Genomic DNA, 144,179 nt, shown 5'->3' on the forward strand with positions numbered 1-144,179 from the left:
CATCAACTGTGGTCGGCCTTTAATGCAGATCTTATTATTTTGATTATTTTGTTATTTATCAGGCTTCCAAGATGAAAACTTGAAGTCGATTGTTCCTGCTCGGATTATTATTCTTTAAGAAATTTGCCTTTTGTAACTTTGCTAGAAAATTGCCGCCATTTTGGAGGTTTCTTTTAAGAAACTTCTTCTCCACAACACACTTATTGGTGTTACAAAGTTTACTCAGATCGGTTTAAAACTGTACATTTATTTGATTGGTGTTTTATGCCCTACTCAAGAATATTTTACAAAAAAAACCAGCATTATGGTGGGAGGAAACCGGGCAGAGCCCGGAGGAATTGCACGGCCGTACGTGGGAAGGTTTGCCCGCAAGCTGTGGATGGTCGAGGAAGCCAACATGTGCTGGACTTGAACTCACAGCGACCGCATTGGTGAAAGGCTCATGGGGTCACTGTGCCCCGCTGGCGCGCTAACACCCTCGTCCACGGAGCTCCGCCCCCACCCAGTCGTTTTCAGTATACTGCTTATGGACATAAAAAGTGCCAATTTATGTAGACTGCGTAACAGTTGTGAACTTTGTCGCCGTACATGCATCTTTAAGGTACATGTCTGACAAAGCCAAACTACCTTTTATTGAATAGCGATAAAGCCCTCGCTCTATTATGTAACCACTTTGTTTTGACTTTGTTTTGTACTGCAAATTTCAAGAATTGAAATGTGTTACCGTTGCTGTTGCAGTCTGTGCTATATGTCATACAGCGGGTAGGAAAAAGAGACTTTCATCAGCTCAACCAAATGCCATCAAACCGACTGAAGTTATACGGATATGTATTTTTGTGCTGAACTAGCACGCCATAAAGCACTACGCCACGGAGGCTCCGAAATAAATAAAAACATAAAAGATCTTTGAATACTTACAGTCATTTACAGTGGTTGTTATAGCTGCATTCGTATCCTGTACGAATTCAGTAAAATAGACATTTAAATTACAGTTCATAAAAGGATAGTTGTACGAAAATATGTAACACGTACAGTAGTAGAATGCAGAAGTTCAGATCGGTAATTCAGAAAGCTGAGGCAGAAATTAACTAGGAATGGTAAAACTTTGCTAGGCCGATTAAATACAGAACTGGAAACAGTACAGCAAAATATTACAGAAATATAAGAAATTTACACATTAAAGGGACTAATGTCATATAGTTTACAGGTGTGTGGAAAATCACTGTATCTGAAGTAAACTCAAAATGAGAGCATCATGCCATTTAAATGGCACACAAGTCAGATAAGATAAAAAAAATGTGGACATTTGTTAGCGGTAATCTGTGTCAAAATAACTTTGTCGGTCCTTCCATCCGTCAGAAACTCACCTGGCGCATGAGAGCCACGGCCACACAGACCATTAGTGTGAACTTCATCATCTTACCTGTAAATGGATGTCCATTTTATCGCTTTACTATGAAACCTGATTATAAATTGTTATTATTATAGACACAAAAATATTAACAAACACATGAACACAGTCACTCAGCTCCATCTATCACATATATTCTCTTTCGTCAGGTTTATAAGTGTGTGTGTGAGGATCGGGGGTGGGGCAGGGGGGAATAGTTGTTTTCGCTTAGAGGCCAGCGTGATGGTGGGAGGGAACCGGGCAAAGCACACGGGAAGCGCACGATCATCTATACCTTCGACCCGAGAGGTGGACTTGAACCCATAGCCAATGCATTTTTGAGAGGTTTCCTTTCGATTATGTTGAGCATAATTAAGGGGATGTACAAATTATACTGAATAGATATAATCTCCTGTTATTTTACTGGAATCTGGAATGCACACCTGAAATATTCAATTCCCTATTAGGACTAAGTTTAACTGAAAAAAGCTCATTTCGAACTCATTTCCTCGTAGCCACAGTAATAAAGCCGATTCTATTCGAAAGAAATAAAGCCGACTGCAAGAAAAAGAAACATTTCCGACGTTATTGTGGAGAAAAGGCGCATCTGTGGCTCAGTAGGTTAGCGCGCTAGCGCAGCGTAATGACCCAACAGCCTCTCAGCATTGCGGTCGCTGTGAGTTTAAGTCCAGCTCAGCAATCTGCTGATGGTCGTGGGTTTCCCCGGGCTCTGCCTGGTTTCCTCTCACCATAATGCTGACCGCCGTCGTGTAAGTAAAATATTCTTGAGTACGGCGTGAAACACCAATAAAAAAAAATATTGTAGATAAATAAAGTCAAGTTGAATGATGAAAAATAAAACCAAGGTGAATGATGAGAAACAAAGCCAAGGCGAATGATGAGAAACAACGCCAACGTGAATGATGGGAAATAACACCAATGTGAATGATGAGAAACAAAGCCAACGTGAATGATGAGAAACAAAGCCAACGTGAATGATGAGAAACAACGCCAACGTGAATGATGAGAAATAACACCAGCGTGAATGATGAGAAGCAACGCCAAGGTGAATGACGAGAAACAACGCCAATGTGAATGATGAGAAACAAAGCCACGGCGAATGATGAGAAACAACGCTAACGCGAATGATGAGAAATAACACCAACGTGAATAAAGAGAAAAACAGTCAAATGGAATGATGAGAAATGCAGGTTAAAAGAGTTAAATACGAAAAAAAATGGCCGGAGTGCATGGCTAAAGAGAAATAAATGTGAGGAGAATTGAACAGAAAGACATGAATAATAGACATATAGTTTATAAAGGTTGACTCTGCTTCATTGAATAGATTTTTGTCTGACTAAATGTTAGACTGTGGCGTCTTGAAAACATTCCGTCTACGCCTGTATTATCCAGTCGTTCGGATTTTTAATAGACAAATGCGCACAAAAGTTGACTGTTATCAAAAGTGTAATGAGATTAGAAAGTTAAATAGGAAGTGCAAATTAACCAACGACCATAAATAACACCGTCCGTAAAATATTCGGCCTGTTAAATATTTGGCTTGATACCGTCTAATATGCAGCTTGGCATATCTTAATGACAGCTTATCAGTATAGTTCTTGAAACTGTGTTTAAAACAGCCCTATATGTAACAGTCGCTGAGTAATTAAATTTGGAAAACTGAAAAGTGGTTTCAAACAGGATATAGTTAAACTGTCTACAAATAATTAACTTACTACTTTTTTGGACTGTTCCACGCACTGCAACGCTCTGACTGCTGGATCCTTGTGGTAACTGGTTAAAACTCAAGTTTTCATTTTAAGCGCCGAAACATGGAATTTAAAGCCTATTTGCACACAGATGCCGGATTTGACGACCTCAGAAATCTTTTGAAGATAGATGTCAGACAAACGCACTTTGTAAACGCAAGTCACAACTGTATAGTCACGACGGTGAATACCTACAGTTGTACAAAGAGTACAATGACAGACTGCTCTATCATCTGAGACCAAAGAACCTGGTACGGTGAGGCGGAGAATCTGCCCCAGAGAGTGCAAATTTCGAAATCGAAGTACCCATAAAAGTTATATGGCCATAAAAGAAATGCTTGCTTATTAATAACCCGACAAAAAAATGCACTTTCGATCAAAAACGCCATCTTGAATTAGAATGATTGAGGTATGGTATTAGGTAACATTTGACAACTGTAGCGAGTGAGTGAGCGAGTGAGTGAGTGAGCGCTTGGGGTTTAACGTCGTACTCAACAATTTTTCAGTCATATGACGACGAAGGAATCATTAGGGTGCATGTACGTGTAATGTGCCTTCTTGTTGCAGGACGGATTTCCACCGCTCTTTTATTTAGTGCTGCTTCACTGAGACGACTTACCGAAGGCAAGTAAGCCGCCCCGCCCGAGCCATTATACTGATACGTTATACGTATACGTATACGTATACATTATACTGCACTATCCCCTTCATGCTGAACGCCAAGCGAGGAAGTTACAACTTCCTCTTTTAAAGTCTTAGGTGTGACTCGATCAAGGATTGATCCTGGATCTACCAGTCCCGAAGCGGACGCTCTACCAACTGTGCTATCCGGGCCGGTCCAACTGTAGCGAAACCATACCCCAGTTCTGGTTGAGAGCACGGGGACCTCGGCTATCATTAACATTAACATGTCATGCGTAGCGGAAGTATAAGGCTGAAAGTTACATTAGTTATATTTTTATTTAATTGATTGGTACATAACGGCATGCTCAAGAAAGTTCAGAAAGTTACATGTGTGGTGCAGTGATTTTCACAAGTCTACATTGTCTAATGTTAAGAAAAAAATATCTTTCAGTGTCACTGGAGTCGGCTAAAAATTTTCAATTTTTTGATCTATACATCGCCTCGGTGCATTTTTGGAGCTTTACAAGTTGCGTGCTAGCCATATAACAGGAAAAGAAAGAGTAAAACAGAGCTAAAAATAAGAAGTGGCCTTAATGAGTGTGTCAGTAGCTGTCGCTCACAGCTATAGTAAGTTTCGCTGCTAGAGCTGCACACTTTTTTTCACTGAAGCCGATTCTCCCGCCTTAACATACCAGGTCCTTTCGATTTCATTTTCTAATCAACCAGGCGTTACATTACACTAAACAATAATTCGTCCAGTTTCGAGAGTTTGCAATGTGGCAACAGTAGAAAGCGTTTGTCCATTTTTAACGCTTTTAAATTAAAACCTGAATAGCACAGAAAAGAAGCAATGGATTATGGGCGATGATCTAGCGCCACCTGCAAGGTCTGCTTATTATATGTCAAAATTCACTGATATTTCCTCGGTAACATCGAACACAACTATACAAGGTTTATTTGAGTTTCCCTATTCACTGAAGGTAGCAATCTTCAGCGTGGGTGAGGTACATAACATGTCATCACAGATACAGGGATTCCAGGTATTAGGTATTTGTTTATCCCTGGTGGCAACTATAGTGCTTCATGATTAAGTATGAAACATCATCAATTTATTTGGCGTCAGATTATTGCAGGTCTGAATTCTTATTGTTCCAGACATCTCTTTCTGGGAATACGAACAGTCATTCTGACTGTCAACGACAGCGCTAATGATAGTTTTCTCCTCCTGTTAAACAAAAGGTCATTCAGGTAAAAAAAAACTTTGTGCAAGAAGGAGTTAACAGTCAATGGATTTTAAAAAAATGTAGAATTATGAAGAGAAAGGACCCTTGCAACTAGATGGGAAACCTGTCGCTCAGGTCGAGTGCCAACCTGCTCACAGTGACACAAGGGCTTCCCAGGCGCTAAGGTTACAGAAAGTGCACTTGAAGCTGTTATGTTACATGTAAAGCCGATGAAATAGGCAAAGCTAAATTATTCGTTGCTAACCATCAACCTACTATATGTCATTAAATAATAACATAATATCCTTTTCCGTTTGATCTTGATATTTGAAACAAGATTTGTCTAACGAATTATACCGTGAATTATACAGAGTCTGTTATACAGTGTCTGTATAAAAATAAATCACAATTATTATACAGTGTCTGTAATAGACATTTATTACGAATCTAATCTGGTAAACAGGCACCCGCTATCACGGTGTAATTTTACGATATGCTATTAGCTGAAGTATTTAGCGTTGGGATTTCATTGGAAGAATACTATATATACTCTGCATAGATTTACAATAATTGGCAATATTTGAAGAAATATAAGAAAATAATTTCCTTTGTGGTTCAAATTAACTCCCCCATTTTCTACTTAGTTGTATTAAGCATTAAGAGAAGATACGCATTTATAGGAATCCGTCTCGTTATCCTATTCAACTCTGCCCTCACTGCTGCACCGATCTGGGACGATATCCTTTCTAGTTGTAAGGGGCCCTTGTAGGGAACAGCATCAGCTGTACAACTATTTAACACGTATTATAAGATACAGGTAATAAGAAAATCTTAATGTGACACAGAGAGAAAAAAAATCCATTACAAAGTCTTGTGTCTAACAGAATCACTTTTTCTTTGAGGATATGGATAAAACATGTGAAAATATTATGACCGTGTTTCAAAATAATAGCTTTAGGTCCAAAGGAAAGTATTATTTCCAACAGAGACCTTTACGAGAAAAAGCCATTGTTCTTCAAGATCGATTCTTTAGGAGACTTTCACAACATGGGCCATATTTCTCCTATATCGTGTATAGAAATCACGTTATAGCGCCATAAAGCTACTTTATTTACTGAAAAGACACGAAGAATTGATCTGCAAAGTTTTGTGAAAGTGGGCGCGGGGAAAAACTTTATGAACAAGATAAACTGATATATTAAGAGGAACCCTTTTGTGAAGCAAACCACTGAAACGGAAACCGTTATTCTAATCAACATCTAACCCGTATGCTCAAAGAAAACCCTTAATTTCCAGTTGTGATGCATATATCCATCAGAAACAACAATAACATGACCCAGTCTATCTTGTTACATATCTCACATTTCTGATGAGATGAACAGACAGAATAAAAACGCGATTTGTTGTAACACCTGTCTTCTTTTTTATGGTAGGGTATACTGAAATAAGGTCATCAGCATGAGCATAAACTATAATGTAAATTATAATACCGGATGTAAATTCTTAAGTTTGTGGATATGCTTCTTCTTTTATTAATCCAATTTTCATACAGATAATAATTTAATACTGTGCCATTGTCAGAAATCAGCTCAGTGTAACTAAGCCTTGTCGGAGATCTAATCGATATAAGGTTTGTGTACAGTCAGTAAGACCTTTAGGGTTCAGTACACAGTATGCGGTAGTAGTTTCCTGTCTCTTTCGAGTGAAGTGGAAAAATCTGATTTACAACTTCCATTCTTATGACTACTTACACTCAAGAGCTATATAGGAACGGCGTGTCCTCAGCCTAGGACACGTTAAGCCTTAAAGAGTAGTCTCCCATTAGATTACAAGAGTAATCCAGCCTCTTGTATATTGCTCGATTTTGTGTCAGGTTTGCCACAAATGCAGATCCCTTATAATTTCGCCGAGCTGTGTTGGTTATTATGTTTTTTGTTTGTTTGCCATAACTGTGCTAACCAATGACGTGTTGTAATTCAAATTGAAATCTGTGTAACTCAATCTAAATCAATTACGTGTTGCCCAAACTTAACCTTAAAAACATTTCAGAGGACTGTGTTTCAATTTGTCTCTGCATTTGTGATCTAAATTTGCCCGCTTCTGTAAAGGAAGATTTATTTTATAGGGATACATCATATGAACTGATTCTTGGGCAAACATTTATTTCAGCTGTAATAAACAGTCTTTGGGCAACTGGAAGGAAAGCTGCTATAAAGTTAAGCGCAATATCAGCGCGTGATACTGAAATAGCCTCATGTACATGTAAACTAAACTTGGACGACTATTATTATCCAGTTAAACTAGACAGTGAGATTACAAATTCTGAATGAACAGGAACAGTGTCTGCTAAGATTTCTTGAGCTTGTATTACGATACATAACGCTTCAAGAGTGTGACGGTTCATCGGTTCCTGTTCAAGGGTGTGACGGTTCATTTGTTCCTGTTCCAGAATGACACGGTTGATCGGTTCCTGTTCCAGTTTGCGACCGTTCCTCGCTCCTGTTCAAGAATACCACCTTTCCGCGGTTCCTGTTCCATCTCTTTCGTCATACCTCACTTTTGCAATTTATAAAATTTTAGAGCGCATAGAGCCAAAAGGTGTGGAACTGTTTATTACACTGCATGGTAATATATGAGGTCAGATGAATTTAGGGATTATGTAATTTCACATAAGTCCTTTTGTTAATCATCAGATTGATGTAGGGTATTATCTCTAGCTCTCTTTGTACATCTGGTGCATGTAGGGTTTGTCAAAGTCTGGAGACCCCGGAATGAAACCCGGGCCGGATTATTCCAAAGACTCTTAAAATGGTACTTGCTGCTGCCTTGTAGGCTTTCAGCACTGAGAGCAAAGAAACATGACTGGTTGGTCTGGAGACAGTATAATGTGAATGGATGGAGTGTCATGTCTGGCGTGTACGTCCTGATACTTTAACTCAGCATGACATGTACATACATACATACATACATACATACATACATACATACATACATACATACATACATACATACATACATACATACATACATACATACATACATACATACATACATACATACATACATACATACATACATACATACATACATACATACATACATACATACATACATACATACATACATACATACATACATACATACATACATACATACATACATACATACATACATACATACATACATACATACATACATACATACATACATACATACATACATACATACATACATACATACATACATCCATGTAGAGCTTGTGCATTTGTGCTTCTTTGAGTCTCTAGATGGGTATGCTGACATACAGAGGGACGAGACCCCTTCATCTGAAATTAGATTTACGAGATTATGCAGATAGAGATATTATTGTTCGGGCGTCATGTTGCCAGAATGTATTCTGTAAAACTTCTACCCATAACTCTCTATACAATTTGTATGTGTTCCGTTGAAATGTCATTAGTCATTAGTATGATTTGCATTCACAACTATCCACGTATGTAATTTGTGCTTTAATGATATGCCTTCAACCTTTGTGGCGCACATGATTTGTATTCACAACTCTCCACGTATGTATTTTGTGCTCTGATGTTATGCCTTCAACCTTTGTGGCGCACATGATTTGTATTCACAACTCTCCACGTATGTATTTTGTGCTCTGATGTTATGCCTTCAGCCTTTGTGAAGCACATGATTTATATTCATAACTCTCCACGTATGTATTTTGTGCTCTGATGATATGTGTTCAGCTTTTGTGACGCACATGATTTGTATTCATAACTCTTCACGTATGTATTTTGTGCTCCGATGATATGCCTTCAGCCTTTGTGAAGCACATGATTTATATTCATAACTCTCTACGTATGTATTTTGTGCTCTGATGATATGCGTTCAGCTTTTGTGACGCACATGATTTGTATTCATAACTCTTCACGTATGTATTTTGTGCTCTGATGATATGCGTTCAGCTTTTGTGACGCACATGATTTGTATTCATAACTCTTCACGTATGTATTTTGTGCTCTGATGATATGCGTTCAGCTTTTGTGACGCACATGATTTGTATTCATAACTCTTCACGTATGTATTTTGTGCTCTGATGATATGCCTCTCACAATAGACAAGACACATGGTGCCCTGCCTTGTCACAGTAGACAAGACACATGGCGCCCCGCCCTGTCAAATATACAAGACACATGGCGCCCCGCCCTGGCACAATAGGCAAGACACATGGCGCCCCGCCCTGTCAAATATACAAGACACATGGGGCACCCTGTCGCAGTCACTAGTTACCTGGCGCCCAGTCACATTACACCAGGCTCGGCCTTGTCACAATATACATGTACAAGGAACTTGGCGTTCCAGCTATCCACATTATACCAATTGAATGACGTTTGAGTCTACAGCAATATATTGCTTATAATAAAGTTCTAGGCATGACCAGACAGGTTCTCTAACTCTTCGGCCACGAAATTTCTTGTCATATCACATGTAAAGAAAATGTTGTTGTAACTCTAAAGAAAACAAGAGTGACAATAAATATGCAAGAGTTAACTGACTCCGTTTATTGGGTAAAACATAGAATCCTGCTTATTTGAGTCGATATATAGCTTCATACAAAATACACTGAGAAAAATGTTGAACTTTTGCCTTAATATCTAAGACAAGTTTTCCGAAACTTTATTTTTCTTGCTTTTTACCCATTCCGCAAGTAGAGTATCCATTCTGCAACCTCTTTCTGTGACGTGATCAAAGAGACCGTGTTGGATATACTACCGTAAAATGATAGTTTCGCTGAGGTCTTTTCCATACCAGTTGTTCCGAACAAGAAAAATCGTCAACTTTGTAAGAGTGTAGGACATTTTACACCTTTATTTAGCGTCCGATAAAGCAGGGAAACATTTGATTTCTACTGACGTGGGGGTTTCCCCTACATACACCTGATACAGGGTGTTTTGTATCCATGCCAAGTTATCTCTCATTCAACTTATAATATATTATTCAGACAAAGGTTTAATTATTTTTAGATTTAGCCTGATGAGAAATTTGAAGCCAGTGCAAAAAGACAGATGGTAGCTTATATAAGTGGCAAAGTATATACAAGGTGCAGAGCGGTAACCATATTATGTGTGTGTGTGGAATTTCTTCGTCATCTTGTCAGTCAGGGTCAGAACTTAAGGAGGGTTTATGCGCCTTGCTTCTGTTGCTCACGACGTCTGGTGGTGAACATGAACACGACAATAACCATGGCAACAAGCAGCAGCACGGCTAGGACAGCCACGGTGACGATGAAACCAAGGCTTTGCATGCACGTGACGGCATTAGAGCCGTCCTCAGTCGTATGACCTGTAAGAAAGGTAACCATTATACAAGACCATGTTCTCTAAGTCGTCTCATTGTCCCGTTATGTGAACTCAAGGAATTTGGATTTAATATAAAATCAAACGTCAGATCCGTTACAAGGCCAATTATGTTAATAATAACAGACATAATGGCGAACGACATATATTTGACTGTTGGCAATTGGTTATTGGTATAGACGGTATAGCTTTAAAAATAGATCTCTCTACATACAGGTGTAAATAGGAAGTATATTAAGTTCTTACTTGGTTGTGAAAAACATAGTGGCGATAGACACGGGAGTAAGAGGTGCGATATACTCACTGGAGGACGGTAACTGTACACCCGCTGGGAGAACGAATAACTTTGTCGACAACTTCAGGGTCTCATCTTCTGTAGGTTCGTCGTCAGCAGCTCGCCTCTTTCTCTTTCCTGGTACACCACAGTTATTCTGTCAAATAAACCAGAAACAAATATTTTTAATGCCTTCAGGAAAAGTTATTCATGTATTATTTTTCTTCCAGTGGTTACAATTTACACAAGGTAGCACATACTTCTTGAGAGGTCCATTAAATGTCTCTGGCATACACTATAAATTATACCAGCGTGTTATATCGGTATACGACCTGATATTTTCGTCGATATGATCGATATTGGGAAACTAAATATTGATCACCTCGATCATCTCGTTGGCTGAAGTACCTGTATAGCCAACCCTTGCTGTGTTTTCTAGGACCCTTTCCCGGATAAAGGAGCAAGCCTGTTTCTTATAGCTAGTTGAAAGTTTGTCACACTATCTTCTTTCACTATCTTTTTTCATAACTGCTCGTGGTAGTCACTTTCTTATACTCAGTCAAAGTATTACTGAGACAAAGTATACAGAGACAGATGTACGCGTATGATATCGTGAAATGTAGACAAATGCCTCAAGAGAGCAGGATAGATTTTGAAATATAATTACCCTGTTACAAAAAACAATATAAACAATACATGTAACGTCTGCTTTATAATGTTCTGAGAGAGGTGTAATAAATTGCAATCAGTATGGTGACTTTGTTTGAGCACTATACATCAACCATCGGAACCAAAGGAACTTTCAGTGTCAAGGGATCCGTTTTGCAATGCTTACGCAACCCTGTTTCAAACGCATTTATTTTGATGATGCATGTTTTCAGTAGGTGTTGTCGTGGAGGATTCGCCACGCAGGCGCATGACTGCTTAGTAAAACTGGCTGCAGAACAGCAATCTCTGTCACTTACCCCGTCACAGTTGACAGGACAGATGGTCGCTTCAACGTCAAATGTGACGTCATTGGAACCTGATCCTTCAAGAGCGAATAATGTCACGGGAAATGTTGCTACTAATCCAGCCGAGATGAACCCGTCTTGGACAAACAGAGGGCCGTATGGGGCCACCACACAACTAGAAAAATGAAGGACATACCGAATACAAAGGCGACAACATTGAGATAAACCCCCAGAGCGGAGACGACGGTGTGACAGTTGGCAAATGGTCACACGAAACGTGTGAAATTAGACCTCTGATCAATTTACCTCTAGGTTTTGTCCAATTGTTCATGTAAAAGTTTGAAAAGTTGAAACCTTGGCGCCTCACATAGATCATTGTCTTAAGCAGAACTAGGTATAATATAGGTAGGTTAACTGAAATGTATTATACGCCACTGGCTGAAAACAATGTGTTACAGGCCTCAGTTCTGGAAGCCATTGATCAACGACCAGTTAATCATAGTTGATGCAGGATTTTCATTTTGAGAACAAAAAATTCAGTAAATTAAGTTTCATTTGTTCATTCAACAATCTTGACTTCACTTTAGAATGGAACTCTCCATTTTTCATCATTAGTTCAATCATATCAGCTCATAAATTGTAAATTTGAATACAGAAATGAAGTTTATAAGCATTGATAAGCATCTGTGATGACAACACGGCCTGGTGTACCAGATAAAAATAAGGCACGAGTAGGGTTGTTGTTTTGTACACAGAATTTTCATGGATGAGAGAGACTCACTAATTATCGATAATGTTTACGCTGATCGTTCCGCTTGATACGTTCATCTGTTTAACTTGTACACCATTTTCATCTGAAAAACATCATCCAAAGCATAATTATGAACTTGTTTAAGTTTGTTACCATTTTAGACGGAGCGCTGAAAAATAAGTTCAGAAATGACAAAATGATGTATTGGGTATCCAAGATCTGTAAAAACGTCCGGTACTTCATCTAGGTTATGATTTTACCAGTTATGATAATTTGTCTTAATTATTCGAGGAGTGCCGTTCGATATATAAAAGTCAAAAATATTGTTGTGCACAAGGCACAAACATGTACCGTTACATGTCAGAAGAACATTTCCTTTTGACGAAAATGTCACATTCTGAAACATAGGGAATATCACAATTTTAATGGATGTACATATCCCCATCGGTGCCGCTCATGCTAACTTGAAGAGTGACATAAAATAAAAGTTAAGTTGAAACATCTGCCATCTGTTTTCGGCGCTGTAATGTTGTAAATAGTGCACTTTTTTGTATATATCCCAATCAAGTGACGAAAATGTCAAGTTCTAAAACAAAGGGGATATCAAAATTTGATTTATGTACAAACCAGCATCAGTCCCGCCCATTCTAACTTGTAGAGTGACATCGTCACCAAACAGTGCTGTAGTTGTCACTGCATTTGTAGCGTCTAACAACTCAAGCGTGTATGTCTGATCGCCAGGTATATCTACAGGAATATCTTCGGTCGTGGCAGGTCCTCCACTGTAAACAAATATTCATGAAAAATAATTCATTTATGAATTAAAGCCACTCCGCTAAAATACCCGTCACAGTAGAAATCCTTTCATCTATATCATGCTAAAATTGCATGTGTAAGATTGTGGACAAGGGGTACACTTTTGTATACCTGCAGCAAACAATTGTACACATTTCAACAATTGTACACATTTCCACCTGCGCTATACATGTATGCAAAAACATGTCACTGTTCTACACGATATATGACTCCCAATTTATAGAGCTAAACCAAAACTCGAAATAAACCCGACATGAGCAGTGGATTTTCATGTAAACCGTTTCATGTGAATAATCTTGGTACTACTGAATTATTTGAAGGTATATTTATTAAGTTATTTGTAAAACCCCACTATGAAGTCAGGACCCAGCAGGGTAGGCCTTGACACTGAAATACATATTTTAAGATGGATATAAAGAAATATAAGAGATGGACTTACAAGACATTACCAGCAGCGTCGGTTACTGTTAGCGTAGGAATACCAAGTGTGTAGATACACCTGAAAGTAAACCTCGGGTCCGTTGGTTGAACAATTATGGGAAATTCTTGGAGCAACACTTCTATCTCGATGTCTGCGGTAAGCTGAAAACGACCGAATAAAAACACACAATTGTGAGACGGGTATCACAGGGAAAAGCCTGAAAAACAGGAATAAACGGCGCACACAACAAACTTACAAAGGTATTCTGCAGATATACCTACCGGGTCGTTATCAACACAGTCAGTGCGCACGTTAGCAATAGTGTACACGTCATCACCATCCGCATCATTATCTGTACACGCTGCCGTGCCATCTCTGCTGAACATCTTCACAATATTGTTGTTAACAGGGTCTGGATTAGTTAACGTTATGCTGACTGGTCCACCTACAGTCGTTCCACAGTCCACAGCAACTGTAACAAAGAGGAGACGAAATGATGTGATATAATTATGTTTAACGCTGTCAGCATGGTGAATAAAGGTTAGGAAATCAATCCATGTAAATGACTACATTTATTTTGGACGGAGATAATATTTACAACAAAAAAAAAGAGAGCAGAAATACAGCGGCGTCAGTTTTCTAAGGTCTTTGCCTTTCAATATGGTGCACAATTTTACATCATATATTATATCATGATTTAGCTGGCAAGATGGTGGACAGTTTTTCAGGATGGACTATACCAGAGTGTATCCCAGGCAAACCAACAACGTTTTGCTAAATTTAAAGCATCCAACGATGTTACAAATATATAATATACACGTAAGTTGTACAAATATTAACATATTAATGAAATAAAAGGTCTACGGCTACTTACAGTCAGCGACAGCGACATTTATGGCTGCATTGGCCTCCTGTAAGAGTACATTGGGAAAGTGGTAAATAACTGAGCTGTTTGAATTTACAGTTAAAATATGAGGGCTGGTATGAAAATGTTAACCATAGAACAATATAAAAATACAGTGGGATAAATAAAGAGCACTAAGACATTAAAATAACTCAACATTTTCAGACAAAACACATGGTAAAAGAGATGGGAAAAAAAAGAACAGTAATAGAGTAATATATAACAGTTACACAGTACATTAATATGAAGTAGGCATTTTAAGATCATGTGAGGAATAGCTGTGTTCGAAGTAAAATCAATATATCCATTTATGGAGTCTTAGCCGTAATCTGTGTCAGAATGACTTAGTGGGTCCTACCATCCTTGAGCAACTCACCTGGCGCATAAGAGCCACGACCAGACAGACTACTAGTGTGAACTTCATCATCTTTACCTGTAAAGGATATCTTGTCCCTGTACTGTGAAACTTGATTTTAAGGCGTTATCATAACCAGAAGAATGTAAGCAAAATACATGATACGGCATATCCATGTAAACAACGTGCCACAAACATGGGATTGAGAGCATAAAGCGCACAATTCTATCCTCGCGATAGACAGGATTATACAAAATGAATCTGACACTGTTGTTATTTTACTGGCATATAGGTCGTATACAGGGCTTAAACATTCATGTTTCAGAAATGGCATATTATAGAATTCATTTCATTGTAATTTCTTTTGTGAACTATCACTGTTTAAAAAATGATCTAATTCAACAGAAATTAAGCCGACCTGGCTTATAAATGAATGTATATCCGGCCTGTAAATGAATATAAAGCCAACTTGACCGAAGTTAATTAAGCCGACCTTGTCTAATTCATGAAAAATCCAATTTAATTTAACGCGAGTACAGCAGACGTGAATTTAAAGAAAGTTTAGAAAAGTTGATGTAGAAAGTATTGTGAAAAAATCTAAAGTGAGAAGGAATTCATATATGAAAAAAAAGTTTCTTACAGCTATGAATACCACTTTCCGTAAGACATGCGGAAAGTGAAGCAACCTGATACACTTGGGCCCATCTTTGTCAAACGTCTTCAGACAAAACTATTTAAAACTATTTCTTCACTATATACAGAACAATGTACCAACCACAGTTTGAGATCTTCCCAGGGTTTGACTATTTATGGACTTGCAATTTATGATTTAACTGTTAAGTTGCTTAATAAGTATGAGCGGTGCATGGCTGTACCATCTGTTACAAATTAAAGACATAGCATTTTGACATTTTCGGCTATTTCGGACATTGATGCATGGACTGTGCCCAGTACAGTCTTCGACAAAACATAAAAAGCAGCTGGGAAATTCAACTGAAACTAATTCGTTGATAGTTATTTGGTGAACTTTTGTGAGAAATTGTTTCACAGAGGTTACAGTTAAACAAAAATACAAAAAATCAACTTACAGTTTCCGTTGACTTTTCCTCACAAGAAGCTGATGGATAGTGGACCAGACTTAGTCCGCCTTCGTTTTTTATAGCCACCGCTACCTGACCTTAATCTTTGCGGTTTTCAATTGGGCGCGGCCACCTCCGTACAATGCATTTAAAGACGTTCTTTGACATGATGAGAAACTGTTGAATTGTTATGAATAAATAATCATTCCTTTTACGATTCGAGTGAATGCTGGTACTTGGTGATATAAGCAGGGATTCCTTTTGGAAAAAAGAAATGGTACTATAAATGTATTTCAATATGAATACATATAAAAGTATGATTTGACCCGAAATTGTCCCTTTTAAAGCTCGGTCCTTTACATTTCTATCTGTGTGTATTGTGTCATATGAATTGAGAATCAACATGAAGGTGGTGAAAAAGCCGTATTCACCTAGATAACGTAAAAGAATTAAAGACCACACATAATTTTTCATCAACATACACTGGTTGAAGCACAGCTTAGGTAAAGTTAGGCCTATATCTTTTTCCTTTTGTTTCGACGATAGGGCCAACTTATTACTACTTATATCCTTGCTGTAACATACGGGGTGTAGGTCTGTATCCTTGCCGTCACACGGGGTGTGTAAGTCTGTATCCTTGCTGTCGCACGGGTGTGTGTAGGTCTGTATCCTTGCTGTCACACGGGATGTGTAAGTCTTTATCCTTGCTGTCACACGGGGTGTGTAGGTCTGTATCCTTGCTGTCACACGGGGTGTGTAGGTCTGTATCCTTGCTGTCACATACGGGGTGTGTAGGTCTGTATCCTTGCTGTCACATACGGGGTGTGTAGGTTTGTATCCTTGCTGTCACACGGGATGTGTAGGTCTGTATCCTTGATGTCACATACGGGGTGTTTAGGTCTGTATCCTTGGTGTCACACGGGATGTTTAGGTCTGTATCCTTGCTGTCACACGGGGTGTGTAGGTCTATATCCTTGCTGTAACATACGTGGTGTAGGTCTGTATCCTTGCTGTCACACGGGCTGTGTAAGTCTGGATCCTTGCTGTCGCACGGGGTGTGTAGGTCTGTATCCTTGCTGTCACATACGGGATGTAGGTCTGTGCCCTTGCTGTCACACAGGGTGTGTAGGTCTGTATCCTTGCTGTCACATACGGGGTGTAGGTCTGTGCCCTTGCTGTCACACGGGGTGTGTAGGTCTGTGTCCTTGCTGTCGCACGGGGTGTGTAGGTCTGTATCCTTGCTGTCACATACGGTGTGTAGGTCTGTGTCCTTGCTGTCACACGGGGTGTGTAGGTCTGTATACTGGCTGTCACATACGGGGTGTAGGTCTGTGTCCTTGCTGTCACATACGGGGTGTGTAAGTCTGTATCCTTGCTGTCGCACGGGGTGTGTAGGTCTGTATCCTTGCTGTCACATACGGGGTGTAGGTCTGTGTCCTTGCTGTCACACGGGGTGTGTAGGTCTGTATCCTGGCTGTCACACGGGGTGTGTAGGTCTGTGTCCTTGCTGTCACACGGGGTATAATCTGAATTTTTTCCATCTTGTTAGCAAGAATACAACACTGTTTATATGTACCCATCACCATATATTTATTTATTTATTTATATATTTGATTGGTGTTTTTTACGCCGTACTCAAGAATATTTCACTTATACGACGGCGGCCAGCATTATGGTGGGTGGAAACCGGGCAGACCCACGACCATCCGCAGGTTACAGACAGACCTTCCCACGTACGACCCCATCACCATATAGAGTGGATGTGAATTCTAAGATGATGTCTAAATGGTAGCACTCTTTGAAGCACACTTAGTTAAGTAAGCCCTTAACTACCACGGCAGCGTACATTACACAGGGCTAACTAACACTAAGTACGCTTCATGAAACCGGCATCTGGTGCTTAAACAGTGGACACTTCCTGTCAACAGAGATTTCCATGCCACCATATATCAGGGCAAGAAATCGTTTATTTCTATTCTAACATTTAAAAAAGTTCCCCACATTTTAAAGACCTTAAGCTATGAAAAGAAAGTTAGAAACCACTTATTTTTTCGTGCTTTAAACGCTTGGCCCGTTGATAAAAATATTACATATAGCTGCAAAGGTAGACAGTCTACTGGGTGTTGAGGAATGATCTAGTGGTTACAGGTGTTTATATTTCAGTCTCTAGGACACTTATGGTTTGTGTCTGTAGATTGTTCAGTTTGTCCAGCTCGATGACAGCGTTTGTGTGTCAAACTAACAAACTAAAAACAATCTAAGATAAAAATTTATAAATGGAAACGAAGTGTCATGGATTTCGACGATTTTCCCTTTATCACTATTGTCCTTGATGGATAGTGTTTGTAACAGTTAAAGGTAGTACTTCAGACAGTAAAATGGATAGTGTTTGTAACAGTGAAAGGTAGTACTTCAGACAGTAAAATGGATAGTGTTTGTAACAGTTAAAGGTAGTACTTCAGACAGTAAAATGGATAGTGTTTGTAACAGTAAAAGGTAGTACTTCAGACAGTAAAATGGATAGTGTTTGTAACAGTTAAAGGTAGTACTTCAGACAGTAAAATGGATAGTGTTTGTAACAGTAAAAGGTAGTACTTGAGACAGTAAGATGGATAGTGTATGAAGCAGTAAGATGGGTAGGGCTGCAAGCAATAAGACGGTTAGTGTTCGCAGCTGTAAAATGGGGAAATTTATGCAAATTCATGATGCACTTTCTAAGAGATTTGAGATTTATGAAAGGAAATTGTATTGCCTCACCTTACGCACTGATGAACAAATATAAGTTTCTTATCACATCACACAGGTTTACATGAAAGCTAAAAAAACGATCGGTAAAAGAAATATGAAAATAAAGACCATTTGGTTGTATATGATAGCACATCTGCGTCAATTTGGCGACGTCAAACATGATGGGATTCAACGATTTCCGCAATAGTTCTTACGAGGTTTTCATGTCATAAAATCAGGTTGAAAAGTCGTATTCTTCTATAGATCACCTGTATGCTGTTTACAAATTTTTTGACAGTTCACTTGAGTCATGAATAAAGTTCAAGGCATATCACATGAAACGGTGACATTTCATTTGTTTTCTTTCAGAATGATATAAACCTTTTGTCGACAAAAGCAGTCAAATTTCAAAGGAAAAAGAAAAAATTCTTGAATAAATCTCACGTATATACTTTGTATTTATTCATTTATTTATTTGATTGGTGTTTTATGCCGTACACAAGAATATTATATATACTTTATATGTTGCGTACTAAAATGACACAAGTTAAATGTGTGTAGTTATGTCTGGAGTTTTTTCTAAAGGCTACACTCGTAAACTACAAGCAAACCCGCCTACAGTGTCCCCACCCCTTCCCAGCAGATATATTTGGCATATATTCTGAGTACATCTTCCATGGTACATTTGACTAGTTTTTTTGGTTTACCAGAGTCTGACTGTTAATGAAAATGCCTGAATTCGCTTTAAATGTCATTTCGCTGCACAGCTGCACAGAGTGAAATTGATACTCGAAAAATATCATTAATATCAAAAGCGTTGGAAATCCAACACAGGGGAACAGTTATGGATGTAAAAGTGTATCAAAATAATTAAAGTTAAAGTAATTCAAATATCAAAATACTCTCCATCCAATGACTGGCTCCCACTTGACAGAGTGAGTGAGTGAGTGCTTGGGGTTTAACGTCGTACTCAACAATTTTTCAGTCATATGACGACGAAGGAATCCTTAGGGTGCATGTACGTGTAATGTGCCTCCTTGTTGCAGGACGGATTTCCACCGCTCTTTTATTTAGTGCTGCTTCACTGAGACGACTTACCGAAGGCAAGCAAGCCGCCCCGCCCGAGCCATTATACTGATACAGGTCAACCAGTCGTTGCACTATCCCCTTCATGCTGAACGCCAAGCGAGGAAGTTACAACTTCCTCTTTTAAAGTCTTAGGTGTGACTCGATCAAGGATTGATCCTGGATCTACCGGCATCGACGGCCTGAGCGCCACTGAGATATAAAGCGACAATTTTTGAACAGAAAAATCTGTTTAACAGAAAGTCTGTTGTCTGAGTGACGCTAGAATATATTCTGTTAATTACAACACAATATTCTGTCATATTCAACATAAAATGCTGTTTGTCTAACAGAATATTTGTGTAACAGAACAATCTACTCTAATCGCAGAATACATTCTGGCATCACTTAGACAACAGAATTTCTGTTAAAATTAACAGATTAATTTTTTGAGTGTGCTCGATTTGAATGCTCGTTAAATGTATCCCTCTTTCTTTGCGTCCCATTCTTTGCGTGTTTGTGACGTCACTACAAACCATTGATTATTCTTCTGTACATGAAACCGTCCTAAAGTTTTACTTTACACACTTTGTTGTTTATGCTGTTCTTTTGGATCTAGAATTATTGATCTGAAATGTCCATTGCTTTTGTCGATTGATGTACGAATGCCTGTTTCAACGCCTAGACTTCATTTAGTTCAACATGTTATTGCTTGGTTCAATATATGAATTAATATGAGTGAGCGAGTGCTTGGGGTTTAACGTCGTACTCAACAATTTTTCAGTCATATGACGACGAAGGAATCTTTAGGGTGCATGTACGTGTAACGTGCCTCCTTGTAGCAGGACGGATTTCCACCCCTCTTTTATTTAGTGCTGCTTCACTGAGACAACTTACCGAAGGCAAGTAAGTTGCCCCGCCCGAGCCATTATACTGATACGGGTCAACCAGTCGTTGCACTATCCCCTTCATGCTGAACGCCAGGCGAGGAAGTTATAACTTCCTCTTTTAAAGTCTTAGGTGTGACTCGATCAAGGATTGATCCTGGATCTACCGGTCCCGAAACGGACGCTCTACAAACTGTGCTATCCGGGCCGGTAGGAATTAATATGAACAGTGTCATGTAATAACTTGGCTCAACATGCCAATTAATACGAACGATGTCATGTACTTGCTTATTTCAACATACCATTAATATGATCGGTGACTTGTAATAACTTGATTCAACGTGTGAAATAATATGAACGGTGTCATGTAATAGCTTGGTTCAATATGTCAGTTAATATGAACAGAGTTATGTAAAGTTATGTAAAGTCATGTAATAACTTCGTTCAACATGCCATAAATATGATTGGTGTCTTGTAGTAACTTGACTCAACATGTGAAATAGTATGAAAGGTGTCATGTAATAGCTTGGTTCAATATGTCAGTTAATATGAACGGTGTCACCTAATAACTTCGTTCAACATGTCAAATAATATGAACGGCGTCATGTTATAACTTGGCTCCACATGCCAGTTAATAGGAACGGTGTCATGTAATTGCTTATTTCAACATGCCATTAATATTATCGGTGTCTTGTAATAGTTTGATTTAACATGTGAAATAATATGAACGGTGTCATGTAATAGCTAGGTTCAATATGTCAGTTAATATGAACAGAGTTATGTAAAGTTATGTAAAGTCATGTAATAACTTCGTTCAACATGCCATAAATATGATTGGTGTCTTGTAGTAACTTGACTCAACATGTGAAATAGTATAAAAGGTGTCATGTAATAGCTTGGTTCAATATGTCAGTTAATATGAACGGTGTCACCTAATAACTTCGTTCAACATGTCAAATAATATGAACGGCGTCATGTTATAACTTGGCTCCACATGCCAGTTAATAGGAACGGTGTCATGTAATTGCTTATTTCAACATGCCATTAATATTATCGGTGTCTTGTAATAGTTTGATTTAACATGTGAAATAATATGAACGGTGTCATGTAATAGCTAGGTTCAATATGTCAGTTAATATGAACGATGTCATGTAAGAGCTTTGTTCAACATGCCATTAATATGATCGGTGTCATGTAATAACCCAGTTTAATATGTCAGTTAATATGAACGGTGTCATGTAATTCCTTGGTTCAACTTGTCTTTACTGAACTATCTTCCGTCACTGAAATATTGACAAACAAGAACAACAAAAACAATTTAATGTATTTAACTTTTTTATTTAAGGTACACCTACGTTGGCAAATATTTCAATCATATCGTGGCGACTATTGATATTTCACCCGCATTATTTAATGCATATTTGATATCTTTCACGAAAATGTTAACATTAGAGGTAAAAGAGAATCAAAAGATCAACAAATTTAAAAATCATGTCTGAAATGTGCAGACATGCTCAGATGACCTTAAACCCATTCACTGCAAGTCTGATTTCACTTTTTTCCACAGCTCGAAATTGTTTCATAAGTTGAATGGGGACTGTAAAAATCAATGAAGTTATTATTCTTACTGATGAATTGCATGAAGCCTAAAAAATACATGAGTTAGTACGTATATTTACCAGTAGCAGCACGGTGTACAATTAGCACGGAGAATTTTTTTTTTTTTAAATACCATTTATCCTATATTCGGATTTGAAAAGATAATCGTACTGTTGGCCTAAACACAGGTTATAGTCTTAGTAGAAATTATTTGTTTATATGATAGGTTGGAATGATGAATGTCGATGTAATCTACTTTCAGAGATCGACACAAATATTAATCCTGGCGCACATCTATATCATAACATTGAACACTGCATTCTTATTATTTGGGTTTATTTATTTATCTATTTATTTGATTGGTGTTTTACGCCATACACAAGAATATTTCACTTATACGACGGCGGCCAGCATTATCTTATTATTTGGAAGTATTTTCTATGTCAGAGCGAAGGACAGGGCGAAAGCACCAACATATGGTAATATTAAGCTTCAATAATACATGGTTTGAATGTTTATTATGATTCCATTTTCTCAGTGCGAAGTACTTAACTTTAGTGTTCAATTATTAAATATTTGTATTTATTCCCATCCGTCAGAACAATCTTGCTGCACACTAGAAAGTCCTTTGACGATTATAAAGCATGTTCCATTCCCTTGGAAGAATGTCAGACGCATTTAGTAAAACAGCCTAATATTTTATATTTATTGATTTAAAAACTAACTGATTTGGTAAGACCTATTTAACTATGACGGTCCTAACCATTTTCCCAGTGATATCCCTTTCTGGTGTAATTAAATGCATACAGCATATAGAGTAAAATCAGAGCAGCGACGACTGCGTGAACGTGCAATTAGCACAAAGGGTGAAGGGTAGGTCGACAGGGGCAGAAGTAATGCCCGCCACAAGTTTGGAGGAACATACAACTGTATAAGTATATAAGTCGGTCAGCAGAAAAACATTCATTGTATCCAGCTTTAGATTTCATGTAAGCGTGGATGAGGCCACCTTAACTTGTAGATAAAGGGTCTGCCGCACCCATCTCAATGACACTTGGTGCCAGTGAAAGCACGTGAACTGTGACTGTCAATATGAATACACCTTTTCTAGATGTTTCCAGAGTATATAAAACCCTAGTATCAAATACATACACGGGACTACCATGCTATGTGAACATAGTCAGAAAAAATGTTTTCAGTTAAATATGTTGAGGATTTCTGCCCTGATATATACGCATATTTTTATAGGCATTTTATTTCGATTCTGAATTTCAGGAATATTATGATAAGTGTCACTTGCCATGTAACTCAAGCAATGGAAAGTATTCAGTGCATCCACATTCAACCATATTGCAAACGGGTATATGGACAAGTTATTACAATAAGTAAATAAAATAACACAATTTATATTTTTTTATTCATATGAAAGGGCTTTAACATAGCACTCAGAAATATTACACCAATGAGACAGCTATCATTTTTATGGGTGAAGATAATGGAAGAATCCAGCTATAAACCACTGGCTTTTGGCAAGTCACTTCTCAATACATCGCCGCCTTTTACAATGTGTCGGACAAACTTGCAATCTTAAAGCCGAGAGCTGGAATTGAACCTGTGACCTCTACTTTAGCATCCTACGGTCCTGTTCACAACTGTACTAAATAATGACAACTCAGTTAACGGTGAAGGAAATTAATGATATCAGTTTTGTCATCTAATTACTGAAGGCAAAAAAAATCAATAATTTAGATTAAACTTCCTTAATTTCAGGCTGTCAGGTCATTATAAATAACGTGACAATAAGTAATATTTTTACAAGTAAGTAAGTAACACTATTTTTACATTATACAGAGCTGAAGAATTAATATCATTTTGGAAAAGACATGCGTCCCGAGAGAAAATAGATGTATTTATTTTAATGGATTGTTTTCGTAAAGTATTTCCCTTACATGATGACAGTCAGCTTTGTGTGTACACGGGTAGAAACCATTTTGATACTTATTTATGTAGTTCCGGCTACTGGTTTCGAACCCGTGAACGCATTATTCATGGTCGGGTGGTTTGATCTGTGCAGTGTAGCGCAGGCTTAGTGAGTTTATGGATTGGAATTGTTTATGGAGTTTAGATCCCTAGCCTAACAGGCAATGCAAGGAGGATCTTCTTTGTGGTCGACACAAAGTTCGTGTGTACGTGTGTACGGCTCGTATGTACGTGCTGTATGGCTATAGTCTTGTTCAGTGGTGTTCGAGGTGAATACATTATTAGCACAAACAAGGAGTTAAAGGTGTACATCCTTGTGTACCTCAGCAAACGCCTTCAGAGGAGATAGGGTAGGAAATGCCGGGAAATTTTGATCCTATTAGTGAACAAAAGATGGTCCTTATAGGTCACGTAAATATGAATTCATTTAAAAGAAAAATTGGAGATATAGCCGTGAGCAACTACTGTGCAAGGGAACGAAAGAATGTATAAATTCCATCAGAGATACATACCCCTTGACCCAAAAAGAAAACGTTTTCTTTATCAACCTGTAAAATAACATGCACCAAGACGGAGAAACCAGCGACTGCGCACCGCAATGGAGGTTTTTTTTTTCTCGTTTATTTGCTTTGCTCAAATATTTCCATATTTTAGTGATTTGTCATACTAACATAGACATATGACAATTTATGCTCGTAAATCATTTTTTATGTAAATTTTAGGGTATCAGCGCACATAAGCGCGATTTTGAGTCGTTACAGTTTTGTCTTATGGAAGTATTTCTTTAACCAACACCATAAAGGTGTTGCAAATTATGTATTTTGCCCCCGCATAATACAACCTGTCATTATTGCCACGGATTTACTCCCACCAAAACTGAAATTTTCTTCACAGCGTAAAACACCAGTCAAACAATTAACTCAATATTTATTTATTGCAGTAGCGAAGCCGGAATCTGCTGAATAAAACTTCAGGAAAAATAAGAGAAAGTGATTGCTAACAACAGTTAGAATACAATATGGTTTAAGAAAAAATGAAAGCTTACATATACATATTTTGAATCGGTTTCGAAAATGTTGCGAAAACTTAACAGGTTCAGTAATGTTTATTGTTTTCAATCATGTTGTGGAGACGTAATTGAAACCATAGCGTGTAGATTAGAGATGTGACAACTGCAAAGTTATACATTCTGCGGTGGAATATATACAGAGTAAGGGTTTATATATGTGTGCAAAGATATGAACAACAATGCATAGATACATACAAACAGTTGTTATAAAATATTTCGAACCTGATAAGAAACAAATCTATATAATATTGCCCTATCTAGGACGAGTTAGAAATCAAATTCGTGGTGATTTAAAATGAGTTAAGAGATTTATTTCGTCTGTAGGCATTGTTTAATTACTGAAAACAAATGTGATGCCTGATTATTATTTGCTAACAAGGACGGAGAGGATTGTGAACTGGAAAGCAGAGTTGTGTATAAAATATGTCGTGGTGAATGCTCTGCTAGCCATGTAGGCAAAAAATATAAATGCACGTCCAAGATAGATGACTTGAACAATATATTTGTAGCTCCAATAACAAAATTTCTGCTGTCGCTGACCATTGCCTCAAAACTGGCCACAGTGCTTTAAGTCTTACACATGGAATTCTTGCTCACAGTTCCATTGACTTCAAACTCAGAATAAGAGAATCCTTACTTATCGCCAAGATCAAGCTCTCTCTCGGTAACATGGTTTCTTCTCCACTGTCGCCCTAATTCTTGGCGCGCATGTTTCCTTGTAATTATACGAGTAGATTCCTGTATATACCTGTACCGTTTTTATGTATCAGTTCACTGTTGTTTATAAATTCGCATATGTATGAACCCTTACTTTGTACATATTCCTCCATAGAATGTACAACTTTGTAGTTACTTTCGAAAGCTTGAAACTTGTGAAAAAAAAAAACCAAAAAATAAAAACCAAAAAAAAACAAACAAAAAAAACAATCATGTACAGAGTCTTTTTGTCGTGACCTATACTCACTCAATTTGAGGTCGTGCATGGAATGAAAAAAACCCCGTCAGTATTCATTTGAAAAAGGTGACTAGTAAACCATTTTCACACCATATAAGGAAAAAAGTTTTTTGAATTCGTAGATTCCCCTGTTTGATGCCCATTATAAAGACATAGGCCAATAAAGTACTGGTATTTTGTTTATTGCTTCCTCCCGGGATAAACATGGTATAAGTTTGTCAATCACATCAGAAATTTAAAGTGTCCCACTGAAGTGTATTTGACACCCTCAACCATTCGAGGTATATTGACACCAGACTGACCACCCAAATTACCCATCCTTTCCTGATGAGAGCCAAGACAAAGGCCAAGTTTGAACATTTATAAATTTTCCCCGGCGCTTAAACATGTTGATGGCATCTAAATTCGTTCATGAGAGTAACAACTCTTAAATGTATGTATGTATGTATGTATGTATGTATGTATGTATGTATGTATGTATGTTTGTGTATATGTGTGTGTGCGTGTGTGTGCGTGTGTGTCTGTATGTATGTATGTATGTATGTATGTATGTATGTATGTATGTATGTATGTATGTTTGTATGTTTGTATGTTTGTATATACGTATTTCCTTCAATATTCTCCACAAACATTCATGGAATGTAGCACATATGGATTGTTTTCAAGGGGCACTACAGTGGCCATTTGTAAATTTGTAACCATCTAACCATCAAAATTTGCGAATAAGTAAACAAAATAATAGCATACTGGATTAAAATGAATTACAAAAATAGGTCATTTTACAAGGAACAGTGCATGCTCTGAAAGCACCATTCTGTTTCAAATGACAGGTTTCGACAATTGTATATTTGATAGGATTTTCTTCTGGAACTGCGGTTTCGCCATTTATAAACTATAGCTGTCACATAAGTAAAAAATTATTCACTTAAACCCTAGCTAAATAACTGAATAAAAACATTTAAGGTAAAATATGGAAATAAAATAATATTTTGTTATCAAACGAAATTGCTCTCTTATGTTCCAGTTATCAAATTTGTCATTATGTTTTTACACGGTTGCATTATTTGACCACATTAACTTGTACATTGATAAGACATTCAGACCCATCTACATAAACAGGGCAAATAGAGTAGGCCTGTATTGTGCAATGAAGTCTCTTTATTATAAATTTGCTGAAAAAAAAGACGATCTCTTATGTATCAAAGGAAACAATCTTCAGCCATTCAATTTCAATTTTCAATATACAATATCCTTTATCTACCCAAAGTTTAACGTCAGGGTCCGTTTATTTTTTTATAATTGGTACACAGCATATGAAGAAAATTTCAAATATCTTTTTTTTATTTATTCGTATAAAAACGCCTGAAGTTTCAAACAAATGTTCAAAAGTGTTATTTAAGGTAATCTTTTAGATAATCCCAATTATACCGATTTGGAATAAAATCTGAAAGTGTCTCAATCATGGAATGTGGTCTACATGAACTACTTCTAAGGTAGATATAGTATATAGTTTTAAAATCCAGATCCACATCCATGTGCGTGAACTTAACAGAATCACTATTTTAATTTTTCCTTTCTGGGTCTTTCCAGTACATCACAGGTAGCCTATTCTCATACAGAGTTTCATCCGTTTTTATGCCATATAGTCGTTGTCACCGAGTCTACATGAATCTGTGCGAGTTTGTTGTTTGCTGTGTGTTGGAAGCCTTTCAATTCGCAGATCAGATCTGCGTGAAAAGCCCTTGAAAAGCCTGTCCAAGCCACACCTTCTTATAGACTTGGGCTGGGTTCATTTGGAAGTCTATATTTGTGCAGACCTCATAGAAAATACATATTGAGCGATGAAAACAACCCGTGTACTGATTCAGCCACATGACAAATTTATGCAGGTGCTACTGAGCTTTCTTAATACCTTTCTATGAAGTCTGGCGTTTGTGTGCCCAAAGGGAACGCCATTTCTCTACACAATATTGCTATTATGGTACAGAAATCCAAATGCATTATGGATGATCCCATGAAGGTTTAAATATTGATGATTTCACACTATGAATTCCAAGTATTTCCTATAGTAATGATCTGACTATGGTTTGTGCTGTCCATGGCTTTGCGCTAAACACTAAACAGTCACTAAACAAACAGGAAAGGTATATCATATAGACACATTAGAGTTATTTGAACCATTTTGAAGTATTTTAAAAATAATGTCCCTCATTGTAAAAGTTGTATTCCACAATTAATTTCAGTGAAAACAGGAAAATTGCATTTTTTTATGGTTGGGTGACGCTTTTTCTTCTGGCATCAATTTATTTATTTATTAATCATTTATTTAAAAATTTTAAAAGTTCGTTCGAATTTTTGAACGATTTGATCAATTTGAAATGTACTCAAGAACTGTACATTGCCGGTCACGGGCGGCCAAAACTGCGTTCCTAAATCTTCGCCGAATTCTTCAATTAACGGCTTTGATTTCGCGATCTTTTTCGCGTTCTTGTTAAATGTACATAGCATTTTAGTATATAAATCTAGACTGGTGTAAGAACTAACATTAATACGTCTTCTTTTCTGTTTTTTTTAACCTAATTCTGCTTAAGCCATGATGATAGGGAGGTGTTTCAGATACATTCTACTACCTCAGTATTTCCATGAAGAGTTGCTGTTTTACTCTCCATGCTGTTTCACTCTCCGTGCTGTTTTACTCTCCATGCTGTTTCACTCTCCATGCTGTTTTACTCTGAATGCTGTTTTACTCTCCAAGCTGTTTTACTCTCCATACTCATACCTTTTGTATCCCATGGAAACAATGGGAAATCCATGTGTGCAGCAGAATTCGGCGATGCTTTCTTAAGCCAACGATCCCCAACGCCAGTTAAACAGCGCAAACGACCACAAGAGCATCGTCAACCGTTTGTTTTAATTTTGATTTATTTATTCATTTATTTACTTGATTGGTATTTTACGCCGCTTCTTTGGTGGTGGTGATACAGTTGCTTGATTGTTTGTGTTGAATTCCAGCAATGTAGCTTTCAACAATGCACACGATTTAGCTTAGGGCTTGTTTCCTTTCACCTATTTCACTTATTGCAAAAATAATGATATCCTGTTTGCAGTTTTATCTCAACGCCATTTTATTCTGCTGATCCCCCCCCCCCCTTCCCCGATAACAAATGTCCATACCGAGCACACCTGTCTAGTTAGAGGACATATATACCACATCCGTCGTTGACTTCCTCAGGTTCTCCTGAATCATGTACTTGAAGCACAAAAGGTTTAAGTGTCGTTTTATTTGATACAAACGGAGTCTTGATTTAATCGGTATCTTCGGCAAAGCAACTCCACTTTCTAGCGCTGTAGATTCGGTGTTTTTGACAGGAGGTGTGTGAGAACTTCAACATAATCAAGTGAAATCTAACTGGGTCGTGGTCACTTACAGACTGGTGGAGTGGAGGCGCTGGGCATATACACGTTAAAGTGCCGGTACATATTATTGAAAAGGCTGGTAATGCTAGGTCTGCAATAGCCCTGTGATAACTACCAAAGGGGCGGGGGTCGATGACAAAAAGAGCAGTCACAAAAAATCTTTATCCACTGAAGTGGCTGCTTCAACGACTGTGATATTGATAAAGGTATACTGGTCTAGTTGACATGTATATAGTGACCATACTGACCTTGAGCTGAACGAAACTCAAACAACGCGCTGTGCAGTCAGTTAAAACGAGAATCTTATGAATCCGATTTTTCGTATTTGAATGAATAGTCTTGTTGACCAGTTGTTGTTCTGCATTATTGAAAATCATGCCGACCCTTAGGTCATCGATATGGCAATACGAAGACATGGGGTAAAAATAAACCCTTACAGGTTTGTGACAATACCGTGGGAACCCAGAGCTAACCAGTGCCCTAGGACAGCAGTAAAAGGCATGAGGTCTCTCAAAGATTTTCTGTGGGTTATTTTAAAGGGCAATCGTTCTGTATGAATCCGTATGAAGTCTCTTAATGTTTTTGATATCTTCAGTGTGTACTGCGGAAGATAGGATTAATTTAGGCCTCATCCTTTCAGGAAATGTTCTTCGATCTAAAAGGGTTGTCTTGTCAACAAAAATCAGTTTTAACGTCAAATTATACGTTCGATTTTGAACCACCATTTTGTCAGCCATGCAATGAACGTATACGGCTATCTGAGCTGAGGGTATTAAAGCACGCCAATCTATGCTTAACCAATTTTCATCTTTACAACATAATATTAACGGGAATGAATTTCAGTGTATAGCATGTTACTTACACTGTATTAGAGATGAAGTCGTGATGCTTAAATAAACCATATACCATAGCAAAGGAGCAAAGAAGCCAACAGAATTGTTTCAAACTTATTTGGCACAATTCGAATCTCAATTTACCTGAGAATTTACTGAGTAAACTTTATTTCATTTATTTATTTGATGTCTTTTAAAATCCGCTATCTAACCTCTATATTCGGTGTTTTGACATGAGGTGTGAGAGGTACATATGGTGAAGGGTCGTGGTTTACACTGGGCTTTGTTACCTTATTCCCACACATATACTTGACCCCAGTGGTAAAATTACATTTTTAAAGGGTAAAAACTTCAACATAGTCAAGTGAAATCTAACTGGGTCGTGGTTAGGCCTACTTACAGGCTGGTGGAATGGAGGCACTGGGCACAAAGGCGTTAAAGGACATACTATTGAAATGTTAGTCGTACTAAATCTGCAATAGCAGTAATAAGTTTTAAAGGAGGTGATCATTTTAGTCAGTAGATAACCAATGGAGAAGTTACAATAAGCCTTTATCCAGTGAAATGGCTGCTTCAACGACTATGATATTGGAAAGACTTTTCTGGTCTAGTTGACATGTATATAATTGACATGCACATGACCTTATCCACTGAAGTGACTACTTCGATGTTTGTTATAAAAGAGAGCAGCGATGAAAGCAAACTGTCACCCCCTAACCTATGAAATAGGTCGTCTTGTAAATTTACATCTCTTAGTTTTTAAGAGTTATCAGTTCATGTCAATGTTGAACCATTATCAGATTATACTCACCACCGCCAACCACCAGAACCATGGCTTAAGCAGAATTTGGTAGAAAAAAATGCAGTGATGTTAACTGCAATTTTTACACTGGTCTAGAATGACTCAAAATGCAGTGTTGTCATCACATTTAATATTAAAACAATAGGACCAGGCCTCTGGACATACTACACACCGGCCTGTCGGTCTGGGGGTCAGATCTTTGATATAATCTTTAAAATTAAGGCCATTGACATGACGAGGAACCTGAGTGCAAGACGACATGAAATTTTTGTGAGATGTCGCATCTCTAGCGAATTCGCGATTGTTTTTCGACGTTATTTATGATTTGTATGCACACTTTCTCTCAAATTCCCAAAGAACAGATGAAATTGCAAAAGGCCATTTATTCGTTGCTTATTAATAGTATATCTTACTACAGAGAGAAAAACATAGATTTGTCCGTTGCATACCAAGACGTTTTATATAGCATTACCTTCGTCTGGATAAATAAATTTTAATTTGGTTTCCGTCTGACAGCAATCTTCGGATGGTCGTGGGTTTCCCCCGGGTTGTGCCCAGTTTCCTCCCGCCATAATGCTGGTCGCCGTCGTATAAGTGAAATATTCTTGAGTACGACGTAAAACACCAATCAAAAAAATAAATAAATATTTTGGTTTCCAACCTAAGGCTGTGCTACTCATTATCAAACATCAATTCGTTGGAAAACTGCGTGGATGTGTTTTCAGTTACTCTCACCAAGCTTTTAACCAGCTCTCAATAAACTTTCAACCAGTTGTCGACAAGCTTTCAACCTGTTCTCAATCACCCTAAGGTGCCATACGTGGCCGAGGGGGGTTAGCACGGCAGCAACCCATGAGCCTTCCACTAATGCGGTCACTGTGGATTCACTTCCTTTCCGAACGTACGTGGGAAGGTCTTTCAGAAACGTGCGGGTGGTTATGTGCTTCCCTAAGATTCTGCGATTCCTCCCACCATAATATATAAGTGAAATGTCCTTGAGTACGTCGTAAAACAGCAATCAAATAAATAAATAAATAAATAAATCAGTCAGCTTGTATGTCTAAAATCTTCACTCATAGAGTATATAATTTGGGATCAATCCGCTGGTTCGTTTAAACAGGGCGACATCGTAAAAGATTGTCAAGTAATTAAGTTTAAATACTACATAGAGTTTTAAGCGTACATAATTTATCTTTAAAATGATCATATGAACACCATCGTTAAACTCGTTAGAACGGAATATGTTGATTGATAAATTTTATTCTCGTTTCATAATGTTATAAACAGTTAGATATTGCCGAATAATAATAATAATAATAATAATGTAATGAATAGATTCAATCTGAAGCGTGTCAAATGTGTCACTGGCCAGATGGAAACTGACTTCCATATAAATTCAACGATATTTTTAAATGCATCGCTTCGAGAATAACGTATACAGAAATGGTAACAGATGATATATGTGATTCTCCTAAACAACGACCACCTTACAGAACCATCAGTGAAAGCCGCATTATATACTAAATACATTCCTGGGTTTTCATGTTGGAAGTGTCTTTTAGGCTGCCATATACCAAGTAAAAATGTAACACTTGACGAAACATTATACTGTCTGTGGAGGGCCCCTCAGTGAATGGGCCTGTGTCGATTGAAAGGACAACCATTTTTGGCCACACCCTTGTACAGACTCCACCTTGATCTTCTGGGGGCTGCATTTCGAATAGGGTTCAGAGAAAATAAATGGAAGGACAAAGAAAAGAAACTGCACTTGTGCTCAGTTAGCTTGGTAAATGTATTCGTGTAGGATTGACCCTTTGTGATATAGTAAGAGATGTCTTCATCCCCCCTAGACGAGGTAATGCTCATATTTGTATATAACATAATGAATGAAACAAGTAAAAAGAGCAAAAAGTAACGACGACGTTTGCATTGTGGAACACGCAGTTATGCAGAAAAAAACATGGTGTATATGGGTGTGAGTGAGAGAGAGAGCGGGAGGGGGTAGGGTCAGTGTTGCATGAAGGTAAGGGTCATGGAGTATATAGGTGTCAGGATACAGTTTTGTTCACAATAGCGTTTTTGTTATTTCCACGGGTAGCCTGGACGATTCAGAGATTCGGTTTTCTGTTGCATCGTCACGGTGATATAGATGAATAGATGCAATTAATGGTGTGTTTTGGGCTGTGGATACTGGATAGTTACGTAAGTATCGGGGAGAGGCTTTGTTTTTTTTTATATTACATTGAACCGGTCCAAATGGATTCTGTAACTGAACCAATAACAGCATTATATATAAAAGGCATGTGACAAATATTTTACACTACACTACATATAGAGTACCATCTTACGCGGTAAAATATTCAAAGAGAAATAGCATGCATGTTAACCCCACAATATCCTAGTTCCTCAATCGGTTAGAGCAGAAACAGCTTATTCGTCAAGGTCTGGAGTTCTTTAAATTCTGAAAATATAATAATTAATATCCAGGTGGCGCTGCAATACATTGAAACATATTTGCTCTCTAACGCAGATATTGTTTTTTTTTTCAAAAATTAATTCGCCTCGCCAAAGGATAAAATAGATCTTTGTACCTTGTTATTCGAACCGGAGTATCCTATTGGACAAATGTAGGATTACTCCTAAGCTTGTTGGCAACTTCACAGCTGTTTTCTAAGTGAAAATAGTTTGCATATCCCGAACCACTGCGATAGACCAAGCAAATCTTCTAGTGGCTGGAATCACTAAACCCATAATGAGAAATATACTGTACATTAAAATGTACCGCTAAGTTAATTTATTTATTTATTTGGTTGGTGTTTTACGCCGTACTTTGAGTACTGAGTTACACAACAATCAAATATCAATAGGGCACATCTTTACCAGGTCATTTAGTACCGTAGCACGTCTGTGTGTGGGCTGTTAGAGGATATTGATTTATTTATTTATTTGATTGAGGTTTCACGCCGTATTCAAGAATATTTCACTTATACGCCGGGCGGTCGGCATTGTGATGGGAAGAGTCCGGGGGAAACCCACCACAATCCGCATTTGACTGGCAGACCTTCTCACGTGCGGCCGGAGAGGATGCCACGCAGAGCTTCAGTTAAGTCCAAGCTCGAGCCATTGAACTTGGAATGTTCCTTTCTGTTACTTTAGCTGAAATTTGTATCCGGACTGTACATTGTCAAGCAATATTTTGACCTTGTTACGTACGAAATAACAATTTTAAGCGATTGGAAACTTTGACTAAAATGGCTTCGTGATCCCGGGGCCTGAACTCACAGCGAACAAGTTAGTGAGAGGCTCATTGGTCAGTACGCCGCGCCTTAGCGATAAGCACTTCGATCACTGAGGCCCCAGAATGTAAGTTTTTTTTTAAATCTGTTGGTAATTATCTATACAGGATCCACATATTTCTTCATCAGTTGACCATTGTTGATCCCTATAACATCTTATTACTTTTGAGCAAACCATTATATGGAAATGAGTCAGCATTCAAATCTACTTATGTATGTACATCGAACTGTGTTGTAGTTAATCCTGTCCTGATCTGAGTTTGGACATTGATTTGTTTTCACCCAGCCTATAGAAGATCCACTGTTTGTTGAAGACATCCTGAGTGCTACTTGCTACAATGTTACAGCATATATCACTACCTCTATAATAACACACTAATCAAACACTAAAAAACTTAATCTGTTAATGTTAACAGAAAGTCTGTTTTCTGAGCATGTGGATGATCATGGGTGTCCTCAGGGCCCTGCACTACAGTATATTTTCTCGTCGAGTTTTCTCACTGCACAACACTTTCCCATTATCGACTAGACTACATGTTCGAATCCAGTTACCTGCAGGATGTAAAGGTTTTCCAAGTACCTGGCGGAATAGTGAATAAATATGGGTTTAATTTATTTATAACATACTTAAGGATATTTCATTTGTACAACAGCGGCCAACATTATGGTGAAAGGAAACTCACGACCATCCGCAGGTTGCTGAGAGACCGCAGAGGAAACCAGCGTGAGCTGGTTTTTGAGGCCATATATGCGTCTGTTGACTAGGTTAAATGATGACGTCGTTGCATCGATTCGCCGATACGTCCGTCTTAATTCTGTGTTGAATTGTTGGGTTATTGTGTATGCGTATTGGGGTGGGGGGTAAATTCGTTACACCGTTGCACATCGAATTTCCCATATTTGGTGTGCCACTTAAACTAGACAGTAAGAGCGCTGGCTGAAATGGTTAAAGCGCTGGCCCAGTCGGTCAGAGTGCTGACTTACACGATTAGAATGCTGCTTCAGCCGATTAGTGCGGCGGTTCAGGTGGTTAGAGGACTGTCTCAGTCGGTTAAATCACTGGTTTATACGATTCTGACTGGCTGGCTCAGACGGATACAGCGCTGACTCAAACAGTCTAGCTTACATTGACTGTCGAACTTTTGACCAATGACATCGCGTGTTAGAATCTAGCATTTCCGTCTTCAGTCCGAGCTTGTACATCAGGAGGTTTGCCAGTTACTTGATGAAGTACGGTGTTTGCACTCTGATTTCCTACACCCCAAAACCCTGTGAAAAAGCGAGAAATTCTTGATTACTGCATTTAACTCCAATCAAATAAACAAATAAATGCAGACATTTTTTCCGCCTTGCTGTCCTGAGAATAGTACGGTGCTCTTGTTTATATCCCTTGAAGTATGAACATTAATTGTTCATGTCCGACTAATAATATTGACAGGTAGGTCTGAGTTTTGCTCATTCTTCGCAGCTTAGCTTTTAGAAGAAGACAGCTGTACTCTTCCATTTACTAAAATGGAACTTTCCGCGTGTGCTATCCTCAACATGTCAAAGTTGTACGCTTTAAAACATGTTTCTGTTAATACTGTATTTTTTTCTTATTTCAATATCAGTTAGTTATCTATGAATACTAAAGATTACATAACATTCTATTTTACTCGATTGCGACTAGAACATCAACAGCAAGCCAGTTTTTGGTAACCGCCATTTTCGAATCGAATCGGCCGAACTCGGCTTCGTCCGTAAAAAGATAAGTTCGCGAAAGGTTTGGATTGAAACCAAGAAGATGTACAACATTAAAAAGGTAAATGCCACCCTGTTTGGTAGTCTTAATTTTAATTTTTGTTTTACTGCAGAATAAAAGGAACTATAAACAACTATTGTGAAAAAGAATATATTAACTTTGAGAAGAGCAACCGAGTTCAAACTATTCGTTGGATTCGAAAATGGCGGTTTGTGAAGTTCTGATTCTGTCCGAGTGGGTGTCTTCGTTACAGGGAAAATGAATCCAGTCACTTTAATATCACCTGAAGTCTGTTTTCTTTTGACACTTATTTTGGGTTAGTGAATGTAACGATTCGTGCAGAGCAGTAAATATGAAGTTGACCTGGGAACATGGCCAGCTGATCTCACAGCAATATTAAAGGATTAACATTCGTTGTCAGATTTATAGTGCCGTCTCCCCGAATGTCATCTTATGACGAACGCTAAGGCAAAAATTATCGCCATTTTAAATTCTAATTCAGTTCATCTTGACCGATTCCATGAGTAATGAGTTTTATTTAAATGTTCTGTACTACTGGTGTATTTATAATGATACAGAGAATAAAGACAACAAAATAAACAAACACGCAAAACATAGTTTTTATTGAATAAATACCATAGTAAAAAACAAGAGAGCAATGACATGTAGAGTATCGTTTCAAGATGAGTATTTGGTTGAATCCAACAGGGAAATGAGTGATCAAGCGCCTGTGAAGAACTTGCAGGAACCAGGGTGTAGGTTTTGCAGGATTTATGCCCCTTTCGTCAGGCACTCTCCTCGCCGAATGGTAAGCAACGTTATTACTGTAACCATGGCGACGAATAGCAGAATAGCGAGAACAATCACTGTGACAATTAAACCGAAGCTATGTATACACATCACGGAACTAGGCGCTTTCTGACTTCCTTCACCTGTAAAAGAAATACATAACAATGCCATCAGAATGTCTCGTTGGAACATCACACACATCGCCCCAATCGCGAATCCCCAAGACAAGCAAAATATCAGCTTTATTTCTTTGCAAATACTTTTGCAGTTAAACTCAGAATTTATGTCGGAATCCCGAGTTTATTTTGTGAAGGGCTGTGAAAAAGAAAAACTCGGTATTATCCAGAGAAAATTCGAGATAACTGACCAATGATAATGCTACATAATTTCGGAGAATATGTATGTAGGCTTGGGGTTTTACGTTGTACTTAACAATTTTTCAGTCATATGACGACTAGGAGTCATCAAGTTTGTGTACAAATACTGTGTCTTCTGTGTCGATTCCATGTCGCCAAAGTGCTGCCGCCACTGAAGTATCATGCCGAAAACACCAGACATGACACCCCCATTCAGTCACATTATACTGACACCTAGCCAACCAGTCCTGTTTCCTTGCTCAAACCTCTCCATTCAGAGCCCAAGCGAGGCAGCAACATGTGCCAGGCTTTTTAAAGCCTTTGGTATGACCCGACCCGGACTTGCTTTGTGATGATTCTTGAAACGTGATCGTGGTTGGTGACGACGTATTTATCTTACTTTATACTGACGTGGAGCTCAGTCATCCAATCTACGATGGGTCAGTTATGCCTGGTTATATCTAGAAATGAATGAACGAGTGATTATGACTGAGTGCTAGTTCGGTCTACGAAATACGCTAAACAGATGCTTGATTATACTGCCTCTGTAAGTCCAGGCTATGACCACGGACATCCGAGTACATGTATGAGAACACTTTTATCCAACTGATTACATGATCTGATTACGTAGTCTGTGCTAACCTTGTTTATCGGAAGTTAATACGCTGAACGGCAGAATTATTAGCCTGGTCGCCATGGTTACGGACTTTTCATCTGTCGATGTATCTCCAGCAGTTCGTCTCTTTCTTTTTGCTTGCGGTCCACAGTTTTCCTGCAGGGGGGAGTAAATCAGCAAAAAATATTTTTTCTACGATCAAAACGTTTTGGATTCTATGATCATAAGTCCTTATATAGCGTATTATCTTCAGTGTTAAAACTCTTTTTTCACATATTGGAAAGTATAAAACCAGAGAACTGACGGCGGTATGACAGTTGGCAAATGATCATTCATACGCAACTGGGGAAATCCAGCCTCTTGTCACTTCACGTCATGGTTTACGTAATGGTTTTATTCCAACTATTCGTGTAATTTCTCAAACAGCAGCACTTACACGCCTATCAGCGAATGCTGTTAATTATTAGATTTATTAAATCGTTTGTATAAAATTAATCAAATGACGTGTTGTGAACACATTAAATAAACAGTAAGAATGAGATGAAAAACATAAAAAATATGAAAAGATGTATTCTTTCTGCGTGTCACTTAATTGCTGCCATATTAATGTTTATTCATTTCTTTGATTGATTGTTTTATTACGCCATACTCAAGAAGATTCACTTATATGAAGATGGCCAGCTTTATGGTGGAAGAAAACCGAAGAAAATCCACAACCATCCGTAGGTTCCCACGTACGGCCGGAGTGGAAACCAGCACGAGCGGGACACTGTATTATATTGCCTATGTTCGGTAACCTTTCTTTAAAACTCGAGACCATCTAAAGCTTATGCCAAACTTATGATAAGTTCGGATGACTCTAAGACACCATGCTACATTTAACCATTTGTGTTTTGCTCGTATGTCACATATGTCTACCCCTCTTCTCTCCTCTTCTATAGGCGATACATTTTTTATGTTTAATATATTGTAAAGGTTTATATCTCACCCCAAGACATGGCCCCGGGCAGATCACCGACAAACACTCAAACTCCACTTGGGTTAAATCTGATCCTTCAAGGGCAAACAGTGTGAGAGGGAACTTTGCTGACATCGATTCAGAAATGAAACCAGTTTCTTGAAACAAATCCTGATAAGCCACTACAACGCAACTACAAAGGTAAAAAGTATTGTGAATATAACGGAAAATCGTAACGTTTCTGATTCAGTCTGGGGAAATTTTAGGATTTAAACTTCAGAATCCGATCATTCAAGGGCAAATAATGTGAGAGGGAACTTTGCTGACATGGATTCACAAGAAACAGCTCCTGAGAATCGGCTACAACATATTAAACTAAAACGTAAAACCTATGGTGCATTTAACCAACAAACGTAACTTTTGTAGTTTTCTAGAAAAAAAAATGATCTCAGCTTTATTTACCAAAGATTCTATACGCATCTTCTGTCTTGTGCGAAATCCCTCTTGATACAACATGCACTGTACAAAAAATTCATCAGCGGGTTACGTCCTGGTTCCAATTTAAATTTAGATTCGCACTTAAAAATTAGCAAGACATTGAAAACTTACAAGTCTTCTATAAACGTCATGCTGATATTTCCACTTCTTAACAAACAAGACAGGACCTGGACGCCTTGTTCATCTGAAAATATATGTCAATATTATTGTATAATAAAGTCTTTAGCAGAACAACAGAAAGAGACACGTTTAACATGTGTGAGCCTTGGGTAATACAAAAACATGACCATCTGAATGATATTTACAGCGCAATCACGGTTACCTTAATTCTTATTCGACCACTTTAGGAATACAGAAATAAAGGAAGCCCAGACACTGCACCTGACAAAAATCTTGTTTGTACGTAAAGCTTCACCCTATTTTTTTTCTTTTGTATCAATGGCGGCCTTTATTATTTTGTCTCTATATAACTGCTATGCCTTAATTTGAACCCTGAACTTGAATAAAATCATGATATAAATCGAACTAGGCTACGTTCTTACAGGCCGACTACATACAATCATTATCCTTTTTGAGTTTTAACGATGTTACGCCCTTTTTACGATTCTAATCCCTGCAACTTCCCTTATTTGCTCATCCCACATGACACATGCGACGTTTACCAAATGTCTCGGACAGCGTTAACAACTGAACATTCTGGAATTGACCTGGTAGGCATCTCACTATACACAGATTGATTAACTAATCCATTGATTGTACCTGCAGCATATATACAGAGTAAAACCAGAGCAGCGACGTATGTGTGATAGCTGGAAAATGGTCACAATTAACCACATCCGGCGTCTTGCCAGTTTACCTTGGTTAGGGTTATAATTCAACTGTTCATGAAAAATGTTTAAAAAGTAGAAACTTACATGCCCTTTAACACCATGACTTATAAGGAATTTGGTAAAAAAAGGCGCATTTATGTTAATTGCAGTTTATTAGGCATCACTGGACTAGAAATACTCTGTGTTGTGTTGTCATCACATTTCTTGGCAATTACATGAAGTAGCATTTCGCTTATATCACGGCGTTCAGGAATGTGCTAGGAGGAAACTGTACAGAGAGAGCCATCTGTAGAGAATAATATGTACAAACTTAACCAGCATCTGTAGCGTCCATCTGAACTCGTATGAAGATGTCATCTCCGAAGTTTGCTTCTGTAATGACATTCTCTGCAGAGTCCAGAATCTGAAGGGTGTATGTCCCGTTGAAGTCCCCTTGTGCACTCACAGTATGGCTGATTGGAGACCCACTGGCAAAACAAAAGTAAATTCACATAAAATGGCGTTCATTTCGAATGGGCTGGATCTCGTAGTATACACAAAGTTCGGTGAAAGAGGTCACTAAAATTACCGGCATGGTATAAGACAAAAAATTGTCAGTACAGCGTTAAACGACAGTCAGATAAATAAATAAATAAATAAATAAATAAATAAATAAATAAATAAATAAATAAATAAATAAATAAATAAATAAATAAACAAACAAACAAACAAATAAATAAATAAATAGATAAATAAATAAACACGACGGGGCCTGGTAAGTAGAGTAAACCTGAACCGAGGTCATGTTCATGTATACATAATACAACGTGTTCATAATTTATACATATAACTGTAAATGAAATACACACAGGAAAATCTCTTCTCTTCCATGGATTCAGCACGTTGATATACAGAGGACCGCTATCAGGGATACCGGTGTAATACCAATACTCAAACGTTATCGTTGATTTAGCAGATAAACTTACAGTGGCCCGCCATCAGGTAAAAGTGTTGTCAGGGTAATATTGGAGGCATAATACGAACACTCAAACTTAATCGTGGTTTCAACGATTGACTTGCAGAGGCCTCTCGTCAGAGACAAGTGTTGTCAGGGTAATATCAGAGGCATAATATGGACACCCAAACTTAATCGTGGATTCGACAGACTGACCTGCAGAGGCCTGTCGTCAGGGACAAGCGTTGTTAGGGTAATATTGCATTTGTAACAGGAACACTGAAACCTAATCGCGCATGATTCAACAGACTGACTTACAGAGGCCTGTCATCAGGGGCAAGGGCTGTCAGGCTAATATTATCGGTGTAATACGAATACTCAAACTTAATCGTGGATATAGCAGACTGACTTATACACTAGCCCACCAGCAGGGAAAATATTATCGGTGTAATACGCATACTGAAACTTAATCATGCATGGATTCAGCTGATTGACTTACAGAGGCCCACCATCAGGGACAAGGGCTGTCAGGGTAATATTACCCGTGTAGTACGAACACTCAAACTTAAACGTGGGGTCACTTTGCTGATATACTCCGTCAAATTCCTGCAATGTCACTTGTAGATAATACAAAGGTTTATTCAAGTCCTGTAAAGAACGAAAAGAGAAAATATAGTAGACAATAATAAAAGGAAAGTAGAGTTAGCATTACGTTTACAAGATAGTAGATGTCATAAATGGCTCATAATGATGTCATGAAGTATAAATTGCAGGCTAGGTACATAATAAGGCGGGAGTGAGTCGTGACGAAGTGGTTATGATGATTTTATTATTGATGAGATAGAAGATCTCAAGGATAGGGCAAGGACTTTGTGGATTCATCAGCTGTCATTGTTAGTGGAACCTGAAAGATAATAGAGCTTAGGCGAAGCGCGAGTTGCGCGTTTGCACAGTCAGTCAGTAACTTGCCCAAGCTTGGTGATTTATCCAGGCCACTCCGGTTTGAGTATTGAGTTAAACAACAATCAAATATGAACAAATCACTACCATGTCATTTAGCTGAGCGCCTGTGTATGGGCTGTTAGAGAATACTGATGAATATACTTTTCAACCTGTCTTCGTGGGTTTCCCCAGGCTGTACCCGGTTTCCTCCCACCATAACACTGGCCGCCGTCGAGTAAGGGAAATATTCTTGAGTACGGCGTAAAATACAAATCAAATAAATCTAACAAATCAAAAGTCTAAAACTAATATTACACTTGTCACGTTTTACAAATTGAAGAGAAACGAATGCCGAAGATTTAATATGGCTAGCAGCGTTTAGCAGATCTGTTATTTCGATTGGGACGATGTATTTGTGGAACACAATAGTTCCACGCGCTGACAAACGGTTTGTCGTGATCTCCATGCATGGAATTCAGTGCCAAGAAAGGCTATGAAAAAGGTGTGTACAATATGAACTTCACTGGTCTCATCATTTAGGCTTGCGATGGCAGCCAGCTACCGAATCATACATTTTCCACATCGAAGCACACACTAGAAACGAAGTAACTCCGACTCACTCACCTGAAAAGGCCACTCGCCGCCATTTTGTCGCTTGCAAAAATCAACTTCCGTTCTTGATTACTACTTTACTCCAACAGCAAATGCGACAAGGCATGCGCCAATACAAGCACCCGGAATTGTATCTGTAGAGCCGACAATATGGTGGCGAGTAGCCTGTCCGGGTGAGCGTATAGGAGATGTTTCGTTTCTAGTTTATCACACAGGCTGTAACGACGCCAGAGGTAAAACTGCAAGATGCAAGGGGCAACTTTGAACTGGGTGATATCTTTGACGATGGTACATATACTTTATTTCACTAGTCGTTGGGACAGGTTTGGCCAGGTTGGACACGACTCGGGAATTAAACGCCCAGAGTCTCAATACCACATTGAGACAATCATACATGTGAACACGTCTACGTACGGGCTGGTCAATATCACAGTCAGCGCGTGGGTCAGAGATCGTGAACACCCCCGCGGTTCCCGTATCTGCACACGTTGCTTTGTTTCCAGGACTGGACATCTTAACAACCAAGTTTGTACCTGGACTGGGGTTAGTATAATTGATACTAATCGGTCCACCTTCATCTGTCCCACAATCCACTTCAACTGAAAAACATATAAAGAATATATACGCATGTATGAAGAGAACGTAAGCAAAAGAGTTGACCCTAAAAGCCTGCTAAATTACACAGGTTTGTTGTTGTAACGGGGTTTCCTTTCCCGCGCAGTGGCGACCCTACTTCAAGCTGAATTAACCGTTGTTCGTGTTACAATGAATGAGTAATACGTCACCAGTCTGTCCACAAAACGTCATCGAAAAAGTAGGAATAAACAACATAATACACAGCTTAGGCCAAAATTAGGTCATGCCGGAAACGGTCGCCATTGCTGCAAGGACATTCCTGTACCAGAAATACTCTAAAGATGACGGGGACTGTAACATTTTAACAACTCCAAGATTTTGGCTCGGCTGCGAAGTCGTGGCAGAAAAAGCATTTGTTCTTTATAGATAGTCAAGTAACAATGGGTTTAGCACCATGCGAGACCCCCTCCCCTGCGTATCTCTGTTTTTTCATCCTCGGACTGATCTTCGTTATTGCTTGTAAACTGACCGGCGGAACTGTCGTCGTCAGCTTTGTTTCAGTTCAAACTGATAGCCTTGTAAGCCGAAATGACTTACTCTTTCATCAGAGTTGGAGCTTGCTTTTTTGATTGATGCTGTTTCTCTCTAATACTGTGGAAGAGTTACTTGATACAGCTAACCATGAAGAATAAAGGTAGTTAAACGGTGACACTCATAAGCTCAGACCGCATCAGTTTTTATTTATTTTGATTTGAGTTATAACCTCACTTTCAAATTTCATTTGTACATTTCACTCCGAATGCACACATTCCTCGAAAGTTTCAAACTATTTTACGCGACATCAGTTATAGCTCTACCATTTGGGACATGTATTTTTACCAAATATTGTTTTTTTTTCTGTGAACAAAAAGTAAAACCATAGCAGTCACAGCAGTGTCATAACAATTTAGTCCATATTGTATTACATTAGAAAGATCATCTATACACAATGATCCTTGTGTATCATCAGTCACAAATACACCATTGTAAAATGTGTGTACTTACAGTCGGATACATCGGCCGTCACAGCTGCATAAACATTCTGAAACAGTAAAGAGACAGTAAAATATTCCAGTAAGTTAACAGTAATAAAGTGAATTAATAAGTTTATAATGAACAACAGCATATTGATTTAAACTGAACAGTTCGACAGAAGACTATAAAAAAATAGTCTTTATAGCTGAAAATAGAGACAGCTGGTACCCAGAAAAACAAAAAACAAACGAATATTATAAAAATAAATAAATAAATAAATAAATAAATAAATAATAAATAAATAAAGAAGTAAAGAAATAAGGAAATAAATAAAGAAATAGATAAAAGAAAAATTAAAAATGAACCTCCCTTATATTTCGGCCCCTAAGAATAATTTCTTGTCCGACGGAAGGATTTTATCACCAACACCACCAAGGGATAATCTCTGTGATAATCGCACCAAAGATCCATTGCTTACCTGATGAATTGTAACCACAGTCAGACAGGCTAATAGTGCGACATTCATCTTGGTTAAGTTACCTGGGAAGAAAAAATGTTATAGGTAATTTACTTTAGAAAAGCTTTGTCTTTGCTACCTGCTTCAAACAGGTCGGTCAGATTTTTGTCCGCAAATTTTAACACTGGCCAGCTTGCCAAATGCTGGAGATAATACATTTTAACACTGGCCGGGCTGCCAAATGCTGGACATAATACATTTTAACATTGGCCGACCGACAGGTCAAAGTTTGACATCCTATCTTTTAACATTGGTCATTCAGTTAACGTGTGGTCTGAGTCTGTATATGCGTTTATTTTAGTTTAGCTCAGTTGATGAAAACGATATGGGATCTGAATAAATACTTTTTGCGACATTAAGCATATGCTCGTTTGGCAATAAGTGCAGGCCGGTCGGCCCAATGCCGTTATACAGTGGGACATCTTGACTGAATGGTGTCTTCATCGTATACCAGTCGTCAACCAATAAGAACATTTCGGGTCTCCAAAAACGACGTTAACACAAACCACCAAAGAACTAAGACAGTATACAAAGTACGAAAAAATGAGGCCGGCCTGCCACAGGGAGGCAGTTGCTGTATATGAACGAAACGTATGGGAAGGTCTTCCAGCAACCTTTGGATGGTCGTGGTTTTCCAAGGAGCTCTGTCCGGTTTCCTATAAGTAGTACGGCTTAAAACGAAAATAAAATAAATAAATCAAAACGCCAATCAAATAAATAAATATGAGTTTGTTATGATATCTCGTGGCATTCTTTACATGTGCTCTCACTCAGCTATACTTTATAGCACTGGCCACGAGATATGTCGAATCCAGGCAAATAAATGTACGGTGGATTTAAAGTCTTTAACCTTGTATCAATAGGCTGGTTGGCAAACCACATATGCTGTTAAATATGCAACTGAACTTAAAAGTGTATGTTGACCATTGTGTACATGTTTGATTACGTCACAGAGTGAGTCTTATACCATACAGCTTTTAATTCCCTATAGAGGTAAGGGTATGGCAACGTGACGTGATTCTCCCGGCATGATCAGCGTTTCAACATTATATCAAAAACGGGCATATTATTATAACTTATTATTACTTATAAGCACACACGTGGGACTAAGCCTATACATGAAGGACTGCTTTCACATGCCCATCAGCTGTTAGTAACTACTTCGAAACGCCGGGTTAATAAATCAAGAGCTTGTATGTCCATAAGGAACGTCGTGTTGGTATATTTCTAAAAGTGAGGAAAACGATTTGCGCATGTAAGTTTAGGAGATAAAGCCCAAGGTAAAGTTCACACGGGATATAGGATTAAGACTAACCATTGAATTTCCAACGAATACATTATTCATACTCAGTAAGGCGCATCAATAAAGCCTCTTTTTAATATGCTTTTAACAAAAAATTGTTAAAAGCTGTTGAGCTTTTATTATCCCACCCTAGATGTACTCTCAATGTGACATGAACAACTTTTCTATTCTTTTTATCTCGTATAGCATGTGCTTTTGTGATACAGTTATTAATCTGATGGATTCAATTTGCGCCTGTTCGTTTCTGATTTCACCCATGACTAAATGTCTTGATATAACTAAGATTGACTATTGTATAGCACTCGGCAGTGATGTGCCGTCCAGGTGTGTAGAATTTGTATCTTTGACAATACGTGTATAAAAAGACTCTCTGCGTATTCGTCGTGTGGTTATCAACACTGTTAGAAACCGATATTACAAAAACAGAATACATGTCTTAGGTCAATAGGGGTTGTTTATCTGTATCTGTTTATTACTCCCAGGGATGTTTGTCACTAATTTGCCAAAGGTCCGTGGTTTACTACCCATATAACTGGCTGTCATCATATAAGTGAAATTTCCTTGAGTATGGTATTAAACACCAATCAAATTAATGCATAAATAAAAAGGTACAAATTTTGCAGGGTATCTTTAGTGTTGGACTCTCTCAAATAATATATGTGGTGAGCTCGGTAAAATTCGCACAAGATTCCAACTCAACATTCAACACCATATTCACCTGAATGCATCTCGCACAGCTGTGAATATGGAGCTGAATGTTGTGTGGGAATCTTACACTAACTTCACCGGGCTTGTATGGTGTCTTTAATTGTTGATGTGAAATATCTGGCATAAATAACTAAATTGGTTGGTTTCAAATGTTAACTTTTATTGAAGACGCGATTAAAAAATATTATGTAGGCGTACAACGACGTAACAGAATAACAAAGGCAAACTGTGTCGTTTGGTATGTATATGCGATCTAAAATCAGTTTACGGTTGACAATTTCCACCCTGTTTAGGGGTATGCACCAATATATACGCCTTATTGGTGGAAAGCGAATTACCTTCAATAAACCGGCTTTGCTCTGGGCCCTAAACAACCACAGTTGACTGGGGTCCTTGACTTTCAGTCCACAAGAGCTAGTTGCTTCGGTGGAATCTTGAAGATTTCTTTTCAGAAGCTGGGAATATAGCAGCCTCTTGTGTTCGAGCGAATTTAAACAAGGACCTCAACCGAGCGGGCATGACCCTCAGAAATAATTTCAAAGGGTAACACGAAAGCTCTTTCCCTTTATTAGCAGTTTTCTCAGTTTCATCTCTACCAATTTTCAGTTTTGAGATATTGTATAACATAGATTTGAGCATGGATAATAAAACCACAGTGTAATGCGTGAGGAACGGTCACATGTATAATCGGCTAAATCCGAATTACTGACAATTTACCATCGTTAGTGTTTTGTGTAAACTGTATCATGCTCAACTTATAAGCCCCTACATACACAGCACAATGACACAAGCAAATTAATACCCCCCCATCCCCCCAAATGCATTAATATTAATTACAAAATGCTAAAATTGGTCAATGGTCTACAATTATTCAAATGTTGCATTATCATCACATTTAATAAACAGTAAAATGAAAACAGAGCATCCCAGACCTCGGGGATGCTTAGTCCACCAGCAGAAATATACAGGAATACAATGTGCAAGACTATACATCATGGAACATAACCCAGAGGAGAGACGAAGGTGTGATGGCTAGCAAATAAAAACTCGGCCTCTTGTCAGTTTACCTCAGTTAGGGATCTAAACTACTTTAATGGTACAGGTAGTAACTTACAATCTCCTTGGTATCACGGCCCAAACAGAATTAGGTAAAAAATATGCTGTGATGTTAATTAGTATCTGCTATACGTCACTGATCTAGAATCAATCAAATTCTGTATTATCTTTGCATTTAATAAACACCGCTAACGCAGCGTAATGACCCAGGAGTCTCTCACTAATGCGGTCGATGTGAGTTCAAGTCCAGCTCATGCTGGCTTCCTCTCCGGCCGTACGTGGGAAGGTCTGCCAGCAGCCTGCGGATGATCTTGGGTTTTCCCCCGGGCTCTGTCCGGTTTCCACCCACCATAGTGCTGGCCGCCGTCGTATAAGTGAAATATTCTTGAGTACGGCGTAAAATACCAATCAAATAAATAAATTTAATAAACACTAACGTGAAAACATTGCAAATAAACTGTTATGAGTACATATTTTAAAACTGAGCAACATAGTAGGTAAAAAAGGTAACTCTAATTAAATTTCCGTCATTAAAACACACTTTAGAGAGAAAAAGATTGTCTGTGTACGGGCGGACTCACAAACACACGCGGGCGATTATAGTTGGTACGAAAACTCTTCACGCTTGTACCTTCTGGCTATGTACGCGACCGATGAAGTATTCAAACATGTATTAGCATAGGGTAACAGCTTTTAACCGTGGCGTTAGATGTCATTATTAAAAGTAAGCAAACATGAAAGACAGCGGTTTGGGGAGGAATACTTTGAGTATGGTAGAATTGCGTAAATGACTTACTTACTCACAGTTTTTGTCCATAGGCGATCTTTTTCGGGCAGGTAGCGCGGCGACAGAGCTGAAAGTGCACTGATCCGTGCTTCTATTTGCAGTCACGTGCAGTCATCTGTAGCATTTAACGCTTTGACTGTGAAAGGTGGGGCCCTCCACCCTACACGACCTGACCTACTGAGATAATATGTCATAGACAGCGGCGACTAGAAGGATTAGATTTTTAGACGAAATTCTTTGTCTGTTTTTCGTTCTGTCTCTCGGTCGGTCAAATTTTTAACCTCCCATTTTTCAAAATGAGCAATGCATTTCACATAGTGAGGGGCATGAAAGAAAGACGAAAACGACTTTATTCTGGAGCTTGCAGCTATTTTTTTTTCTTCTTTTTTTCATTTTGAGTTTTTCGTTTGTTGAAGACCACTTGTCTTCCACCAATCCGACGTGCAAGTCTGTACGTCACATGTTTGAATAATTTAATGATTATAGCATAACGCCATATATTATATATTTATTTATTTGATTGGTGTTTTACACTGTACTCAAAAATATTTCTATTATACGACGGCGGCCAGCATTATGGTTAGAGGAAACTGGACAGAACCCGAGGGAAACCCACGACCATGCCCAGGTTGTAGCCAGACTTTCCCCGGCAACTGGCCGGACAGAAAGCCAGCTTTTGTATGTCACATATGAGAAGCTTAAATATAAGTAACTGTATTTTCTTCCGGGCAATCCAATTGCCTTCACTGGTCGTTATCTGTTAGCGAAAAGGTTTTGAGTATGGCGTTAAAGAACAATGAATCCATCCATCAATCAATCAATCAGTTTAACCAATGCTTTGCTGGAGCACGTGCTAATGAATATACACCAGATATGACCCACACACAACAAAAGTTACCCATTCACTGAAACAGAGCAAATCAGTACTAGTCACAATTATTTTGGTGGGAAATACCAAGATTGCCTCTTATGAAGTCCGTACAGACCATTCATTTTTGTGTAATATCAAAACAAGGGTTGCATCGCATTGCCATTAATCTCTTTTTGACAACATGGGATTCTGGGTTGCAAATTGCACTTTGCTGCCACATCGATCGACCGAATCGTCTAATCATTTTGTCCCAAACTAGTCTCTGGACAGTGACGTCGCTAGTTCGAATCCAACATTCGCCGGTTTGGCAGTGGACTTTATATATTAAGAGGTGTGTCTGTTGCTTGGCGAGGTGTGGTGGTTTTTTCCTGTACTATGCCCAATTTCTTTTAAGTATGACAACCGTAACGTGAATCCAATTTTTTGAGTATGGTACAAAAAATGGTAGTCCATAACTAAACTAATCACTTCGACCATTTAATGTCACTAACGCTCCACGAACAGTGCGAGCAAAGAATCCACACATTCTCTGTCTACAGCTGGACTCCTTGTGTCTTAGGGCTCGAAAGACAAGCGTCTTAGCCACTCTGCCAACACAGATTTATTTATATATTTGATTGGTGTTTTACATCGTACTCAAGGGTATTTCACATACGATGGCGGTCAGTATTATGGTGGGAAGAAACCGGGCACAGCCCAGGGGGTGGGGGACCCACAACCATCCACAGGTTGCTGATAGACCTTCTCACGTACGGCCGGGGAGGAAGCCAGCAAGAGCCCAGCATCTTATACTCTGGAATTATACACATTGCGAAGAATGTAAAACAAGGAATTAACCAACCCATGATGATGATCTGGTGATACCGAGTAGAGACATGTTGATTGCGTTGTGTCGCACTCAGTAATAGTTCACTTTCAAAACTATGACCACGTTTGATAGTGGAAGAAACCAAACACGGCCCATTGGTCGTAATTTTTCATAAATTTCCAGCGACTTAACCATCTACTTGATAGCCAATAAAAAAAACTATAATTTCAAATATCAACAATTTGAGTGGTTGGCTAAATCGTTCGAGACATTTTCCTCTGCGTGTTATAGCTGCATTGAATTTCTATTTTTTCTTGTCTTCTTTTCTCACCACCCAGAAAAAAAAGGATAACAAATGTACCTGCCGTTGTTCCATAGAATGCAGTTCATAACACATATTACTCAAAAACGCACAAGGAATACTGTACGTAACGTCACAACATGCATGATGTAGATTATGAATGGTTTTGTCACAACAACAGCCACGTGCATTCTGCAGTGGAGTCTTTGGAAGAATTTATTGTGTGGGGGAGGAACATTTTGCAACATATTTCATTCGCTTTACAAGATGAATAATTTGGAACTTTTCCTTCGTATTAAAGGATGGCGTCATTTATTGAACTGCATTTAAAATTGCAGCACATAAAAGGCTCATCTGTTCCAGAGCAGTTAATTTAGGATCTAGAATATTTAGTTGGGCACTTGTTATTTCGTATATGTCCCAATGCCTGGAATTCTGTGCAGTATAAAAAGGCATAGTGTAATATATTCGCCAGGCAAACGTTGGGACGTTTAAAGGGGAACAACTGTAAAGGCTACACTGATCTCATGGTGTAGCAAAATAAAGTAAGCGACTTGTTCGTCAAGGGTGTGTTGGACACAGACCCCCATTACAACTTCCGTTTTTCGGTAGGGACAATTGTAGTTCTGTGAATTTTAGGGTATAAAGTCTTTTTTTGCTCCCAGGCGTCCATTTTTGGTGCACAGGTGCATGCTTGGTATTAAAATGCTGGAAACTGTCTAAACTTTGAGGAGGTATGAGCTTTATTGATGAAAGTTTGAAATTCTGGGTGAGAGGACACAAGGTGTGAGGTAGTGATGAGGCTGCGAGTGACGTCCCCTTGGCGTTGCTAGGCACGTCCCCCAGCTGCCGGCATGAAAAGGTCCAGATTTTGACGGTCAACCTATGTCAAGATTTTTATGGCTTCTTTCTCACAGGCTGGGCCAGGTATGCACCAAAGCTTATTGGCCACGGAATGTTTTGGACTGAGCTACAGCGCTAGACGTTAACATTGTCGCTTATGGAAAATTAATGGGGGTCCGAGGCCTGTTAAGGACATGATAGAACTTACATACTAGAACAGGACAAAAAATAATTCTACCCAATAACAGGAATGTTAAAAAACACATTTCAAACAAATTACAGAGATACATTTGCTATAAACTATACCTATCGTTATATTTAAATCGGAGGTTCACAATGTGGAGTTTTGAATTTGATCACGGGGCCTCCTTGGCTCAGTTGGTTAGTATGCTAGCTAGTAAGTCCAGTTCATGCTGACTTTCCCTCCGGCTGTACGTGGAGAGGTCTTTCAGCAAACTTCGGATGGTCGTGGGTTTCGCCCGGACTCTGCCAGGTTCCCTCCCACCACAATGCTGGCCGCCGTCATATAAGTGAAATATTCTTGAGTACGGCGTAAAACACCAATCAAATAAATAGAATCAATAAATTATTCAATTTGATTGTTTTGGATTCACGCAAGTTGACTTCTGACGCAAACAGAAAGACTTTATAATGATCAGTATGTCAAGATTCAAACTGGCTTTCCGGATGAAATACAATTTATTAGGGAATAATCAATAGCAGTGATTAACAAAGTTTGGTGTTTGGTTTGGGAATCTTTAAATTTTAAAACGTAAACATACATGTAAAGTCTTCTAAAGAAAATTAAACAAAAAACAAAAACAAAAGACAACAAAAAATAATGAATTGAAATCTCTGCGTAGCTTAGTCATGAAGTTTCGTCCAAGGCAGAAACGAGCTGTCAATCACAAGGTTTATGCCCCTTGCTTCTGAAGTTCACGACGCCTGGTGGTGAGCAAGTAAACCATGGCAACCATGGCAACCAATAGCAGCACAGCAAGGACAGTCACCGTTAGGATGAAACCAAGGCTCTTCACACACATCGTTGGACTAGAGTCTTGTTGACCGTTTTGTTGGCCCTTCTGCTGGCCGTTCTGTTGATCTGTGAAACAAACATTTTAGATGTTTACTCGATAAGGAACAACAAATTCGAATGCAAATCGTAAACGCCAGCTGCTATTTCGGCATAAATTTCATTCTATGTTGTATGCAGTGTCTCCTCAGAATTAACACCGACCTGAGAACTTTAACCTGCATGTCAGTAACAATTTTATGTACACAGCAAAGTACTTAATATTTATCGTGGTGCATAACATAACGTGGTGCATGAAAAATTCCAGCTACAAAAGAGTCCATAGCCACATGTAAGTACTTTCTTACCTCGGGCAATTTTCATTCTAACTGTACAGCTCTATACAACTACAGTTAACATTGCATACACACACCCCTTTCCTCTTTTAACTTTTGTTGAATATGGGCGAAAAACACAGCCATACATACCAGGTAGTTCAGAGCTGCTCCCTTGAAAATTGCCTTTAAGTTCAAAATCTGTAAATTAGGGTAATAATGAAAAAATTAAAACACAGCCGCCCGTTTATACAGTAGCTATTCATTATTTGTAGCACGACACCCAGTATACTTTCCATCCACAACTCCAATCACGAAAAAATGAATGAACTACCATCCATACCTGAGGCAGTTGTACCGACAGAGAGAATTTCGATTGAAGTCACCATTTTCACAGTTTTGTCTTCAGCGGATTCATCACCAGCCGCTCGCCTCTTTCTCTTTCCTGGTGGTGTTTCACAGTTTGGCTGGACAATAAAATGCAGACTGATGTTTGAACTACGGTAAAAATCATTGCTTCATAAACCTAACCGACGTTGGTTGTAAAATATGGACCAAATAAATTAACGAATTTAAGTTTTTATCTGGACACACCTGCCTACGGTCGATGGTTTCCGTAACCCATAAACCTGACTGCCGATATATATGTCAAAAATTCTTCAGTTTCATGTAAACAAATATATCGGTGTTCCATTAATTAAAATAAACACAATGAAATAAAACTCTCAGAATGCAAAGCTTGATTACAGTCGAATGAATCTTATCCTCACTACAGATAAAGAGACAATACTGTAGAATTGTGTCGTGTACCTCGCAATGGTGAAGAATTGATAATAGGTTCATATCCAAATTCGATTCTCTACCAACATGAAATTGTTTGGTGCTTGTTTCACACCCAAGCGGTGCACAAAATGTCAACAAAACCCGTGCGAAACTTTTGCTGAAATTTTTTTTGACAGATAAACAGACAAAAAGACAGACAGGCAGAGAGATAGACAGGCAGACGGATAGACAGGCATAAACGTATCCTCCTTTTCTGGAGGTAATAATTTTAAAGGACATAAATACAAATTAAAATTGGAATGGAAATGAACTAGATTGAATTAAATTCTCTGTGGTGATAACTCACATACCCCATTGCATGATGATGGGCAGATGTTTATCACGCATTCAAAATCCACACGTTTGGTATCGGACCCTTCCAAGGCGAAAAGCTGAATGGGAAACGCTGCTGAAAGTGGTGCTGAATTAAATCCAGTTAGTTTAAACAAACCGACCTTGTCCGCTGGCACACAACTGGAACACAACAGGAACACAACAGTTTACATGTTACAAGCAGGACCAATGTCCACTGAATTGACTGTTAAACATGCTGTGATGGACTCGGATCTGTCGTATCAGTCATGTAAGGCGGAATCACGCTTTAAAGCGAGATTTTCAGGTTATCGGATAGACTCTTGTGTCACGTGTCATTTCTATCATTTTAAATTAAAATTCACTTTGAGAAGCAGATTTTGCATTACACAACTATATCCCACAGTTCTGCAGAGTGAAAGCTGCAAACATTGTGTGGATCCGGTCCAGTCTAAAACGAGGCAATATGGCAAAATGGCAGATTTCATTTGGAGAGAGCAGCACCTTGTTTGGAGCAAAATATTCGCCAGTTGATGGACTTGGGCGTGCAAGATTATAACATTCTTCACGTTCTTAACGCGCTTTTTGACTGAACGGCAGACCTTTACTTTCTTTCTGCAAGGGGATCCAAGTAATTGAGCAGCTATAAAGTTGCCCCACAGTTACCCTAACAATGCCACTATAGTTTTCAATCACCAATCACAAGAGAGCTACAGTATATTCTAACCAGTAGCTTAAAGATATAATAAAGGAATGTAATACCGGCAGAAATTACAAATACAAATGTCACATAGCGCATGACGCATTTGTTTCTCAACATGACATATTACAAAAAGAAATGTAGTAGACAAAATGAAAAAGATATCAGAAATAACACTTCTTAACTTACAAGTTTTCGATTATAGGCAAGCTGACAGTTCCACTTTTCACAGCGCACGACTTAACCTTGATGCCCTTTTCATCTGAAAATATACGGCGACTTAAAACATAGATTTCAAAACTAATATCTTGAATAATCCTGTGATAAACCTAGTTAAAATATTTATTTACAATTCACCTTTCATCAGATACCTGACAAATCTTCTGACCTACATCTGCACAGCCAAGCCAGAAGTGACTCGAGTCGAGAACGTGACACCCATAGGCCAGTCAACGGCTCATTCGAAAGAGACGCATTTTTTGAAAAAATCTAGAACACACTTAGGCTTCAGGGATTCAAGTACATGATCACCTGGCAGCAACCTGCGGACGATCGTGTGTTTCCCCAGTGCTATGCCATAGTTTTTTCACCATAGTGCTGACCGCCGTCGTATATACGTGAAATATTCCTGAGCAGGACATAAAACACAAATCAGACAAATAAATGTATTATCCTCTAAGCCCTATGAGATCCAGAGTGGTGGCGTGTCAAAGTCTGCATTGGCAAGCCATCTGTGAGTCAGACCAACGTCGGACATGTTTTGAATTTGAAACTACGCGCCGGCAGTTCGAAACTTCGGCCAGGTTTTTATTTTTTTGTTTATTTTTTTCACCTTTTTTGTTTGATATTTCTTGGGGGGTTTTTCTCTTTTTTTTTAGAACCCTATCCAATGGATTTCGTGGTCAACATTCTTCCCTTCAAACAATCAGATTGTACTTTGTCTGAGGTGAGCATTAACAAAGTAATTACTGTCCGAAGATGCCGATTCTCACGCATGCTTCTGATGACTTTGAAATCTCATTGAAAGTTTCCGTGTACAGTAGGGCTGGGCTGTACGTATGGAGAGGTTAGAGCCTTCAGCTCTACCTGTTGTATGCAGGCTTAAATGATTTTTTGGCCAGTATCATTTAATCAGTTTAATATCTTTCAAAGCGATAAATATAGACATCTACTTACCGTCATCTGTGCCGTTCATTGTGACCCTAAGAACTAAATTGTCTCCAAAGGCTGCCTTAGTGACTGGGGCTTGGTTTGAATCCGACACTTCGATACTGTACACCATGTCATGACCAGAGATGGCTGTCTTGTCAACAGCGATTGGACTTCCACTGTTAAGAATAACATGTTCAGGAAAACGTTGAGCTTATACACTTTTAAGAGCGGTTTTAACAACGCTGAATGGCCCTTGTTTAGCTGATTTTTATCATAAGTGCTCAAACAGAATATACATCTATCAATATAGCGTTGGGATATGTGATATAAATTTTTTTACAAACACACACACATCTATCACCCACCTTTCCTTCTAAATTACTTTATTACCACGCCGCTTTATATCTACTAACTAGGCCGCATATAGAGTGACACAATAAGAACAACAATAAAAATGCCTTAAACGGCTCAAAAATATAGCCTATACATCAATAATTTGCAATATGAGGTTGTGTATTGCCAAACAATGCTTTGTGTTTTTTTTTTCACATCCATGCTGCTAAAGTGCATCCGCCACTGAAGTATCATGCCGAAAACACCAGACATGACACCCCATCCAGTCACATTATAATGACACCTGGCCAACCAGTCTTGTTTCCTTGCTTTAACCTTTCAGTGCTGAGCGCCACTACAGGCACTAATGGAAACCATTTTTAAGGACTTTCGTGTGACCTTACCCCGGTTTAATCCCAGGTCTCCCTTATCACTTCAACCACTAGCAAACGATTAAGTATAATATCCAATATATATATCTTTCCATTACCGTTAAACCATGCACATCACGGATGCCAACTTTCCCACCTGCAAACGTGTGTTGATTAAACATATGGAAACGTATTGATGATGCAAAGGTTGGACGAACTCTGATGAGCATCTGTGTATGTTAACCTAGCCATTTATGCAGTGGAATACGGATGAGATATCGATGAACTAGAAGTTTAGTGTATGCTGGTGCAGGTTATGTGTCATATTAAAGGAAACATGAAACGCTTTTTTTTAATACTTTTTATTACTGAGTATATAATATGGCCTAATATGCAGAAGTACAAAAATCTTCCTAACTTTTTTCTTAGGGCGTAAAATTGGAGAACTCAGCGGTCAGTCCGGAAATTAAGTAGCCTGCTGTGGTGACGTCAACGATGATAACTTTCAAAAGAACATTATTTGGCCAAAGGCACGCGTTCCCAATATACTCATCGATGACATCCGAGGGATTATTAAGAAATATAAAATGTGCCTCAAAAAATAATTTTTTTCTCCTCATTTTTTGGCATATCAGTCTTCATTTATATTAAAACAATACTCTGCGGTTATAGTACCTTTCACTTCTTATTCAACACATGTTTTACGAACAAATCACAAAAGCTTAAACAATTTATTTCTACAATAATGAAAATGATTAATCAAAAAGTAGCCTTAGGAATTGTCATATTCTGTTTGATTTCTGTAATGCTGTGTAACAGTGATATTAGTAAAACTTTTGTCGTTGTTTTTACGGGACGGCACAATGAATTTCTATTTCCAAATAAATTATTCCAATTCCAAATTGAAAATGACTTTTTGTTCTTTCCAATGTACTCAACTATGGAGTTAATTTAATAACTTTATATTTTCGACATCTTGAAAAGTTTCTGAAAATGCTCCCATATCAGAAATATTAAATCAGGATAGAGGGATTAGGTAGTTTTAGATTTTTCAGTTAACCAGTACAATTTAGTAAAAAATGCACATCATGCAAAATCAAACAAAAGAAATAGGCCTTTTCTCAACAACAACGCCCTATTGACAGAGCTGCTTCATCGCACCTACAAAATATTGGCCAACATGTATCTGTCAAAGAATAGAACTTCTCTTCTCTCAATTATTCATTCCAGACAATCAGTTAATGATATAGGCTAATAGAGGGAATACAGAGATAAAACCTTACAGTAGGCCGCCGTCAGGGATGAATGTTGTTACATTAACCGATCCTGCTATATACGAACACTTGAAAACAAACACCGGATCTGATTTCTGGTAGACCGAATCGTATTCTTGGAGGACAACTTGCATCGCATATTCCGGTTTTGCAGGGTCCTGGAAAACACACGAAGCTGTCTCAAAACACATCGATTAATATTATGTTTACATGAACCAGAGTATATTTTAAAAATTAGAAATGTTTCATATAAATTGTACATAGTAGGCATGTGTTGGTTTGGTTACTAATGTCTGCATTTCCCAGGTCTCATTGTTCGTGAATGCATGAGACCTTAGATGATAAAAAGTGGTGTACAATGCTCAATGAACACTTGTTGTATCGACTCCTTTTGAAATAAACTACACCTAATGAAATATTATTTCAGCAAGGGTTGTAATTTCAAGATTAATGTTTTAGTTTCAACAAATCATAATTGCTTTCATTAAGATGTCGTGCTGACCGCATGAATTCACTCTTAAATAGCTCACTGAGTACAGCTCCTGGTATGGACCAGATACATTGTTAGTACAACGGAGTAGTCTCCCTTCGTTGATTTTCTATAGACGCCGTCGAGTGATTTACCGGTAATTAAACATGACATTTACATAAATAGAGTTGCACTGATTTTGTCAAAACACTCACGCAGTACATATTTATACAATGCACTTTAAAACTTTCAACCAAAAGCGACTGCAACAACATCTGGGAAAAGTAATGTGATAAATTCTGTCATTTAACATGAACCAATATTTTTATAATGGTATAGATGCAAAGAAAACTTTCGAAATGGAGTTAACTTGCCAGTTGGTTGATGTCACAATTTGTACGAGCGTCAGAGATGGTAAACACTCCAGAATTTCCTGTGGCAGCACACGTGGCTTTGTTTCCAGGACTGGACATCTTAACGACCGGATTGGTGCCGGGGTCTGGGTTTGTATATTTCACACTGAGTGGTCCACCCACGTCTGTTCCGCAATCGACTTCAACTGAACATAAAACATTTACTATTGTAATATTAAAAATTGTTACAAATTGAACATCAGCTAGGGTCGCGAACTACATTTTATGTATCACATCACGGTTTTTTTTATTCGACATTATATACTATCTTTTTATTCATGAATTTCAGTTCAGGTCATGTTTCTATATCTGCTTTATTCTTAATTGTATTAGAAACAGAGAGGATCCAACAACAACAAAAACTGACAGGAGAGTAAGACTGCGTGAGCTGGTCTTGAGCTCAAAGCGACAGTATTGGTGAGAGTCTCCTGCGTCATTGCGCCCCGCTGGCACGCTACTCACCTCTTCCAGGGAGACCACTCATTTACGTTCGTGCTCGCGTTTAAAATCATGGTGTATAGCATGAGCGCTATATAAACCCCTAATCCGTGGCCTTTTGAGGCTAACATTGTTGAGGACGGCGTAAAACACCAAATAATTAATTTTTTTGTGTTTCGAATATAATGTGACTGCATGCAGCGACATCTTGTGGTCAGACCGGATGTTTTACTTACAGTCACTCTCAGTGGCCGTAATTGCTGCATACGTCCCCTGAAACAGTCAAAAAAGGACAAACATATTTATTTCATTTATTTAAATTTATTTAAAATTATTTTAGCTGTGTTTATTGTCTTGCTTAAAAAAAGAAACAGCATAAAAAGCTTGGGCAAGGGGGAGAAATGTAGAGATACATAACTGGTCAGAGAGAGCTAGTTGGAGACAAAAAGACGGGACGGAAGGAGGGAAAAAGCTAAAGGAGAGAGAGAGAGAGAGAGAGAGAGAGAGAGAGAGAGAGAGAGAGAGAGAGAGAGAGAGAGAGAGAGAGAGAGAGAGAGAATGGTTGTCGGATGGATAAGATAGAGAGACAGACAGTCGATACGTGATGTTGAACAAAGCCATAGGTCCACACAGGCCTTAATCTCTCACCTGACTTGCAATGTTCACAAAGAGGTAAAGAAACAGTACCAGTGTCATCTTGGTCATCTGCCCAAAGAAAACATGAAGGTTTATATAAATATATATATATATATAAACACATACGTATGCGGCTCAATTTAGGAGTGCGGGAAGCCATCCATAGTCCAGGTTCACAAAACATTATAAATCTGTTTTCTGTACAACCTTCTTCGTAAATTATGTCACCCTCTGGTGTTATAGATTATATCAGAAAGAAGTTGAACTGGATTACGGATATTTCTAGAGTGTAATCCCTAATAACGATAATTGTTCGTAGGAAGGCCTGTCAGCAATCTGCGGATGGTGGAGGGTTTTCCCTGTTCTCTGCCCAGTTTCCTCTCACCATAATGCCGATCGCCGTACGGAATAAAACACCAATCAAATAAATAAATAAATAAAATAAGGAAAATACTGTTACTTAAAAACCCGTACATCGGGAAAGTATAATCCTTAAAAACAATAATACTATATCTTAAAAATAAATTTTTAACCTCCTATTTTTGAGAGAGTCTAGAAGGTTGAGGTAATGTTGGTGATCTGGTGCCTGTCTCTGGTGTCACTTGTTACAAACCAGAGTGATCTTATCCATTTTCAACACTATATCTGAATCTGCGCAATATCTAGAGAGCGTAATCACCAATAACATATACCCTGAACCAGCTATAGAGCTGGGAAAACCTGCTGATTGCAAGGTACTGATCCCAAGCATGGTCAGACAGTCATATATACACCAAAAATATAACCATCTGTTTCCGTTGATCATATATTATTTATGGATTTGTACAGTTTGACATTTCTAACAATGAAAAAAGTGTTAATCTAAAATTATATATGCTTTCCATCCCACACCACTGCCTTAATGCGGGATATAACATTACTGAAGTTTTAAGAGGGTGTAATGAGCATAAACTAAATAGAGATCAGAATAAATGCGTACATATGAATTGATTGCTTATAAAAGATACGTCGTCATCAGTTAAAGAGGCCTTAGGACTACCGGTGTTTTTCGGCTGAAAATGTATATTCTCTGATCAAATCTGTGATCACCAAGAATAGTTCAAATTATATTGTCTTTCTGTAACTCGCTTAGCGTTAGGCTATTCCGTGTTGTGTTGAAGTGACTTTAATCGGTAATAAATTTTACGAATCTTAATTACCAATTTTAAACGAGACTGATATTTTATGAACGGTAATTATCTGGACTAGTCCAAATTAAAAGCAAGCATTTGATTGGATTTGTGCTGATTCATTTTTTGTCATTAATATCTGGTGTAGTTTCTTAAGGTAAAATATTTATAATTAAAAAATACAGAAGTTTATAATGATTTTTTGGGTGCTTAACACTCTACAAAAATAGACCGACTAGTAAAGAGAAAGAAAAAAACTTTCCTTTCAGAGATAGATCTGAATACAGTAAAATTAAACCACTGATTAAGAAATAGATACAACCAAACGGGTAAGCAAAGAGTTTTACCTAATGTAAAACTGGCCACTTACAGTTTCTGGATGAACGCTCACTTTCCTCCTTCACCAGAAAATTCACAGTGGGCGAGGTTTGTTTTCTGTTTGTTCTTTTATAGTCCCAATCCAGTTCTTAGATCATATATGACTTTGTCTGGGCACTACTTTCCTTCATTTAAGCTGTAATACTTTATTATTGATCATGTTGAGAGAACGTGTCAGAATGAAGATATAAAGATTCCTAAGTTTCAGGTATCTAATTCTAGACGTTAATATTATATTCAGGTGCAAAGCTGTATGCTATTTGTGCACTGACCAAAGTTGATTCCTTATTGTGTGCTTTTTTTTTTAACTTAAAGCAATAAAAACGGGGCAAAAATAAGCTTGATGCCGCAAAATTAGAAGGTCTGGTAGACCGTATGTAAACGATACAACGGCTGGGTGTGTCCGAAATATCTATAGTCGCAGAGCTCCATGTATATATGCCACTCACGGAGCAAACATGATCTTCTCACCTTGACTTCATCTTACGTTTTTCATGATAAGAACATGATCGAAGTACTGCGTTTTAACCTACTTACTAGATATATGACTTTGACAAATGCCCCGAGTTTCACATTCAATAGAGAACAAGAACTGGTTGACTGCTTTTATTTGGTGACATCATATTTCGTTAAGTATACTTTGTTGGAGTGGAGTGTCAGTGGAGCCTTTGCGACTGCGTGGTTAACATGCTAGAGCAACACCGTGACTCTGAAGCCTCTCACCAATGCGGTCGCTGTGAGTTTAAGTCCAGCTCATGTTCATCATACCTGAGAAAGTCTGCTACTAGCCTGTGGATGAGAGCGGATTATAGTTTTGAGTATATGGCGCAAAACACCAGTCAAATAAATAAATAAACGCCAGTGAAATAATTAAATAACAAATCTCCCTATACTGTAAATAATTAAGCATCCTGGGGTAGCCGCAGTCTTTGCATACCAACAGCATGGGTGAGAAATAAATGTTATGATCAAAGACAATCACGCAACTGTCAATGACCAATGCAATTGTGAATTCGCATAAAATTATTGCAGAACATAGAAAATACGCTACAAAGAAGGGACAATGGCAAGAAAATGAACGACTTATTTAATGGCAGAGAACAATGTGATTGGGTTTGAATCAGGTGAAATGGAAGCTGCTCACTGTGATGGCGACATTGCCGAGGACTTGATAACCTACGAAGCAGATTAAAGCAGGCTTACGACTGTTACTCTGGGTACCATGACTTTCTGGGTGACAGTTGCCATGAGGCTAGATTTGACGACAGTGAGGAATCCTAAACTTGAGTTTTTGGCAAAAAATTCATATTCTCTTATAATTTCTTGGTTTTACCAAGAATAGCTCCGTTTATTGCCTTTTTAAGGTATCAGACTCGTTGCTGTGTTATTTATAGTGTTAAACTGAGTATCAGATTCATTACTGTACTATTTATAGTGTTAAAATGATTTTAAAGTTAAAAAAACCTATAATGCCTCCTGCTGATTAAGGAGGCATTATTAATTAATTTTATTTAATTAATTTTAAGGAAGTTTATTACCAATTTTGAACACTAACACGTGCAAAGACGAAGCTGATATTTTGTAAAAGGTAATTATTTGGGCTAAAATAATGGCAAAAATACCACTCGTTTTGTACTGTCCAATCTGATTGCCGAAAATCTCAAGTATAGCTTATTTTATCATGGTGTAAGTCCTTTCTTACAATGTTGAAGGAGAAAACACTTAGTGCTGACGGTACATCTAAACTGTGCATATATCTGTGCAAGTATGACCAAGGCCTCCTCTTCTGTAAATTATAAATTATCGGTATTTGGATAGTAAAATGCCAAAGGCTCTTGCGTATGGCATGTACATATCCTGTGTAAAATGTGATGACTTCAATCTACGTTAAAGGCTATTGCTTTAAAAGCTAATGTGTCAAGGATACGCCAAATCCTTTCACTCCAAGTTTCTAAAATTTTAAGGTGAGTAAAATGGGCAAATAGGGACACAGCGTTCAGGATCTCTGGCAATCTGTTATAGTTGTGTAGGTCTATAATTCCGCTCGTACGTGGGGAGGTCTTGTGGCAGCTTGCGGATGGTCGTGGGTTTCCCCCAGGCCCTGTCCGGTTTCCACTAACCATAATGCTGGCCGCCGTCGTATAAGTGAAACATTCTTGAGTACGGCTTAAAACACCAATCAAATAAATAAATAAATAAATAAATAAATAAATAAATAAATAAATAAATAAATATAATTCTGTGGCTGTATACGCACTGATGTTTAAAGCTTACGTTAGGACTAAACTTTTATGGCGGTTGCATTCAAACCGCGACTCAGATACCTGTATTTGTATTCGACCTGTACATAAGCGACGGTAACCAACTTTATCTGCTACCGGTATTGATGTGTTGTTTCTTACGTATTCCTTGGGAAACTTGTGTTTAGCATTGGTTTGGAAAGGAGCCTTGTGATGATCGACTTGAAAGACCCCGTTACAGTCTACGAAAGGTATACGAATGTTGGACCTGCACCTTAGATTTAGACCGTGACCTGTTATGGACATTTCGAAAAATACCAAAACATTCAGATTCGATGAAAACAGATAGATCTTCTCTCAGCACAAAACAGATCTCCTACCTTGTTAGAGAAAAACTTATGTTCCAGAATGGAGTCGTTTACGGGGTTTAATAACATAAAGTTTAACAGAAATCGAACTTGGAGAAAAAGCTGTTTTGTTTTATGACTTCGTATTTTGCAGGTTGAGAGTACTGAGTGTAACAAAACACATAACTGATTCTGTCTTATTGAGAATTTAGTAAGTTACGAATGAAGAGATATTAAATTCATATCAGCTCCTAGATCAGTTATGATGAAATCCATTTTCAATCCATGCATCGATGATGTTCTGACCTGTTCAGGATTTCATAAGCATGGCTCCATCTAAACATGTATGTTTACCAAATCGCCAGCAATAGACGGTTAACATGTATTGCTGGCGATTTGGTGCCTGACTCTGAGGTCGCTGGTTCGAAACCCACAGCGGTCTCAGCCAATTTTCAGCACTAGAATCTGGACTATATTCAGAAAGTATAATCCCTATTAACGATAATACTGTTCCTTCTATGAACAGTTGCAATCAAAGCACGACTGAGATACCTGTATCTGTATTAAATGTGTACAGTATTAATGAAGTACCACTTTGATATTTGAATGGGAAACTCCCAAAACTCTGTACCGCCTGTATCAAGACGGTCCAATGCTGTAAACTCACTAATTCTTTCCTTTATTACGTCACAATTATCGATGTATTTGTGCTCAAAAAACATAACTGAAGTGCACACAATGCAGCGTCACAGAAGAAAATGATGCGTTCTACCGTCATTTGGAACTTCTGTGTAGCTTGTCCTCGAGTCTCCCATTAGATGTCATGCCTAGAATATCGACTGTCTTCCCTACGTCAATGAAAACTGATAACTATGTCTCTTTTACATGCTATCAGCTTTAATTACTCTTTATATATCAATTGTAATATGTTCTTCTTGGAGCTGTTGTTTTTTGCTGTTTTCGAAACATAGATCTATCTTGTGATTATGGACATGAACTGTTCCAAACTGTATCACGTTAAAAGAAAAGGCAACAATAGACCAAATATATATATAGGTCTATATGTATCCATAAAGAGTCACATTTAAACTACAAAAACATCACTTTTTATTTTTGTGATGTAGAATAAGTGAGATATCGCAGTTCAAAGCAACCAAAAACGCCCAAATAGGGAAAATCGAACGGGCCGTCTGTATGGAAGACTAAGGATGAGAAGCAACTGGTTTGTTTAACTCTTAAATCAGCGACATGCCTTACACATGATCAAACAAAGAAACACGGAGACACTTGCATAAGTTCAATGCATATATTTGAACAAAATAGACAAAGTGAGAAACTGCATTAGGCAGAATCCGCCGATGGTGTTTATTCCCCAACTGCCTGTAAATGTGTAGTTTCTCAGGGCGGACGGATTGACAGTAACGTCCGTGATGCCGAACTGATGATATATGTTTCACTCCTCGGGAAATATACACAAAGTCACTTTCAGAGTAAACTGAAATGAAATGTACGTAATCTCACAAAGAGACAATGAACGATACAAGCTCCAAAATAACGTCTCAAAAAAGGAGCAAGGGGCAATCGTAAAAGCTCACAAAGTGCTCTGTCCAGAAAATGAGGTACAAAAGACGAATCTTGAATGGCTTGAAAGCCGATAACTCCAAACCCAGCAAAATCCTTTACAGTGAATGATAGTAGATATGAATGCTCTGAAATGGACTTGAGAAAATTACTGCTTTCAAGCGGACTTGATTAAATAGCTGCCAGCTTCACAACTCCGTCGCTCATATTTACAGACTAACGTAAAAGAAAATTCTGGATGGTTTAATCGTCAACATATTTACTACACCGATGCATATTTCCAGAATATATACCCTGTGTACAATGACACTAAACTCATGAACACCAAGGCATCGAGAACGCTTATCATACACAGAGGTGAAAATGCAGGTTAGACACTGTCAAATAAAAAAATATAATACAATGTTTAAAGACGGGGTTCGTAACACCGGCATGTTCTCAATTTTCACCAATCATGGGTGAGATGTTTCGACTATCCGAGGCGTCAGTTCCACTGTGACGTCAATCGTTCCTTGTTCACAAGTTTGCATGTAGAAGTAGTGTTAAATATGTTGTTTTCCGTCTGATTACAAGACAGTTCTAATATACTTTATAGTCATTTTCAACGATAAAGTGGTAGTGGAATACGTCTGGCGTTATTCCCCAAATTTCTCAACCTGGAGGGCACAACGTGTGGCCTTCGCTTGAAATAATAAGGTGGATCGTACTTCGCACGACGGATGACGGGACATCATCGTCTTTGGCGTCTCTAAACTGGCGTATCCAATGACCTCGTATAAATTCCAGATTAAAAGGTGATTTATAGAGTTACCAAACACGTAATAAAAATGCCTATGCTCGTTTAGGTCTGTGTGCATGAACACCTCTTCTGAACTAACTTTGGTTATATTTTTTGTTGTCTTTACTTTTAACGTTTTACCGTAATAGAGGTCCTCCACTGTTAGCCCGACAGCACGACGTAATGACCTAGAAGCGTCCCACCAAGGCTGTCGCTGTGAGTTCAAGTCCAGCTCATGCCGGCTTCCTCTCCGGTCGTACGTGAGAAGGTCTTCCAGCAACCTGCAGATGATCGTGGGTTTTCGTCGGGCTCTGTCCAGTTTCCCTCATCATAATGCTGGTCGCCGTCGTATAAGTGAAATATTCTTGAGCACGGTGGAAAACACCAATCAAATAAATAAATACATAAATTTAACGTTATAAATAGTACAGGTACGGCTCTGATATTTTCTGAAAGGTATTAACTGGAGCTAATTCTTGTTAATTCGAGAAAATTTGATTTGGTTAGCTAATATGGATGTTTTGCCGAAAATCTCCAGCATAAGCCTCGATAAGGTTACCATGTTTGTGTGTTTGTTGGTTTGATTAGGGTTTAACACCGCATTCAACATTGCTTCGGTCATATCAAGACGGTGTCTCCCTAAATATAGAATGCCTATGCCGTCATATTTATAGCGAGACGGCATACCGAAGACATCAGGCGCGACGAATCATCCAGTCACATTTTCCTTACAACGGGGCGACTAGTACTTGACCTATCACTGATACACTGGACGCCAAACGAGGTAGTGCCAAATCTTAGGTATGACTCGTTTCGGGGCTGAACTCCACATCTTACTGTTTACGAGCCAGACGCTCTGTCCAATTTGCGCCACTGCCGTCGGTTACCAGTCAAGATATGCATTAACACTGATGTTAAATAGAATATGAGGATTCGTAATTATAGCTAGTTTGTTGTCTGGCATTCGGAAAAAGGTTCCATTCTTGACAAGTTCGTTGTTCAACGCTGATAGGGAGAGGATGTTTTATATACAACGAATAAAACAGATGTTGTCGTGAATGATATCTATTATACTCAAGTGTTCAAACCCATGTGTAAGATAAGTCACTTGCTGAATATGTGGACTAATTGGACAACGTTTAATATCTCCACGAGAAAACCCCTGAAATGTGAACCTATCCACAGAGCCCGGACATTATTTCTTAAAATGTTTGCAAATTTACGGATAATATATTCCATGAAAACCGTGACCTCTGCATGTGTGCATTCATGGATAGGGCCTACATATCCTGGAAAATTAATGTTCGCCTGTTTCACTTTCGCTTTCTTTATTTTCTTTTTTCAACTTTCGTTTAGCCTCATGAACAAGCGTAAAATGACATCAGTTCAGGAAGAAAATAAATTTTATTTCTTCAAACGACTGAATATCATCTCTACTGTGTTATTGAGTTACATATGATTGCGGTCTTCTTTCGCGTCAGCGGTTCTTTGCCACATCATCAAGATTTACGCGCCTTGCTTCTGAACCTCGCGTCGCCTGGTGGTAAACATAAAAACAACTGTGACCATGGCAACGATAAGCAGCACCGAGAGGACAGCCACTGTGACGATGAAACCGAGGCTCTGCATACACGTCATGGAATTTGAGTCTTGCTGGCCCGTTTGACCTAAGAAACACAAAAATCACGATTTACAGCAATATGTATACTAAACTAAGAAAATAAAACATAGGCTTGACAAGAGGAAATGACCAAATAATAAGAAGGGCATGGATATATATTTTACTGGAAAGATCTGTAAGTTGTTTAATCCGGTTAAATACAGTACTATTTCAATTGTATGAATTGTATGAACACTATAAACTTACTTCCGGAAATGGGCACACCGATGGGTAGGACCTGGATTTGGGTCGCCATTTTCAGACTTTTGTCTTGAGTGGGTTCGTCGCCAGCAGCTCGCCTTTTTCTCTTTCCCGCTGGTGTTGCTGGACAGTTCAGCTGAATAATTACAAAAAACAAAATGTAAATTTTTGGGGTAGCTTTTATTTTTCTTGCGTCTACGTTTCATTTTTTTTTTGGCGAAGCATTTATTATAATTGAAAAATATGATAACTTTTTGTCGAACCGAACCTTATCCTGAGCAAATACTCAATACATATAAATTAAATATTATATAATATAAAATATATAAAATTGGTTTCTTTGAAAACATGGAACCGTATTGGTCGGCTTTTGCTTTGCCGTTAAGGGAGGGTCAGGACAAGTAATCTTCAATGGACACCTTGTAACGGATGTGTATGATATTCGTTGTTCCAGAACTTACCCCATCGCATGGTGATGGACAAACTTTGACCACGCATTCAAACGACAGGAGTGTGCTCTGTGACCCTTCCAGCCCGAACACAGTGATAGGAAAGGTCGCTCTAGTTTTGGAGGATACGAATCCACCCAGCTGAAACACTAAAGCCTTGTCCGGCACCACACAGCTACATACAGAAACACGAGAATATCCCAAGATATTAGGATTAAAAAGATAATTATTTCACCTTTTAATGGGTGAGTGGGAGATGTGGGGGATTCTTGGGAGTTTATTTTCTTGCCAGTTTGACCTGATAAATAGTTAATTGGTGAACTGTTTCCGAATATGTAAATGGCTGCAGCAATTAAGGAGAGTTAAAACAGAGCAGATTTCACCAGGCTTGTGTTGACTTAAGTTTTAAGTTAAGTGTTATTTTTGGACTTCACTAATTAAAATTGGATGAGCTTTACAACCATTAAGATAAGACAAAGTTGTCATTATTTTAACTTTTAAAACTTTATTTTTTGACCAAGTAAAAAATCGCAGCCATGGCAGCTGACTTCATAGAAAGGAACTCGGGGCATAACTGTGTTCAGCCAATGAATTGACGGAAAATAATTTAGTGGAAATCATTTGTAACAATCATGAGCTGTATTAATTTTAATTTTGCATCTAAATTAATTAAATGTATATATGCCAACTCAAAAATGTTTGCTTTAGACCAAGCCGTGCGGTATATTATGGGGAAATCGGGTAGAAACCGGAAGTCGCTTCTGGCAAAATAATCATTTATGCAAAGAAATACGTAAAACCAAACGGAAGTAGAGGGAGCTACGTCACCAGTCTAGGTCGTATTTCAGGAAGGTCCTTAGACGCCATGACCAGCATGTGTCCTTGGATTCCGCAAAGCAAATTTTAACTTAAGTCAGAATTTAAAGTTGGATTTAAACGTTGTCTGTGGAATCTTGTAATTAAAATTTTGAAAACGGAAAAAATGTTACGTGATGACAAATATGCCACAATCTGAACTTCTTGACGTATAAACTATGAATCTACTTCGAAATGTCTGTCATTATCAGTTATCTGTACACAACAACTTTATTTACAAAACAAAGCCGCTACTCACAAGTTCTCAATGATCGGCAATCTGGCAGTTCCACTAATTACCGTACAAGACTCAACCTGCACCCCCTGTTCGTCTGAAAACAAAATAAGTATTCTCTGACATCGTCCATATAGAATCTTTGTTATATATATGGAATACACATGAATGTCCATATTCTGGGGATAATATGTTTTACATCATATGCATACCTTCAACACAGAAAACTGAGGAAGGTTTGTAGCTGACCGGTACATCTGGTATCCCCTTCATGCTGAACGTTAAGCGAGGAAGCTCCAGCTTCCTGTTTTAAAGTCTTAGGTATGACTCGACCCAGGATTGACCCTGAATCTACCGCTCCCGAAGCGGACGTTCTACCAACTGTGCTACCGGGGCCGTTGGAATATTTGAGGAACAGCATATTGACCTTAACGGTGTCTGGTAATTTGTAGGGACAAGGTGTCCTTGAGAAACTGGAGAAACGGTATAGTAATAAAAAGACGGTGTGGGGATAATATGTCTGGGTATAGTGTCATGCTAATTGTTGTCTTAATCCTGTGACAGAATGTAATGGAAATGACAGATACGGTCTCAAATTTATAATGAAATATTACCACCATTGCCTGCAGAAAAATTGTGGTGCAACAGCTTACTTAAAAGTGTGGTTTCAGGATAAATGGGTACGACCGTATGCTCTTTATTTTTGGCAGGTCCAGTAAATGAACAACATGTTCAAACTTTACCAGCATCTGTGGCGTCCATAGAGACTTCCAGGAAAACGGATTCTCCGAACTTTGCCGTGTCGGTTGGAGTTTGAGTGTTGTCCAAGATTTTCAGACTGTACGCCATATCGGGAGCGCCGGTTGTTTCCAGTGTAACTACAGATGGCAGGCCGCTTAAAGCATGAAAAAAGGTAAATCCGTAAATATTGTTGTCAATATATTTGAATAACATTAACAAGCTAAACAATTTACAATCCATAAGACGTCAATACGCAATGATGACAAAATATAAACCAGGGATATATGTGACAATTTCAGTGAATAAATGCTTTACTATATATGCACTTAAAAGCATTGTGAATTTCTTTTGTACATGTGGATAGAAGCGATCTATGGTGACCGAGGATAGCTGTGTGAATAGAGAAATAGCATCATTTTTGTTTATTTGAAGCCACTATTCTCAAACGACGTATAACACAAACCACCAAGGAACTAAGAAAGCATATAAAGTATGAAAATAGGAATCATGCAAAGAAAAGCAGTCAAGAGTTTTCAGTATTGTAGGAAAGAAGCAAGATATGTTTTAGGCGACTGAGTGAAATAAGTATTCAAATTGTAAATCATACTAGAATATCAGTTGTCGGTAATAAAATATGTATCTCAGTTGCGCTTTGATCGCAACTATTCAGATATCCAACGTGGCGATCTAATCCAACATGATGAATTTACGGACCCGTTACGTTACAAGGCATATACTTACATGCTTCCCGTGCCATTTATAACAGAGGATACGGATACGTTATTAACACTGTAGGCGCATTTGAACAGAAAAGTCGGGTCAGTCTGTAGATAAAGGTCAGCAACTTCTTGCAACGTCACTTGAAACCAGAATTCTGGTTTGGTAGAATCCTAAAATAACAAATTAGCAGGATTTAGGTTATAAGTGTCTTGAAAATGATGTGAAGGCCGCGAACATTATCGTGGGAAGAAACAGAGTAGAGCCCGAAGGAAACCCACGACCATGAGCTAGACTTGAACTCACAGCGACCACATTGGTGAGGGATTGGTGGGTCATTGCACGGCGCTGGGACGCTAACGTCCTTGTCCTCAAAGGCCCCATTTATGAACTGTTGTTTAATTGCTGACAATAACTGTCGAATATAATTTCCATGGTACTGCAAAAGGCTAATACTTAACTACCAGTCCTAGTGACTTTATTCCACCATTTTATTTCCACATTCATGCATTTGCATACTTCATTCTTTGATTGGTGAATAAAATAATATCAATAACAAATGCCACCTTTATCTCGCACATCTCAAGGATCATCGCCAAGCATCAAGAATTTATACCGTTTGGATAATTCCAAACACCCGCTAATTTATTTATTTATTTACTTTACTTTACTTTACTTTGGTGTTTTACGCCGTGCTCAAAAATATTTCACTTATACCACGGCGGCCAGAATTATGGTAGGAGGAAACCGGGCAGAGCACGGGAGAAACCCAAGACTATCCACAGGTTGCTGGTAGACCTTCCCACTTATGGCCGGATCACCCACTAAGTGGCACACACAATCATTAAGTTGGATTCAAACACATGGTCACTGTTCTAGTGCCTTCTCTCAGGAGATTTGTCTGTCTGTCTGTCTGTCTATCTGTCAGCAACTTTACGGAAAATACATGCAAGCATTCGGATAAGATATCAATAATTCCATTTAATTTTGGTGGCAATTGGTCTATCCATGTATATCTCTCCTTTGTATCATATACATGTTTCTATGGCCTATTTCTTTTAGAGAGTCGCCTATGTTCAGCTGTCTGTAAAATCAGTCATATTCGCTACCAAAATTGCCTTTACCAGTGACACGCAACAACCCAAGCTCTACACACTATGTGGAACGTCCATATTATTGCAAGAAAAATGCAGTTAGAATACTTTTTCTAATTCCTAATGTTGAACTCCATAAGCTTAGTTTCAACACTAAGAACCCATTGCCTCGGGTGACCTCATAATTGTTCAAAAGCAAGCTGCATGCTGGAAAATTGGCGTGGGAATAATTTGTTTCACTATGCCTGCACCAACAAGCCGTTAGAACACGCAGTAACAAAGACTACATTATTGTCTCTGCCAATAGAGCACATGTCTTTAATTTCCTAACATCCATCTCTAAATCCACACCGCCGTGAGATCATATAATACAAGGGATAATATAAAATTCATTTATTAAGGTTATATCATACTAAAACGTCCCCTGGACTCTGCCCAGTTTCCTCCCACCATAATGCTGGCTGCCGTCGTATAAGTGAAATATTCTTGAGTACGGCGTAAAACACCAAGCAAATAAATAAATAAACACCACAACGTGTAAACAATTTCAAATATGGCAGTCATTGACAGGGTTTACAGTTAAATCGACAGCAATTTGGGTTACTGGTGTCGCCCTCCGTCAAAACATGTTCAACTCCGAGTCAACTCAACTCTTTTTTTTAAAAGAATTATGACGTCACCCGAGACAATGGGTTCTTGCCGTCGAAACCGAGCTTATGGACTTAGAAAAGTGTCCTGACTTCATTTTACTTGCAATAATATATGCTTCCAACATATCCATGTGTAGAGCTTGTGTTCTGAAATGTCACTGACTAAAGGCAACTTTGGTAGCGAGTTCATGACTGATTTTGCAGGGAGCTGAACATAGGCGACTCCTTAAAAGAAACAGACTATAGTACTTCTTTACTTACCGGCTGAGTGATATCGCAATTGTTGCGGACATTGGCGATGGTAAACACACCATTAGATTCAGTGCCCACACACGTAGCTTTGTTTTTAGGTGAAGTCATCTTTGAAACCTTGTTTGTTGCGGGGTTCTTGTTGGTATAGGTAACACTGAGGTGCCCGAGAGAATCCTTGCCACAGTCCACCACAACTGACATAAAAACAAGGAAATTAAGAAAACTTATATCCAAGCTAAATATGCAAATGCTATACGTAAATCAAGCTGTATTTTTTTTAAAGCTTGAATTGACAAAATGAATTTGCACACAAATTTTCGAAGATATAGCACGCAATTATGACACTGACAAAGAAGGCAAACACTACTTCACGCAGCCAGTGTTCATATACTGATGATAATATCCAAATTACGAGACAGATTATGACCAATGTTGGTCTCTTAAGATTGAAGGCTAAATTTAATTGCAATCTGCTCTGTAGATAAGGGGTAAATATTTTAATGTGACAAATTGCCCAAATATAGTTTCTGTCTCGTTGTTTTCTAGATTGATTGTTGGCAGAAGGGATAAACATTGGCAATTATTGGTTATCCTATATTGCTGTTAACTCTATTTCCGTGGGGTGTCATGTCTGATTTTTTCGGAATGGCGTTTCAGTGAGGCTGCACTGTGATAAGTATACTGTTGCCTGCAGTGAAATCGCTCTTTTGTAAAGGTTCAATAAATTTCCTAAGTATCATGATCGACAATAAAAAACTACTAAATTATTTACTTTCCCCTATAAAGTGACGGTCATGTTGGGGGAGGGGGGGGGATGTGAATCGTAGCATCTTGTCAGGTTGATACGAGAGTTTCAGGATTCTATACTACGACATCATGATGAAGTCCATCTATGCCGTGACGGTTGATCAATGTTTCACGTTTATATAAAATATATAACTTTATTTTCTAACATATATTAGTTTAGAGAATTTTTAGGTTATTCAACAAATAAAATTCATTCTCTGAGGATATTTTTAAACATTGTATATATAGCCATCCGTGTTAAGATACTTATGGGACGCTGGTCAAGTGATAGCCGTCCACCGGGACGACCCGTTATGTAGCCTATACAGCTAGATCCACGAGTGTCACAATGGTAAAAGAGTGCATCATATTATAAGGTTTATAAGAAGGAGCATGACATTTACTCACAGTCATCTTCAGTGGCGATTATAGCAGTGTAAACCCTCTGAAATGGAAATAACACTCAAATTTGTATATATATACACATGCATATATGAGGGCCACATGTAGAAATATATAAGTGGGGAAGTATTTCGTCGTATAGGAAAGAGAGAGTGCTCGGTATGTGTCCAAGTACTAAGCTGTTCTGCACTATTTTGCGTCGTCAATTTGTCAGGAAATCAGCTTGTTTACAGGAGCCAAATAATACTGCAGAAATGCAAACTTTAGCAAAGCATAGAGAAACTGTAAATCGCTTTGTGTTTATTTTGATTGGTATTTTACGCTGTACTCAAAAATATTTCGCTCATAAGACGTCGGCCAGCATTATGATCGGAAACCGGGAAGAGCCCATGGAAAACCAACGACCATCCACAGGTTATTCACAGACCTTCATACGTACAGTCGGAGAGGAAGCCAATATGTAATAGCTTTGTTAGACTGATGATCGTTTCCGTCAGTCATTGTTAGGGTGACTCCGCAGCAATCTTAAGCAGAGCTTTGTATTTTAGTTTATTTCTTGCTATGAATAACGATCAAGTAGGTTTACCGACGAATAAGATACACGTCATTTTCTCAATAGGCAACACAGAATAAATAAAGGTCGTTGTCTAAGTAGGCAACACAGAATAAATAAATACATAAATTTGTTTTACACAAAAAACATGGTGCACAGTTCATAAAATTTTAATTTTACTTCACAAAACACAAAGTAAATTGAAAATGAAGCCTGTTGTAAATTAGTAAGTTATTACCGGGGAATACTAATTATATATCGACACTTACCGAGATAAGGACACCTACAAGCACGCAGGATAAGAGGAAACTTTTCATGATGATGCCTGGTGTAAAAATAAAGTCTGTCAAAACCTTACAGCATATAATACTTGATCAATACCATAAACTTATTTATCTGTTTGATTGGTGTTTTACACTGTACTCAAGAATATTTCACTTATACGACGACGGCCAGTATTATGGTGGGAGTAGACCGGGCAGATCCCAGGGGAAACCCAAGACCATCCGCAGGTTGCTGGAAGACCTTCCCACGTACCAATACCATAAAGGTGGCTTCATTAAAATATATGCGAGGAAGCCATGCGTTTAGGAGAAATTTATTTATAGAAATACATGCAGTAGCAATGTGCTTGCTTGATCAAGACCGATGAGACATGTGTGCAAAAATGAATAATAATTGTCTTCGGTAAATGAAAACTATCGTCCACTTCATTAATAATTTTGGGGCCTCCGTGGCTCAGTCGGTTAGCGCGCTAGCGCAGCGTAATGACCCAGGAGCCTCTCACCAATGCGGTCGCTGTGAGTTCAAGTCCAGCTCATGCTGGCTTCCTCTCCGGCCGTAAGTGGGAAGGTCTGTCAACAACCTGCGGATGGTCGTGGGTTTCCCCCGGGCTGTGCCCGGTTTCCACCCACCATAATGCTGGCCGCCATCGTATAAGTGAAATATTCTTGAGTACGGTGTACAACACCAATCAAAAAAAAAATCATTAATAATTTTAATCAACTACTTTTCCCCACAAAATTATATTGTAAATTATTCAAGGGACCTCAGTGGCTCAGCGCTAGCGGTCGCTCTATGTTCAAGTTCATGGTCATGCTGGCTTCCTCTCCGGCTGTACGGGAAGGAGTCAAGTTATTTTCGCGATTTCTTTTGTGCACCTATTATACTTTGACACAAATCCCTCCTTCATGGGTAGCAGTATTATGGTATGCTGAAGTCGTGAGCCTCACCTATATATTACTAATCCTATCGTTATGCTGGATTAACTGGATTATTCAACCAACTTTTATGACGTAAAAATCCGTCCATGCATTCTCAACATACTTAAGTAAAGACAACATACTTGATGACAAAGCTTTGTATATCCAATTTGTTTCCTTTCTTTCTCTTTTCTTACGTTTTTTTTTCAATTTGACTGTGTAACGATATCTTAAGATAATACAAAAGACGGCAGCGTATAGAGACTGAAACGATGATAGACTGCAGGGTAGAAAGTCACACAAAAGACATTTCAAAGACATGTGGTTTGTCCCGGTGATCTCCTACAATCGACAATGAAGAAGCACATTTGCGGTTTCTACGCGTGAGGCGTCGTTACGTGATTCCATATAATACATCTCAAAATTACCAACCCCCTCCCAAGACAGTGTTAATCTTTGAAGCGAGACAGTAAACATGGCGCACAGATTGTCCAATACACCGCTATACTATAGATTAGGCACAGTTGCCTGATAAAAAAAAAAAACCTTTCAAATCACAGTCCCACGTATTACGTTGCAGATCATCATTTACGTCTGATTACCTTTTTGAACTTAATTTGAGTCTACATTTGCTCTGGTAGTCGTGTTTGGGTTTCATGCTTTCTATTTTGAGTGGAAAGAAATCGCTTAAAACGATTCCGTTAAAGACTTTCCAGTCATGACATCTTCCACTACTATAATTGCCATGCATATAGCATACTGAATTCTATATAGCTATGCAATTTTTCTTTTCAATTTTTCAAATAGTCCACATGCAAGTTTACATAAAGGTTGCATGGTACACAGCTGGGCTTTTGCTCTTTACGGATAATGGATGAACATTCCGCAATCCCTTCTTGAATGCTTCCTGTGAAAGCACAATTGTTTTTATATTTGCATAGCGCATACATGCCGGTCTTTTCCAATCAATAAAAGTAAATCAAGTTATTTTACACATCTCGGGTCTTTGCTGGAGAATTTAATGTCAGTAGAATAATTTAATTTCACCTTTCCATGTATGACTACAAGCCCAAACTGTAAGGCGACGTTTGTCGGCAAAGTCTTATACGGGAGTTAAGTGGTGAGAGCTGGTGTTAGGATAAGATTTTCTATGTATGTACATCCTGTTCTCAAAACTTCAAAATCCTAGTATTAACATGAATCATATTAACATGAACCATATACCTGTAAGGTTAAATTTTATTCTGATTGGAGTTTAACGGTGTACCTATGAATTTATCAATTACAAGACAGGCTCACAGATTTATTAGTGACCTGATAATACTGACAAGACCGTCTCGCCATGTATTTAGTTCGTACATGTACATGACGCTGTAAATTTGCTTTGGTGTGTCAAAGGTTAGCTGGAATAAAGCAATATGATCTGCAGGCTTAAGACACCGATTTCATGTAAAAGTCCTAGAGTCAAGCCAAAGCTCAGATATTTTTGTGGAGCATGAACTTTCAAAATTTGGTAGTCCTTGAACATTATTTTAATACAATAGGGTTCAAAATTTAATTCTTTGCTCTAATGACTAAGTAATTTGAATTTTCTTATTTGTAACTTAAGGCATTTAAGGTTAATGGAACTGATCTTAAACAAGAACCAACCAAACCGACATTAATTTTGGCGTAATTTAATGTATTTAATCCTTTACTATATCTTAAAATTGCTTACAATTTTAAAAATTAATTGCAATGAAATTCAAAAGTTAAACCACTATCAACACTGGGCCTATGGAATTGTTCCCCGCAATAAATCCAGATAATTTGCCCAAAATAGTTTAACTGTCACCTTGAATGGTTTTTGCCCGAAAGTTAAAATCTAAAAACTCAGTTAGACCACAGTATTATTCAAATATATACTAAATATGCCAAACGATATAGGGACATATAAGCCCAGGCTTGCATAATAACAGTCGCAATGAAGAATAGTATACACATGCAAGCATAGATAGTGTAGACTCACCGTGTGTTGACTTTTCCCAGACAAACTCTCCTGCTTAGAGTGGTCGAAGGGTTGATCCGGGTGCGTTTTTATAGAAGTCTCTCCAGGCCATTTTAGATCTCTGTTTTGTTTTGCCCGGCTCCACCCTATCCGTAACTAGGAGTCATTGTGAGGCCACGTCAATAGATAACGTTACTTCAGTAGGACTTTCGTGGCGAATAATTTCGTATACTGATGTTAGGCTGGACCCTATTGTCCACACCTTTGTTCCGTGTCAAACACTTATGACTATGTACTTTCATCAAAATGTAAACAAAATTATTTCCGACTTTGGAATGCGTTCTGAAGCAATCCTGTCTTTTTTTTTCTTTCCTTTCTTCTTTAATCCGACACTGAAAAAGGGTTTACAAAACATCAGTGGACATATCTGGTGATCTAGAAACATGGACCCTACACAGGCATTGTCTGTTTCATTTGCTTATTACGCAAACGAAATTCACTGTCATAATACCGATGTTTCTTTAAATAGGACAGAGTTGTATCAACAAAGAGCACACATACTTACTGTGTTTCGACATTGTACAATAAGTATGAAAACATGAATGACATCAAATACTTCAGTGTTCAACACAGCACATCCGCCTTATTATGCCGTCGTATATATATTACCCATCAGATATTTTCCTGAGGACAAATTTAACCAAGATAACAGTAAATCAACTTCATAATTTATATTATTATTATTATTGTTATTATTATTATTATTATTATTATTATTATTATGCTTTAACCTAAGTCTTAATCTCTTACATAGGGCATAGAGAAAGATTCTGTCAACACCTATGTACATAACAACGGCAGAAACCTGCCAAGCACTCTGAAAGGTATACCTTACACAGGTATCTTAAAGTGAACGCAAAGTAAGAGATGAGGTATGTCTTGGACGTTCGAACCATTAAGAAAAACGGTGCCCAAATCTATTTTCAAAATAAGCTGGGGCCTCCGTGGCTCAGTCGGTTAGCGCGCTAGCGCAGCGTAATGACCCAGGAGCCTCTCACCAATGCGGTCGCTGTGAGTTCAAGTCCAGCTCATGCTGGCTTCCTCTCCGGCCGTAAGTGGGAAGGTCTGTCAGCAACCTGCGGATGGTCGTGGGTTTCCCCCGGCCTGTGCCCGGTTTCCACCCACCATAATGCTGGCCGCCGTCGTATAAGTGAAATATTCTTGAGTACGGCGTAAAACACCAATCAAAAAAAAAAAAAAAAATAAGCTAAATCGAAAAGGCCACTCTATATTCTCTTAATGAAGACACAAGAAGAAGTTAGTTTGGGAGAAAAAATGTCTTGCAATTGCAAAAATATCCAGGTATACATTCTTAACAACTCCAGAATTGGACGCTCAAGTACAAGTATAAGGGCATCCCCACATGGGATTTCTCTACTGTCTGTACAACTATTCCTCAAAAAAACATAACTGATAGACTTTAACCTCTAAATGTTTCGGTGTTCAATACAAAAATGGTCACTGGTACATTAACACCAAAGGCACCCTACCCTTTTTTATCTGACCTGTACATGTTCCCTTATGAATACATCTGTATGCGGAAATTATTAATTATTAAATTATTATTACTCATCGATCTTTCTCATTCACTAAACGGTATATTGATGGCCTGCTAGGTGTAAACAATCAAAGGTATCTGACAGGTATATATCCACCTTCGCTGAATTATTATCGATCTTTCTCATTCACTAATTCACAATCCATATATGGCAAACGCTGCGAAAGATATATATGCACCCTTGCTGGGTTTAAAGGAAACTATAGACTCTCCAGGTGGTATATCTTATCTGGACCTGTATTTATACAAAGACCAAGACTTTTCCCCGCTCACAAACTTTTACGACAAGAAGTATAGTTTCAATTTTGATATTGCAAATTATTCTTATACTTGAATAGTAATATACCGAAGGGTTCTGCGTATGGCGTGTTAGGTGACGATTTTAATCAACGTCACAAGTTATTACTGCAAAAACTGGTGTCTCAAGGTTATTCCATCAAAGGCCCTCACTCTAAGTGTCTTAAGTTTTACAATGTGTGTAATTCTCTTGCATGTGAATATGAACAGATCGTCCAGAATCTCTGGGACTTAAACCGCTTCAACTGGGGCTAGTGGCCATATCTTCATTGTGTTGAATTAAATCGCCAGTTCGAACGTATGAGCAGTTGCAATCAAGGCGCAACTGAGATACATTTTTTGATTACCGACAGCTTATATTCTATCTTGTTACACGATTTGAATACTGATTTCACTCACTCGTCTAGAATATTTCTTGCGTCTTTCCAACATCTTTGAAAACTAAATTGACGGCTTCTCATATATATATTTTATATACTTCCTTCATTGTTTGGCAGCTTGTGTTAAACATCGCTTTGGTAATTGTCCTTGCAATTATTGTCCCTGAACGTCCAGTTGGCTGATTGCTGTTATGTATGTATTTATGCTTGGGGTTTAACGTCGTACTTAACCATTTTTCGGACATATGACGACGAGGTGTCATTAGGCGTGTGTGCTATAATCTTCTTGTGATAGGGCGAGTCCATGCTTCCAAAGTGCTGCCGCCACTGAAGTATCATGCCAAAGACAACAGACATGACACCCATCCAGTCACATTATACTTACACTGGGCCAACAAGTCATGTTTCCTTGCTCTAAGCTCTCAGTGCTGAGCGGGAAGATTGACAGCGGCAAATTCCATTTTTAAAGTCTTTGGTCACTATTTTGTTTTGGTTTATTTTTTGCTGTCCCTCTGACCCGTGAGTTGCTTTACGTTACGTTATATAATACCGTAAAAACTATCCATTCTTATTCATGATAACACTTACTTAGTACATGATTCGAACTCTTTCTCGAGGTGCAACCTGTTTTCCACAGCCACTTCGTTAGTCCACTGTAGTATGAAGGATTCCTGAGTGACTATGGCAGAAATATGGATTTTAAACTGGCCAAAATATGACAGAACTGATCACTGCACAAAGTTTACGTTTTACATCTGAACATAAAGTTTAACCAAAACGAAAGTTTGACAGCACGTAGAAATATACACATGAAAGTTTCAGTAAAGATGTTTTTCTGATTAACGCTGGTCTTCCTACTGTAAATTAAAAACACACTGCCTCCTTCGAGCGAAAAATAGGCGTTTTTGATCGAGCGTGCATTTTTGGCGGACTACTACTACATCCAACCATTTCTTTTGTGGCTATATAACTTTGATAAATTTTCGACCAAGATATATGCCTTTGACACAGAAATTTAGAGAATTATGCTGGTGTTTTAAAATGTGCATTCTCTTATCTTGACGATTATCCGCCTTATCTCACCAGGTGATTTCCAAAACTGTCCCCAGTTAATACAGATAGCTTCAGACTAGGAATATATATAGGAGGCGCCACTAATTCTGTATACCCAAATTCCTTAACCATTTCGTGTATGAAAGAATACATTTGGTTTTGAAGACAAAACTACGATGGTTGGATTGACCAATTTCAGGGATTCACAAAAAGTGTAAGTTTATCAGTTTACATAGAATAATTATATTTTTCCGAATATGCTGGAATGAACACCTTGCAAATATGTGACAAAAATGAAGAATTACAGTCGACTGGACGAGCAGAGAATCGCTGAAGGCTAACCAGGATTAGTTAGGAAAGAAAAAACAGAATGACCTATACGATTGGTTGCGTTCTGAGCAGACTGGTTATGTATAGTGATATAAAAAAAGTTTTTTCAGAGTGATCTAGTATACTGATATGAAAGATTATACTACTCCCGACTATAATTGTCCATGTACAATTCAAAATATTTCGTTGTATTATATATAGAGGTAAATTTTAAAAAATATCCTAATCAACACGTTTACTGCACGGCTTGATTGCATCCGTTCGGAAAGAACACACAAGACGTTATATAACCAAGTAGAATTCATAATACCTCATGTACAACATAGAGTTAATTCATATAATGTCCTAATCAACACGTTAACTTGATTACATTCGTTCGGAAAGAGCACACAAGGTGTTATATGACCAAAAAAAAAAAAAAAAAAAAAAAAAAAAAAACAGAATGGAATAGAAATATGAATAGTGGACTGAACTCGTGAGCAATTATGTGGTGTGCGTTTACATTTCCCTTATATGCCAATTATATATGCCTTGTGCTTGCTTATACAAGGGCGTTTCCCCTTTAAAGTGTTGGTATACCCTCAGAGAAAAACTCAAAGTTACACACACATCCCCGTGTGATATTAGCGTCAAGTTGATGTACATTATATCTGCCAAGTGTGAACATTAAACAGATTTGTCAGGTGATTTGGCAGTAATCAGCGAACAGAGCTATATACATGTGATATTCCCCGTGTGTAATTAGTAGCTCTCGCACGTATCGCGGTTGCTTAACATGAAATATTATATTCCCTCTCACATTCCATTAATTCATATAACGTGCGGGAAATATCGATGTACACTATTATCTGTTATTCGGTATACTGCTATAGAAAGAAAGTTAAATAGTCCGCGTCCAATGCGAACAGTACCGCGTTTCACTTATGACACATAGTACATAGTTTTTCCTCCCTTTCTTTACAAAAGAACGTGTTGAAATGTGTACCCTAATTCTTCTAATTTTTGGGACAGATATTAGTAGTGTTGAAAGTAGATTATTACATTTCTTTACCAGCCTTTTGGAAAAGTAAAGAAATGAGTATGTTGTTCATTAAATGGACTAACCATGTGAGAGAAAAATGAACTCAATATTCCTGCTCATTACATATATATTGGCTAAAATGAGCCGACCAGGTGTCGCAAAAATTAAATGAAATAGGGTGACTATAGAAAATGTGTTTGCTTATGCTCACCGTTGTACTTTTTGTCTTGCGTCATAGGCGATCGACGGTGCTCGTTTGGGCAGTTCATGTAATAATGTGCACTGAATATCGGCCCTACTTGTCATAATCAATAATTTCTGCATGGGTCAAAGTAACTCAGAGTAGTCGCAGATTGTAAATTTACAGCCAACTGTACATATAGTCATAGACATAAGCAAGGCTCTGTTAAAGTATATCGTCTGACACAGTCAAATGTGTTTTCGCAGTCTGAGTGCTGTATAAAGGTATACAAAAACCAGTCAAATGTGTTTACGCAGTCAAAGTGCTGTAAAGACAGCAATCCGCCTGTATGCAGGAATTGTAGTGACCCGTTATATATTCAAACCTGAGCTGCATTCATGTAACTAATATAAATAATTATATATACCGGATGCGCTTGTCCACTTAACCTGATCAACCTACCCTTAAAGGAATTCAAGAAATGTTTTAACGCCTATGTGTGAAGATAGGCGGAAATAACGGGTTTGCTACAATAAATTCTACGATGTTTGTACATACGGGTGTATATGTAAATACAGATGACACGTATATATGCGGATGCGGATATGGGAACCTACATGGATTTTTTCTTTACCTGATAAATAAGGTGGTAAATGCTTTTACCCGAGAAATGGTTACAAATAACAGTATAGGCTAATGCTCTGTATGTTTACAGAAAAAATAAATGAAGAAGCATTGCCTAATGTCCTTAACCATGCAGTTACAGTGTATATGTAAAGCTGGCCCTTGGATCACGAAGAGATCTTGGCTTAAGTCAAAATTTCAATTATTAGACTTGGTATGTTCCTTTCTGTTATTTAAGCTGAAATTTGTTTTATAATAACTTGCCCAGAATTTACATTGTCAAGCAATGTTTTGACCTTGTTACGTAAGAAATAGCAATTTTAAAGTAATTTGAAATTTTGACTTAAGTCTAAGATCGCTTCGTGATCCCGGGGCCAGCATTTTCTTTCACTAGATGCTTGATTCACAGCAATATAATATAGATATGATTATCCTCACAATATTTCCTACTTGTAACCATACTGATGATTTCTTATATACCCTGCCGCGAGATTGTGGTGTAGTGTTAACGTGAGGTGGTAAATCAGCATTGTCCCAACCCATGATCATACAACAATAATATAAGCCATTCAAGCCCTGTCACGACCAAATAGCATGGTCGTATATATAAGGACTTTGTTTTACCATCACAGAAAATGTTCTCTGTGTAAATAAATTAAAAGTTGTGCACAAAAGTAAATATATTGACCTACATATCTGCTAACTGCAGATATCAAATCTGGGTCGGGTCGTACCAAAGATTTTAAAAAATATACTTGCTGCTGCCCCGCTTGGCGCTGGGCATTAAGATGCTAGGCAAGGAAAGATGACTGGTTAGCCTGGTGTCCGTATAATGTGACGGGTCAGGCTATCATGTTTGTGGCCTTCGGCATGATACTACAGTGGCGGCAGCACTTTGGCGGCAAGGACCCGCCCTGCCATAAGACACAATATATTTACACACACCTAATGACTCTTCATCGAAAGAGGCCTGAAAAATTGTCAAGTGCGACGTTAAAATCCCCAAGCATACATACATTCATACATACATACATATCTGCTGATATTGACTTGTCGCTAATTCAATGCAATTCAGTTAAGGTGAATGAAGATAGTCAGGGAAAACTCTATATGATTTGTATTCATTTGTCTTCCTTTTATTTAACTACATAGGCCTATACAAACTCGCATTCAAACGTGAACACGGCATTATACCGTTGTATAAGCGTTTATCCATTTGATGGGCAAAGAGCATATACATGTGCAATCGAGAAAACTTCGTATCAGTATTGCCTATTGTAAAAGGAATTAAGTCACGCGACACGCTTGCATGGTTTGTGCATTTGTGGAGGCGTGCAAACTTATTTTGGACATACAATGTAGACTGACATTCACAGAATCCCATTCTCTGGTCATCTGACTTTCGACGGGGTCAGTGGCCACTTAGCAAATTTTCATAAATCAGTGTTTTCTAGTTACCTTCTCCGAAATTGCAGTTGTCAGAAAAAGTCATAAATCTATGTATTCACGTTACATTATTCGAAAATGAAGTTGCCAGAAATCGCTCTTATGAAAACTGCATAAATCAATATGCCCTCTGTATATACTGTCTTTGAAAATGAACGCCATATCTCAACATTAATCTGTGAATAATTTATCAGAAAGACAACTCTTCTTCGAGTCGATGTGGCTATAAACGTCACAATAGCCTAGCTGCACATGTAATTCACATCACCTATTAGATCTGAGATCTGTTTTCATTTTACCTGGAATCCGACTTTTTCCACTAATATGCTGTCTCCAACTTGTCAAAGGCTACACAAGAACATGTTTCCTTTAATTGTTTTCTTTAATCCTAAGATAATTCTGATATCACCTAGTTATTCGTGGACTATCATAAGATAATTCACGTCATAATGTACAGAAACGTATACTTGTCTAGTTGAAAGCAAGCCAAACTTTGCTAACGGCCATACGAGTCGCCCTCACACTCGTCATCGTCGCGAAAAAAATAAACTCGTGGAACGTTTGGATTGAAACAAGACGATTACACAATTAAAATGGCGACTGATAACTTTTTGGGGAGTGTTAACATTAACTTGTGTTCTATCATTTAACAGCAGGAACTATATAAGCAGCTATTGTGAAAAAAGAAGATGATCTTATAATTTTCGGAAGAACAGCGGCGTTCACACTATATATAGCAACGCGGAGACTCGAAAATGGCGGTATGCGCAGTTCGCGTTCTGTCCGAGTGGATGTGTCGGTTAATTACTACGTGGTGGTCTTTATTATCCTCATACAATGAGGTTATATGAATCCAAAATTTCTTTAAGATCACGGGTTTCAGAATGTGGAAGATATGCATAGCAGAGAAGATGGTCAACCTATCTTATAGCTAATCACGTGTGTCTATATATATATATATATATATATATATATATATATATATATATATATATATATATATATATATATATATATATATATATATATATATATATTCTTCTTATATACTTTAACATTACTTTATAACTGTCAATAACGGAAATTTCGGGCTTAGTTGCATACTTCAGGACTGGATAATTAGCCCCCATCATGAACAGTCTTCTTAATATAGATGAAGTCTGCAATTCGATCGCGTAGGAACCTTTATGTCTGAGGCATGCAAGTATATACAATATCCTTGGCAATCGTAGGCGCAGCTATAAAACACCACAGAAGAGCATCGCGGTTATATAGTGCTTTAAGAAGCATCCACACTGTGTGAGATTGAGTAGAATTCAAGGGGAGAAAGCCTCGTCTCCTTTCATGTTTGATCTGCATGCAACGCAACTTCAAATCATCTGTATAATTTGGATGATGTATATATACAGGCCTACATTAATGAGTTACCAAATTTTTGGTAAAAGCAATAAGAAGAAAAACAATATCAGCGATATAAACATGTATAGTACGTGAAGTATTTGTCCTTGTCTATATAACCAGTAGCTGTATGATATAACTTCTACACTGAGAGTGGAACGTGATTTGCAGTTACTAAGTTAATGACTTAACAAACATGCCAACAGTTCAACCCACATTTAAGCACTGTTAGGATCACAGTAAATACATCAGCACTTTTTTTAAACAAGTACACATATATTTCCCCAGCCCGTTTTATATCTCTTCAACTTTTTATCTTGTGGGTTTGAAAGATTTCTATACATATACCTTGTAACCCTATGTACATCTATAACGGTTACACCATTGGTACATGTATCGCCGTCTCAGACGTATAAGTATATAGACTTAGACAACCGGAATCTTCGTGTAGTGGAGTTTACCCTGCCTGAAAAGCAAACACTTACACACCCTTTATTCACGAAAAAAACTATCCTTTAGAATGAGAGGATTGGAGAAAAACATCTCTTTTCATACTGTAAGAGCTAAAGTTTACGTGATGGGATGAAACGAAATAATCTCAAATCGCATGCTGGGGCCATGTCGTGCATAGAATAAAACAACACAGAGGGTATATATAGGCTAGAACTTTCTTGCTGGACCGACTGGGCGTGTCTCGGCGCCTATTGCTTTCGGCTCACAAACACCTTTAATGTATTGTGCAGGCCTAAATATGTGTTTGTGCTTAAAAGCTCATAACTATTATACAACGCATGTTATATTGTTATATATAGGTTAGTGAAGGTGATCATTTTTAAACCCCATGAGTTTGCTTTCACCTTGCTCGTACTGAAGTCGACCTGTCATAGGAAAGTTAAGCACGTACAAGTATATGACAGGTGGACAATATAAACAGCATATAAGCAGTGTAGGACTGAACACACAAAATGATATGATGGACAAGTTTAAAGTAGTGCGAAGAGATGTCGCAGGGGTCTATAGTGCCGACATGTAGGAATTAGTACAAAGAAAAGATAAAAAAAAATAAAATAAATAAAACACACACATCCCGCGACTTGGGACCAAACTTAATATAGAACTCACAGAAAATGGTATTAGGCCTATTTTCCATATGGTGATATTTGCATATTATATCATACAAATTAGTTTGATTAAATAGGTTGCTATATGCATTGTGTAACGTCGTCCCTCGATTCTGGTATCGTGACAGGAATAGCAACATAACACTCATTTGTTCAATTTACGAAAATTAGTGACACAGGCCTACAAATGTACGGTTGCTGATGGTGGAGAGTGGGGTGGGTGTTTTTTGTATGGTTGAGCCCTGAAAGCATGTAGGCCTACTGCTGTGTGTGTGTGTGTGGGGGGGGGGGGGGAGTCAATCCTGCATGGCACTGTGAAGAAATACGAACATGGAAGCAATAGGGTAGGGTACAACAGAGGGCGTATAAGATGACTGGGACCCTTGAGACATTATTATACATATACATGAAGGCCTACATATATACGACGGGTGATGATGATGATGATGATGTTTAGAAAAATGGTGTTTGCCAGTCCTTGAAACGAATGATTTACACCACAACTGAGTGTACGAAGAGTTATCAAAGTTCAAGTAATCAGCTCTTATACTGACTACCAAATAATTTGCAACCTTTGCCTTTTGTTTGTTTGTAAACAGTATATATACCTACAAGTGAAAATAACATTCAACAATGTACTTATCTTGATTTGCTTTTTGTTTTTCAGAGCCGTGGCAAACCGATGCGAAGGAGGAAACCGAGGTTTATGTGGGTCAGGAAATGGATATCTAACAAAAGAAGAGGATTGAATTTCCCAGGGTGTGGCAGAGAGAGAGAGAGAGAGAGAGAGAGAGAGGGAGAGAGAAATTTAATTGGAGGCGAAGTTCATGTTTAATTTTTGTGTTCTGTTATTTACATACATAGCCTGAAGTTACAGGGGACTCTGTCAATACCACGTTAATCTGGGTGCTCTGTTTCTCATGAGTCGGAAATTATCCAAGAAAATATGGCACATCTTCTATTCAGTAATATGTATACAAACCTAAATATCACGCATGTTAAGCCACCATACAGAATATTTATGTTACGCAAATTTTGCAAATTTTTGAAAGTTTTCAACATCTAATGATTTACCGTCGTTCAAGATTTTTCTAATGGACCGTGGTAGGCTGTGTCATGTTGGACCGCAGGTGTGTTTTTAACCCATGAAGAGCAGAGAAAGGCCTCTCGGTTGTTGCATTAATAGCCTAGCATAACAAGGATTAGACGAAAAACTGCTCAAACTTCGGAGAAAAAGGTCCGCTCATGGTGTGACATACAAGAATATGGGAAATCAGAAACTTCAAATCAACAGGCGATTCTTCCCGTGCAGCAAATTTTACAGGAGGTGTATCTAACTGAGTACTTAGGCCTATAGTCTCTCTTTATCAAAATCTGATGTGTAGAATGCTGTCACAGCCTCTAGTTGCGGCTGTACTCAGGCATTACTTATTACAGGCATTCAGAAGCAGATCCTGGAGTTTCTATATTGTTGGATCTCAACTGACCAAACCTCACTTGAATTGCATTAATGATACGATCAAAGCACTGTTGCCTGTGGATCTCCGAGGTGACCATGGGAAATGCCCTGTCCTTTCGTATCGCGATTGCGTCTTTGGTGTTCGCAGTAACGTTGAATCTTCTACGTCAAGTAACTTTGCCTTTTGAATATGAACAACGCTCGGTCACGCCGGATTTTTCCCCATTTATGTTGCTCCTGCCATCATATTGCCCTCTGCATTTTCCTATTGGCGCTTTCATTCGACAATGATCGTCCAGTATTACTTTTACCAAAGTTCCAGCGGTGATGTTATCTACTTTGTAAACCTTCGATAATATTTGCGGACAAGAAAACACTCTCCTATACCCACTATCATAAAACCTATGCACTAAAATGCGGGGCGATGGATATATAGACTTAGGATTTTCATTTATGACCTGTCTGGAAACAATCATTTCATTCTGAATGTCATGCGATATACCTTTTTTTTATTTCTTTTATCACCACTGTAAAAGAAACGAAGGATCGTTAGCCTACTTCACTTAGGCCTACCAAGCAAAAGGAAAAGCTGCGTGAAGTTACCATCGCCTTCATCAGCACTGTGGAAGCGTAGGCCTAAACCTTGTCGACATAGGCCTAAGTGACGTATATTTTCAAATACACTGTGTTGGCTATATAGGTCTAATACGTCTATCTGATCTCCCTTTTTTCAGCGTGCGCTTTGCTGAGGGATTCGCCAATATCTCGATTAGCTGCATGCTGGTAAAGTAATGAACCAATCTAGGTGACTTCTTTTTGACACTCGCTAGCTTCGTGTTCTCTAAAAATGCCCTGTGCTTCTTTCCAGTTGCTGAAACCTTTAGATATGAATGTGGGCTCAGTCCTACTACTGGAGAATAGGCCCCTATCACCTTAACGAGAACATTGCGTTTTGACATTGGGCCCACACACAATCTCGGGGAATTGTTTTCAGGGAGGTCGGAGCGGTTTCGCCGTCCATGTCACGTTGCTATGGTCACAGTAAAGCAAGATGGCTTCTTCGCGCACACAAACTGAAGATGGAACGGAGATGGAATGGCGGAAACCAACACTGTTCAGTATTATCAACGAGAAATTGGAAAATGCAAACAAGGTAGATGGTGATGATTTCCCTTCGAAGACATTGATTATTTCAAAACTTATCAACATGAAAGAAAGTCATCTCTTTTTGTAAAATGTAACGACAACAACCAACATCTTTCTTTACCGGTAACAATATCATCAACGACTGTGCGATGGTGTTTCTGTCTCGAAAAATTTTTTTATGTTGTTGTTTCTTTTTTTCACAACTGATACTTATGCATTGCATGGAAAATGTACTAAATACTTTTTGATGTTTTTTCTATTTGCCCACAAATCTGAATGCAGAAAAACCTCCTTCACAGAATGGTGTATATCTCTCGTCTCCGCACTCACGCACAGTCACAGGATCCGAACTATGTGGGCAGTGAGTGACGATTTTTTGCTCTTCTTGCTTCCCTAAATCTTAAAACGGAGCTATTCATAAGTATATTGCATTTTAGCAGCCGTTTTGGTGATTCCCGCGTACTCTCAGCGCAAAATAAATAACAAAATAAATTGTCAGTTCCAAGAGTAATCTCCCTTTGTATTCACTGTATTTTTAACCCTATAAAAAGGGAAACTAAGATTAAAAGGTTGGCATCAGGCTGTTACATGCCTATTATTAATAAATTGCAGAAGTGCATGACCTTCCTATGCGCTTCTTTCTGCAAAACTGTGTGATAGTGATATTTTTTTTCTTGATCTTTATTCATAAATATATGAATGCTACTACTGTTTTTTTTCTTTTCTTTTGCTTGTTTTTTTACAGATGAATACAAGAAATTCTTCAAAGATCTCCAAAGTGCTCTTCACAGTGAGGCCATCACTGGCTTACTGTTGATCTACCATCAACATATTGTTCATATAATAGAGGTATTGTTATTGTTCTGTTCACTGTAAGGAATTCATGAGCTCAGAAAACAATATCAACTTACCCTGTAGCCTACTAGCTTCTTCCAGTCTTGGAGTTCCATTTTCAGGTGCTACTGGTACCTAATTCTTCGAATTTTTGGGACAGATATTAGTAGTGCTGACAACAGAATATTACATTTCTTTCCCAGCTTTCTGGAAAGGTAAAGATATGAGTATGTTGTTAATTGACCATGTGAGAAAAAAAGAAGCTAAATGGTCCAAGGTTAACTTGGATATATATATATATATATATATATATATATATATATATATATATATATATATATATTATTTAAATGTACACCATTAAAATACTTGAAGTTGAATTATCTGCCATTTTTTATATACAGTTCAGTTTATCAGCATGTAAATATAAACTTCCAGACATCATCGGACATGCTGTTAAAGATTGTTAAAGACCTGCACCAGTCTGAGCAAGACAAGTTTTCAATCATATCAAAATCGAAGATACTGGGAGTTACACATGATATATCCTTTGTTGTTGTTAAAAGATTCACCGAAATACTTTTGATATTAACCTTTTCTAACTGCTTACTTCGTTAGCCAGAAGGCTCTGCTTGTAATAATTGCATACATGCTTTATCAAAATAATAGAGAGAATCTCAGGACCTATTTCTCATTAATAATTGCATAATAGTACACTGGTTACAAAAAGTTAGGTGTCCAGAAACAATAAGGAAATCTAGGATTATTCAAACAAAAATAAATGGATTATGCCTAAAGGCTTATTAATAGCTAAATAGTATAAACTTAATTCCTCTTTTTGCATGTTTTTGTGCCACCCTGGTTATGTAACAGTTATACAAAACATAATAACTGACATGTTCCCACTGATCACTTTAATATGTGAATAATATTAAGTTCATCAGCAATCCTTGACTGTAGCAACATCCCAGATCGCTTGTATAGTCAGTGGAGCTATCGCGCTCTGGATATTGAAGCCATGAACCTGGAGCAATATGAGCCATCAGAGGAGACGTATAAGGTTGTTGCTGATATGCTGATTCAGGTGTACAGACTCGGAGTGTACCTTCACAGGAAACCATCAGTGAGAATGATATGCATTTATTTATCTGTTTGGTTGTTGATTAATGCCATACTGAGAATTTTTGACTTATACAGTGTCAGCCAGTTTCATGAGTGGGGGAAGTGTGTGGGGTAAACAACTGACCTTTGCCAAGTTATTGACAAACTTAGGTCTCATGTGTGACGTAAAGATATCCACACCATGCTTATTGATTATTGTCCCCAACCCCCACAAATAATGAGAGCAGGGAATATATCTACAAAATCCATGTCCAAGGCTGGGTTTGAACCTTAACCTCATCATGTGTGTGCTAGTGATTGAAAGACAATCACCTTGACCAGGTGGTTGTCCAATACTTTAAGAAGTGATGTATGCTTTTGCAACATGTTCATGTGTGAAAGTCATATTTGCTACACTTAATGCTAGCAACATAAAACACCAATCAAATAAATAAATACCACAGCTTATGATAAATGAAACCACTGTGACTCTCTTATCTTATGTCTACTGAAGATTATTCGCAGAACATTATTTATCTCCAAATAAAGCTGAAATAATTATTGTGCATAAATTACATTCAAAGGTGCCCTTTTGTGTCACACATGGTTTAGGAATTGAGGTTACAAACTGAAGGCCTTATATTGTGCCTATATACATTGTGATGCACCTTTTACCAGGCTTTAGTATACATGATCATCCTCTGGTCTTCACACAGCTGAATCTAAAGAATGTGCTGGACTATCTACATGACCATGTGCCAGAATTTCTTCCTCAACAAGGTATAATGTTCCTTTTTCTTTAAAAATCACTTTCATCATAAGTTTTATTTTCTGAGCAGAACTGGTAGTAACTTTGCATGTCACTTTGAGAGAGCCCATTCAGAAAATTTATTGTTGACAAACATAAACATATTCAGGATATTTGGAGTGCACTCCACTATGTTTCATGAATTGGTGGACGCAGTGGTAGATGTAATAGATGAAAAGCTTTTTTTTTTATTTAGACATGGACTGTTCATAGATTGTGACCACGCCCTTACACTGCCCCGTTCAATGCCATGTGGACTGGAGGCGTAGAGGGCGTGGCGTTATACAATTTCACTTTGCATGCTTACATGTATACATTTCACAACATAACCTTGATTACATGTATGGTAAACTGGTCTGATAGTATAGATGTTTTTATTTTTTAAACCAAGCTGTACTCACACTAACTCTTCGTAAAACATTCAGCAATTGCTAAGCAAACATCCAACATGCAGAAAGTACGTATTTCTATCAGCCATGGAGAAATAAAAAAACCATGGAGAAATACCACTCCACGGCTAATTATTATATGAAGTGATAAACCAACCCCACCCAACCTCCCCATATATTTCCAAAGTCATAGGGTCAAAAACACATCGGCTTTCATTACTGTACCTTATTGTTTCAGGTGAGTTTCAAGTGAATACAGCATTTAATTTAATTAAATGAACTAGTTGTGCTGTCACAGTGAGGTCTTTATTTAACTTCTGAAGCAAAAATAGTTTCCTTTTAATACAATTCATAAAATGCTGAAACATTGGGGTGTGCCTGTAGTATGATATAAAACTTCACATGGAATAAAATTACATGAAAAGCTTGCCTCTTATATACAGTATCAACAAATTGTACCCCTTTAATTTTCAGTCTAAATATTATGGCATGACAGAAAAAGCTTGCAAAGCATATAACAGTGATGTTTTAATACTTAACATACAAAACATGAAAAAAATGCGGTCACTGTAAGTCTAGCTCATGCTGGCTTTCTTTCCGGTCGTATGTGGGAAGGTCTGTCAGCAGCATATAGATGGTTGTGGGTTTCCTCCAGGCTCTGCCTGGTTTCCTCCCACCATAATGCTGGCCGTCGTCATATAAGTGAAATATTCTTGAGTACGGCGTAAAACACCAATCAACTAAACAAATAAACCAAAACATGAAAATAAATGAACTATGTATTTAATGATATATAATTATCTTTTCTCAGCCATAATTTACTTCTTGTTGAAAGACAATGACAACAGTATGATGCGCCCAAGTGAATATATTCATATTCATACATCACCTTTTGACTTGAATCTAGAAAGTGGTAAGTCCACCTCTGAAATTTATACAGTTTCTTCCTTTTTTTTAAATTTTTATTTAAGGTAACATTCTTCAGTACAGCCTTCAAACAAATGAATCAATCAACCAGTAAATTACAAACTTAATTAAAACAGAGAAAGACACTATTAGAGTTTAGCCGCATGGCAAATCAGATGATAAAGAATGTAAGACTTTGTCCACTACCAAAGTCATATAAGTTAAATATTACCTTAAACATTTAGTTCACATTTACATTTGTAATATAACAGTTATATTAGTCCCAGGGTGTACCATACTAATATCTCCTTCTTCATTTGTTTTTTATTTACAGAATTTGTGTGGCCTGTGGATACTACTTTATAGTATGGAGAACATCAGCATTTTAGCTGTTCATCATTCCCAAATAGCCGAGCAAAGCAAGGATTCATACATGCACAATTTAAGTCTTTGCTTTTTCATATTTTTATTTAATTGTTATTTATTACAAATGTTAAATAAAAGTGCAGTTTTGCTCATTATTTATGTTGGATCATCATATCCCTTTGACTCAACACGTCTCTGTAGCTCGAAAAAGGGGAAACAACTCTTCCGGGCAAGGGATACAGCCCGTGAAACGGCGTGTGAAGACTTTAATCCGTAAATGACGTACTACTTATCGAAAAAAAGTACAAAGTTTATGAATAGGATTTCAGGTCATTTAAAAATGTCGCACGGAGAGACATACGTGGAACAGCTGTCACACTGTTTACACATTTATAAATTTTGCATTTATATTCAGAATGTTTTGCTGTACTCGTATTTCTTCCTGCATACAGTGTCAGTATGTGGAAATGCCTGAACATTTCTTAGCCACCTTATACCTCACGTTATACTAATGAAAGTGCGATGCTATCGGGTTGCTATCGACATGCTTGGTGGAAAAGATCACAACTATTATTATTCAGTATTATTTAATTATATCTGATAATTAAAACCAGATTCAGCCCACGTGCCTACAGACTGGCACATCATGCAAAAGGTCTGCATCGTATTGTTGTGTTTTGACCATTATCAATCAAAATACGCCACGAACAACCTAAATGAATTCTTTATTCATTCCCGTCTACAATCATATTTTTGACAAATCGTATATAGTACGATTACGCATGTACGTCAAACAAGTAGGCCTATGATCAGTCACAAATGGGTAACCCGGTATATATAGACTGCTATGCAAATATAGCTGTAAACGATGACAAGGCCCTTAGAACTAAAAAACAAAAGTATGTCCCATATACTCTTTCCACCTAATTTGTTTTAAAACACTTAATCATATATTTCTTAAGTTATTTCATGCAGAAATATAGACTGTCAACCAACTGATGTGTGAGTTAGTTGCTTGTGGATGGCGTAAAACATAGATGTCTTGAGATATAAAGTCTCGCCTGGATGAGAAACAATAAATGTATTCTCTTTGTCTCTGATATAATTTCGGCTGAGAGATATAAACTTATCGCTTGCATGATTTTGCAAGAAGCAGTATTTCTTTAGCGTTTACTACGAATTCATCTTAAGATATACAAATTTAAATCGTGTATACACTGGGAACTTTTGTTCGTTGGACAGAGATGAAGTCGCTGTCTTATACCGATCGACTGTAAAGCGATCATTCGATTGTTCATTTGAACGGCGCTAGATTACAACGTGTTCAAAAATATTTGTTGTGTATGACAGTGGTTAAAGGGTTATGGAGGACGGAATACGCGGACATGCTTGCATGGTGTAGTGGCTAATAAAACCTCCGTCAAACCATACATTGTAACATGGTATCTAACCTTGGTATCGATTTATTAACGTTTTGTAAAGAAGCCAAACATTCATAAAACATATTGTCGCAACAGGTTTAATCATATCCGAAGTCCACTGCAACTGCGCCTGACACCGATTTTTGTGGTTACATGTACCAAACTTCTTTACAAGCTCGATCTGTTTCTCCCGAACCGACATGTTTCCTTAAAGACATATGGCCTCTTTATTCAATGAAGTCAACGTATATTACAGGCATAATAGTTACATTAATGGAACATTTTTCGTCATCGTTAAAAAGAACCTATATTGAATATATGTTTTTTTGATTTTTTTTTTGATTGGTGTTTTACGCCGTACTCAAGAATATTTCACTTATACGACGGCGGCCAGCATTATGGTGGGTGGAAACCGGGCAGAACCCGGGGGAAACCCACGACCATCCGCAGGTAGCATGAGCTGGACTTAAACTCACAGCGACCGCATTGGTGAGAGACTCCTGGATCATTACGCTGCGCTAGCGCGCTAACCAACTGAGCCACAGAGGCCCCATATTGAATGTATGATTTAAGTATGTAAGTATATGGTATTATCGTTAATAGGGATTACACTTTCTGAATATAGCACAGTGTTCAGTGCTGAAAATCAGCTGAGACCACTGATGGTTTCGAACCAGCGACTACAGTCCGGCATCAAATCGCCAGCAATAGATGTTAACCGTCTAGACCACTCGACCAACAGGCCTTCCAGAAAATAGAAGGTAGTATGCATTACCCCTCTAGTGATCACAAATGACACCACTCCCTTGGTTAGCATGTATTACTGGCGATTTGGTGCCTGACTCTGAGGTCGCTGGTTCGAAAACCACAGTGGTTTCAGCTAATTTTCAGCAGTAGAATCTGTGCTATATTCAGAAAGTGTAATCCCTACTAACGATAATAATTTAATTTTTTAATTTAATTCTTTATTTGTTTACTGAGGATATCCCACAACCCATGGGTCACTAGGGGGTCTCCTCAAACTTATATACATCATACATTTATATAATCAAAACTTGATAGTGAAGAATAACATATTTACAATACACATAGGCGTCCAATACTGCACACACTCATATACTTCATTAAGTACCGATTATATAACAGATTTAAGAATGGGTTTCAGTCTTAGCACTTTGTACCTTAAAAGGAGCTTGTTTGAACAACTTGGTGAGTACGATGGATAAATCTTCGAGTATCTTGAATGAATTTGTGCACAGAACAGAATATGGTTTTATTGTCTTCAAGAGATAGGTCATTTGATCCAAAAAATAAAATATTTGAGATATGTTTTGAGCAATGCGGAAGGAAAATAGATAAGTGAGCATTTGGAGAAATCGTTTTAGTAAACCTGTCGAACATGTGCTTCCTTTGAGCGGCATATGCGGGACATTCAATAAGAAAATGATGAGAATTTTCACATTTGTAATTACATTTATGACAAGACTGGTCATCTGAAAGGCCATTGGTAAATAAGTCTGCGTGAAGAGCGCTCAGTCCCATCCGCATCCTACAATGCAGTATCGAGGAAAATGTTACAAAAGAATCGTACAGTACGGAAATAGTAATGCTGTCAACAAAACTAGGTTTGAGATAGGATTTAAGCTTTTCTAGAGAGTCGTGACGAAAGTGGAGAGGTATTGAATTCCAATCTTGGGAATAAATGACATGTACAACTGGATATGACCTTTGAGAAGACGGATGTTGTGCTTATTTCCTAGATTGTATGTACTGGCGACAGCTTCATTTCCGCATGGTAGTAATTTTTTCAAACAAGGAAGCGATAGCCCATTTATAATTTTATGGAAGAGAAGAATTCTGTGGGATCTACGTCTCACATAAAGCGGTTCCCATCTTAGTTCATTTAATAATTTACTATACGATGTCCGACGTAGGCCCCCAGAACAGAGAAGAGCAGCTCTTCGCTGAATTGTTTCAAGTTTTTGAGACAACACTAAACCGCAATTGTCAAACAGGATGTCACCATATTCGATGGTAAATCTTATTTGACTGAAGTATAGAGTTTTCAAACATTTTCGGGTAAGGCATTTCTTACATCGGTTGAGAATACTCAGTTTTTTGTTACATTTATTAACTAAGTTTCTAATGTGTTCGTCCCATTTCCCATTGTGTTGTAAAAAGATCCCAAGGTGTTTGTGGGACTGAACGCTCTTCACCTCCGTGCCATTAAGATACAGTTTGGGATAGGAAGGATTTCCCTTTAATGATACAAGTAAATAAACTGTCTTAAGAGCATTGCATGTGACACACCATTGATTTGCCCACGATGCTAACTTGTTAAGGTCACGGTTCAGTCTAGTTTCTGAGACTGGTAGTTCTTTAATTTCTTCTAACAAGGATGTGTCGTCAGCAAATATATTTATGTCACATTGAATATTAGTATTTATATCATTTATGAAGATAAGAAACAACAAAGGACCAAGTACAGAGCCCTGGGGAACTCCTGAGTACGTAGGATTCGAGCTAGATTCTTTACCGTTGAGTAATACTGTTACTTAATCCAATTTCTAAAAGGACATCTAAACCTGTCTGACTATGTAAGCACTGTATACATTTAGATATTTGGTTTATTAGGTATTCATTCCGCACAGTAAAGAATATTTTCTCAGAATTGTATGACGTACTTCGGTCAGTTCTGTGTGCACATGGAAGAGACTGAAGGACTCGAAGTAAACCGTCGACTTTCGACAAACTGCAACAAACTTTCCCGCCTATGACACATTTTCACCTGAAGTCCGAGTTTGATGTTTACACATTAGTGGAATATAATTTATTTAGAAGCTGATACAGGTGACCCGAAAAAAGCATAATTTTACTGTATATCACTTGCAAACAATGCTATCTGAATAGTATCATAGAAATGTTGTGTATATATATAATACTAATAAATAAGAAACCGTTGTCCATGATTAATTGCCTTAACTGTTCTTGATGGAAGACAACTGAATATCAGCTGACTTTGTATAAGGACAAGGCCTGCACCAAATTCCCAAGAAGGTTGGAAGGCTGTTCATGGCTGCCGTTGTGATGACGATTGTATGCAATGTGGTAACGTAGGATTAACTCAGTAACTATCAATCCAGACTGAACCTTATTCGCCATTACCCGAGAGAGGGCACCCATTCATGCATGAAAAGAATAGACTTACCGCGTATCACGTTCATGGCTAGGGTGGAGCATTTGCCCCTTGTCCAAATGCATGACAGTATACCTTGTTTTGTAACATATAGCGTGGATGTTTGCGTGGCACAAAGCGTAGACATCATAACTAGACTAACCAGTATAGTAAATGTTTAGGATATATTCGACATCTGCGTAAAGGCATACAGGCCCAATAATGGAACTTTGGTAAACCTTTCTTGCTTGAGGCAAACGGTATACGTATATAAATGCTATACAATACTGAAATAATCACCGCTGGAATACTTCTAATTAAAACTTCGATATAAATGTACTGTCTTACACAAAATGCAGTCAGTACATGGACTCAAAACAGTATAGGCGGTTTGGGGAACCTCTCCGGCCGAGGGGATTGGCACACTAACGCGAGGCAATGGCCCACGAGCATCTCCCCAATGCGGTTGCTGTGAGTTCAAGTCCGGCTCATGTTGGCTTCTTCTCCGGCCGTACGTGGGAACGTCTTCCAACAGCCTTCGGATGGTCGTGGGTTTCCCGTGGGTTCTGCTCGGCTTCCTCTCACCATAATGCTGTCCGCTGTAATATAAGTGAAATATTCTTGAGTATGGCGTAAACACAAATGAGATAGATTAGAATGTCGAATTAAATGTCTTAATTCGTCCCCCCCATGCAGAAGTTTTGGGGATTTAGCGCGTGTCTGGATAGGCCTGGTTTTTTGTCTTGTAAAAAAAAACAAGCAGGCTGTTGCAGACCTTCCCACGTACAGCCGGAGAGGAAGCCAGCATGAGCTGGACTTGAACTCACAGCCACCGCATTGGTTATACGTTAGGAAAAATAAGTTGAACATACCGCTTATGTATAGGACGCTTAATTAAATATTTGCTGGATAATATCTTTTTCAAACCAGAAGAAATTAATATCAACATTAAATCAAGCCTTGGAATATTTACAAATTATAAAAAAATATATGTCATCAAGATAATGCACTGTGGGTTTAGTACAAAGATTTTAATGTATGCATTTTGGACTATAAATGGAAAACTATTCCGTGCTGTAGATAACAGTTAATAATAATAATATGTCGTTATAGTACATTATTTTATCATGTGAGGCACTGCTTAGGAGGTCGGATAAACATAACCAACGTTTGACGTGAACTAATTACATTCGTGAATCATAAGGGGTTGGTTCAAAGGGTACCTGCAAGGAATTATCACAGAGTTGCCTTTCCTTGAACGCGATGTCTATGCGACAGAGGGCGCTTTATCCATCGTAAACAGTGAGCACGCGCGTGCTTTGCCAGGTGTGAAACTCTTCGTATTTGAAATCGACAGGAGGCAGAAATAGATGCAGTTCACAAAGGTACTGTGTTGTAAGAACGGGGTAAATTGATGGGAACTCCTAGCCGCTACCATGGCCGGTATTTCCTTTCGAACAGACCGGACGGGACAGCGAAATTCCCCTGTTACCGCGAGATGCATTGCGATAGTCTTGGGACCCGACCGAAGTCTGAAAACGAAGAAAGAAAAAGATAATCGTGTAGTAGATCCCATAACAGGTCAAGAAATTTTGGACACCGAAAAACACATTGACTCGGACAAGCGTTCACAGGAACCTCCTTCTGCAAGAAAAATTGATTCTTCCAATGGGAAAGAGATTTTCGAAGAGTTTAAGGTTCGGAACCGAACCTGCTACTGGAACCCGGCTCTTGTAGAGAGTGTAAAAAACTTGGAATACCTCGGCTTTGTAGAGCCGTGCACACTTCTGGTAGGTGGAGAGGACCTTCACTTGGAAAATGTACGCACAGCCTGGGGGAGACATGTTCTCAAACCGCCTGCCAACTTTGTCATTGAGAAAATCGGTGAGTTTTACGTCTTTGTAGTTATTAAAACAAATTTTAAGTACACTAATGTAATAATATATTTTAAATAGATCCTTTAAACCTGAGTTGATGTAATACATGCACAAGTTGTATGTACCGATAAGTGATGTTAATGACTATTTTATTCAAATGAAAGAAACAAAACAAAAAAACATGTCATTGCTTGAAGTACTATTAATTTTGATATTCAGAACCAAAATCAGCATTTAAGAATTTTCTTTTATACGTAAATTTAAATTTGGTATCCTTCTGTTATGCATGATTAGGCCAAAATTTTAAATCAGATTTTATGTATTAAGTTTTTTTCTTGTTGTATATTTGGAAGTGTCACTACAGTAGTATAGAATGTTACTACATGTACTTTTATGTGTGATTACATATTGTACATCAATGAATTGGGTTACCTTGTGTGATAAGAATCATCTGCATTGAACAACTCTTCTCTTTCACTTAATATTAATATAAATATATATCAGTAACAGATCAGTGGGCTAAAGCACTATTTGTCTGCATATAACTGTGTAGTGTATCTTTGACTGCTATGGCCTTAACACCTGGCTGAAGGGTCTGGCAACGGTTGATTACACCCCTGGGGTGTGTGTCAATGTTGTCATCTTGTGACAGACAGATCTCACACTTTTGTTTACTCTGTCAACTAATAATGATTGAGACCAACCAACAGTTCCATAACAGCTTGTTATCTCCTATGGTTTTAATCCTATTACATGTGTATTGATTATACCAAGCTGTTAATGCCACTGTCAGCAATAAGTCATTATCCATTTATGACTTTTCTTTTTGAAATCCTCCACTTTGGTTTGTTCAACCCCATTGGCTGTTTCATGCTGTGAATCTTTCCTCTGCTAAAGTTTTTCTTAATTGGTTGGGGAACAAATTACTTATTGGTAGACAGTTTAAATTAAAAAATTGATGCAATTTAACCATAGTCTTAAAACACTAAATTGTGGGTTTTCTTTAGATAACATCAGAATGCCTTTGTTTTTCTTCCCATTTTTGTAATGGATCTTCTCACAAAATCAAAATGTATACATCACAGTACAGTCTTTGTATAAGGAGTAAATTAGTGGTAATACTATTACATTGTCTTTAAAACAGACCTTTAGAAACTGGTATAAAGGATTCAGGTTTTGTATTTGTTAGTGCGTCTTTGATTTGATGTCACATGGGTTTTTTTCTTTCACTTTCAAATGAAAGGAAGCATCCATCAAGATCTGCATGTTGCAGGACACCATTATTGTTGTCAGATAGTTACATCTTCTGAAGCTTCTGTTTATTCTATGTGAATAAGAGTCCAGTGAAGACAAACATTGGCACTTCGTAGAACATGCACTGCGCTGATCGAAATTACCATTTTCCAGAAATGTCTTTTCTGAGCAAGAAATTGTCTTCATACTGGATGAAAGTGACTGCATGCATAGATTTCCCCTGGCTTGGAGATCAGTCGATCAGATGCGTGTGCTGTGTGCATTTATGAATTATTAAGTGTGTCTTTCATGTATTTATAGAAGACATGGCTGTGCTCACGACGCGATACTGGCATAAAAGTGGGGTTTGTACATGTATGTATATGTACATGGTCCTAAGATATTGATGTCCAGAGTTTATGATGATTGCATGGAGCCATTAGTTGATCTATTGCTGGCCAGATTATAATTCTTTCACAGGGATGTCCTCTGGCTGTAATGATCCATGAACCAAGCCTTAAACTGTACATGCAATTAACTGACATGCATATGTAGTGCTGTAGCTCAAGCTACAGGTATACTGGATGTACATGTACATGTATTTGTATGTATTGTGTGTACACAGGTCTGTATTACCTGCATTTGTATATGTATATGAAGAGTACACGTATTAATGAAATGCTTGTGGTTAAAATGTAACGGTTAGTGGTGCATACTGTAAGGTTTTAGCGGTTTCTTATACATGTATATGAGGAAGTTGTATTTGGCGAAGATGAGATGAGGAAGGATACATGGAATTTTTAAAAAAGCATCGGCTGACTGGTCAAAAATTGGTATGATAGAAAATTAGAATGCGCGCATGAATTCCCATGTGAATAAAAGAGCATGAAAATGAGTTTCCCAACAGCTGTCATCATAATGTTGGTTTTGTTGATGTTTAGAACATGTCAATGCTTATGAACTAGTTTTTGTAATTGTCAGTGGACTGTGGGCTTTATTGAGTGGAAACAGGTATACAGATATTGTATACAGCAACAGCGGGCATTCCTTCAGACCACTGGTCAACTGGTGGAAGTGTAGCTATCAGCATGCATTGTTAATGTGCATTCAGGCCTGCATTGATCAGAACCCTGTGTAGGGGCACTAGGGGCCCAGCTGTAAGGGTTGACCATAGAGCTAGAGTCCTTTATCCTCTATTGGCTGTATGCTGGACATTCCCAGTGGACAGGGGTCATTTGATCACAACCAGTCCCTAATTAAGCAGGTCCCACTCCCTTTACAGTCCTGTTGAGAGATCTGGATCCTAGATGGTATTAGGAGACAGCTGCAGCCTGCAGAGAGGGTCATTTTATGGTTTCCTGGCTGGAAAATGATTCTTGGGGACAAAAACTCAACGGCAGACCCATGATTGAGCATGACATTAAAATAATGTCATAATAACTGGGTACAGTGATGAACGACATCTCATGAATAGGCATTTCCTCTTTACAGTAATCTGAACATCTTTTAAATATTTCTTCACTGAATAACTGCATACTTGTACATTTTATATTGCATTGCATTTAGTGTGCTGAAGAGAACAACAACATATAGAGTGAAACAACTCTAGAAAAGTATAATATGTGCAGTTGATTGTATGTGTTGCATAAAAATTACCTGTTTGTGTGAAAAAACAAAATAAAACAAAGCAAAACTGGAAACATGAGCATATTGTACAGTTCAATAATAATATACTAGTATAAATACTAATATATCAATAGTATTGTTTTACACACAGTCACTGATAAAAGATGTTAGACAGTACATGATTTTGATTGGCAGATATCTGTTTTCAAGCATTTCCAATGAAATGCCTTGCGTCATAGTACTGGGGCATGTAGTTACAACGTTAAACTACTTCGTGAAGGTGTGTGTAGGAGCAAAGTTTTTGTGACTACAAACAAACACACATGTAGGGCTGAAACTTTCACAGCAGACCTCCTTAAAAGCTAAACGCCATTGTTCATTAAACATCATCTCCATCTCTGCTGCAAGTATTTCCTTCTTTCACGGCAGATTTAATTTCCAGTATAGTCAGGGACCAAGTCGCATGAGTTCTTTATTTAGAAAAACCTTTGTTTTTACGTTTCATTTACAGTGTATACACATGCACTTACACAAAACATACAACAATAACAGTCATGCACAGATTTGATGTGCAGGGACAAATTACAGTATATATAAACTAAAGTTATATTCATTGTGTTATTCGTTTCATGAGCTTAATTATGTTCCATGGCTGAGAGACCATTTAGGTCATTTAGCTTTATTTTAGTGTTGTAGTCAGAATTCTTCTTTTGATTCTCATTATATGGGAGTTTTTTTTTTCCACTGGTTTGCTTTTGTCATGGATTTATTGCCTTGTTTCATGTCAAAGAAGGAGGGTGAAAATCCCTCTGTGTAGTCATCCTGATCTTTCTGCCCTAGGCTATGGTTAACCGTAACTGCTTGTCTTTTGAAGTTTCCATGTCAGGAGCTGTTGGTCCTCTGAGTGATTTATAGAATTTATTTATGATACCATTACAGAGGCATTTATGTTTTTATGGCCTGGTCAGTCTAGTTTTGTTGCACTTCAAAGCAGGGTTATGATGCAGTTTTGTTGATAAAGCTTGAAGCTGAAGAGTCCTGAAGCTCAAACGTTGGATTGGCTAGGCTAAGGACATCTTGTCAGTATCGATTACCCTATTAGCCAAATATATGCACGATATCTGTGCTTTTTTTGCGGGGCTAATTAGGGAGGGTTTTCCTCTAAACTAGGTTATATGCTGTTGATTTGCATTTTCAGTAGGTTGATATAAAATATTCATTGTTTGCTTCTCTATTCTCAGAACACTTTTTTTGAAAAAAAGGAACGATAGGCGTTTGCTCTTAAAACATTGTTAAATATTTACAGAACTCTGTGTTGGTACCATTTTTTAAGTTGAAATTTGATATTCGTGCTTGCAGTTTCAAGGAATGAATCCAGACTAAACCAGTATGGGTGGGCGATTCATATGTACTTGCAATTCCCTAGAACTATTGATGGCCATTGTGCTGGAGTTGTGATATTGTTATGCACAGGATTCAATGCAAACCCATGCAAAGAAAGGACATGGTGACATTCACATAATCAATTATTCAACAGACCAGACCGATTCCGCCTATAAAACCGCATTGGATGGTTGTCGAAAGCTTATGGGAACAGCTGCCAAGCATAACTAAGGCCATACAAAAACTGATGTTCTTTATAGTAGTGTTGTCACTGACTGCTGCGTTTTCTTTCTGCAGAATTCTCTGCGTTCAATCACAGTCTTTGGCTGTATGTTATATCAAGCTGGATTATGGCTTTGGATAGAATGCTTTGCAAGTGCAACAGTGCTCATAAGAATTTAGGCAGGTGGATGTTTTTAGTCCATCAATATATTTTTGGTATTTGTTGATGAGTGAAAAGGAAAATAGTACAGTTACATGTAAACATCAGGTGTTCAAATCTTTTATTCTTTCGAAAATACCAAGCAATTTGAAGAAGAAAAAATGTTCCAGAGCAAATTTTTTCATCAGAATTTTTTCCAAAGAGTTTCTCCAAGGAGTTGTAAATATACATGTACATTGTACATGGTTATGAAAATGTTGCTTGGGCTACACTCAAGTGTAGCTGCTGTAATATAAAAGCAGCCCTTTTTGTTCTCCCGAACTGTTTGAGGAATTACACCATTCATGTACATGTAACATGACTGCATGTGGCCTTATTCTGAGCAGGCCTCCTGGAGAAGGTTGTGTTGATTGTGAAGGGATGGTATTTCTTAAGTGTACCCGAGATGTTGACAGGTGGATACAGGTGTGTTAGAGACTACCTGGGCTTCTGTGCTAGCCTATTGCTACGGAGAGGATTTGAGGTGTCTGCCGACAAACACATAGGATATGTTTCTGGTTTAGACTGCTGACAGAACATTCCTCATGAGGCCCTTAATCTGTCCTGTATACCGGTCTTTGCCTTTAGATCTTTCTATCTCCTGCCCCTTCCTGGTACCCAGAACACACCTGGTTACTGTCACTGGACAATAAACATAGGTAGTCACTAATCTAAAACATAAAAGGCTAACACCATGCTGGCTGAAGTACATAGGCAATGCAATGACTCCTTGCTGTGTAAAACAGCTAGGAACTGTCTGTATGAGCTGCAAATCAAACTTTGGTTTATGCAGATTTTACTCAAAGGTCAAAAACATTAAGGTTTTTTTTTTAGTTTCACAGCTGGATGTAAGTGAAGAACCAGTTTGGCTGAGTGTTTTGGTCTCCTAAACATTAAAATTATTTAAACTAACCAAAATCAAGTTATATATTCTTTTATAAATATATTTCTGACTATTAAAATGAACATGGTAAAGGGACTTTCATGTACTATACATAATTTCATTTAACTATTTCATGCTTCACACTTAATTTACTGCAAATAATCATAGTAAAAATTTTGTAAATGATCATGGTAAAAGTTTTGTAAATGATCATGGTAAAAGTTTTGGAACAGACTCTTTGTCTTTCCTAAGCTTGCACCATCGGTAAATTTTATCATGCAGCATATATTCTTATTGATATATCTGTATACAACTAACAGGTAGCCAGGTAGACATCCACCCTTGAACCTCAGCTGTATTTTGATAGCCATTCACCTAAGTTTTGTGGTTTTGGCTCTTTTAGTTCAGACATTGGTAGTCAGGGGACAGATATCCTAGCCAGTTTAGTTTACAGGTCTACAGATGCAAACATTTATTACTCCTTAATTACTGTTGAGACCCTCAGGTATAGATGTTTGTTATCAGAGCATGACGCAATGTCACAAATCACAAGTTAGGAAGCTGCGGTTTTACCATGTATAAGGCTTAACCTAATCTTTAACCTGGTCCGAAAATATTCATTTTGAAATTTGTGATTGGAAATTCAAAAATAGTTTATTTTCACTTGCTTGTACCAATACGTGTATTGTACCAGAGTTTCTGTAATTATGTGTATGTTCATTGATGTGCTTGTTGACAGAATACATTGTACAAGCTGTTAATAATGTGAATGGTAAATTCATCAGCCATTTCACATAGTAGGGCTATTTGGCTATTTAAAATTCATGTAAATTGTTAGAGGAGAATTAATGAAGGGTAGAAATGTTCCTGTGTGCTGGTATCCAGTACCTGTAGTATGCAGGTGGTTACTGGTAATCTTGAGAATCTGTTTACCATTAAGTATGCTCATGTCCCCATCAGTCTGTAACTAATGTGTTATTGATGTTCTCATACACTTTACACTGAAATAAGGTGTTTGTATAAGGGTGGATTTTTCAATACGGGCACATATTGAGTGTTGAAAGTCACAGACCAAAGAGGTTGTAGAAAACTCACCTAACCTTCCATGCTGGTCATAGGGGTCATGTTCTATATAGCCAGCATAGCAGCAGAGCTGAATGTCCTCCACAAATTTTTTTATGGGGGTTTGAAATATTTAAGCCTCTCCACTCCGTTACCTTTTCATTACATTACCTAATTTTGTGATGTTGCCACACTTAACAGTGCCAATATTTTGTGCTTTTGAAGTTTATGATAATTTCGCCTGTATTAAGATTGGATGACAACTAGCAAATGGAATTTAAAGTTTACTAGAAGGACAATAATAAATTTTATTGAAGAACTGGTAACGGAGTGGAACATTTGGTAACGGAGTGGAACATTTTGTAACGGAGTAGAGTGTACCAATGTTAATCATGACACAAGTATAATTTTAGAGTTCTGATTTTTTATTAACTTTTAATACAGTGAACAAAGAAGTCAATGAGTCAATACATTCAATGAACAACTTAAACTCAGAAACAGTTCAATTAACATACAGGTATTTGAAGTCTGGCTTACCTGCAATAAGTAAACATAAAATGTGAATACCTGTAATGAACATTTTATAACATTAACACTATCAAAATTAAAATTTAAAAAAAATCAACAGAATGACACCTGGTCAAAAGAACTGCCTTTCTCTGGAGTTGACAATTCAATTGCACTGACATAAAATCAGCTCAATTTCGAGTTCCATTTACTGAATCTTAATGTAGCAAACAAGATTCACGATTCACAGCTGCCGACTATTCACTTTGTGTACTTTTTCATTGTCTCTAAGTCATTCTTCGTGAATATAACATGACCTCTTCTGTCCATGTCGGGCACGTGGAGTGGCTCAAGAAGGTCTTCTCGTGGCTGCCATGAAGATGACGAAAACCCGCTCATCCAGTCATGATAGGATCCTGTTGATTAAAAGAATAAAATATGATGCTAAATTGATAAGAGTACAGACTTTTAAAATTTCTAAGAGACTTGAAATCATGTTACAAATTGTTATTTCATGTGTTTAGAATCAAACAAGCTTACCTGTTGTTGTTCGTTTCAAATACTTCATTTCAAAGCAATCACCTTCTACCGATATCACCGTCCCGGGGTAATATTTTTCTCCACACCTTACAACAGCGTAACATCCCATCTTAGGCCAAGAGTTGTCATGCTGAAAATAAAGATAAAGTAATTTATAATGTATGGGAATACCTTGTTGATAATTCTAGTTCTACTAACTGAAAATATGATAAATTTAGGTTAGTAACAGGAGTCTCTGAAGCTCTTACCTTTGGATCAGACTTGTTACTGTTGGTGTCTTGGGTATCATCATCAGGATGGATCACCAGGGCCTCTGCTTGCTGGATGCTGGGTTGCTTTAAGATTTGGCCAACCTCACATCCTAGTTTGGGGATATGTTGATCATAGTTAGACTGCAGTACATCATGTTCCACTGGAGAGTAGCAATCACACTGTGGTCCACAGTAGCAGCTTACGTCTCTTGTAAGGATGATACCAGGCCTCTGTGAATAGATCTGGTGTACTTTCATCACTCCCCTGACTGCTGGTACCGCTGTTGACACATGTATCTGCACATCTTCAGGAATCAGACATAATTTGATGCTTGTCTTATCTTCCAGATGTTTTACCAAGCTCTCTGCATCATGAATGTCTGTGCCAGTCATGGTCACCTCATCTGCCAGGCGTTTGATGGTTGCTCCCACTCCATCACAGGCTCCTTTCTTGTGTCCTGCTTCGCTAAAGTTCCACCAAATTTCTTTGAAACCCATTTGGAAGGGTATGTTGCACAGCAGGTGGAGATTGTGTCTACCCCTGTATTGGGTTACAGGGCCATCGCTCATGAAGTGCAGTTTAGTTACTGTCGGATGGTTCTCCCTCAGGAATCGCAGAATCGGTATCAAATGGCACCAGACCATTGCTGGTGTATGGCTATTGTTGTCACTCAAGCTACAGAATGGGAGTGTGGTTGTTGTTGCCTCACCACCTATGTAGGCTACACCTGTGTGTAGTGTTATTTGCGAATTGGATGCACCATAATGGGCCGACTGGATCTGACGCAGGCTTTTCATCGTCCAATTTTCAGCAAAATCTATGTGAAGTAGGACCTCGTCCCCTCCTAACTGACTTTTCTTCACTCTGCACACCTCAAATTGGTGCAAGATGTTGTAAACATGGGTACTGAACTTCTGAATCTGCTTATTGTATTCTTCTTTCATCTCAGCGACAGTTCCTTCAACTTTCTCCTTGATTGTCTTCTTTGTTGTTTTTAGCTCTCCCTCTTTGTCCTTGTATGTGTGGTCTGCTGATTTCCACTGCCACCACCAGGTCTGGCTTTCATCCTGGCCTGTACTTTCAGTCTGAGTGAAAACAACCTCAGCATGCTTGCACTTTGCACAGTCCCTGTACATGCATCCCTTGTTGTCTCTGCTGCAGACAATCTGGTTTATTGTCTCGTCAGCGGACCCTTCGGCTAAATACCCCAAGTTTTTTAGCTTGTTATGCAAGAGGTGGACATTCTCATGTACTTTACAGAGGCATGTTTCCCTGTCAGCGAGTTTAGGTTTCACTACCCAGAACGGCTTCAGTTTCCAGAATTGGCTGAAAGACACTGGTCTCACGGGATGTAGATGCACATACTTTCTATAAGTGCTTCTCAACGATTCCAAAAGGAAACGCTTCTGCTTCTTAACTTTGTTGCGTGTGATGACTTGCTTTTTACCAGCAGCACACCAACTGACATCATCCCTTTCAAAGAACTTTTGAATCTTTTGTTTTACAGCATCTGTGACACAGTTGCGTTTCTTAGCTCTCTCATAAACTAGCAGATTTTCATTTCTTTGCTTAGCATTTGTCTTCAGCAGCTTTTTGGACAAGAGACCAGTGTTCTGTGCTTTGGTCAGCAATCGATATTTTGACAAGATGTTTCCAAAACCAAAAAGCTTTGCGAAGAGTTGTGCCCGCTTCGGATTTTTTTCACAGGTGTCTTTGCCCTGTTTTATTTGTTGAGTGAGAGCATAATGGAAAATCAGTTCCTTTCTTATAAAGCCCTGTCCAGCATTTATCGTTTGTCGAGCCCTCTTCCGTGGTGAAGCATAATGGGTAGCACATACATCGCCTTCCTTGCAGTTCTGTCCAAATGGGACTTTGATTTTCAGTTTTGTCCGAGAGAGCTGTTTGCGTAATTTCTGGTTTTTCCGCTTTTCATTCTCAAGCTTTTCTGTTAACTTTCTATTAATCCTATAACAGGCCGTGCGGTCCCTACGAACATTCTTCCGACCTCTCTTTTTCTGTGACGAAGTGGGATTCGCGGAGGTACCTGGTTGGGGTTCAGGCTGTCGCTATGGCTCTTGCTGTGGCAGATTATGAGGTGGACTTGTCGGTGGAGTTCCAGTCAACACTGCTGCTTCTTGTTTTTCCAACCAAGCCAAATGATCTTTTTCAGCCCTGCGTTTATGATAGGCTATCCTCCATTTTCTCCGCGTGGCTCTAACCTCCCGTTTGGTCATATCTGCTACGTATTTTACTTTCTTCTTTTCCCTTCTAGCTTTCCACCTTAATCTCTCCTTCTCCTTGGCTGCTTCCCTCTTTTCTGGGTCTGCATTTATACGATTCCTATAAGCCCTCTGCTTTTCTGCTGATGTCATTTGTTTCTTCTTGGGAGGCATGGCTAAAGAAGAAGTGGAATAAAAAGACAGAGAATAAAAAATGCTCAGTTCATAGCAATCAGGGATCACAAGATTTTATGAAATTTATGAAATCAAATATGTTTGGCTGATTTCTGAAGATTTTTCCTATTTTTTAAATATTAGAACAAAAATCAGCTAAATCAGCATAAGATCATGCAGATACATCAGGGATGTGATCAGTCAAGCAAAAAAAAAAAAAAATAGGAAATGTTTTTTGGGTTCAAGAGATCACTGATGGTCCAATTTTCGTGGCCTTTCGAAAATACCTAATTTGTACAAACAGCATCAGAATGTGGTAACTAGTTGTTTTATTTAGCAATTTTGGGGCATGTGGAGGTGTTATTCTAATGAATACATTGGAAAAAAGTTGAAAAAATCCAAGGAGTTTAATTGTTTTCCACTGGTTAAGGTCGTTGTTGTTGTTGTTGTAAAACGAATCTGTTGGACCACAAAAATGCGTAAATCCACGAATTCGCGGAAAAATCACATCCCTGATTCAAGTACCAATCATCTAATGGCTAGTGTACATTATTATTTCTTGAATGACACCTCATTCTACCAGTCAGATGATAGAATTGGCGAAAATTTCCACTCCGTTACCAATCACTCCACCCCGTTACCATATTTGAGTAACGGAGTAGAGTAACGGAGTGGAATGGTAAACCTGAAAGTGGGTCACAGCCATAACACAATGAGGTACAGCTCAAAGGTTCCTGTTGCAATCTTTCAAGTCCTCCATTGCCTTTTTAAAAATTTACTTCAAAAAGTTGTTCTCTGGTTACCATGGATATGAATGCTGGTAACGGAGTGGAAAGAAAAAAGCATACTCACCTGATTTCTCAACTATTTCAGCAAAATCTGGACTTGAGTGTGGACTTGCTCCACATGCTCCATTGTTTTATCTATGGGGGTTACACAAGATACATTTTAGCAGGGGCTAACTTGTTGCCTCCCCTTTCAGTTCATAGATGGAGACACTGATCAGTGTGGTAACGGAGTGGAGCCAGTTTTTTGTGACAGCAACAAAATTAATTTTTTTTCACAATTTGGGGCATGGAGAGATATTTAAGCTTTTGAATATCAATTCCACTGTGATATTGAATAATAAAAATGTTTCAATGCCTTGTTAGCATTGAATTTAGCATGCAAAAGAAACCTTGCAGTGGGGCGACCCAGAGTTGTGACACAGTGAAAAGGGCCCAGTTCCATCATTCAAACCTGAATTACAAAAAAATAGAGAGCCCACAGAACTGGGATTTTTATGCTTTATTAAGCTATCTACCAATATTATTTCTGCAGATAAAGTTTTCCTATATAATAATGTAGCAGAAAATATCAGGCCTGGACATGTTTTTTCCATATATGTGCCCGTATTGAAAAATCCACCCATAAACAGTCACAGTGTGCATTCATGTACATCTTATTTAGCTTTACAGAAGAAAATCCATTGAACTATCACTTAAGGAAATGTACAGTTACCAAGTGTATATGTACATACTGTACATGTAACTGTGTTTTTGCTATTGTTCACTTTGGAAATTTAATACTTCTTATTGAAACCAGCAGTCTGGGATGTTTTGTCCTGAATGCTATCAGTGCGTGCCAAGAGAATATAGATTATCAAGGGAGAATTGAGTCAGTCGGGAGTCTGGTGTCTTTAAGCGAGGTTTATATGTCAGGATGTCCTGTGGAATCAATCGCTGAAGCGTATAATCTCATAAAGAATGGCCTGATAATTTCTTCCAGCAATTGAAACACACACGGAATGTCTGGCGATAGTCACATACATGGTTTCTTATCCCAACTGTGAAAGGTGGTCTGGTCAAGTGTGAGCAGTTTCTTTAAGACATGTATATGGGCTGTATAGCCATAAGAAAGGGAACACCACTAGACTGGTAGATCTATACTTTGTAATTAAGCTGTTTGTGTGAGGTACAGTATGCCTGGCTTCAGTTTGGAAGGTTACTTCAGTCTACCATGATATATACAGTTGAGATATCAAATAACGAAGTATACAACTTGATGGAGCCCAACAGGCTGGCCCCACCTTGATAAACATCTAGTTGGGTAACATTGTATATAGGATTCAAGCTTAGTGGATAAACATGTGCTTGCAAATAGCTCAAGTAACCACTTGATTTATAGATTACATGTACATGTATACCCTGTGTAAAAGTGTAATGAATGCATAAAGGTCCTAAGGTGGATGTTGTATTATTTTTAGTTTTAGATATGAACTGTAAGGTAATGTACATGCATATACATCTTAATCTTCTTTTTGTTGCACAACTGTACGCATTTGAATTTAAAACTTTTCCGTCTTTCTGACACCTGTTTTTTGAATGAGATGAAATCATAGCTTGAAGAAGAGATAAATGTAGATGGATGTGTTAATTTTTACCCGCCTTCAGGCCATCATTTAAAAAAAATATTAACCTGGCCGATCCTCCAAAAAAGGGGCCTACTCTTAAGTTTCTATTGGAATTTTGTTGGAAGCTTTTTTTTTTTTTCTCTCCTGGTTTATTTCTGTAAAATCCATATCATTTCCGTAAGCCACAATAACAAATATGGTAAGGTTCTGTCCAACAAGAAATGTTTTAAAGATGGTGTTATGTATACATACATGTATACATTGAAAGAAAAAAATTTCAATGAGTTCATGTTCATAATTTAATTACTATAGTATTAGTTCATGTATTTGTTGGCAATTTGGCTACATGCATGAAAATGTATACCCCAATTCCTCAACACTTTGGCATATGAAAGACCAACTTTCAGTGCAAGTTATGCACATTCAGGGCTTCACAAAAAGTATAATTTTATCAATCATCACAGAATAATGCCTTCAGAATAAAAATTCTTGAATACACAGCTTGCTAGCATGCAAAAAGGTTGAAGAATTACAGTACATTCATATATATGTATTATAAAAAAGGATGTTATCCAGTGTAATGCATACATGTACATGAACATGGTTAAATGTGTAATAATAATATGTGAATCTATCTATGATCTGATGTTTGGAGATGGACATATAGAGTTTAGATGTATGCAAGTGTCTTTGTACGCATACATGTACATGTGTCGGGGTCGTTTGCTCAAAGCCGATACAACAAAGTATAGTGCACATATGTGCATGTGCATGTATGTTCAGATGACTGCTCAATGTCTTGAGCCTGTTCCAACAAGGCCGAACACACCTGTAAGTTATGAATGTGAGCCTACATGTGAAGTGATGTGTACAAAGTTGTACACTTATATTGTATTGATGTACTTGGCAAAGCTTTAGCTCAATCCCTACCTAAGAACCTCTTGAGCAGACATAAATCTTGTTGTTATAGTACTAGGTTAAATATTTATAATCTGTCAACACATGTCAGTGCTTAACAATGTCTGACTAGACCTCAGAGGTGCAGTGTATAAGGAAAAGGGTTCTTGTTGGTTTAATCTTTGAGTTGTGTATGTCTGACCTCATGAACGCTGTTTGGCTATAAACTGCATACATGTACTTACATACAGACAGTAAAGCTATGTTTTTATATTGGTTTCTAACTTATATGTACATGTGCGCTCTGTCATACTGTGTAATTGTAATTTGGCTATGCACGTGTACATATATATAGTGTGGTTTAGGTTGGTTTGATTTGATTGTATACTGTCCATGACCGTTAGTGAAATAATATGTACAGTGTACTACATAGGTGTTAAATTCATTCTACACGTGGAACGTGTACGTGTAAAAAAAGACAGATAAAACGTTGCCTTCTTCATTATCCACATGCCCACATGTTGAACATGTACATTTAATTGTGTTCTATTTGAAAACTTTAAAGACATCAGTATAAAGTTTACAGAAATTGTACATTCCCATATGACATAAAGTTAGTGTGTTCAGAGGTTGATTTGCAATAGGACATGGAAGGGTTCTGATGTACAGTAAGTTGTGATACAGTTTAACATCTTAATCCTTAGCTATGGGACAGCCAAACCATCAGTCGTGTTTGCTCCTGAAAGTTTAGGATAAGGTCCAGTAGTTCTGACCGACTGCAGCGTTAGTAGTTGAGTGGGCAAACTACCAATAACATCGGTTGCCTGTAGCGTTGGACCGGATGTCACTAGTGACCAAGGTGGGGATATAAGTCTCAATTGGATTGGCAAGCAAGTCACTTTGGATATAGACATGTGAATATACGTGTATACGTGTCAGTTTTGGTACTTACTTTTTTTGCTACTTACAAGAAAATTTGCTAAGAGAAAATTTATGACAATTTTGAAAATGTGAGAAGTTACAGTTGACTAGAAGTAGATTTTCAAAACTGTCTACAAGTAATCTAGTGAGTAGCCTACAAGCATGTTGCTGTACACATCAGGCTGTCATGGTCATGGCCTTTTTTTCTGTCTGTCCATAATGCTAGGTAGCATTGCCTGCCACTGCCTCTGGGACATTTCCTTGGCTGTGCGATTCCTGTGTCCTGGGTTATTGGAAGCGTATTGATTGTCGTCAGTTTGTGTATTGTGAAAGGATTGCGTGTTGAAGCTCCTCAATCTGTAGAACATTGATCCTGACTGGCTGACAAACACAGTGCTGTTGACATTGTTCTAATGGAGGGACTGCTATGTTTGGGCTCTATACATACTGTCCTGCTCTGTAAATCCATCAATCACCTTCACTAAGCATAGTTCAATCTGGTCCACTACCTTTACCAGACACTAGGACAACAGCTTGGACAGTGTTTACTGAACAGGCAAGCATATAAATAAAGAGATTATGACAAGTGTGAATCCCTAATGCCTTGCACTCAGTGTATGAATGATACATGCAAGCTGGATGAACACCTTCACATACATGTAGCCACCTTTGACTAAGTTGGATGGATTTCTGATGGTTGTGGAATAAATCACATCCTTTATGTTGATGGTAGGCTATGTGTGTATCCTGTATTGAGTTTTCCAAAAAAAAAAAAGAATTCATACAGTGTTTGATTTATTTATAGTTTTTGTACGAGAATGTGAAGAATTCTTTTTCAACCTGTCAGTTGTTGATTTGGGGATTTGAAACTGAGAATCCACATTCTTCATTAACTCTGTCATAAGATCTTATCACATGTCCTAATTAAGATTCCATGTAATTAAGACAATTAATTCATCATATTAAGACATTAAAATTTAATAAATTTAGATTTAATGTGATACTGTAGATTAGAAGTGGACATATGTTGTACAAGTAAGTAAGCACTGTACTCAACATACAGTTGACATGATCTGGTTCTGTGAACTGGATACATAATGTACATCACTTAGACAAGTGAGTATACATGTATGTCAACTGTAGGTTAATGTCCAGTAGATATTCTGGTGCCCAGTATAAGGTTTTCTTAAATGTTATTTGTTTCTTTTTTTGTTTTTTGTTCTGTTTTCTCTTTTCCCAAATCTGACTCACCATTGTATTTAAGTATGGAATTCTAAAACCCCAATCAAGTCAATAAATCATATTTTATACATGCAGATGTTAATCCCTATGGATTATGCGATATTGAGATTGGATGGTCAAGATGTATGTGGGAATGACCACATGAGTGTATACATGTGGATGCGATGTATGTACAGGCCCGATTAATTTCAGGATCTTAACCGTTTATGGGAACAATTTTACATTCTAAAAGTAAAATTATTTTTAAAACATTCACACTGACAGGGTTGCAGCAGTATTCTTGACAACAGTATGTCAGTGATTTTTAGTGTTTTTTTTTTTTTCAGTATTACAGTTTGGCCCACCCTACATGAACATAAATGGTGTTATAGCTGTATTAAAGCAGTTTTGTAATAATGAATTATTGCATTATTCCAGCCTGATCAAACTGTATCTTGGCATTCATGATCAAAAAGTCACTGCCTCCTTTTCATATTTGAAATACCAAGAGAGGATATTCTATCTCACATAAACCGTTACGTAATTATATGGCTAAATAGCGTCAAAAGTCACGTTATCCCTTTATAGTAGAAAACGGCCTGTCTTGATTGAAGCTTTCTATTTGATGTACATGTATCCTTTGGCAGTTGTGAGGTCTATTGAGTACTTCACATATTCAGTTTTCAAATGCGTAACAAAGGCTTTCTTTGATGTGGTTTCCAGATTTTGTGTGATGTTTTGTTATACATTATCAGGCCACTGTAAACGTATCCAGATTTTCAGACCAGACATGTCTTCATGAACACATTCGCAAAATCTAAAGTTAACATCTTGTCTTATAGCTACAGGACATGGTTGATGATGGTTTGTTATGAACGCTTCAACAAGTCTTGTCTTACTTTTCACTAGCAAAACTTTGGCACTTTGAAGCAATTTCTTTTTACGTCATCTGATCGTAGTTTATGGCCCTTATTTGATGATAGTCTATCCTAGTCTCGTTTCAAATTTGATTTGGTAACACTAAATCTGCTGAAGCGTTTTATGTCTCTGCGCTACACAGGGAAATAGATGTTGTATTGATTTGTTGATTTCATGTAAGCCTCTGATTGAAGAGATAAAAATGTCCTTAACTCCACCTGATGAATATTCCCCGAGGAGAAAGTTGGTGCTGAGAAAAGCCACTTGTGTGCAGTGCTGTCTGTCTAAGATTGCCTCCAAGAGTCTGAGAGTGATAGCAAGTGAACGGTTATCATCAGAGCAGTCAGGGCTTCAGGTGATTTGTATTGAAGCCCCCAAATTCCCTCGCACCTCCCCCCCCCCCCCCCCCCCCACCCCATATCTACTGTAATTAATGCCTTTCTATCAATCGGTTAATATTAAGATCAGTTATGCAGAAACAATGTATAGCTGTGGTGGAATGCTATAAACCAGAGGGTTGAAGCGTGAGAGAGATTGCCGCGGACCACCAGCAGAAAGAAATTGTGCATACAAATTTCATCAGTGTGGGCTGTCAGTTTTCTCACTGTAATCACGCTTTACTGTTGACTTTATTAGACACGGCATTTCCTTTATGGAGACAGAAAAGAATGAGGGCTGTTTGAGTGGTAAGAAATGAAGATTTATAAAGATTGGTGTCCCAGCATGCGCCCCTATCTAGGATTTAGTGTTTGATGCAGTTTGATTAGGGCAACAAGAAAATTCTGCCACCCTTGATCAGTAGGCTCTCTCTCCGGTGACCTATTAAGGGTGTTTAGCCGATCCAAATAGCACCTCTGCTGATTACTTCTGTATCTATAAATCACACGCAGCCCAGTTAATATGTTTTGCCTTTATGAGTGCTAGAGAGCTGATCTAATCTGCTGGAATTTTGAACAGATATTGGCCGTAGGATAACAATAACGACACTCTGAGGCAATCCGAGGAGCCTAGCCAAACGATGGAGCAATGAGTGGCCCAATCCCAGCCTATCTAGTATCTGCCTCAGAACACATACAACCCCAAACTGCCTTCCCATGTAAAACACCCCACTGAGAGTTGTGGGCTGTTATACTGCGAAATTACGGTACTTCAGGGGCAGATAATTGCATGTCGCCATCTGGCACTGATCACATAGGACGCAAGCAATGCTGTTTTTTTATGGTTTCCAAGAGAGCACATCACGCATTGCAGTTCCCAATCATATTTTTATGACTGTTATAAAAATTAAAAATGCATGGCTATTTATTGGTTGAAGTGTCCTGTGTAAAATAACTGCCTCATTCATCTGACCCCATACCTTTGATGTGAAAGGCTTTATTCGCTCTCGTGGTCAATAAAGTTTGCATAATTATTTGTGTGGGCTTGAGCGGATTAGAACTAATTATACCTGTTCATTATTCATGCTCGCTTTTAATATGCAATTAATTTATTAATGGTAGTTGTCCAGCCCACTTGCTATTAACACTGAAGCATGTCCATATGTTTATCCTGAGTGTGATGTGGCAGATTTCTGGCAGTACCAGTAGTCAAGATTACTATTATTTCTTATCTTTATACATGTAGCTTGACCGTTTGGTTTTATTTTTCCCAGCATTTCACTTTTACACTTTTTTTAAAAAAAGGTACACATACATGTACTTGTACTTTGAGAAAGGAAATGGAGTGAGCAGTATTGATTAAAAGTAATTTAATTCAAACTGTTGTGTCATTCGTCTTCAGCAACTTGTCAAATCAAATTAAATTAAGGGTAACACACTGTATTTTAAATTAGTTTATTTCAGAGAAATCCACCTCAAAATGTCACATTCTTGAAGTATAGATTGAATAAGACACTACTTTTAGCATTAGGATTGTTTTTTTTGTTCTGTCAAGCTGATTGAATTGATTTAGAACTCTTTTGATGTCCTGTATGCTTCATGAAATTATAGAGGCGATTTTTCTTCTATTGAAGTCATATTTTCAATCTTTAGGCTTGTCACCCACCAAGAAGATTGTAATTTTTAACATTCTTGCAGTACAATACATGTACTTTTTGCCTGCTGTATTTAATCTAAGATTTTGTCCTTGAATTATCCATTTTACCTTATTCTTTCGACTGAAAATACAAGTTTCAGCACCAAAAGTAATACTAGTATTATATTGACTATTTGCCTCTAAAAATACACTTTTTGAGGCAGATGTTTTGGTCAAATGTTGTACTCTAGTTTACATTTTTTTTTTCTAACATTGTTGGCTTGATAAATAAAATGTTTACTTTTAAAACTGAAAGCAGTACATGTCCACACTCTCCTATGAACATGAATGCACAAGGACTTAAAGGTTAAAGGCATTGTATTTCAGTGGGAGTAACAATTTGTTTCCTATCATTGCAGCCACCGCTTCATGGTGTCTTTATCAGTTTTTCAACTGGCATATGAAGGGAATCAACATTTGGCCACCACTGGTTGCAGATGTCATTGTAGGCAAAATTGGTCGATCACTTGGTAGAGCGCGGCCAATAGAGGTCTATATTAACATGTGTGTATGGAGTTTAATATTTGGTCTGAGGTTTAACCTTTTGTCCACAAGCCCCTGGGCTGTAAATGGCAGGGTGGCCTTCTTTCAGCAGGTCAAGTGATAGGCAGATGTAATTTGAGCTGTCCTTCCCCCTCTGAAGCAGCTCTGGTAATTTATCTCTTCTCTAACTCTCTAATGACACTAACACATCACAGAGCCACAGATAACTTGATATTCTGTCTTTCCACAGAAATGAGTTTTGGAATTCCACAGCATATCAGCTGTCATTACGTTAATGTGCTGCCTCATCTGGCTATCTGATTGATTTTAAATTCGGCATCTCATCAGACCCCCTACGCACTTTCCCGCTGGGCTCCCTGTTTTAGCGCCCAGGATATGCGATTTGCGTGGTCAGTGGCATGCAGCCAGTTCCCTACCCAATTTCTTTTAAAGCGTTTCTTCACTCTCTTCTCCCAATTGGAGTGGAAACACTAAAACGGCACTGTCCTCGAGTTTACACACGTGTCAGTGTGAGGAATACTCATTTAACACCCTCGTTTTTTGATTAATTCCAAGAGTAGCGGCTTCAGCATTTGTTTAAGGAAGCTCTCTTTTTGGCCTTGGTGTTGAAATAGAAATCTCATCCCTTTTCTAAATAAATGGTCTGCAGCTGTCTCGTTGTCTGTACATTAGTTGATGAGAACCTCCCTGTAGATTGATGAACTGTTATGATGAGCTGCCCAGAAATAACCCCAAAAAGCTAGGCTTGATGAAACAGTTTTTGTTACAATAGCTCTTTAGCTAATGTGAATGATCATCATTTTGTCAAATGAACTATTAATATAGCTGAGATCTAGAGGCCAGAAATTATGCCATGCACGACTCTGACATAATGCTTTCCATGATGACCACAGGGAGTTACAATCCATTAAAATGTTACATGTTCACATTGTGCACAGAATTTGGAATAATCACAGTTGCTTAAACATGGATGCACCGAAGCGTTTTGGAATCGATTCCTTTCTGTGTAATAAGGAATGAATATGTGTGCATGTATAAGTACACGTATGTGTATATTCAAGTGGACATGCCGTGCTAGATAGCAGGGCTTCTTTGATCGTAGTAACGAATCAAAAATATTTCATACATTTTAGGTCACTTTTGCTAATTTACATGTATGTTTCAAAATAATTGTTTTCCATATGCATGTGCTGTACATGCATTATTAATCCATATTTTATAATTAAAGAAATACATGCACATGTTGGTGTTAATACATGTTTCTAAAAGTTACTAACTTGCAAATTTCAATTCATATCCTTCTGGCGCAATTGCATCATATTTGCCAGCAACCTACAGATGGTCCTGGGCTTTGCTCGGTTTCCTCCTACCATAATGCTGGCCACCGTCATGAGTGAAATATGCTTGAGTACGGAGTAAAACACCAATTAAATAAATATTTGCATTAATATCACATCGGGGTGTACATGTACATATATTTCTGTTTCCATCTATTGCCAAACTTTGGTAATTGTAAACATGTATGGTGATAACACCTTAACTAGATGTCCACAGAGGCTTGCTGGTAACAGCCTCTATCTTGGTGGGAAGCCTTGATATTTACATGAACATTTCATACACAGAAGTTCCATGTTCATTTTGCTGCCATAATGTAATACACTTGTATATACGAATTTGTCAGCGCCGTCAAGATCAGACTCATTCCAAATTTGGACTTTTGATGATCAGCAAGTCTAGAAAAGCTGTGTGTACATGGAATAGCTACATGTATGCATGTAAGTATGTGCATTGATCTTATAAGGGTATGGAAAAACTGTTTCTCTTGCTCATGATCTTTGTTGGACTGTATGTGTGTTCTGATGGGGTGCTGAGGACCAGTCTAACAGTAGTCAGTGCTGGCAACACTCAGGCTGTTGTAGTGATCAGATTATCACCTTGTGTGTGAGAGAGAGTCTGACAGGACTGGGTTGTGCTCTTTCCTCAACAGATTATATAACGGAGGAGCTGATACTAGTACTGTAATTGATAGAGGAAAAGCTCACTGTTCACATCCCCATGATTATACATGCCCCATGGGACGGCTAGATTTGGAGGATCAAGTTCTGGTTGGTGCCCTGAGTTGCCCTTAAGAACAAAATCAGTTGGATTAAACTGAATGCTTTGTAGACAACCATCACTGTGATAGGGGCAGCAAGATAATGTTGGCTGTTTTGTGTGTACGCGGTACATTTTTACGTTGTTGTAATGGTATTAATTATGAGCAGTTGGACCAGATGCCAAATTTCAGTGATGTACAACCATTATTTCAGCCATGCTGCAGGGTCATGGTATTACTTATATGAATGTATCATTGCATGAGGCAATAAATTTTTCGGGAAACAAATATCAGTTAAGGAGGGGAATATATCATTAGACCATTTCAACATATGTTTACAAACAGTGGCCTTCCATTGTAGCAGATTAAATGACATGATTGGATAGTTGACATATATCTTGCAGGTATTATGTCTTTGTTGACTATTTTTAGGCTTTCTTCTTGTTTTTTTTGTGATGTTTTTTTGACCTTTTGAGAAGATTTTCTTAGGACTTACACATGTGTCTTGTAACACCAGTATTTCACTCTGCAATGAGGATTGGAGTGGCTAGACTGACAGGTACAGTAAAAGGTGTTGAAATTGGATTTATGAAAGCGTTGAGGTCTAGTGGAGACAATGTCTGCTCATCACACAGGCATGTACAGAGCTTTTTCTTACACGTCCCAGCACATTCCTCACGCCACATAAACTCCTTCTGCTCAGAGCTCTAACCAGAATAAATTATTCAGTGCATCAGCGCTGCAGGTTTTTTTTTTTTTTTTTTTTTTTTTGTCTCCCAAGCTCCCAACCCCAGAGATTGCTCCGAGCTATTGTTAACTCCTCATGAGATTAAAGGTTTTAGAATCTGTAAGAACATAATCATTCCTATGTCAAAAGTTGTTGAGATGTTGTCAGAGCATTGACTATGAGTATTGGTATGCTTACTGCATGTATACCATTAAAGACAGGAATTTTCAGTCTGATGTTTGTTTTGTTTCTTCCACGTTTCACATTTATGACAACGACAGGAGTCACAAGGATTATGGATTTTCTGATTTTTCTGTACATTTTTGTCAAGACCATAAATTTATTTTTCATGAAGTCATCACCACTTATGTACATGGTTATACATTTATGCTGTTCTTCATGCAGCTATACCAAAAAAAAAAGAAATGTCTATATGTACTTGAAGGGGAATTGCTTAATAGCTCTGAACTAAGTTAATACGACTGTGAAATGTTCATGCTTGTTGTGAATCATGTACAAGTAAATTAATAGCGATTTGTAATTTTACCAGACACGATGAGGGCAGAGTTCAATAGCTGACAAGGTGCCTGTTGAAAAAAAATGAAGCTTGGGAGGTGTAATTAGATTAGCACCTGATAGAAACAAAAAGGACTACTTTTGACGAGAGGCACCATTTACATGTAGCTTGTCTTGAAGATATGTGTACGGTAACTCTTTTGAGTGCATACATTATTACTTGTAGAGTAAGAGTTTGAGGATTAAGGTTTCAGAATTTCGTATTAGTAACACAAGTCTGTTGTTCATTGCATATGACAATTTCTCCTTGCTGTATAATGTTATTAACAAGAATCATTTTTCTGATGTGGCTGTTTTGAAAATTACTACATTGTACCCAGTGGTTGCTTCACGGTTGTTCTGCTACATGTATGTCAAATTGGGGGAAATTACCAAATTTCAGCCTGGTTTGATGCATTGTCTACATATAGGCACATTTATGTATATGAATTTTCATCCATATTTACTCTTACAGATATCACACAAATTGCAGTTTAGGTTTTCAAACTATTTAGTAAGTTTCTGTATGTAACATGGACTCATAAATACATGTACTTCACCATGATGATCAGAAAAATGGTCAGAAAAATGGTCATTCTGATGGCAGCTTTGAGATTTCATAAGAAAGGCTTTTGTCATACTCTAAATTGGTTTCTCCCTTGAATGTCATTGTCTCATATATCAGAAAATTCAAATTGCAACCATGTCAGTATCATGTATCTCTGCTCGTAAGTTCTTCAGTATATGTAGGTGACAATACAACAGCATGAGACTGCCTTAGGGTTTGAACAGTGGTTGACAGCTGGTGGACATTGGACATGGTGGACTGGACACAGACTGCTTATCACAGAAATCACCTGACCTGGCCAGTTCATTATATCCCTAGCTCACCTGTGGTGCTCATGCCACAATACTGAATAGGAACATCCACATAAACTTCCACTGGTCTGTGGAATACAATGGCTTTGTTGGCTGAGCCAGCCAGTGTCCTGAAGCTTCCAGAGTTCATAGCCTGCCTTAATGTTGCTTTTATGTGTTCTACCCCAGAGAGCAGCAGCCTTAATGCTCTTGTACCTAGACAACATTTGTACATATGTGCTGTGATAAAAATATTTCAATTCACGAATCTTTCCACTTGATATGGTTTACATGGGGCGGCGGTTTTGTTATATCACTTTGTACTTTGCTTTTGCAGGTCCTGTATATACAGTACATACATGTACCAGTATGTCAGTGCCAGGCAATGTACATGTATGATCAGCTGTCAGCATACATGTTCTAGTCATTGCTCTCAGTTGCAAAAATGCAATACATGCAGATGCATGACATTTGTGTGCACATTTTCATTCTTTTCTGTCTTTTTCTAGATGTTTTCTCCTTTGGTTCTACATGGGCAATGTAAATATAGTTATGGACATGTTTCATGTCTGACACATTGGTTATACAGTGTACATGTAAATGTTGTGTACATGATCACCATGGAAGTACAATGTAACTGTACAGGTATATGTACAGGTATGTGTGTACATGCATTAGATCTTCTTAATATTTACCTGTGAACTAGTATAAAAGTATAGGTGTTAAATTCTTTTTGAGTATAAATAAATCAATATTTACAGGCTGTAGTACACTCTGCCCGAATACATGGCATTGCCTTAAAACAACAGGCAAGCACAAATAAATACAAGTAAACGTGTAGATGTAGGTTCGTGTATAGTGATATGAATGCCATATGCACATTTCGTTGCTCCTCTCTTCTATTCTCCAACCATCATACAGCGTGTGTCTTTCACAGCTAGTAGGTGTACATGCCTTTATTTTCCAATTACGTAATATAGTACAATGATGATGTAATAAACAGCTCAGTATGTGATTCAGCAGTTCTTGTAACCAGTGCTGAGCTCCAAACCTCAATCGCTCATGAATCCAAACAGTATGTACAGCTGTAACACATCACAAAGTTTCTCTAGGGATAACAACTTCTGATTTATTTCTTTGCAATGTTTCAGTCTTCAGTCTGACATCTTGTCAAGTACGTTTTACATATATGTTATCCTTATACAAACTCTGAAAACTTCTAATTGCCTCTTAAGGAATTCAGTAAATCAGACAGTCTTCGTGCTTGCTGTGGAACATTTGTTAATTGATATGAGAGAATCCCACAGAGTTAATAGGAAAAAGTTGTGAGTTGACAGGTCGTAAACATTACTTTCCCACACCTTTACTGAAGCCTCTGTCAATTAACAGTTGATGTTTTATTTAGACCTCTCTGATCATGTAACCTAAGCGCCGCAAGGAAAACCGTCTGATAAATGCTCCCATTTCTATGTGCAAATGTGCATGCCTTTTAGCTTTAGCAACCTCATTAATCAATGAGGTGACAAGGAAAACATAGATTGATAACAATCAACAACCAGTTCAATTTAGTTGTAAGTGTGGCAGCATAGCTTCATGGATTTTTTTTTTTTTCAGGTGTGTAAATATTTTTAAGAAATCCACTCACCCAGTTTAACCTGTTGATACAGCTCTTGTCAGACATTTGATTTACAGGCGTGCTGGCCTGTTAAGTGTAGGTTGTTCTATCTCCTTCAGTTGAGTACATACATGTATACACCTCGGTTATCACCCTCTGGTCTTATTCACATGTGCTTTGCATACAAGCAGTAAATATTTCGTATCCCTTTGAAAGCATTTTTGTGTGATAAAGCAAAAGTATTTCTTTGGCTTTTGATGGATAGACTGCACCCATCCAAATGAACTCAAAGGATTCAAATGAACCTGATAATTTTCACCTCATTGTACATTTACATCTTTTTTTGAAACAAAGCCACATAATAAAATTGGAGTATAATTTTTGGAGAAATACCAAGAGCCCTTGACTGTATTATCTATAAGTAAATAGATGCCTGGGAAATTTTCAACCTTGGGTTGTAACTTGGACAATTCAAGACCTGCAAGACTTATTTGTAGATTTATTTCTACAAATACCAGTCCTCTGGCATTCATCACTGCTGCATTTATTATTCATATGGCAGACTAAATTAACACTCTTTAAGGCTAAGAGATGTACATAACTAATGAGATCATAATGTTATATATGCTTACATGTAGCTGTTGATGTATTCTATGCAAGTATTTGAAGAAAGTTATGTTACTATATAAATATGGACATCATATCAGGTAACATATTTCTATTATGCATTCCATGAATGAGCCTTGTAGATATGTGCCAGGGTGGTAAATTCAACTTTTTAGTTAATTGCTAAAATGGTGTTCTAAGGTATTTAAGAAAAAATCAAAACTCGTTGAGCCATGTACATGTGATTCAGATACAATTTAAGAAGCCTGTGGAACAATTGGATTTTCCTCTAAGATGTGGTTGATGAATATTTTTCTTCACAGTAGCTTGCGTGTGAAATGTTCTCACCTGTGGTTGCTAGATGAACCGCAGATATATATATATATATATATATATATATATATATATATATATATACGTTACTATACCCATGCCTATCGGAAGGGTCCTCCATATCTCTGTGAAGCCACAATGCAGAGCGCCCTGCCTCCAGCTGCCTGTCGGCGCATGAGTGCCATGTAGATGGCGGCCATTTCATAAATGACAAGTGAGTGGAGATGCTGGACTTAAATAGATATGGATGGGTATTTATCTTTGGGATGATCGACATCGCGGAATTTTAAGTCAGGTGCCCTAGGACCCTAAGCATTGTAAAGGAGTGACTGGGCGGGCAGGTTAGTAATAGACTGTTTCCCGAAATATTACAATTCTTCCCATCGGTGATGTCAATTATGACTACGCGAGCGTCAGTACAAATATAAAAGAGGGCGGTGTAGTCATCCAGGGCTAGCATTTTCCTGTGCAATAATGTTTGGACAACATAAAACTATGACTAAAACTAGATCTAAACTGGGCTTGAATTGCAACATAGCCATCTCCAGCGATAGCAAGCTCTTGGCGTCCACAGGGACTGCAGACATTCGGCTATCATGGCTAGGACACTCATTCTCCATGCCTTTCATAAATCCTGACTAGGGATCTGTATATGTCTGGCATATGTATGTAGAATTGAAGCTGGTTTATGTGCTGCTTGCATTTTGTTTACATTACCATGTTTACAGGATACTGAAGACGATTATGGAACAGTTTGAATGTTTTAAGTTGTTGGACGGCTTGTGGCGTGTCCATGTACCAGTACATAGGAATTTTTCATAAGAAAACATTAAACTTCCCTCCCTTGTATGTTAAGGTCAGCTGTATATGCATGTTGTTCTGTGCATTAGCCATCTGTAAGTAAGGCCACAATTGTGAATGTCAGAATGTGCATAGAATTGATGCAGTACTTGTGCTGAGCGTTTTATCAAAGACTTGATCCTGAACTGGTTTTGCTGCCAGATCTGTGCTTGATCAATAAAAACCTGGGTCATTTAGCACCTGGTGTTTCTCCGTTCATCCATCATTGGGTCCTCATCCCCTTCGTTCAACTGGTTGTTTCAAAGAAAAAATTAAGAGATTTTTAGGCTGTTTTTATCAGCTTGTTAATGCTGCTTTATTTCTGAAGGATTGTGCCTCAGTGTAAGTTAGCTCACCATGCAGAAGAAATGCTGTTGAATAACGTTAAATTCTGCCTGCAAAACTGCTGCTAGTTAGCAGCATAGTTAACATGTGCAAGATGCATATATGCAGACTGTTGAACATTTGAATACAATAATGATCAGAAATGGGAATAAATCAGTAACATTTACGTAGCCATAGGCTAGACAGGATTTAAGCTCCATGAACTTAAACACATTAGCATTATTGTGCTTTGGAACAGCTGTAATTTATGTTCTATTAAAATGTACATGTACTTGTGCATGTATTATACAGCATTCTACAGCTACTGTTATATTACGCTGCATATGACAAATTTGTATGTAAATATTTATACATACATGTACATGTGATATTCATCATTTGTTATGTGTGTGCATAAAATGGTACATTTAATTGATCTGCATGTTCTTGTACATTTTACATAAATTTAAATACATTGTGTAATTCATGTAGGTGTTCACGTGTCTGAAATGATGCAATTTTCTGTGGGGCCATCAACAAATTCTTTGGGGCGTTAGCCTGATAAACGTCTTGAACTTGTTGCTTTAGTGACCAAAAACTTTTTTTGAATTAATACAGTACTTCAGCCAATGCATGCTGTTTTTATTTCACAGACACTTTACCGCTGCATTGCATAACCCAACATCCCAACTCATACATGAACAGCTGTTGATAGTCATTTTCAATTCAGTTTGCAAGGGTGTGCAAATTAATTGTCTCGAAATGAGTTTAGAAGTTTTTCCATGTGTTGTTGTTGAACTGGCCCCGATAGCACAGTTGGTAGAGCGTCCGCTTCGGGAGTGGTAGATCCAGGGTCAATCCTGGATCGAGTCACACCTAAGACTTTAAAAAGAGGAAGTTGTAACTTCCTCGCTTGGCGTTCAGCATTAAGGGGACGACTGGCTGACCCCAGTATAATGGCTCGGGAGGGGTGGCTTACTTGCCTTTGGTAAGTCGTCTCAGTGAAGCAGCACTAGATAAAATAGCAGTGGAAATCCGTCCTGCAAAAAGGAGGCACATTACATGGATTCCTTCGTCGTTATATGACTGAAAAATTAAGTACGACGTTAAACCCCAAGCACTCGCTCACTCTCTTCACATGTTGTTGTTGTTAGAAAGTGCATCATAAGAAATCTTGTAAAAATGAAGCCAAGGAAAGTTGTTATCGTACACTGCCGACCACCAGCTGGCACTTACACAGAAAAAAAATGCTTGAGGGTGTATTCATCGCCGGTTTCAGAATGTGATAACTTATGAATGTGATAAGCCAAGAATTTTCTCTGAATTGTGATAATGTATTATATACAAAGAAGTTTGTTTTTGAGTGGCGTAAAAGGTGTTCAGATTTAGAATTTTCTAAGGTATTAAGTGCGTGCACTCTACTGAATAGATTGTCCAAGAGGAATCAAACGCCAATATGGGCCCTTAAGTTAGAGACAGCGCTCTACACACACCTTCTGAAACTGAAGTGCTGATTTGACAGTTTTCCTTCTCTCCTAATCCATAACCTTGTCAAACTCTGAGTAGAACATGCTGGCCGGAGCCCTGCTTGTTAAGACGGTTTCGGTGTACAGGTGTATTTAATTACATTTACCTTTGTGATGGATCTGCACTTCTGTCAACCCAGTCGCCACTGCATGACAAGGTCTGGCGCTGGGTTAACATTGGAGTCAGGTAATTGAGGATGAAAGACAGCGGTAATGGAAGTAAAGTGTGGGCTTCCGCCTGTGGTGGCAGCTTGGAAGTTCCACAAGAATAGTTCACGAGAATGCTTCATTAGGCAAATGGACGCGAAACAAACTACATGTCCCTCATTGTAGGAGATCAATATCAGAAATTAATAATAAACTATAACCCAGTTGCCTTTCGTACTCTCATGAAATAATTGAGTGCTAGAGCCCGCTGTCAACACCCAGTTAGCCCAACCCCCGCTGTGCCCCAATCATTTCCACCTTAAACATGAATAGAAATGATACCTGTTCATTCAGGTAGAAGCACCAAATGTAAATTTACAATGACTGTGGGTCAAAGTTCAATTATAGATGTACACAGTTCTGATACCCCAATATAGATCTGTGTTTAAATTTAAGCAGCACTGGTCTTTGTAACAAAGAGAAGTACATTGAATTGTGAAGACGGCCAAACAGAAAGAAACCTTTTATGTTCGCACGTTTGTGTGTGTTATTTAGAAACATGATGCATGTGAGTTATATCTGTGTATGAACATACAGAATTATTCTGACCCATATGTTAATGTGCAGACAGCATTTAATTGGGTTTTTATACATGATGAGGGAAATATAAACATGCCAAAAAGTTTATGTAAAATGTGCATGTACATGTGCATGCATTGATGTATAATATACAAAAAAATTATACTTGATTCATGTTTGATATCAGTCAGAAAAAACTTCATAGCTCATACACAGTGTGTGTGTAAATGTACTTATAAAATACTTTGTATGTTGTAACCCATGATACTTGATCCATGGCTGATATGAAGTATATGCACATGAATGCAGCTTTCAGATGATCTTCATTTCTGTTTGATACAAGTACATGTGCATGTGTTTAGCATTATGACACTTTGTAACACATGCATGTACTTGATTCCTTTCTGATATCTTCATCCATGAAGCTGTTTATGGTATGGCAGATAATGATTTAATACAAATCGTGCTGAATATTTGGACATTGTGTGTGGATTACAAGTTTACAGTATCTGTATTGGATTTGTTTTGTTTCATGTGCAGTTGACTGATGTGATGCTGTTTTTGTCTTGTAGGGGATGTTGGTGGAATTCAGATGCAGGTTGTCCCTCAGACACAGTTCATTCCTCTGCCCGAGTCCCTCTGTCTCATCATCATGGATCTCAACAACAACCGCATTATTGCCACTCTAGACTTGATTCGGGAACGTCTTGCTCACTGTTACGGACCAGACATGCAACTCCCCAACGATCAGCTTATCTATGATACCCTTGGACAACTTATTCGGGAGAGAAAAGTGTTTCATACAGGTGAGCTACCATTGTGAAAATAATCATTAAATTGCAGTTGCAGAATCCACTTTATTATAGACATTTACAGCATAATCATCATAGCTAGCACACCAACAGAGGCAGACAAATGGAAATACAAGTGCATATATGATAGCACATGTACATTAAAAATATGTACATTTATTTTATAATTTTTTGAATGAGATTTTACTTATGAAACCATGCAGTTTCCAGACTTTATATGTAATAAGAAGTGTTCACGTGATAAATTGAAGAAATCCAATTCTTCTACCTTCATTATGCGGTCTTGATTTTAATGATTAAAATCTGTGTTCTATTATTCAGTCATTGTTGAAAACTGAAAACTGCTCCTTCAATCTGTTTATCGGTGATTTTGAAAGCTCCAGGTCAAATGCGTGCATGCCTCTGAGAGTGAGAAATATTCCTCTCTGGTCTCAGTTGGGGCCTTTTCTTTAATGTGGTTTAGAGCGTAGATGTTAACCTTTGTGATGACATAAACACATGTACCATGGCTGCTGATGGTTTAAATTCCCAAAGTTCATGTACCATTTGATACTTTGTAAGACAGGCTCCAGCAGCTTTCCTATAATGTATAATGTAATTAGATAAATGGCAGTTGCAGGAAATTGGAACCACTACACAAAAGAACATCATCTGGAAATACTTGAATCGCCTTCTCATATTTATTGTTATATAGACTGTATTGCAAGGTAATATCCAACATCCAACAACTCTTGAGAGAAAGAGAGTTGGTAGTCGAACCACAAGGTTCAGGTTTAGAAGCCGTGCCGAGTATCGACCACCCACTAAACAAACTTCTTTTTCCAGCTTCACTTAAGGCCCTTCAAAGAATGTATATTTTAAATTATTTTGAAGGCTCCACTCCCTTTTTGACCTTAACCAGCTAGGTAACTTCACAGCAGGCTACCTGTGGCCAGCTTTTAAACTGTTGACTTTTTACATCTATTGCATACATGCCACCACAGGAGCCCCTCAATGTTCAGAGACCAAACCCCAGACATCCTGTGTCTGTTTATTTTCTGAATTTGACATTTGTACCCAGCAGTGTTTGTCTTTCAATTTGTGGGGGCCCCAATGTCCCAGAGTATTTTGCACCATTCTATGGCAGCTAGGGTGTATTTTGAGCCAGAAGCTTACAGCCACACTGCTTAGCCAGCTTAGGACCTCTACAATCCTCAAGATTAGCCTCAGCTGTGAAAAAGCATTGACTAGCATTGCCCCCTTAACACCCACATAAGCTTATTTCCTGGTACTTTCCAAGTGTAGTGGAAACAGACATTTTACAACAGTATTATGTCACAGTTTGCTCAGTGGCATTAGTTCACTTCTACAGTGGCTGGCTACAGTACTATTTGTTGTCTTTAAACTAAGTCCCTCTTGATCTGTGAACTATTGGGTTATCAAGCAGCACACAAAAACCCTGGCAGTGGAAGATCTGCTTGTGTATCTGTACAGGGGCACAGAATTTTTGTACCTTTAAGATATACATGTACTCCTGTGCAAGTACTTTTGCACATGTCCTTTCAGGCTGTCATAACATACATGTGTCTTACATCTAACCTGCACATGCAACCTTGTACAACCAGCATCAGCTGTGTGATGTTATTTTACCTTGGTGAAGGTTTTTCATTGTTGTAAAAAAAATTTTGGTCACAGTGTACACATGTATGTATATACATTGTCCAATAAGCTCACATTTTGTTTATGTTGTATATATCATACACTTGTGGTACCTATTTGTAAAAATATACATATTTACATTAAGAACCAGATTTTTTAACATTCTTATTACTTTTCCGTTATTCTTTAAGTATCACAGACCGTGACAAAAATGCACAAGAATCGCAGTAAAAATACCCCCAAGCCATTTATCATTAAAAATATGTACATATTTTAAGGGATATGGGAGTGAGCATGATAAGGTTAAGTGTGTAATGTCACCACAAATTGCATTAACAAAAAATTTTTGAGGTAGCCCAGGATTAATTGGAATAATTAAAAAGAAATACTTAGTTTTAATTAGAAATCACTGGGACTCAAACATATCTTTTCTAGCCAATTACATATATCACGGACATAACATTTACAGTGTAATTGCATGTCCTCACAAAAGCATTCACAAATTTTTACACGTATAGAAAATATTTCAGGCTTCGGTAGTGCTTTTACATTTAAATGTAACAGAATGGATTACATTTACCAAAGCATACTAGCTGACGTACCTGAACATACAGGTAGCTGTCGATGTTCACATTTTCATAAACCAGGAATGTACATGTACATCCCCAGTATATCTTTGTGACTACATGTGAATTATACTACGTTTTTGCATAGAAGTACATGTACACATCCATTAGTGGAAAATATATTGATTCTGTGAGCCACAAGTGCTCAATAAATCAACCTTGACTCCAAAAGTTGAGAGCATGATGAAGAAGGTAAATTTGTGTGTTGTTTCAGGAAGTTCACAGCATTTAGTTAACTTGTAGATAGACATGAAAACGTATTAGACCCGGAGTTGTGTATAGTGACAATACAATTGTTATCTGTACTCACAGGGTTATTAATCATGCAGTATGCAGTAGAGCCTCATAACCCGCAAGGTAATTAGAAAGCGTGTTGCGGTAAAGGCGATCAGGTGATTTGCAATCTGCCTGACCTGTGCTGCGGCCACTCAGGTGTGATTAATAGATCATTACCCACAGCTGACTTAATTGGCTGATTTGTCCGTGAACATACCTGGCCAGTTTAACCCCTTGCCTTCAGGTAGGGACTTGAACAAGGAAACAGGTATTCTCTCTGATAGGCTTAATCAAGGCTTCGCCCCTGACATCTCAAGTGGCTTTCCAATCGCTATCTTGGCATATGAAAACAAGCTGTTACAGTGCTTTGGTACTACATGTATATGTATCTGGTTACACTGTAATAATTTCTTATTTATTTTATCTTCATGGTCACTTACCTATTATCACAGCTTGTAATGTATTCTGTATTAATATCCCAAATGCATTATTGTAATACTCCATTAAATCCACATAAATTTCTCATAGGGAGTTTTAGTGCTGTTCTCTATATTCTGAATTGTAAATGGGTTGTATTCTTTTATTTAAAGTGTAAGCTGTTTTTTCCATTTAAATGTCAAAAGTGTCTGTTGGAAATTAATAGCCAGACTGTAGGCATTCAGATACATAAAGGTATCTGAGTTATTAATAGTCTGGAGTTTTTTATTAGAGCATTTCAATACACATTTATTCTAGGAAATGAACACACAAAAATTTAACCATGTATAAACAGAAGCAAGTAGTGATTTGTTGATGAAATTGATGGGTCACCCTTTATATGGCTACAAAGCATCATGCTTGAGGTCTGGATTTTGATCCATGATAACAGGAGCAATTTTCTAGCAATGCCTTTTGGTACTTGAGCTGAGGTAATCCGTATCTAAGCCCCATAAAGTGTGCATGCAGGACCCAACTTCTTCTCAAAAGGCTGGACATGTTTCTATGGAAACATTTGTGCGTTCCATTTTTTTCTTTGGGATGGATTCATTGTGTTGTTGTATAACCCCCATGGTTATGAGAAATGTCCCCATTCCTGCCTGTCATATGGAGTCCACTGTTGTACATGTATAATCATGTGATCTGTAAACTGTGCAGCTGACTGAAGTTTCAAATGAAGATCTTGTACGTGGTGTACATGTTCATCTCAAATTAAAGACCAAATCACACGGTTTCCATAAGTACATTGTAGTTACATGGTTTTAACCATATGTTCTGAAAAATTGTTAATTCAGTGGTGAACCCCAAGCTTTCATTCATTCACATGTTCTGGGTTTTAAAAAAAAAAGTCATGTATTCTCTCTTAAAATTCTCCCCAAATAAAGTATTTCTAGAGGTCAGTAAAAGTTATAAAATACTACTTTTGGTGCTGATTTAAACATTTATGTGTTTTCAGTAAGACATTATCCTGCCTTCCAAACAAACCCTCGAACCATCTTGCAAAGACCAATATAACTGTGAGAATAGGGCAAAATCAGTGTAATCATGGATGAATTTTAAGTTCAAATACAGTAATTCTTTAAGGTTGACTTTAGTGATGAGATATTTTTAAAATTGTATATTAGCTGACAAATGAAAGTAAAATACAGAAGGTAATTGAACAAAAACTCAGACACAGTTTAGTGTGTCCTATCCAGATATCTTCACTTTACATGTATATTTGGGTGGTGTTTGTTGTGAGTTTCTGATGTTACCTCACCAGACATTGACTTGCCGAAACATTTTACCTGCATCCCTGATTTCTGTCTAACATGCTTGTATCCTGTTTCTGTTAGAATGCTACATGGGAGAAGGTATGTATAATGCATGTTAATCAAGATTCGTTTAAACACATTAATCTCTGGCACTAGTTTTGTCTGTCTGACTGTCAGTCTGTCTGTCTGTCTGTCTGTCTGTCTGTCTGACCTTTTAAAACACAAAGTATACATCTCCATTGCCAACTGTTTTTTTTTGTTTTTTTTTTTCGGTGTTTTTTTCTTCCTTGAGCATGCTTCCAGAAGATAACACAGTTCCTTTCATTGTGTAGGTTCATTTGTGTTTGTATAATTGCATAAACTTCAAAATTAACTGTTCTGCTTTGGTTCAGGTTTATCACACAAAAAATGAAGAAGTTCTTATGTTAACCCATAGGCGTGTAAAGTTCACCTGGTGTTTAGGGAGAAGTTGAATTCCAGCTTTACAACAACAATAACAACGAAAAAAGGGAATGCGTTTCAGTATATGTTCTTGTATACGTCATGTATGTACATAGCATTGCACCTGTCCCTCATTAAAACCGTGACACTAGAGGGTTAAAAAATGCATAGGAAGAAGAAAAAAAAAAGTAGCTGTAGACTGCACAGAAGGCAAAGTGGGGGGGGGCATAGTTCTGTGGGATGGGAAACAGTAACTACATTTTCTTGAAATTTATAGAAGATTCTTATTTTTGAAACCCTTTCAATTCATGTTTTTTTCAAATTGCAATTTATTACATCTATCTTGGAGGGTTATGGTGGATGGCACATGGACTTTAGCTAGAAGTAATTGTCACATTAAATCTCCTTACAGTTTGTTTATGACAGTAAACAGATGTACATTAAATATATGTACTGATATCTACATTATTACATATAAAATTTGCATGTATATGTAATAGATAATGAATACATGATATAATTCATAAGCAAAGACACATGGGATTAATTAAAAGATGAACTCTGCTATTTTGTATATTGGTGAGACATGGTCAGGTGCTGGTGATTTAAAACTGGACTCAGAGTGCGCTGTCAACATTTAAGATATCTAAGTATGAAGACAGTGTGGACTGGTTCAACCAAAACTGCTTTGGCTTTGCACATGTATATGTGTAAAACTGTATTTGCCCTAAACACAAACATGCAGAAATGAAGGTTAAGAGTCAATTAAAGTGTGCTGAAAAATCGTATAATTCTTGTCTAAACAAACCTTAGAGCATTTTTCTGAGATGAATAGAACTCTCAATGTCAGGCAAAATTAATAACTTCAGTAGTCATGGTAAAAAACTTTTTGGTCACATACTGTGTTTATATTTACAAAGTGCCATAGAGAACATGTTATGATGCCAGGTATGTCAAGAGCAGTACAAGTATTTTGACTACATCTATTCCAGTGGTGACCACTCTTCAGAAACAGTTCATAATTTCACTTCATACTACAGATTTGCTGTGGCACAAAATGGAACAGATAGCATTGGCCTTTTGAAGGGAGGCGTGGGGGGAGTTTTTGATGAGAGGCTTGTTATGTTTTTTTTAGCCGTAAATTGGAACATGTTTGCCATCCATCACGGCTAAAGTTCTTGCCTTGGTTGATTGTATATTCCTTGATTTGAATACCCCCTTCTAACTGGGAAGGTTACCATACTGAATTTTCAAAGTTTGTCTGAAGCTAATTTCACAGGTTACTTGACAGGCTATTTCTCAGCAGAGCAGCAATGAGTAGTTCAGATGGCCCCGTCTTTCCACACCTCCTCATCTTGGAATTGTCTGGGCAGCCTGTATTGCACTGTCTTACCCACAAATCCAGCTGTATAAGCAGTAATATACTTAAGCCCATGACCTTAAAATGTTTGGAGCCTTACAGCTGTAGCAATATGCCATGATTTACGACTATGTCTTCCTGAAAGCGAAATTCTGTTTCAGAATTCAGCACAAGGAAGAAAGGCCTACTTTTTTTCTTGACCATTTAACTTACAACCATGTAGTGCTTCTTGTTCCTTTGATGTATTGTACACCTCATTAACACTGAATGCAATCATTAATCAGGTTGTTTTGTCTGATAACAGTGCAGATCCTCAGATCTGATATGTTTAACTTTGTGTGTAGGATATGACCTCTTAATAGTCAGCCCATAAAACTAGACTTCATAAAACCATGCACTTCTGAACTGTGCTTGTTTTTATAGCCCACCTTCCTTTGTAGCCAATTAGAATCTCATGCAGGCACATACACTATAATGTACATGTACATGAATACTGTATTTGTATAGTGTACACAAGGTTATACATGTACCTGTAGATCTCTAATACATACACTTGGTGTACATGCTTTTTATGCTTTGTCTGTTGTATCTATTCTTATGCATTAATTATTGCACAAATTCCTTGGGTATTGGTATTTATAATGAAGTTATTTTACATATCTGAGTGGTATCTTGTAGACATCGTCAAATTTCCTCAAGTTTGTGTTTTGGGCTCAGATTTAAAGCCCGATTAATAAAGGAGCTTTGCGATGAACAAAATTGCTCATAATTAATCAGTGCCTCTGACCATTGGGAATGCAAAAGAAATGAAATATTAATTAAATGTAATGTTATCGATGTAATTGGTAATGTTATCATTGTAATTGATAATGTTTTGGGAAGATGTTAGCGGACTGCTCTCTTTTAAGATCCATTGCGGATGAAATGAAGGCAGTTCTGATATGGTGTCCTTGTACGTTCACAAAAACAACCCTTTTTTGAACATACCAAAAACAAAGATATCATAAAAACAAAAGTGTTGCCATCAGTGAAAATGCATTTATTGGACATAACTCAACTGATCTTCCGAAGTGGCCCAACTCTCAAGTTTTTGGTGGGATTTTGGTTGATTTTTATTTGTGAACTGCTACTAGTCTGTTAATTATTTTGATGTGAAACAAACAGACACAGTATTTCAATTGTAATGTGAATTCCATCAGATATATGACTGGATAATTGTTTGTTCATATTTCCAAACTTCAGACAATGGTTTTGTCAGATTCATGCAGTTGCATTCTGTTGCATTCTGTTGCTTTTAGGCAGACTTGCTAGAGATTCCATTAGTCAAGTTGTGTAGATTGTCTCTGTGATTGACAGTAATTTCTGTGTTGATAAGACTTTCTAAACCACACACTGTCCTTCTGTGCTGCTGATTGAGGCAGCCTGACTCTACTTAACCACCCTCTCCAGCTAACACTGACCTTTTAGACTGACTTGACAGGGTTATTAAATCAAGTACATGCAGTACCTCCTTGACTGTCTACTTGTACAGCAGGGTGGCTCCCTTTGACAGGAAGTTGCAATCTGTTACATAAAACTGACTTGCATGCAAAATATGTCAGATGTTTTTGCAGTACCCACTGATTTGGCTATCAGTTCCATACATAACAGCTATCCTTCTGTTTTTTGGGGGGGAGGGGGGTTGTTTTTATTTTTGTTTTTTTTTTTTCTTTTCTTTTCTTTTTTTTGTTGCGATCATGCTATGGGAAGCTTTTGATCTTGCCTCATTATTAACAGCTTTTTTTTTTTTAATATTTGAGGGCAATTTCGTCAGTGATATTGCTTTTTGTCTTTATCTTTTCTCTTTCTTATGAAGTCTTACGAAATCATTATCAGATGGAAACGTAAACCTATATGTAGTATTTTTTTGAACTCAACAACTGATTTTATAAATAAATTAATTGTGTGTAAGTGAAATCCATTTGTTTGCCCAAACATTTCTACAAGTACATCTACAGCCATCTGACCGTTAATCACTTACTTAGTATTGGTTTAAACACAACTTTCACTCATGGCTGATGGAAGTCACAGAAACATGTGTTCGTAATGAAAACTTTCAGATTTGGTGCTAAAAAAAAATCAATTTCCTGAAGTGGAGGTAAAGCTATGGAAATTCTAGATCAAAGCTGGTTCTCTGGGTGGACTGCAAGTGACAGGAGCTTGAGAGAGACCGCTACTGGATAAAATCATTAACCCATTTCCATGCATTGACAAGGAAGGCCGGGCAAATTCATTTGTACCAGCTTTACCAATTAGTGCCTACTGACAGCTGGCTAAGGCTATAGTCCCCCAGACAAAACACTTAACACAGCGCCAACACCCAGCCACAAAAACCTGGCATCTGAAGCTGAAGAAGAGGATACAATGGTAGCCAGTGAGGGCTGAGTGACTGAGATCACTGAAGCTCTACACCTGAGCCCCTCAGACCAAGAGACCCACGCTGTCCTCAGTGGACCAGTGACTTCCTCTCTACACATGCTAGTCTTTGGCTCTGTCCATTAGCACCATCTTGACTCCCAAGACAGGAGGTCCTCCAGAAGATAGAAGTGGTGTGATGACTAGCCAAATCTCCAGGTTCTCTGGTGCCACCATCACTTCACAACTGAGCTATGGGTGTAAAAGTGGTTTTACAAACATTGAGGTGATGTTTTTATGCAATCATGTACATGTACTGTAGCTGCTGTACAGGGAATGTCTGTAACAAATCTAAAAGCTACCAGCTGATTAAAGGTGTACAAGAAGTAGAAAATGAGAATATGATTGGAATGCAAAAGATATTTGTGGACAAGTTTTTAGCCCTTGTAGTGTAGTTGGGTAAAGGCTTTGTAAATTACATGCACTGTTTATGTAGATTCTTGTAAATGGTAGGCCTATACTTGTTTATTTTGCAAGTTTGGGTATATTGTATAGTGAACCATGAATTTCCCAAACCAAAGAAGGTACTTATACAAATAACTTTCATGGTTTTCATAGGTAGCAGACAATGAAGACCAACCTCAAATGTATCCATCTTCATTTATTTTGATTACTGTTAATCGTAACACAATGTTGAGGAATTGTTTAGATCCTTGGACAGCAGTCTGGATTGTTGGATGGAGGAAACCCAAGGGTCTAACATAAACTAGCAGTCAATTTGTCAGATATGTGTACCTGATGAACCACCTGACTTAATGCTGCAGCTACATGTATATGTAAACCATAAGTTCTTAATCCCCAACCTCATTGGTTTACGATGACTATGAAGCCCCTCTCCCCATATTTGAAGTCATACCTGTGATAACCTATTATTTACAACAGAGTTTTGAAACTGCATAATTACATGTAAGTGACATTCGGGTCATGTAGATTACATGTTCTGTGTTCGAACCAACCACGTTACATGTTTACATCTCCGTAGTTAGCATGCCAATGTGGCGCAATGACCCATGACCATCTCACCAATGCAGTCGCTTTGTCCAGCTCAGGCTGGCTTCCTATTTGGTTGTATGTGAGAAAATCTACCAGCAACCTGTGGATGGTCAAGGGTTTCCCCTGGTTTGGTCCTACTATAATGCTGGCCATCGTCGTGTAAAAGAAATATTCGTCAGTGCGGCAGAAAACACTAGTCAAATAAGTCAATAAATGAATAAACAACTCCTACACTTCAAGTGCTTGAAGATTTGTCATAGTGACACACATCATCCAAAGCAAACATTGTGACCTTTCTGATTAAATCACAGTCCTCAAAAGAATTGTGATTTGGCAGAGTGACTTTGGTGTTCCGTTTCAAGCACCAGTCAATCACTCAGCCAAATGAGAGGATGTTTTTCATCTAGTTAAATGTCATGTTTGTCTGAAAATGTGATCCTGACCTCAAAGAACATCAGATGTTGAAAAATACAGATCAAACTCTCATTCAACCTAGAGGGAAAAAAACCCTGCCATCCATAAATTCATCGAGTTGTTCAATTTAAGGAGGCTTTAATAAGCAGACAAGTTGTATCAATTTCCTGGTGTTGGGTTTACGGGAGGGTTGAATTCCATTTGCTCACTAGCAGTTCCCTCATCGTTACTTGAAAATGGGGCTGAGTTTTTTCACTGGTCAAGGTATTTTAGGCAGATGATGAACCACTTGAGATGACGGGAAAGTATTTCTGCTGTCAGCTCCGTGAAAGCTGGGGAATGTTGGGAAGAGGCTGGTGGATGGGTTACCATGGCATCTGGTCGGAATCCTCCCGATCCTCAGTCTGAGACCTATGCTCCAGCAGGCAGGGTTGAAAGATGGCACTCCGCTGTTGATTATTTCTCTAAACAAGCGTCAAATTGTGTTACTCCATAAAGGCTTGTCTTTCTCTGAGATGGAGTTAATGACATGCTCTGGTTTACCTTTGAGATGTAATTAATGTTTGTTCAGTTTCTTTCTCCACGGATGAATTTTGATGTCTGTATGGTTTGATCAGCCTGTTTTGTAGTGCTTTTTGCTTGTTTTTTTGCTTCTTCTTTTTTTTCTCTTTTTTTTTGTGTGTTTCAAGCTCAGATTTAACTGTCATAGAACTTCATGTAAATTATGATGCCAATCAGTAAGTCATCTGGGGTTTTAATGAAGGCTCTGATTCTGTTTTGTCTCTGGAGGAGCTGGCGCCAATTACTGTCAGATATGTCCGACCAGTGTGCAGTCATTTCCCTCCAGTCACTGCGAAAATTTTCCAATGCAGCTGGAACCTAATTGGTTTTTGAAGCACAAAACTTTATCCCCTTTGTTTACGCTGCATTTTTGAAAGCTTTCATTAAAATGTTCTCTGTATGTAGTTACAGGTTTTGACTTCGAAAGTTTATTTTTATTTTATGCAAGTTGCATGGAGAGGTGGCAATAATTCACAGTGAAAGAATGGCTGTGTAAATATAATTAATGAGTCTGTATGTACATGTATGTTATGTTTATACACTAAATAAATTGTTCTGATTGCATGAAGTATGTTTATACAAAAAACATATGTAGAATATGTAGAAATTTCATGTTGAACAGGCATCATTGAAGCTGTTATTTGAAAGAGTGGGATTCCTTTACGTTGTCGTACATGCCGCAGCAAAAGAAATCTTTGAATTATACAAGACTACAGGTACATTGTTCATGTCACTAATATATACATGCATCTGCTTACAGCACACATTTTGCTGCATATCTTCTACTCATTTGTAATACTTTAAGGCTATGCGTTTAGGCATGAAGTCCATACTGGTGCCCGTTATCACTGCTCTCTCATAATCTAGGTATGGTGAAGTCTTGTTGAAATTCCGGAATCGTACAAGTTTTGAGTGGTTTATGGGAGAGCACAAAACCTGCATGCTATTAAGCACATGTACAATCAGTTGACCAATTTACACAATCTCGTATTTACATGACTCCCTTAGATCATCCGGTGTCAAACAGAGCTGCTGACCAAATCGGCCAGTTAGCCATGAAATACTGCCGTTGCATGGCAGGCAGGTTAGCAGTAATTTATACAAGAGCACAGCCATGTAATATTTTTGCGGGCTGCCAATTTAATAGCGATTCTGGGTGTCCCGCGAAGCAGTGAGCGATGTGGTCATTTGCTGGGTAAAAGGCAGATGCTGTGATCAGGGCCGGGCTTGCTCCTAAACAATACCCGGGGAAATATCCAGTGTTTAGTTTGTAGGCAGGAAGAAATCAATGCTCTCAGAACTTCTCCCACACCATTTATTGAGATTTACGAGGTAAATGTCAAGTCCTCGATATGACTCAATAGGAATAGCTTGCAGCAATATCAAATATTTATGGATGTCGTTATATCCCTTGCCCTTGGCTAGAATAATTCTTGGCTCAGTTCTTTGACGATCTTCTGCCCAGGCCTCTCTTGTTAAGGAACATGGATGTTGAGATTGAACCCACCTCAGACTGAACCATTTGCATCCACACTTCTGTTTTTTCTTCTTTTTTTGGATGTATTCCATTTTTTTCTGGTTCCCCCCCCCCCCTTTCTTCACCCTTAGGATCTGCATTTTTTTTTTTTTAAGGGAGCTACTTGTATGAATAAAAAAAACATTTTGAAAGATTTATGGTTTCTAGCTCCTCACGATTTAGGTATTTTTTGCTGCCCTGTCACAGTTGATTTGTCTTGGCCCCTGTTTTTTCCGGTGGAGTTCACCATTTTTTTCCCCATGACTTCGCTACAGCGAAAGTGATCACATGCTTCAAAACTGGTATTTGAGATTGGAGAGAAAAATGTTGATGATCACATTTGAGTTTACTTCTACATGTAGTTTACCTGTAAATCTACCTCTGTCTTGGCAGAAAATTGTTTTCCGTTTATCTGATTTCCCCGCTATTAGTTTCACATTTTCAGCTTATCTGGTTTTGGGTAATTACCAGGCTGTACATTTTTCACAAGGTACAACTTTTTATGTGGCAGGTAAATAGTATTCCAAACTGTTGGTGTCATATAAAAAACAGTTGTAAGTACATGTTAACAACAGCTGTGCAAGGTAGTTAATAATGCAGCACACATCCAGCCCTGCTGGTTAGAAAATGCATCATATATATGTTTTAATGTTCATGTAATGTGAAGATTTCATTGACTGCATTTAGAATACTTCTATAGAAACGCTGTTTGGTCACATAAAATCTAGTGTGAAAGTATTGGTTTGAGGGAAATAAGATCTTTTCCCAATGGTTATTTAATTGTGTCCCAAGGTTTACTTATTTGTGTCCCAATGTGTGTGTGGAT

The 144,179-nt window shown here is 38.0% G+C and overlaps 6 protein-coding genes across 9 annotated transcripts in view; 2 read left to right on the forward strand and 4 right to left on the reverse strand.

Moving 5' to 3' along the window:
- Window positions 1-9,593: 9,593 nt before the first annotated feature.
- Window positions 9,594-15,942, reverse strand: LOC135461915 (uncharacterized). The gene is made up of 10 exons (XM_064739199.1): window positions 15,926-15,942; window positions 14,859-14,915; window positions 14,453-14,489; window positions 13,860-14,050; window positions 13,597-13,739; window positions 12,969-13,123; window positions 12,372-12,444; window positions 11,603-11,765; window positions 10,668-10,794; window positions 9,594-10,349 (listed from the first exon to the last, which is right to left on the reverse strand). The coding sequence occupies exons 2-10, from the start codon at window positions 14,907-14,909 to the stop codon at window positions 10,189-10,191; spliced, it is 1,101 nt and encodes a 366-aa protein (XP_064595269.1). The 5' UTR covers window positions 14,910-14,915; window positions 15,926-15,942; the 3' UTR covers window positions 9,594-10,188.
- Window positions 15,943-36,958: 21,016 nt separating this feature from the next.
- On the reverse strand, window positions 36,959-41,462 carry LOC135462214 (uncharacterized). Of its 2 annotated transcripts, none has more exons than XM_064739626.1 (6): window positions 41,300-41,462; window positions 40,650-40,801; window positions 39,616-39,688; window positions 39,037-39,199; window positions 38,075-38,204; window positions 36,959-37,219 (listed from the first exon to the last, which is right to left on the reverse strand). In XM_064739626.1, exons 2-6 carry the CDS (start codon window positions 40,666-40,668, stop codon window positions 37,059-37,061), a joined length of 546 nt encoding a protein of 181 aa, XP_064595696.1. In that variant the 5' UTR covers window positions 40,669-40,801; window positions 41,300-41,462; the 3' UTR covers window positions 36,959-37,058. The 2 variants fall into 2 exon arrangements, with proteins under 2 accessions (XP_064595696.1, XP_064595697.1); XM_064739627.1 differs by having other exon boundaries at window positions 40,645-40,801.
- A 10,820-nt stretch (window positions 41,463-52,282) lies between these two features.
- On the reverse strand, window positions 52,283-61,477 carry LOC135480804 (uncharacterized). 2 transcript variants are annotated; one of them, XM_064760733.1, is made up of 11 exons: window positions 61,413-61,477; window positions 59,886-59,942; window positions 59,474-59,510; window positions 58,761-58,945; window positions 57,927-58,075; window positions 55,964-56,115; window positions 54,977-55,049; window positions 54,087-54,249; window positions 53,297-53,420; window positions 53,107-53,154; window positions 52,283-52,708 (listed from the first exon to the last, which is right to left on the reverse strand). In XM_064760733.1, the coding sequence occupies exons 2-11, from the start codon at window positions 59,940-59,942 to the stop codon at window positions 52,521-52,523; spliced, it is 1,176 nt and encodes a 391-aa protein (XP_064616803.1). In that variant the 5' UTR covers window positions 61,413-61,477; the 3' UTR covers window positions 52,283-52,520. The 2 variants fall into 2 exon arrangements, with proteins under 2 accessions (XP_064616803.1, XP_064616812.1); XM_064760742.1 differs by lacking the exon at window positions 53,107-53,154.
- Window positions 61,478-67,751: 6,274 nt separating this feature from the next.
- On the reverse strand, window positions 67,752-70,675 carry LOC135482111 (uncharacterized). Its single transcript, XM_064761950.1, has 5 exons — window positions 70,510-70,675; window positions 69,791-69,863; window positions 68,689-68,851; window positions 68,234-68,363; window positions 67,752-68,033 (listed from the first exon to the last, which is right to left on the reverse strand). Exons 1-5 carry the CDS (start codon window positions 70,613-70,615, stop codon window positions 67,873-67,875), a joined length of 633 nt encoding a protein of 210 aa, XP_064618020.1. The 5' UTR covers window positions 70,616-70,675; the 3' UTR covers window positions 67,752-67,872.
- Window positions 70,676-90,114: 19,439 nt separating this feature from the next.
- On the forward strand, window positions 90,115-95,620 carry LOC135461243 (testis-expressed protein 47-like). Its single transcript, XM_064738248.1, has 8 exons — window positions 90,115-90,231; window positions 90,507-90,585; window positions 90,970-91,073; window positions 91,497-91,601; window positions 92,023-92,181; window positions 92,876-92,939; window positions 94,168-94,269; window positions 94,597-95,620. The coding sequence occupies exons 1-8, from the start codon at window positions 90,130-90,132 to the stop codon at window positions 94,626-94,628; spliced, it is 747 nt and encodes a 248-aa protein (XP_064594318.1). The 5' UTR covers window positions 90,115-90,129; the 3' UTR covers window positions 94,629-95,620.
- A 4,940-nt stretch (window positions 95,621-100,560) lies between these two features.
- Window positions 100,561-144,179, forward strand: part of LOC135475891 (uncharacterized) — a 48,202-nt gene continuing 4,583 nt past the window's right edge. Inside the window, exons 1-3 of one of the 2 annotated variants that reach the window (XM_064755842.1) lie at window positions 100,561-101,108; window positions 131,105-131,338; window positions 135,696-135,713. In XM_064755842.1, the coding sequence (XP_064611912.1) occupies window positions 100,661-101,108; window positions 131,105-131,338; window positions 135,696-135,713 (700 nt within the window). In that variant the 5' untranslated portion in view covers window positions 100,561-100,660. The remainder of the gene's footprint in view (window positions 101,109-131,104; window positions 131,339-135,695; window positions 135,714-144,179) is intronic. The other variant, XM_064755850.1, reaches the window with a different exon arrangement.

This window comes from Liolophura sinensis, chromosome 1 (assembly GCF_032854445.1).
Source record: "Liolophura sinensis isolate JHLJ2023 chromosome 1, CUHK_Ljap_v2, whole genome shotgun sequence".
Taxonomy (NCBI): Eukaryota; Metazoa; Mollusca; class Polyplacophora; order Chitonida; family Chitonidae; genus Liolophura; species Liolophura sinensis.

Coding starts and splice junctions, on each gene's coding strand:
- LOC135461915 (XM_064739199.1), bottom strand. CDS start 14,909: ATGATGAAGTTCACACTAGTAGTCTGTCTGGTCGTGGCTCTTATGCGC. Junction 14,490..14,858: donor TCGTGGCTCTTATGCGCCAG/GTGAGTTGCTCA, acceptor GTACTCTTACAG/GAGGCCAATGCAGCCATAAA. Junction 10,795..11,602: donor GTCCTGTCAACTGTGACGGG/GTAAGTGACAGA, acceptor TTTATTTGACAG/AATAACTGTGGTGTACCAGG.
- LOC135462214 (XM_064739626.1), bottom strand. Junction 39,200..39,615: donor ATGACGTTTATAGAAGACTT/GTAAGTTTTCAA, acceptor TTACCTTTGTAG/TTGCGTTGTAGTGGCTTATC. Junction 38,205..39,036: donor GCCCGGGGCCATGTCTTGGG/GTGAGATATAAA, acceptor TCCCCCCTGCAG/GAAAACTGTGGACCGCAAGC.
- LOC135480804 (XM_064760733.1), bottom strand. CDS start 59,942: ATGACCAAGATGACACTGGTACTGTTTCTTTACCTCTTTGTGAACATT. Junction 59,511..59,885: donor TTGTGAACATTGCAAGTCAG/GTGAGAGATTAA, acceptor TGACTGTTTCAG/GGGACGTATGCAGCAATTAC. Junction 52,709..53,106: donor GAGCAGCTCTGAACTACCTG/GTATGTATGGCT, acceptor TTTGTTTCACAG/ATCAACAGAACGGCCAGCAG.
- LOC135482111 (XM_064761950.1), bottom strand. CDS start 70,615: ATGGCGTACAGTCTGAAAATCTTGGACAACACTCAAACTCCAACCGAC. Junction 68,364..68,688: donor GTCCATCACCATGCGATGGG/GTAAGTTCTGGA, acceptor GTAATTATTCAG/CTGAACTGTCCAGCAACACC. Junction 68,034..68,233: donor CGGTGTGCCCATTTCCGGAA/GTAAGTTTATAG, acceptor TGTGTTTCTTAG/GTCAAACGGGCCAGCAAGAC.
- LOC135461243 (XM_064738248.1), top strand. CDS start 90,130: ATGGCTTCTTCGCGCACACAAACTGAAGATGGAACGGAGATGGAATGG. Junction 90,232..90,506: donor AATTGGAAAATGCAAACAAG/GTAGATGGTGAT, acceptor ATCTGAATGCAG/AAAAACCTCCTTCACAGAAT. Junction 91,602..92,022: donor TACTGGGAGTTACACATGAT/ATATCCTTTGTT, acceptor GACTGTAGCAAC/ATCCCAGATCGCTTGTATAG.